Raw genomic sequence first — 133,704 nt, 5'->3', positions numbered from 1 at the left:
GTGTCAGTCAGCAGATGTTAGGGTCAGGCTATCCTAATAGATTGAATTTAAGCATTTCTAACGTGGACAATACAGTGTCTACCCACCTTCTACTCTCTGCCTGGAATATCTACATTTTAGTATATACTTTTACTACAGCCCCAGTAGGCGTGACTGTCAGTGTCAGGCTGAGCCTAGAAGCAAAACAGGACAGAGCACTTAGAGAAACAGGCTACTGGGAGATTCCTCAGCTCTTACACGATCTCAAAAGTGACCCAAGTGAGAAGGAGGGAGCTTAAAGAGCCTGCCAAAATGGATTCTTTTTGGAAATACAGACAGCAGCTGAAGCAGACTCAAACAGCGCTTCTTGTCTCTGTTGCGTGTAATGAATAGGACAAAAAAGGAAGCCAGAAAAAGTTCATCACCGACACTGGCTTTTTTTCTGAAGCTCTTGAGTTTTCTTGGTAGTTTTTCAGTTACCTGAAGCAGACATGATTTAACTTCATGTTATAATATTAGGGGAGTACTACCTGCTGTGTAAAATGAAACACTAGAGATATCTTCCAAAGTACAGCACAAAGAGAAGGTAATTATAGACGGTATTTAAGCCTGAAGAGTTAGTCCTTTAAGTTTCCGGGCTAATGGATTCCTGATAAGAAATTTCTGAGCCAGAAAACTCATGGTGGGACTAATGGGAAATACCAAATTAACTGGAGAAGGCAATCAGAATTTGTCAAGCACAGGTAGTTATCCAGTCCAGACCGATGCTAGGAAAGGCTGGCAGCACTGTGGCTGTCTGGGCATGATGGAAGATCCAAAGCAATACAGAGAAAGAGACCAAAGGGGATGGGGAGGGGGAAGGGGGGGGAAAACAAACCAAAAAGGTAGAATTCACAAAGAGCACATGGAGATCTCCAGGCCTGGGCTACCGAGACATGCCATCTGGTTAAAGATCAAGCCTTGCCACTGATTACATTGTTTTTTTGCAAGAATTGGCAAAAACTGCTTGCATATCCTACCAAAAAAACCCCCAGAGACATTCCCAAGTCATTTTACGGCCCAAGTGCCATCAGCACATCATGCCTATCCCTCTGAACTGAGCCAGGTGGAGCACGGACTCTGCCCCAGGGCAGAAACACCCGCTATTGCTTCCTCTGCCGTGGATCCCTGCTCTTGAACTAACACCACGAGTTGCGCAGAGCCGAGCAGACCCAGCCAGACAGAGCAGCGTGGGCTTCCTTGGGATATTTTTTTTTAACTGCAGACATTCGACTCACGAGTACTTGTGCAACATCTATCTTTGTATGACAGAGGAAAAAAAAAAAAATCTCAGTCATTGCCCTGATGGCTGCTTACCTTGTCCTTCTGTGTTAAGCCAGAATTTAACCTACCTAATGTTTCTGTATTGCTGTAGCCAGAGCGTGGGATGGTTGTACCCTCTGCGATGCTTTGCTACTGATCTGGCATCTTGGCATGTGAAATCCCGTAAGGCCAGAGTATGCCTTGCCTTTCTTTATCCCCCGAGTTTTGAAGAGGCCCAGTGACACCAAACCAGCTCCTTTTCTGAGCTAGTTCATACCTGGGGCTGTTTCACCATTCTGTTCCTGGGTTTACCACAGCAGCTTCCCAGATACCAAGGAGTAGATATCTGAAGTTCAGTCATTAATTTGTTAGCAAACATCTTTGGCTCCTTGATCAGCACAAGCCAAATGGAAACAGGAGCTCCAGCCCCAGAGAAACTCAGGCCTCCACTTGGCTTTGAGCTTGGGACTTTCCAAAGAAAGTCAGCTCTGAAATATTTGCATGCAGACTGACAGTTTGCATCCCAGACACTAGGCCAGAAGTCATTTTAAAAGCATTTAAAAGCATTATTTATTTTTAATAAAAGCTGATCTAAACAGCGACATTGGCGGGATTATTTAACAGAGCTCCAGAGTTCACGGTGAAAACGCCATTCTGTGTGAAACTGCACACAAAGCCCGGACACTTCCCATATGACACAGAGAAAGTCTGATGATTTTTTTTCAATCCGTATTTCAATCATTTCCCCCAAGTTAAAACCCAACTGTTAATTGTAGGTGTTTCATCTTGGTGAGGTTGTGAAGCTGGAGCCACTATGGTGGAAAACCTGTACTCAGCACCAACAGACTCTGCTGAAGCCTGTCATTTATCGCCTGAATGGAAAGAGTAACAACCCAACGCAAATATTTGAACTTCTCTTTGATCCTAGCAGGCCTCTTGCAGCATACATGCGAGCAGATTGCATTTGTTTTTCGCTAGGGTGGGAGAAGCAATACGGACAGAGCTGGGCATGGGCCGAATCCAGCATACAGGAGAGGCAGATGCTGTTCCCAAGGCTCAGCGCACGTGCGCAGGGCTGGAGCACCAGCACAGGTTGTTTATCAAGGCAGGGTGGCTTGGTTCCTGGAGCCTTATCAGGGTAGAGATCAAGGATGGATGTTGATCATGAAGAGCAGCACAGGGCAGAAACTCCAGCGGGTAAATCCTCCACCTGTGAGGTTATGAGCAGAACTGAACCAACCACCAAAAGACTCCAGATCTGAGCAAAAATCCAGGTGGTCCAAATGTGGACCTTCCTCAAAACTGCTCCAGCCTGGTCACACCCCACTTGACCAGAGCAAAGCATTAACCAGACAAACAGCACCCTTCAAAATAATGACACGGGATGTTCTCCTGTCCTCAAAAAGCACAGGAGCAGGAGATCAGAGGTCTCCACCACCTGCAAACCGAGAGGCTAGACTTGGTTTCACCGATAGCACTGCTGCAATTTAAAGAGCCCGTGGAAAAACAAAGAGCCCGTCGGTTGACAGGCCTCATTCCCTGGCTCACGGCCCAAGGAGGGAAGCTCAAGAGTGCTGAGCAACGGGTTTAGAAGAAAGCCCTCAAGTCAAACACCAGCCACAGAGGTTTAGTGACCGGCGACCTGCCCTCGCACAGGGGATGAGCACCAAGCCAAGGAGCACCGGTGAAGCCACCGTCTCCCCAGCTGGCTGCCGCTCCATTCTCCCTCCTGGCGCTGGATTTCACCAGCGATCACAAGCGGCTCCTAAGCTGGAGAGGAGGATATGAGCCCCCAGCAACATAGCTTGCAATCAATATTAAGGGCAAGATTAGAGTTAACGCCTAATTTTTTTTTTTTCTACTGCTCACCCTGCCCTAATTCAACATGGCTTGCTAACTACTGCATTTAGGCTTTTGTTCTGACATTAAAAAAAAGAAGAATCTGCTCTGCAGTCATGGCTTCAAGAGGAAAGAGGTGAAGGCAAAAGTCCAATGGCAACACTGTCTTTGCCGCTCTGCCCATAAAGATGGGCTCAACCCAATGCAGCAGCTGCGCAAACCGGTCTTCTACTGCAGCAGTGGAAACAGCAACCCAAAATATCAGCCTTCAGAAGTTTGGCGCTATGATGGATATTCATTGTTACGCGTTTGAATTCTTTCTTAACGTTTAGCAGAACTCTTCACATCCATCTACGCCGTCACGCTTCAGAAGCTGGGTTCAAGCGAGGCAAGAGCCCTGGCACCCGGCAGAGAACAACACTGCTCTTTCTCTCTGCTATCTGCAACATGATTACACCCCCAGGAGCTCCACCGGGCACACCTGCCCCGTCCAAACAAAGCTGGAGATAGCGTGTACATAAACACGCGCACCTTACAAGGACAGGCCGGCGGTCACACAGCTATGCCTTTTGGTGGAGCCTGTTGGCGAGTATTTGTTTGGTCACCCGTAGTGACAGGGACAAGCAAGCAGGAAGCAGAGCTGAATTAAAACTCAACACCTTAATTGTGTTTGCAAGGCTCAGGGTAGCATTAGAGCCCTTCCTATGCTTTGGGAGCACAGCAGGGAGGGATACTTCCTAGGAGCTGGTGGGGCAGCCTCTTTGGATATTTGTCAAGCCCATTTCTCTTGGCAGCCTCCGGTTGGGACCCAGGAACTACTGAGGGATCAACATCTCCTGGCAAGCACTCGCTGAGTCAGCCCGTATCGGTCTTCAGATACTCATGGAAGGAGAGACGTTATCCGTGAATGGCTTTGCCCAGGATCTGTAGAGGTGCCGGCTTACACAGCTGCAGTCACCTCATCCTGCCCACGCCAAAGGGACTGGTAGCACAGGGCACAGCACAAGGTCCCGCGCTTACAGTAACGTGGGAGGCAAGGAAGCCTGCGCTGGCTCCCAGCGCGGCGGACAACTAAATAAACAGATCGCCTTTGGCAGCATAGAGAAGAGCGTGCCACTTTGCTAATGAGAAACGGCTTATGCCAGCGGAAGAGAAGCACTGGGGCCATCCCCCTTTGCAGCAACAGACGGAACGACACAAGTTTCAGTGCAGATCGCACTGGAGCAGTCGGTGGATGAGCCGTACTTCAGAGGTGCCGTGACAGAGCATGCAGAGCAAAGTTCTTCCATTACGTCACTGCTACCTTGCTTGACCCACGGTTAAGAATAACAATCAGGCTGCGCTGCCTCATGCTGCCAGAAGGAAACTATTTAGAGACAGGGTTCCTAGGGCAGCCGCGAGCTTGCTCCCCTGGCAGGCTTGCAGGGAGAAGAGCTCTGAGAGGTAGGGCCCATCAGTAGCCCCGAAGGAGGTGGAGGACAGTAAGGACATGACTTCATTCCCATAAGCGCAAGAGGTGCCAAGTGTTTGGCATGTGCTTTGCAGACTAGGATTAGCATGGGCCCTGCAAAGCTCTACTCGCCTGAGCATGGCTTTTGCTTGGGGAGTTTCTGATCTCACTTGTTTATCCTGGTTGTACATGATCGTGAAAGCCTTCCAGAGCCAACAGAGATGAAGGAAGCACATTCCTGATGAGCTGCTCCCTCCCGAGTCAGTCCCCTCTCTTTCAGGAGAGCACTCAGCAGCCTATACAAGGCATTGTGTTTCTTATGAGACTAGAGTAGGATCCATGTCCTGTTTCTGGACAATTATTACTGTACCCTTACTTGGTTTAGTGGTGAACTTGGTAGTGTTAGGTTAATGGTCGGACTTGATCATCTTAAAGGTCTTTTCCAGCCTAAACGATTTATGATTCTAAGACCTACTGCAAGCTGCGCTCACGTGACAAGGACACTGCTTACAGTCCCCCTCTCACATCCCCCATGACAGAAGGGAGGACATGAGGGAGATTGGGCATGAGAGCACTGTGGAACATCTTGCCGAGCACTAGAAATGCTCTCTCATCCCTGGGAAGTCCAATATCTGCACTCCTCTGATGCACATGGCTGGGAAAAGCAGGAATTCACCCATGTGCAGGGGTACCTCAGGAGAAAGAACCAGCTGAGCATCCAGAACTAGAGCCAAATTGCTCCACTCTTCTTCATGGTTTCCTCACACACATTTTTATGGCAGCCTGGGAACTCTCCTGCTGCCCCCAGCAGCCACATCTGTCCAGATGTTTTAAAGCAGCACCACAGACATCTGTCAAGCCCCATCACGCAAATATCCCTTCTGTAAGTGTTCCCAGGTCGCTCCATCCAACCTCATATTCTCAGGTCAGACCATTGGAGATTCATCAAATATGATGTGGGATTTATGATCCTCATGACTTGCTGTCCTCTAATGGGTGGTGGTCACCCATTATACAGAGGTCCAAGGAGCTCTCTAACAACACGTACCTGCAGAGCTCCAGGATCTTCTTGCCTAAGAGACCAGCATCTCCAGCCTGACCTGTGCATTTTTGTGATGGGGAGGCAGAACTTCACGGCAGCCGATGAGGAAAAATGGAGGATGAACACGGCAGTGGAAAAAGGGAGGGTTAAAGCAGATAATTGCCGTAAAACACTGAACCCTTTGCTTCTGCAGAAAATTGGAGCAGTTAAGAGCCTGGGTTGAGCCTTAATGATGGCATTTCGGATAGGTTCAAGCACAGCAATGCATATAAGCAGGGCAAAGAGTTACCCCTGCTTGCATGGAAACCCCTCCCCGTGAGCTCTGCTCAGAGGCAGGAGCACAGCTTTAATTTTCTATGCCCTGGACAAAACCAGCTTCAGATCCAAAATAACCATCAATTTCTCAGGCTGGGAAGAGGAAGGAGACATTGTCACCGAGTTGCCCTGTAACCACCAAGCTCCCTGCTCTACTCCACAGCGAGAACACACCAGGGGCCATGCCAGCTTGGCTATTTCTGCAATACAGCTGGGGTGGGAAGCAAATTAGGGCATTTCCAAACTTTAAAGTTTAGTGGAGGGACCTTGCATACAAACAGGCTTCTGCAATCATCACCTGTGCTCCCCCCGCCAAACCCCTCCTCTTGTTTCAACAGAGAAGAACAGACCAAATGTCCCATCAAGACCAAGAGACCCTCTTGCTCCCGATGTTTCCAGCTGCACGACACATTGGCTCGGTTCGGCTTGTCAGATGTGGGGTGGGAAGGCCTCTCCCCAGGATGTGCGTTTCCTCACATGAAGCCCGAAAACGAGTTGCCACAACCCAAGCGGCACAGCCCATAAATCTTGACGCAGTTCCTTGGGAAGCTTGTGAAATCTCGTCCTCACCGCAACAAAGTGGCCCGGTTGTCAGTGCAGCTCGTCCCCTGCCAAGCCATGCTTGCTGAAAGCTGCTCGGAGCAGACTGATGGCTGTCTCAACAAAAGCCAGGCCTGGGTCTCATTTTATTTGACTGCTTTGGGGTGTGCAGTCAAGCTCAAAACCCTTTTAAAAAAAAGAAAAAAAAAAAAAAAGGGGGGGGGGAAACCCAGATCCTTCCAACCATTGAGAAATAAGCCCACCGGAGCTGGCAACCCCATGCTGAGTTAGGGTTTCACTGCCGACAGGATCATAAACCCCAGAGGTTTGGGGTTTGTTTTTTTTAAACCAGGGACCAGAAATTTGGGTGGAGGACAGGAAACTGCGCTGGCAGCTCTTGTAGTAATTTTGTTAGTGCCACGAGGTCCGTAATCACTTGTACTGCAAAAGATCCAAAGGCAGCCCCTCTGCTTCCCCGTTTACAGCCCTACACATGCCTACAGAAGTCCTCCACATACCATCCAGCTTTAATACCAGCTCGGGCTAAGAATAGGGGAGGGTTTTTCTTATAGGCTATTACTCAACTATGTACTCTCTGGTTTTGGCTGTCCTGTATCCCTCCCCTGGCCTGCTCCAGCCCCACAAGGCCAGCCAACTCCCCCCGTCTAGAAATTTCAGGGAAAAGCAAGTGATCCACAGCACCGAGCTTACCAGGAACTGCTGGGACACGGAGAGCCAGGACAAGCTCCTTTCCCCTGGACAAAACATCCCTTGGGCTTGCTTCTGCTGCTTACAGCAGCCTCAGGCTCAGCCCCAGCTTGTACACCACGCTCACCTGGCAGAAGGGATGGAAAAAAAGCAAGGTGGCAGGGCTGGAGGCAGCGCTGGTATTTGTCCTCTCCCAAATTGCCATCTGAGACGCAGACGACAGCTCCATCTCCAGGAGCTGCAGGAAGGTTTCAGAGCACGTACCCACCTGCTGATGTAGGGCATCGCCCAGAGCGGCTCCACCTGCGCCCCAGGGCTGGTCCCCGCCAGCTGCTCTCCTGCCCACTGCTCTGCAAGGGCTTTTTGCTGATTAAACTGGGGGCTGAGGAGAGAAAGTCCCATTTTAGAAAAGCCTTTTAGGTGTAAGGGCCGAGAGTCTTCCCCCCAGCTCTAAGGGGCTATAGGAGGCATTTTGTAACACACACGCCTGCCTTACGATTTGAATCGGCGAGTAAAGATGAGACTCTTCTCAATAACTTTATTGTGTTTCTCAAGCTGTTAAATCCCAGGTCTGAGCTGAGATGATTTGTTATTATTATTTTTTTTTAAAATCCAGGCATTGCCATGGCTTTGTCATTTGAAAACTGCTCCTGCCCGCTTTGCTCTTCTTTTTTTTTTTCCTTCTGCTTTTCTTTCTGGTAGCAAAACAGAAAAGGTCTCGAGGGCTGGCAGAGCCTGGGGATGGGTGGGAGTGAGAGCCAGGAAAAACCTTGACTGGGGCCCTGGAGCCAGCCCCAGCAAGCACAGCTGCCATAAACCCAGGTTTTCAGCTTTAAATACTCGTGGGTTCAGATGGCCAGTGCCCCCCGCTTTAAATTCCCACCCTTCCTATTATATAGAAGTATTTCAACTCTGAAATGACCTCACAAAATCCTCTGAGAATTTAAATAGTCGGAAAATATCCAGACTGGGCAATAAGCAATATGATGCTGAGGTTGTTTTTTCAGAGGGTGGAGGGGGCTTTTCCAGCTAAGACTAAGGATGTTGTTGTGGAGAAGAGCCAGCCCAGGGACTCCGGGTAGGAGCGGAGGAATCCAGGCACGGGGACGGTGCCAGGGAGCCCGGCAGCGGAGCATCAGCAATGTTTTGGAGTGCAGAGACCGCACTTAGACCTTACGTTCTTATTTTTAAGCCGCTAGGAAGCACGACTATGCCCCTGCAGGCAGAGCTCTCCGGGGCCGGGGAGCGGTGCTGGTGGCCGTCTCTGCTCTCCTCCTGTAGCCACGGCCTGCTGGCTCCGAGCCCCTCGGTGCCCCCGGGAGAGGGGTCTGCAGCCCCCGGGAGAGGCTTTCTGCGGCCCCCGGGAGAGGGGTCTGCGGCCCCCGGGAGAGGCTTTCTGCAGCCCCCGGGAGAGGGGTCTGCGGCCCCCGGGAGAGAGTGTCTGCAGCCCCCAGGAGAGGGGTCTACAGCCCCCGGGAGAGGGGTCTGCAGCCCCCAGGAGAGGCTTTCTGCAGCCCCCAGGAGAGGGGTCTACAGCCCCCAGGAGAGGCTTTCTGCAGCCCCCAGGAGAGGGGTCTACAGCCCCCGGGAGAGGCTTTCTGCAGCCCCCGGGAGAGGCTTTCTGCAGCCCCCAGGAGAGGGGTCTACAGCCCCCCGGAGAGGCTTTCTGCAGACCCTGGCAGTGCTGCATCCCCCAGCCCACGCACGCATTGGCCGTGCACCCGCTCAGCCCCTCGCAGAGGCAGTGCCCGTCCTCCCCAGACCCAGAAAAACCCTCGGTGAGCCTGGCTTTGGAGGGAAACCCAAGAGAATTAAGTTCCCCAAGTACCAGGCTCGTGCTCTGATTTGCACCTCTTGCCTCTACCCTACGAGCGATCTGCAAACGCGATTGGAACTGGCCGGGGTTTCCGAATACGCCGTGCTCGGCGGGGCGGCCGCAGAGGCACGGTGTGGGAGCCTCGGGACCCTCGTCGCCTTCGGAGCTCCCTCCCGGATACTGCAGAGCCCCCCACCCTGCTGAGCACAGGGTGCTTTTGGGTCTGTAAAGCATGAAACCCTTTCACCGGTGGATCCACAACTGCCTCACCCACACGGAACAGCTCTGTCCCCGTGGGAGAACAACACAGCACCCCGAGCGCCGGCATGCTCGCTATAGTGGCATCTTTGTGCTGCGGACATCTGCTCCCCATGCCCCTGCCCAGCCCGCCCCGTGCTGACCGGTGACCTCGGTGGGAAACGCTCCAGCTCCCGTTTTCATCCCCAGGGAGCTCCAGCCTCCTGCGGCCGCATCCGGAGCTGACGGCGCCGGCAGGGTGGTTTTGCCCGTGGCTGGGGTATCGGTTGAGCAAGCCAAACGCTGGGAGGAGACAGCAGGATTTCTCCATCCTCCCCGAGGGTTTATCCAGCAGCAGTGGAGCCCTGATTCCTGCTCCATTTCTGATCATCAAAATGCATAACTTGAAGTAGAGAAGGGTGCATTGAAAGCCTTTCCACAGGCTTTATTTATAAATCACAGTCCCCCCCGCCATTAAATAAACTTAATTTAACTTGCTGTCCCGTTAGCGTGGGTCCCAGCACCACCGTGACCACATCAGCGTGGCTGCAGGGCCACCGGTCCTTGTCACCACAGCAGGCTCCTTGGTTGGGCTGGAGAAGCCGTGGAAGCAGCGCTAGTCACGTCCCTGCCTCCTCTGATCCTTCCGGTGCAGCTTCTGGATATTTCTTTTGTGGAAGAAGACCAAAAGGAAAAAAAAAAAAAAAAAGAGAGAGGGTGTCTCCCCCGAGATGCTGCGCTCGTACCTGGCCTCATGTCCAAGAGGAATCTATAACACGGGGACAGTCATGCAGTGTCATGCCAGCAAGCACTAAATGCCGTGTCTTCTGGGCTCCAGAGGGGAGAGGAAGAAAAGCGATGTGAACCGAAGGAAAATCCCGTCTCCCGCGATGGCAACTCGAGCGCCCTGCCCCTGCAGCCCCTGCTCGGCCCGCAGGCAGAGCTGGGATGGGGAGCTGCTCTGAGCAGAGCGCGGCCGATGCAGTGAGAACACAGCTTTACTCAGCAGAGGGAGCTGCTACACGCGTGGGGGGTTTTTTTTGGTTTATACTTTTTTCTTTTTTTTAGAAGGATATTTCATGGTTTAACGGGAGGTTTCCATTGCATCACGCCCCGTAACGTCACACTGTAGCGCATCGGCCTGAAAATGCCCTGTGTATGATTGGGACTATTCAAAAATGCAACCAGTAGAGAGGGAAACTCAAGGTGACCCCTCTTTTTCTCTATCAGGAGGCAACCGTGTGCTTCTCCTGCTTTTCCTGCCTCGCCAGGGAGGGCTTTGCGTTACGCCCGGCCCCGTGGCAAACGCCCTGGCTGGCACCGGGGCCGGGGGAGCAGCCTTGGGTCCCACGGTGCCGCTGCCTGCGGCTTCCTTGCCTGCTGCCGGGTGTCCCCCGGGAGCTGGCCCCGGCAGAGGCAGCGAGAGGCATTTGGGTAGGAGCTTTACAGAAGCAGGGCAGAGAGGAACCAGTGTGTCCTTGCAGCTGCTGCCCGTTTCCCTCCTTTAACAGCCCTCGCCAACGTCAGGCTGGACCACCCTGGCCTTCCCGACGTCTCTATCGCAGCTCCTAGCGCAGGCTCTCACTCACCGCTCTCAAGGACTCTCAGATGCCCAAATTACACCACAGAAAATGGGTTAGAAGTGAGAAAAAAAACCCTCAACACCTCAGGAACATCCTAATGCAGCGCTTGACCTTGCTTCTGTTGCTCCAAACTCCTGGCAGGGTGTCCCAGTTTCGGCTGGGATAGAGTTAATTTTCTTCCTAGCAGCAGGCACAGCGCTGTGGTTTGGATTTAGCAGCAGAAGAATGCTGATAACACGCTGATGGTTTAGTTGTTGCTCAGTGCTGCTTGTGCCAGTCAAGGACTTTGCAGCTTCCCCTGCTCTGCCAGGGGCACAAGAAGCTGGGAGGGGGCACAGCCAGGAGAGTTGATCCCAACTGCCCCAAGGGCCATTCCATACCATACGGCGTCATGGGCAGTATGGAAACTGGGGGGGTTGGCCGGGGAGCAGCGATCGCTGCTCGGGAACGGGCTGGGCATCGGTCGGCGGGTGGTGAGCAATTGCATTGGGCATCACTTGCTTTGGATACTGTTATTATTATTATCATTATTATATTGTTATTATTATCACTACTATTTTACTTTATTTCAATTATTAAACTGTTCTTATCCCACCCCAGGAGTGTTTCTCACTCTCACTCCTCCGATTCTCTCCCCACCCCACCGGGGCAGGGGCAGCGAGCGCTGGCTGCGTGGTGCTGAGCTGCTGCCTGGGGCTGAACCACCACACAGAGGCATCGAGAAAAGTTTGAGGCTGACAGCGCAGCATCCCTCCTCCCTCCAGCCCATCCTCTGCAGCGTGGCCAGGTACGACAGAGTCACAAATGAACGCGACTCATCTTCATCCCTCCCAAAAAGGTTAAACCACCCGAAACGGGCGCTCCAAGCAGTTCCCGTGCAGGGCTGCAGGCTGGGGCGGTGGCCGGGATCGCACCTCGGGTGGCTGCGCTCGGCAAGGTTGCTCCCGAGTCAGCACCTTGCTGCGGGCTGCGGGCAGCGGGCTCGGTCTGGCAGAGGACCGGGAGATCTCTGCGTAGGCAGCCAAGGTTTATTAGAGAAATCGTTAAATTCAAATGGCTCGGGTACAAAGATAAGCCCCACCGCCTTCTGAAAGGCAAAGGTGTTTCTCATCCGTAGAAACTGATACAGGTTACCGAGACATCAGTGACCACAGCAGGTTTGACAGTAAAACGATCACCTCGCAGTTAATCTTAGCGGAGTCAAAGTTCCTTTCCACCTCGTACATCCAATAGGATGCGTACATGGTGTCGGCATATAACCACCGCCTCTCGCCTATAGCCTTGCCGCCTTTCCTCCGGGATGGTGCCGTCTGGCTCAGCAGCATCTCTTCCGTTCCCGTTCAACCACGGGAGCTCTCCTCTCCCTCACTTTTCGTGTTTAAACACCCAGAGCAATATATCTCTACGGAACATTTCTGAATTCAACTTTAGGCTGCTCTCACCTTTAACTGGATGGGGGAATAAGGAGGTGCAGAACTCAAAATCTGTTCTTAAGCCTTTAAACTAAAATGAAAAAGAAAAAAACCCACCCAAAATCCACTGTTCATTTCTCATGGAGAATTCAAACCCTTCACCGGCATGTCCCTAGGAATGTTTTTCTGCTCGCAACAGGTAGCAGCATCACTGGATGGTACCCGCCTCCCCTCCCCGGAGCACCGTGGCGTTGTCTGGCCTGGGGGATGCGATGTCAACGTCATAGAGCCGCACGCATCAGCGCTGCTGTCCACACGCTCGTCAGCGCGAGGCCGGCCGACAGTCTGAGCACAGGGCAAGCCCGGAGGGCCGGGGAAGCCGAGGTGCAGGAGCAGACCTCGTAGCCGTTTTCCGAGCGGCTCTCGTCGTGCTGCCCCGGTTTGGAGCGTGCCCCAGTCCTGCTGCTCCCGGCTGCTTCCGGGGAGTCGGACTGCATGTCGCTGCACACCAGCCAGTCTCTAGCGATGGACTGGGGATAACCGGGCTGGGACTCCAGGTCACTGTCCAGCACCTTCCAGTACTCCTTGCCCCTGAAGAAGTAACTTGCACCTGCAAAGAGACCGAAAGCCAAAGGCAAGATGAGCGGTGATGGGCGCAACATCCCAGGCCAGGTTGGATGGGGCTCTGAGCACCCTGCTCTGGTTAAAGCTGTCCCTGTCACTGCAGGGGTTGGGCTGGGTGGGCTCTAAAGGTCCCTTCCAACCCAAAGCATTCCATGATTCTATGATGTTATGCCCAGCTGGGACCTCTCGCACCAGGCAGGAGCCACCAGACAGATGGGCGGCGGGTGGTGAGATGTCGCCTCGCCTATGGTGGGTCCTAGAGCAGACGCATCCCCCTGGTACCAAGGGTGCAGGGTAAAAGCCGCAGTAAATGCGCCGCTGGACACCATGCACGTCTCTCGGTGGCCGTCAGCGCACAGCCTTGGAACAGGGCATGGTAGGGCTGCAGAAGACCTCACCCACCTGCTAACAACCTGAGGTGCGTGCTGCGATCCCTGGGCTCAGATAAATAACCTCAGCCTGGCAGGGCCCTGGGAACCTTCTGCTCTCGGGTGCGGGTTTTTTCCCACTCTGAACTGGGAGGCTGTGAATTTTCTAAGCATGTCCCATGCTCATGGAGGACTCCTACCCACATGGATGGCCGGTGGCTGTCAACAGCTTCAGGGATTCAGTTTGAAAAGTCTCTGGAAATTAGGAAAAATTTCTTTACGGAAAGGGTGGTCAAGCATTGGAACAGGCTGCCCAGAGAGGTGGGGGAGTCCCCATCCCTGGAGGGGTTCAAAAAACGGGCAGAGGTGGCACTTGGGGACATGGTTTAGTCTAGTCTACCCTTGATTGGTTTAGTGTGGACTTGGCAGTGTAGGTTAATGGTTGGACTGGATGATCTTAAAGGTCTTTTCCAACCTAAACGATTCGATGATTCTATGGAAATGTCCCTCCCCTCTGCCTGGTTTATTGGTTGCTATCACACTGTTAGGTCACCGGTAAATAAAACCTGGAAGTGCCGCTTTGCTGTGAGCGAATGGCTGGTTTTAAACATCCCCGGTGACAAAAATTTTGTGGTCTTTTCAGGGCGAAGAAACCACTGAGAAATCTCATCCTCGGAAAATGAGTCGTAACTCTGGGGAAAACATCTTATAAAACATTTTCTGGTCACATCCTCATGTATCTAGCTAAAAATTCAATGACAACAAATTCAGTGAAGAGCAAACCAGCACGTATTAGGATAAAAAGCACTGCAAAACAACATCAACTGTGTTCTTTTAATAAAATCGAATTATTAAGTCCCCAGGATATTTTTGTTGCCTGCTTGAAATGCCAACGTCTTGTAGCGGGCAGCGTGCGGTGCGGGGAGCCCTGGCTGGAAGCCCACCTCCCTCTTCAGCTTTCAGAAAGCGTCTTCCCATCTGGGGCTGAGCAGTTTATGTCAGCAGGCACGGTAGAAGGGGCTATAGCTCAAGTGCAAATGAAGCATTGATTTTTTTTTTTTTTTTTCCCCCTTACATTTTGTGAACCGGTGTATGGACTCACCGTCTGACCACCTCATGGCATCATCTAAAGGGCTCGGTATTCCCTTCCACAGGATGGTCTCTGAAGGGTAGCCGGGATCCATCCTCCGCTCGTGGTCATCGTAGCGCCAGTAGAGATTGTCCTTAAAGAAATAAGTCTTGTCATTGTGGGCCCAGGAGAAAGCGGCGTCGATTCCTCCCGGCGGCAAACCGAAGTCCGAGATCGGCCGTGGGTATCCTTCCTCCACGTTATTGTCTTTGAAGACCCAGTACCTGTCTCCTGTGGAAAGGAAAGAAGCAAAATCACATTCGTTTCACAGCTGAAACCAGTATTGCCCCACAGACGAGCTGATGTTTCACTGCCTGCTGCCGTGACAGTCCTCAGGACCGAGCTCTCGGCGTTGAAGGATGGGGATGGGACGCAGCAGCCCGGTGGGGAAGCTCGATCTTTGAGTTGTTGCTTTTTTGTGTGTCAGGCTCTCCATGGAGCGTAGCCCTGCTTCCCTCCTGAACTGCAGCAGGCGTGACGGTCCCGGGACACGAGCACGCTGACAGCGTTAGTACGGTTGTTGCTTTTATGTATGTGGTGGGGGCATTTGGTTTTCTGCCCCTTTGATTTCTGCCCGATATCCAGCTGCAAGAAATAGAAAGTTACACGCAGCTGCTGCGGCCAAACTGAGCACTTGTCTGCCTGCTATTCGGCCCCAGAGAACCAAAGCGTGGTCCTGCTTTGGAAGAGAAATCACCACGCTTTTTAGACCCGACTGGGCTGAAGGACCTGTGAATTTTAAGGGACCTAAGGAGATAGGCACCACCACCCCCCTGCTCTGGCCCTACCCTGGGCAGGACAGAAATGACAATATGGGTTTTTTTTCAGATAAAAACAAAGCACAACATGACTGGCCCACCGTCATATGAGGAATCAGAACAAGAAAACCCACCCAGATCTCTCAATTCCTACGTGGTGCTCTAACCACCTGCGCAGTCTTTCTGTCTGTCCAACGTCTCGTCGTGAACCTGCAGTGTCCTTGTGGGCATCACCCAACCTATTTTAAAGATCAGGCTTTTTCCTCCCTCGGTTTTCTAGAAAACCTGAAGAGGCACTTAAACACATGCCCATGTATCAGCAGCAGGACCTCAGGGACCGGGGTAATTTGTGTGCTTTGGTTTCTGTCCAGCGATCGATGAAACAGCGCTGGAGGGAGAGAACGAGCTAGTATTTTACAGCTGGAAAGAAAATCTTGAGTTTAATCTTAGGAGCTAGGCAGGACTAACACACACATCACGCGTGGCCATGGAGTGCTGTGCCTTGCAGGGGCAAGACCCCGGCTGTGGCAGAGCTGTAATTTTGGCCTTATAAGCCAAATTTAGTCAACACAAGCTCCCGGACCTGAGCTGCTGGGGCTCTGTCCGTCCCCAGCAGGAAGAGAAGGGAAGAAGGGAAGGAAGCGAGCGAATGCCGCTGCGGTCCGCAGACCTGACCGGGAGGGTCTGGTGCCAGGCGTAAGGGCTGCCGCGCTCCAGCTGGTCCCATTCCCCCCGGATTAGTGGAAAAAAGGCAGAGCGGGGCGGGCTGCCCGAGGCAGCTTTTTGTGTGTGGTTCCTTGGGGAGACGCAGGGCTCGGCACGGCTCTGCGGTGCCTGGAAGGGCTTTGGCTGCGCTTGGGAAACGCTTCTGCAAGTGCGGAGGCTTGCGTGGGACGTCAGCTGTTCCTCCAGCGAGGCTGGAGGAACTGAAAGCAAATTATTGCTCTCAGAAGTGCGTGGTTCAGCGCTTCTGAGACTGATAATTGCACCATGCTCGGAGCAGAAGGGTCGGGAGACAAAAAGCCGGGGAGCACGGCGGGCTGGGATGTATTTAGCTCTTCACGCACATGACCTTTAGAAAGAGCTGGTGCCTGCTGGGGGCTTGGGTGGCATTCAGCACACGGGTCATGTCCAGCCAGCACGGACGGACGATGTGCTGGGGACCTCGATCTTTGTGTAGGAGTCACGAGCTAATCCCTTTCCCTCCAGTTCTTCTGAAAAACTTGCGAGATGTTTTTAAAAAGAGGGAGGATTATAACACTTATTTTAAGGAAAAAAAAAAAAAAACCACAACAGTAACAGAAATGTAATTAGCAAAACCAAGCTCTTCAGGTTTTCATTTTTGTCCCCTCTGCAGCTTCTTTGCTTCTCAGCAACTAATACTAAAAAGAGAAAAGGCTGAAGAAGGAACGCAAAACCTGTAAAGTGTGCGCGTGGGTGGTTCCTGCTTTTATTTCCTTCTCGAAAAGCAAAGAATTCAGTTAGGTCTGGCTGAAGTTCTTCTTCAATGACTTCTCCCTCATTTTCTGGGGAACATGACTGCTACTTTTTGCCTGCCCTCCCTACAAGCTGGTTTCTCCCGGCCTCGCTCGTGGACCGCAGCTCTGGGACCTGCCCTGGAGATGCTCAGCGGCTGACGCTGCCGTCTCCTCCCTGCCGGAGAGGGCAAAACTCTGCCAAGGCACCTCGGCGCCGGGATCGATACCGAGGAGACACAGGCGCTGCCCCCGGCACTGCGCTCGCTCTCACCTTTGAAGAAGACGATCTTGTGGTCGCTGGTTCTCTCGTAGACCGCGTCCAGGCTGTCCAGGTTGAGCGGCAAGCCCCGCCAGAAACGGTGGATCTGAGCCGGCTGGAGGGAGACCAAGTGCTTATTGCGAGTCAGTCTCCAGAAGTACTTGCCTGGAGGGACAGACTGGACATTACTGAACCACGCCGCAACCCACCTTCGCCGGGGCAGACGGGCGCCGGGCGCGCGGCAGCAGCAGAAAGCAAAGCGCGTGAGATGGGAGCTATGACTTACAGGCGTCCTGCTGTCCAGCAGCACCTGCTAGCGCTTTCTACTCCTGGCAGCCATTAGAAGAAAACCCCTTTTTGGGATCAAAATAATCCTCCGGGCGTTGCACTGGAATCGTTATACTCCCGGCCGCGGTGTGAATATATATATTCATTCAATATATATATTATACTCTGCCGCACTGGAGCAGGCAGAGGAGCCTTTCATCTCCTCCCTTGCTGCTCTGCCTGGGACCTCCTGGAGCTGGCAGCTGCAGCCACACCAGGTACCAGCAGCCTTTAGCGAGAGCCTCTGAGGAACCGTGCCTGTTCCTCCTCTCCCGGAGCACCCGCAGCAGCCTGCGCGCAGCGTGCCCGGCTGCTTTCATATTTAGAAATGCATATGATGTTACGATGAAACACGGAGCTATCGGAGGGTTTTTTTTTTTTAAATGAAGAAACGGACTAGGAAAATAGAGGAGGAGGAAACTATATTAATAAAACTGGAAGGGGTTGGAGGGGGGGAAGGAGGCACAATTAAGGAGTTCGGCACCATCTCGAGGCATAGGATAAGCAGGGGACCTCGGTCCTGCGGTGCTCCCAGGGGCCAAGCGTGCGCAGACACGCTTCCAGCACCTGCAGCAGCACTGCCCCAGCTAAAAAAAAAGAGTTTGGCTTGGGGTATTTCTGGAATACTTCAGGTAACGGAAAAGGAAACAGGTTTGTCCTCTGTGGGAAGGATGCCAAACTTTCTCCTGCCGAAGGAGCCTTACGCGGGATTTCCCGAGGAGCCTTAATGATTTTAGGGGCAAGCTCAAAACCCGACTCTCTGCGCTGTCTCAGGGATTCTCAGCCTGAGTTTTTGCAGCGCGCTTCGTGAGCCGGAGCAAGATGTCTAAGAGCCAACTCTCAACTTTGTCTCGTATTTGTTATTGCCTGTTGGAAATTATTGCATGTTATTTACATCTGCTCTTGCATGGATTCCCAAGGGGGGATAAGCAACAGAAACCAAAGATGCGTCTTCAGATTTGTATTCAAGGCACTCGGCCCTTTCTCCAGAGCTGGCAGATTGTGACACTGTCTTTTAAAATTTTATGGAAATTGGATCTTAGCCTAATAATGCAGGAGGTGAAACTCTAACACTTAAACATCTGCAGAGAGGGGGTTTTATTCTAATTATAAGGATTTATATCATATTCTTGTTCTTCTGCTCCAGTTTGCATATTTGCTCTGTCTGACTGAAACCCACAAATGAATAATACATTCAAATGTGGTAGGAATTGCCATAATTACAGATTCTTTTTAAGAACGTTAGGAAAAAAATAGGATTCAAATTGGGTGGCCATTGTACATCGATGGAAAAACATGTAATTAAATAAAGATGATCTCTGCATCTCTAATTAGCAAGGCACTAGGCAAAGCCAGATTTTCACTTTTCTAACAAGAAATACAGCTCGACAGAATTCCTTCTTTAGCAGCTAAGTAGCTGAACTTCAGAGTACCCTGGGCTCATTTGAGACAAGGAGAGAAGCCCCAGTGCTTTTGACATTTCAACCCTTTGCTAGCGATGGGCTCGGCGGGTGCGCAACTGCGGCAAGCACGCTTTAAATCTACCCTCAAAGTCAGGCGTAGCCTGGGCTGTTGGTTAGTTTGGTTGGTTTTTTGACAAGCTATCAGGAAAAAAGCAAAAAAGTAGAGCAATTAAGTAGCAAGGAATTCTTAACGTGACAGCCCCGGTCTGCCCGTGCTTATGTTTTGTCATGGCCGAAGTGCTCACCAAAGTGCTGCGGTTGCTTGGATGATCATGAGCCAAAGCCAGATCCATGGGGGAATTGCTGCCATTAGCATGCAGAAATATAATAAAATAAAATAAAAAAATCCCAACCCTGTGTTTGTTTAAAAAGCTTGATTTAAAGCCACCCTCTGAGCTGGCAAACTGAGCAGGATGAAAGCCAAGTGTAAAGTCCTGCTGTCCCGAATGTCTCGTTTTATATGGATGATGGGCTGAGGCAATTGCTTCCTTTAATACCAGGCGATTTTGATCCCAGCTGTGTACCGCGCTCTCCGTACTTCGGCTGCCTCTGGCAAGATTGCTGCACGCACCGTGCAAACACGCACACACAGGCCCAAGTTGGTTTAAAACAACTTCAGGAGTCTGTAGCGAGGCACCTAAACCAAAGCGAGCGGCGTTTCCAAAGTGCGGAGAACCCACCGTTGCCTTCCATACAGGCTGGGAGCTTCCATCCTGGCGTCTTCACGGTGGGAAAGGCTGCTCTCCGGCTAAGGGACCAGCCCAGAACAAAATGTCCATCACTGGAGGGAGCTCATCCCTGGAGGTCATTAAAATCCTGCCCGAGAGGTGACGCCCCTGCTCCTTGGTGCCCAGGGCGCTTTGGTGGCAGCGATGGGGCTCCGAGGGAGGTGCCGGGCTCCGGAGGCAGCCGTGCAGCTGGCACCCACTGACACCGTGCTCTTTACATTTGCATTTTGGCCCACAATGAATATATCCAAAAATAGACACCGAGATGGACTTCTCTTTAGTTTTCATCTTTTTTTTTTTTCCCCCCACTCTGAAAGACAGACAGCCATTTATGCTGGACACCAGTTCTTCTCTCTTCTTTTCCCTTCTTCGCTGTGGCTTTTTGGAGCCGGCATCTGAACAAACACCGCAGGGGAACAGCCTCCGTATTGTGCTCCCCCGAGGGCACAGACAACATCGAATTCTCTGGAGCCCTTTTGCCATTCTCGCCTGCGACCCGAGACCCGCGCTGCGATAGCCAGATGGGTTTTACGTGCCCAGACGCCGCTCATGATCCCTGGGGAGAGATGCTTCTGCTTCCCTGCTGGAGGGTTCTGCGTTGGCCAAACGGCCATGGAAACAAGTGCCCAGTGGGCATTTTTCTTGGAAAGATGGGAAAGAAACCATGGAGTCCAGCCTAGAGCGGCTCTGTACAGCTGAGAAGGCACCGGTGGGATCCTCGTTGACAGCCAGGCAGCCCGGGGACACGCTGCCAGCAAGCGTTTGCTGACACAGAACCAGATGGCTCTGCAGCGGTGCGCACGTTGTCTTTGAGCGATGCACAGCAAGCGGCATTAGGGAAGGTGAAGCGTGGGAGGAAAGGAAAGTTGGAGGCATCCAGGAAAAAAGAAAAGCAGTGGAGAGCTGTTGTGGCTCTGCTCATCCTTGGTTCTACCCAGGTTTTGACTTTGATAGCGCAAATATCAGATTTTACAGAGTCATAGAATCGTTTAGGTTGGAAAAGACTTTAAGATCATCCAGTCCAACCATTAACCTCACACTGCCAAGTCCACACTAAACCAGTCGAGGGTAGACTAGACTAAACCATGTCCCGAAGTGCCAACTCTGCCCGTTTCTTGAACACTTCCAGGGATGGGGACTCCCCCACCTCTCTGGGCAGCCTGTTCCAATGCTTGACCACCCTTTCCGTGTGATGATGCCTGCCTGGGTCTGCCCAGCCTGCCCGACGCTGCTGCTGCAGCGTTGCGCCGCCACGCCGATGTCACCGCAGGGTGACGCACGCAAAGGCCGCCGGCCGCGGGCGCTTACCTTTAAAGAAGAAAGCCTCTCCCCGGATCTGGGCCACCGCGTCGAAGTGCGTGTTGCATCTGTTGGGCACATCCCGCCTGAGCCTGCGGAGAGATGCCCAGCTGAGCACGGCCCGGGTGGGCAGCGGGGGGCCATGCCCTCCCCGGTGTCCCCCACCCCATGGACTACATCTACATTGTCCCCAGAGCCCCCAGCAGAAGAGCACAGGCTGCGTCCGTCTGTCGTGCCTCACGCTCAAACCCAGCCGCGTGCACGGGGATTTCCAAGGCGAGCCTGCATTTCTGTTGGGGCTCAGCCCCAGCCCCAGCTCAGCACCACGCAGCCAGCGCTCGCTGCCCCTGCCCCGGTGGCGTGGGGGAGAGAATCGGAGGAGTGAGAGTGAGAAACACTCCTGGGGTGGGATAAGAACAGTTTAATAATTGAAATAAAGTCAAATAGTAATGATAATAATAACAATATAATAATGATGATAATAATAATAATATCCAAAGCAAGTGATGCCCAATGCAATTGCTCACCACCCGCCGACCGATGCCCAGCCAGTTCCCAGCAGCGATCGCTGCTCCCCGGCCAACCCCCCCAGTTTCCATACTGCCCATGACGCCGTATGGTATGGAATAGCCCTTGGGGCAGTTGGGATCAACTCTTCTGGCTGTGCCCCCTCCCAGCTTCTTGTGCCCCTGGCAGAGCATGGGAAGCTGCAAAGTCCTTGACTGGCACAAGCAGTGCTGAGCAACAACTAAACCATCGGTGTGTTATCAACGTTCTTCTGCTGCTAAATCCAAACCACAGCACTGTGCCTGCTACTAGGAAGAAAATTAACTCTATCCCAGCTGAAACCAGGACAATTTCCAAGGTGAGCTCCCCAGGAGCTCAGCCTGAAGACAGCTGTGGGGCAGACGTGGTCCCTGGGCCGCTGGAGACCGTCGCTGGGGGTCGAGCGAGGACACGCTCTACATCTACCAGCCAGCGTAACAGGCGAGGGCAGAGGCAGCTTCCCGCTCGCCCGGGCAGCGGGACACGCGGTGGATAAAAGCCAAGCAGCACCTCGCTCCAGCAGCTCGGGACGTTGCTGCTCCGAGGCTGAGCTCCAGAATGCCAGTGCGAGGTGACGGAGCTGCAAAGCGGAAAGCAGCTGAGGCCAAACACAGAGCGACGATGCCCCATGCGAGACGACGCCATGGGCTACGTGGTGAAAGCCACCTGGAAAGTCGCAGCTGAGATGCTGAGCTGCTTTTAACAAGGTAGGTGGGAAAGGCACAGAGTGTGAAGGACCGAAAGCGTTACGAAGCCCGTGTGAGAAACGATGATTGATGGAGGACAAGGAGAGGGTGCTGGGAAGCGCACAGAAAAGCTGCTGTGGGTGACAGGGAAGCATAAATCTAATTTGCTGCTAGAAGTGGTGCGCTGGTCTGCCAGCACCAGCTTCACAGCCCTCTTATGGCATGTCAAGGTTTAACCCCAGCCGGCAACTAAGCCCCATGCAGCCGCTCGCTTGCTCTCCCCCGGTGGGACGGGGGAGAGAATCGGAAGGGTAGAAGTGAGAAAACTTGTGGGTTGAGATAAGAAGAGTTTAAGAATTGAAATAAAATAAAATAAAAATTATGATAATGATAATAATAATAAATGGTACTAAAAAGGAAAACAACAACAAAAAAAAAAAAGAGAGAGGAACAAAACCCAGGAAAAACAAGTGATGCAATTGCTCACCACCCGCCGACCGATGCCCAGCCAGTCCCCGAGCAGCGATCGCTGCTCCCCGGCCAACCCCCCCAGTTTCTATACTGCCCATGACGCCGTATGGTATGGAATGGCCCTTGGGGCAGTTGGGATCAACTCTTCTGGCTGTGCCCCTTCCCAGCTTCTTGCTGGTAAGGCACGAGAAGCTCAAAAGTCCTTGGCTGGTGTAAGCACTGCTGAGCAACAACTAAACCATCAGCGTGTTATCAGCATTCTTCTCATGCTAAATCCAAACCACAGCATTACGCCAGCTACTGGGAAGAAAATTAACTCTATCCCAGCTGAAACCAGGACAGGGCACAAAACGACAGACGTGGATGTGAACCCCATCCACGCTCCTGGTCACACACGGGGCAGGAAGAAGGGGTTGGCACGAACAAGTGTCCTGCTCCAGAATAAAGAGGTGGCTACAGGGAGACCTTACTGTGGCCTTTCCATATATGAAGGGGGCTTATAAGAAAGACTTTACCAAGGCCTGTAGTGACAGGACAACGATTTTAAACTGAAGGATGGTAGATTTAGATTGGACATAAGGAATACAGCTTTTATGATGAGGATGGTGAGACACTGGAATAGGTTGCCCAGAGAGGTGGGAGATGCCCCATCCCTGGTAACATTCCAGGTCAGGTTGGACGGGGCTTTGACCAACCTGATCTGGTTGATGATGTCCCTGTTCGTTGCAGAGGGGGTGGGCTGGATGATCTTTAAAGGTCCCTTCCAACCCAAAGCATTCTATGGTTCTATTCTATGCTCCTCCGGCTGCCAGTGTGAGACGATGGTCTCCTACAGCAGCATGGAGAAATGCTCTCATGTTTCTAGGTCAAAACACGGCCATACAGAACCTTGCGGACAAACCCCATTAGAAGCTACGTGGGAAGAAAGATAACTAATGGCATTCAGCATGTTCAAGGAAAAGGGTCCCTTAGGACCCTCTCACAGCCTTTCTGCAACCCCTGGCAGCAGGGACACCTCCACCGAGAGCAGGTGCCCAGCACCGCTGTGCTGTGGGCATCACACCAGGCAGGGCAAAGTGGGGTGAGGAAGGTGCTGAGGTGGGAAAAGTAACTGCAGCACAGGGGTATTTTTTCAAGATTAGATTTTTCTTAGTCCCATTCCTGTAGGAATAATCCGACTGTTCATGCTTCAATCCCGTTATCCCCTCTTTGCAGATGGGGCATTGAAGCACAGCCAGATGAAGGGACCTCCTCAAGGTCACATTCCAGATGGGGACAGACCAGGAGGTGAAGAGGACCTGCTCCATCTCTGTTGCTCTCACTTGGGGTGCTCCTGGTACCCGGCAAAAATGTGCGTGACCATGAACTCCAGCCTTTTTGTTCAGTGTCCCTCTTAACTGTCCTGCTGCCCTGGTAGTAAAACAATTTGGTAACTCCAACATTTATTAATGAGCTAGATCCAGAACTTCCCTTAATGAGGGCACGCTGGTTGCCTGATGACACTCAGCGTAAGCGGTCCTTTGCCAACGCAAACTTGCGTTGGAGTCAGGCTATCGCTCCACTTGTTCCAATATTCACCCCCACAGGTACATTAGGGAGTTGCTCACCGTGGAGAGGTTTAGCTAAGTTATGCTTGCACAATTCAGGATACTGCAGAGGAAGTTTGATTAAAATCTCAGCAAGGATGAGTTCACCTAAGGGTGATGGGGACAAATTCCCATTAACATGAGTAAAATCTTGAGTCTTAGGGAAATGCAAAGCATTCCAAGATGATAGAGAATTTCTGGACATGCCTTGAATGATAAAAATTAGCTAAGGGATAGATAGCAACTATCACTTGTTCCTGCTCTTAACCACTTCAGTCGTCGGCTGGCTGGCCAGTGTCCACACAGACTGCTTGAAAAAAGCAACAGCGTATGCAGGAGATGATCAGGAGAGGTGAGGAAGAAGGGGCAACCCTGTGTGTGCCTGTGTTTTCCAGAAGACAAGATGTCCAGAGGGAAACACCGAAGCCAGAGCGAGCAGGCAAGATACTGGTGCTTAAGTGGAGCTTCACTACTACGTGTCCTTTGCAGGAACATCAGCGACAGCTGAAAAGCAATGAACTTGACTTACGGGACAGTGGAGCGGTTCTCTGGCAGCTCTGGCAGGATAGGGTGGTCATCAGTTTTGCTTACTTCAGGTTTGGCTGTGGGGGACACAGATTCCCTGACTCCTATGTGTAAAGACAAAGAAGCAGTAGAGGGGTACACCATCCTCCCCACCAGCTCCACTCACCCCAGAAAACAGCTATTCCAGCGTGGGGCCAAGGCAGAAATGGGCCGTAGCCGGGTGAGGGACACAAACTTACCGTAGAGTTGCCAGATTCGGACTTTGTCCTCGTAAGGTAGGTCATACTTCAGAGGATCCCCCACTGGACCTTGGTAGTAGGGTCTCATGATAGACTCTATGGCAGAGATGTGGGTCAGGCCAATGGCATGGCCAAACTCATGGATGGCTACAGCAAATAGGTCCATCCCGTGAGCGTCTGGAAATAAAGACAACATTTAAAAAAAAAGTCACTACATGCTGATTGTATTTTGGGGGCTTGGGTGGGCTGTAAAGGCTGTAGGAGAAGGTATAGGTATATGTTGGAGAAACTGGGAAAAAAAGCTTGGGAATAGGTGAAGTTTGAAAACACATTTTTGCTCCAGTTGGAAAAAGGGGACTGAAGTACATCATATGAAAATAGAAAGCAAGCCAGACATCAGCCCGCAGTGTGAGTCCTCAGCCCCACGCAGGCTTGAGGATTGTCCCGCTTATTCCCAGACCAGCGATGGCACCTGAGAAGGAGCTGGACAAACAGCTGAGACAGTGACCTCGCCACGACCATCCATCATCCCCGCTAAATGGCGGTGCAGGAGCTGGGCCAGGGCAGTCGTCTCCTGCATCTCACGTCTGCAGGCATCTTTGTGATGCCCAGAATACCAAATTTCTGCAGCCGCTAGCCAGAAGCTCGTCAACACCTGTGATAACGAGCAAAGCCACGTGCCAAGGAACCGGTGAGCGCCCGGCAGTGCCTGCCTGCCCGCGGTGCTCTGCCGCTTGGCCGGGTTTTCCCTGCCTGCACAACGCTGGCAGCGCATGCTGCTGCCCGGGCCACCGCCAGCACCTTCCTGCGCACACAGAAAGGCAGAGCTGTTCACCCGCTCATCGGCCACCAGCCCCGCTCGTCTGACTGCTGCCCTGGCAGGGAACGGCGGAAGGGGAAAATCATAGAATTGTTCAGGTTGGAAAAGACCTTTAAGATCATCCAGTCCAACCATTAACCTACACTACTAAGTCCACCACTAAACCAATCAAGGGGAGAGTAGCACTTTTGTGTTTCCTGCCTTGGGGGCTGGATTTTTTTTTTTAATGACAGTAAAAACTAGGAATCATTAAGGTTGGAAAGGACCTCTAAGATCATCAGTCCAACCATCAACCCAACACCCCCATGCCCACTAAACCATGTCCCAAAGTGCCACGCCTGCCCATTTTTTGAACCCCTCCAGGGATGGGGACTCCACCACCTCTCTGGGCAGCCTGTTCCAATGCTTGACCACCCTTTCCGTGAAGAAATTTTTCCTAATATCCAACCTAAACCTCCCCAGTGCAGCTTGAGCCCATTTCCTCTCATCCTATCGCTAAGTACTTGGGAGAAGAGCCCAACACCCCCCTCCCTGCCCCCTCCTGTCAGACAGCTGTAGAGAGCGATCAGGTCTCCCCTCAGCCTCCTCTTCTCCAGGCTGAACACCCCCAGCTCCCTCAGCTGCTCCTCACAAGACCAGTGCTCCAAATGACCACATCCAGCTTGTTTCCAGAGGACTTGCCCGTCTTTTCCCCTTCCACACCTTGTGCTGGTTGGGCTGCAGCTCTGGGGTCCGCTCTGTTAGAAACTTTGATCCTCACACACCACACCGGGCATCGGGGAGACTTTATTGAACATTGATACCTCCTCTGGTGAGTTTTTGCCTCAGTTGGGCTCTCTCTGCTCTCGTCTCTTTCCCAAAATGGCCTTATTTGCAATCCAAGCCCTAGGCCCTCACACAGCACCCACACACAGACCCATCCTTCTAAGGAAGGGTCCTCTCCAGAGCCTCAGACGCTCAGGTGTCTCAACAGGGGTTAATGTCTGCTTGCAAACCTCCACCGCTGCTGCCAAAGCGCAGAAAGAGCTCCCCTCAAGAGCCATATGGACTGATCCTGCTCGGCGCAGTCCCACCACCCAGCTCCAGACGGGCTGGGTGAAGCACCCGTGCAATTGCTGCCCCGCGCTGCACAGCGACGCCCCGCAGAGCAATACCAGAGGGCGGCAACGATTTTAAACACAGCTCTTACAAAGATCACGGCCGCAAACGTTGTAATAAGAAGGCAGTGAGATTGGAAAGGCGAGGTCTGCGTGGAGCTCGGGGGAGCCCCACGTTCCCTGTGCCGCGCTCCGGGCCAAAGGAGACGTCGTGCAGAAGCAGCCGTGGCTGATCCCGCACAGCCTTTTGCGCTCCCCGCTTGGCTTGGGGTGTTGGGGGGAAAAATTTTTGCTGAATTCTGCTTTTTCCTTGATGACTGTTATTTACAGTGTCTGTAAACAGCCAGGATTTTTATAACCTGTGCTGTCTTCCCCGGCACTAGGAGAGAACAAGACATATGCTTTCTGACATTTTAATGCCAAACTGACAACCTTGGGGATATTTTTATATCACCTACCGAGTCGTTATTTTTGAATCACTAGGAAGAACAAAATAAATAAAAGATGAAGCTCGTATAGCTCCAAGACCTTCAAAATAGAGGGCAGCTTTCTCATCATCAGGCTCATCCCCTTGTCCCTCAGCGATGCTTGGAGGGATCCTCGCTGCGGGGCCGCCGGCCCCCAGCCCGCGCCTCCACGCGAGCCTGTTTCGCGACGAGCGTTCCCAACCACCGCCTATAAAATGGGCACCACTCCTTGCTTCATCACATAACGCATCTGCTACGGCAAGCTACCAGAACTCAGCGCTTGCCTCTGCCCTGCATGCCTGCAAAGCAGAGCTGCTGCTTTTTTTTTTTTCCTTCCCCGTAAGGCATCGGTTGGGGTTACGCAGCGTCATGAACCAAGGAGCAGGTTGAATCCTGAAGAATCAGCCTGTCCAGACCTTTAGCCTTAACCCCAGGCCTCCTCCAGCACATCTGGCGAACGCTCCTGCCCAGGCACACTCAGCGGGGATGGACGGAGGTCAACCGGTGGGAAGGGAGGAGAGGGGTGGGGGAGAAAGAAGGTATTAGCTGGTTCCAGAGAAGACGATAAGGTCTAAACAAAATCATTAAGCTGAGGCAGCAGGACCCTGCTAGGAGGCTGGCGGCGGAGGTGGCGTGACAAGTAAATTAGCAGCTGGCGACTGCAGAGGAGACGCTCTGTCAAAACGCACCTGACACGGAGGTTGGGGACCTGATCCCCACAGATGGCTCGCACAGCTGAGGAACACTCGCTTCTGAACGTCCCTCTGTTTACTAAAACTCTGCTCTAGTCAGACGAGATGAAATCAAAGAAAAAAAAACTTGTAACCATCCTGATGTCAGGTAACGGACACGAGATGGCAGGAAAAATCTAGCGTTCGCAGAGGGCTTTTTCCCTGCAGACCACACAGCCCATTCCAGGCAGGTCAGCTAATAAATATGCTTTAAAAATAGGAAACCGAGGCACGTGGCAATGAGGCCACCCAAAAGATGGTGAAGTCAGAGAACACAGTCCCCATCCGAGAGCTCCAACAGCCGCACAGCCAACCTGTGACCTTCCAGGTCCCAGAAGAGACGGGGACTTGGGGTGGGCGATGGGGAGCTCTACAACAGCTGATATGATGGGGAGGAACAAGGAGACATCATTGAGGCTTCCAGGAACGCAGAAGGTCCTCGACGCTGGCTGCGGTTGTTTCACTAGCAAGGCTGAATAGGGAACCAGAAGAAGGTGTTGGGACCTGCAAGCCTGGGGTGAAGGCGTAGGAGAGGCTGAACCGCTCTGGCCACCAGCACAGAAGAGGGAAGCTGGGAGCACCTGCACTTGGTTGCAGCTCTCCCACCCCGACATACCTGATGATCGGAAGGTCCAGTACTCATCATCATCAAAATGGGTGTCTCCTGCCGTGTGATGGTCTCCAGGGAAGAAAGCATGTGCCACTGTCCCACCAGGTCCATCAAAGGGATAGCCATCATTGTGATCCGCCTTGGAGAAGTCTATCTGGATGTCAGCGTTGTTACCTGCCACTTCGTGGAAATTCAGCGGGGGTAATGTCGCTCCAGACCTTCAGGGCGTAGTACATCAGGGCCCGGACTGTGTCGTGGCCCAGGTGGGACTCTTTCGGGAAGGTGCGAACTCTGAAATAAAGAGGGCAAAAAAGAGGATAGGACAACAGCACAGAAGACCTTCTCTGAGGACCACCAGGAAGGGCTCTGCAGGTGCCTGGCGTGTCACAGAGCCTCGGTGAGGCCTCCAGAGCTCTCGGCACACCTCCAAACCGCGCCCATGTGCTTTTTTGATGCATATTTAAGTCTTTGAATCGTATCGGTTCCAGAGCTATGAGGATTTCAGAGACTGAGTTTGGTTCCTCTGGAAATCCTGAGCCAGGCTTGCCCACCAGAACGTGAAACACCCCGCAGGTGTGAAACACAAGCAGGGTTTGAGTACTGGTACCTCCTGATCCTGCTGTACCAGGTGGCAGTCAGCCTCAGAGCCACACTTCATGCACAAGCTGCTGTTAATGCCCAGGACTACTACCCTTGCCCAGCCTTGGAAATGCCAATGCCATGAGTCCCTTCCCAGAGTTTGCCCATTTCTTTTTTCAAGCTCCCTGTCAGATCTATCAACAGTTATTTTCTCACTGCTTATTTGTTCCAAATGCAACCCAAATATACAAAGATTATTGACTTATAGAATCATAGAATCGTGTAGGTTGGAAAAGACCTTTAAGATCATCAAGTTCAACCATTAACCTAAGACTGCCAAGTCCACCACTAAACCAGTTAAGGGGAGAGTAAGAATTCATTTCACGTTTCCTGGCTCGGTGGCTGAATTATTTTTAAATGAAAGTAAAACTAGGAATCATTAAGGTTGGAAAGGACCTCTAAGATCCTCAGTCCAACCATCAACCCAACACCACCATGCCTACTAAACCATAGTTTATACTAGACTTCTGAATATTCTTTAGAATAGATTTCTGAAGCCTTTGCACCACACACAGGCACAGAAGTTTCCCTGCAACAAACAGCAGGTCATTCCTCATTCTTATTACACGCACACGGAAACCCAGTACGGATTTGCTGCCTCCATATATTTCCCAGCGCGTCTGCTGGAGGTATAAAATATACTTTGAAACCAGTCCACTGCCAGCAATCTCTGAGACCGCAATCCATAACATGGAGGAAGAGGAAAAGATGCATTTTATGTAAATCACATTCGGAATGCCTCCAGCCTATTGCCTGCAGGAGACAGGCTGTCTGATGGAGCACTGTAGTTGAGAAGCTCTTGCCTTGCTTCTTGGTAGAAAAAAAAGCATTGAGGAGTGGGGGCTTACAACGCTACTGCACACATCACAGGGCTGTTACAGTTTCTCTGTATCAGCGTGGCATCCCTTGGTCCCCAGCTCTGCCTTGCCCTGGAAGAGAAGCCAGGTGGGACGCGCCGCGTGCTGGCGTTTGCCCTGCAGCTGCGCGATTCAAACCTCCCTTTTGGTCGGAGCTGGAATGAGGAAGAGTCAATGTTTCCTGTAAAACCAAACCTTGAAAAAGAATGCCTAATATTGTTGATTTATTAGAGGAGGCGAAAAGACAAAGACGCAACAAGGCACCTTGGCTTCTAAAAGAGTATGTTTAGATAATCTTTCATTGACAATTTTGACAAAAAATAAACACACTCCAGGAAAATGTACTGTTGACTGAGTAATTATTGACAAAAACCAATTCTGCTGGAAAATTTCTGGCCAGCTCTACCCTGGTAATAATGGATACTTTATTTCTTGTGTACCAGCACACCAACCAAAGCGTTTATGAAATATTCATGGCTTGACAGATTTTTAAAGGCTGAAGCAACAATTATGATCACCTCACTTGCCCTCCTGCATAATATAGCTGGGAGAGCATCGCTCAGTATTACACCACTCCCCAGCACCTATGTGAAGTAACAACCTGACTAAACCTCTAGAGGCAATTACAGGGGTCAGAAAGTGACGTCACGTCACTCAAGCTCTTCCTACGAGGAGTGATTCGGGTACTGGGAGACACCATGGATCAGCGACGGGGAGTAGGAACAACTCGCTGGCTGAGGTTGGATGCTCTTGCTTTCCCCAATATTCGCATCTATCTCATGTCCTCAGAGACACGCAGCCCAAGGTGGCTACCACCTCCTGACCTGGGCAAAACTAGGGAGGGTTAAATCCAGGACAGAACAAAAAAAGGACTCATGAGAACAAGCAGAAATCTCACTAACAGTTTCTCTGAAGAGCTTTGGACCCCCCATCCTAGAGATGGTGGGAATGAGATGGGTCAACCAGGCAAAACACATCACAGCCAGGTGAGCAAATACCACTCATATCTACGCCTTTGCTATCCCTAAACTATTCTGGGCAAAGACCTTAACTACTAAACCAAATGAGTTACCATATGCGTAGCATCAGATAACCATAGGACTTCAAACAAAACACGCTTGTAAAGAAGACAGCATGGAGGTACAAACAGTATGAGCATGGGATTAGAAAAGACAATTTTCAGGCAATTTTTGATTTATAGCAGAGGCTGTGGCTGGATGTAAACCTCTACAGTACAAAAAAAGGCCACCTGGTTTCCAGATATTCTTTAACTAGGTGTCTTCATCTTCCATAACACTCCTCTGGACTTGGGTAAACCTTTTGCTGCTTTCATCTCTACTGAACAAGTCATTATATGTGTAAAACACACCATGTTTCACCCAGGCATTACGACCTATCTCCAAGATCTTGGTGCCTAGGGCACAGACTCAGATTTGGGGACATCATCTGCTCAACTGCGTGAGCTGCTTTCCTTTTCCTTCCCTCCCTTTCCAGCTGTAGAATGAGGATAATAAATCTGGTCTCCCTTGTAAAAGGACAGTGGATGAAAAGCTCTGTCTGAAGAGACAAACATTATTAGCATTCATCCCAAGCCCTGACTCCAGAAACATTAGATTAAGGCAGAAACAGTATCAATACTTATTTTGCTTCTTATAAAAGGTCCTGCACCTCTGAGCTGACCCACATTTTATTAGCATGCTGCAGGTGTAAGTGAAAAATCCCCCATCCTTTATTCATTACCATCGTTATTTTTCAAGAGAATCCCATCAGGGTTTTTCAATTCAGCATCTGATTTGATTGCTGGAGCTCTGCTAATTCTTTTCAATGAGATTAGGAGAAGCCTATTATGCTGATAGGATGTTCGATGGCATTGTGTTGCCCGGTTCCACTGAAAAGGAGGCACATTTCTGACATCGTGCAGATGCACGCAGGACTAAATAAGCTTCCTCCCACCTTGATTATTATTATTATTTGTAGTAAATGGTGCTTAGGCACCCAGCGGAGAGCCGCGCTCCTTCTTCTTGGATCGTAATCCCTCCTGAGACTCCCCTTTGCAGAGCTGCAATCACGGGCAAAAGCCTGATGCGAGTAATTGGAGAGAAACCTCTCTCCTCCATATGGCCCCTGTCAAGCCAAGCCACCGGGAAGGTGATGAGGACTGGGATGCCGAGTCCCCCTCCGGCCACCCTGCCAACACAGCCCCAAGCCCCCCACAAAGCCACGTGCTGGGACACCCCGAGGAGCATTTGTCTCCGCGGTGGATGGGTCTGCGCGAGGCAACATCAGCCGTGCCGCTGGAAACCGCGGAACGCGGTTGTAAGCGGCACAACGGGATGCGGAGGAGAACGTTTCCTCTCTGCTTGAAGGGCTCACCCCGGCGGCCGCACCGCCACGCAAATGAAAGCTGACCGTCACCCAGCTGCTGCCAGTCCTTCACACGTCCCCGAGTCCCCTCCTTCGCTCGTCCCGGCCAAAAGAGGTTTTGGGTCCAAGCTGGTTAATAAGTAGGGGCCAGGGAGGGCTTTGTTTGCTACCGAGGGGCACCCATGCCAATGGTTATTTTGATTTCTGGGTTCCTTTTTGGTTTTTGTCCTCCCAAAGACAAAAGTGGAGGAGTATTAGTGATGTATGAGAAATCAATTGCTGGTTAATGAAAGCACTCCTTCACCTTCTGCAGCCCTGAAACCACAGAGAAATAAAATAAATGCTGATAACCACCCAACACAGCAGGCTAAGGATTGCCTGATAAACCCAAATTGATTTTTCTGGCGGGGGGAAGAGGGGACAGTTGAAAGGGTGGATGCTTGCTGCCGTGGCAAAGGCGCTTTCCCAGCCACCCCGGGCCACCCGCAGCACAAGCCGTGGCACGGCAGCCCCGATCCGGCGCCGCCCCGACACCGCCGCAACGCCCCAACGCAAGAGGAAAGCAGCGGGGCTGTTTGCACCCTCCGCTGCACCTCTCCCAGCACTTTGCAAAAATTACTGAACGCGGTTTTGGGTGCTAATCCTTCTCCTGTCCTTTAATAGGCACATAACGCCAGGCAGCTGCCTGCAGCCCGGCAATGGGTGCTGGCACGGGAATAATCCATCCCGGGGAGAAGAGATGGGTGAAATCAGATCTCGGGCTGCGAGAGGAGCAGCTGCTCCGGAGGCGGCTGCCGGAGCGGGGCTGCCGCGCTTTGCCGCCCGCCCCGGCCACCGTGCCCCCGCGCTGGCGGCAAATGCCCGTGCGGCAGCTGCCTGCGCCCCGCTCCAGCCGCTCGGGGCTTGTCCTACGAGGGTGCCACATGCCTGCGACGGGCGCGTGCCGGTAGCCCTAAAACAGCTCCGCACCTCGGGGGGAGATGCTCCTGCCCCGCTCGGGCATCTGTCACACGCAGGCAACGGCGGGCAGAGCTGCCTGCGACCAACTGGGCTTGGGCTGGGAGGTGCCCATGGTGGATGCCACCGATGAGAGGAGGAAAGCAGAAGGAGCAGGTCTGTTGTGAGGGTGGGAGATGGGGACTGGGGGTTACTCTGGTTGCACACCTTTACCCAGTGGTGCCTGCCCGGCAGCCGCGCCGCCGTGCCTCAGTAAATCCACATCTTGGCTCAGGCGGCGGCGTACCTCTGCCGCGGGTGGGCTCAGGACGCTCGCAGCGATGGTGGGCAGCGACTGACGGATGCCACTGCTCCCCTGCACCGCGTTTGCTCCAGCTCCAGCACCCCCCCCATGTCCTGAGCATCGCAGTTTCAAAGACTGCGGCTTTGATGAAGTGGTACCAGGGACTCGTCCTTAACTAAAGATCACAGAATTGTTTAGGTTGGAAAAGACCCTTAAGATCATCCAGTCCAACCATTAACCTAACACTGCCAAGTCCACCACTAAACCAGTTAAGGGGAGAGTAAGAATTCATTTAATGTTTCCTGGCTTGGGGGCTGGATTATTTTTTAATGAAAGTAAAACTAGGAATCATTAAGGTTGGAAAGGACGTCTAAGATCATCAGTCTAACCATCAACCCAACACCCCCATGCCCACTAAACCATGTCCCAAAGTACCACGTCTGCATGTTGTTTGACCACCTCCAGGGATGGGGACTCCACCACCTCTCTGGGCAGCCTGTTCCAATGCTTGACCATTCTTTCAGTAAAAGAAGAACCCCTCCCCAACCCTGATTCTCTTGGTATTTGAACGATCAATTTGCAAATCGGTCCAGTTTGAAATGAAATTGGAAAAACAATTTGCTCCATAGTAAGTTTTTGCTAGCAGTCTACTTTTGTCTAATAGATGAAAGTCAGCTCAGTTCAGCACCGGGCTGAGATTTCAGCAGGAAAAAAAACCTGGGAAATTTAGAAAGCTGAGCTTTGGCAGCTTCCCCCTGCCCCAGGGAGTTCAGAGCATGCAGAGAGGAGCACGGCCCTAACGCTGCATTTCCCACGACTGCAAGGAGACAGCGAGTGCCCGGGAAGAGACGGAGATGCCGGCTCTGAACCCCCCTTCTGCAGGGTGTAACCAGAAGCAATAAAACAAAATTAGCCAAAGAAAAACCAGGCTACAAACACGAGGGGGAACTCGCTGCGGGCAGCTCCCGGCGCCGATGCCAGCAGAGGGCATCCGCAGCACGATGCATCTCAAATCTATCCTGCTGCCACCTCATCGGCTTACCGAGCGCCCTGGTACCTATGTACGACGCAGAAAAAATCCCAGGAAAAGAAGATTTGTATGCTGTAATATCCTGGAAACTTTCCCTGGAGATCAGGCACAAAGACTGTGAGTGGCTGAGGCCGTATCGGGATGCTCCGAGGCCGTACCGGGATGCTCCGAGGCCGTACCGTGGGTCGTGCAGGATGCAGCCTGGATGGTTTTGCTCCCTGAGCCCTCCAGTCCCGCAGGCTGGCTGTACTCAAGGGTAAAAAGATGAAACCTGAGCAACCTCCACACCCATAAAATTTTGCTTGCCAAATGCTGCCTTCTCCATCAGTGCCGGTGCCTATCCCGAGATCATCCTTTCGTACGGCTTTGCTTACCCGTTTTATTCCAGCCTTGCAATAATTCAGGTTTTCCTTCAGTTTTTAAATGCACGGCATACTAGAATTCGGGTTTGTTTTCTTTTTTAAAAATCTCCAATCAACGTGTAAAAGGTAAGCGCGTAAAACTTTATGTCTCTATTGGCAGATTTTCATGGCAGTTTCAAAAAAAAAAAAAAAAAAAAAGCTGTTTTCATCTCAAGTGTTGGATGTAAATACTATGTTGGAGTTTCTATAATGCTATAGCCTTCTGTTGGCTTATACAACCTCCAGTTATAAAATAACAGCCCTTTCTTGAACAAAAGCCAAGATCTTGGAAAGGATCAAGGAATAAAAAGCAGAAATGAGTTTGTCAGGAGATGGATTTTTTTTATGTCATACGTATAAAATCGTCTCTGACCTAACCCACTTTTTATGGCAGTCTTTGCTGCAGCATCGCAGTTTCCAAGGGGGTGGGAGGCGGGGGGTATCCCGGGGCTGCGTCCACCAGAACAGCCTGACCCCATTTCGTTCCAGCCTGGGACTGCGGACACCGCGCCTGCCCCGCCGTGGGACGGAGCTGGGGCTTGTCCAGCCCAGCTTTGCTCAGAGGAGCTGTCCAGGTCAGGGCTGTGCCCAAGCCATCCCCCCTGCACCGGCTCCGGCAGCTTGCAGGAGTTTTTTTTCATCCAAAGGGATTTTTTTTCTCCTCTGAAATATGAAGTTTATTCCTCTTACCCATCAAGATGGGGCTGGTCGACAGGGAGACAGGCTGAGCTTTTATAACGTGGGTCACTTCACTACGAGAAGCCACCCATTAGCCAAAATTGTTTCGTACTGAAGCTGAATTATGTTTATCTTTCCTGAAAATAAGCTCTCAGAGGGATGTGCTGGAACACGGACCAAATCCCTGGTAAGGCCACAGTTTCAGCACGTGTCAACAGCGACAGCCAAGTTGAGATTTGTTACTGCAGTGGGAGGTAGGCTCGCTCTAGGGACTATGTCAGGATCAAAGAGAAGCTTATTATTAAGAAGGACGTCTCTCCATAGCATCCACATGCGTTTTCAGGGTAGTACGAGCATCTCATTTAGACTGGATGTAAGGAAGAAATTCCTTACAATGCAGGTGATGAAGCACTGGAAGGGGCTGCCCAGAGAGGCGGTGGAGGCCCCATCCCTGGCACCATCCCAGGCCAGGTTGGACGGGGCTCTGAGCACCCTGGGCTGGTTAAAGCTGTCCCTGGCACTGCAGGGGCTGGGCTGGGTGGGCTCTGAAGGTCCCTTCCCACCCAAAGCATTCCATGATTCTCATGGTGCTCACCTTTCTTCAGCGGTTCTTGGAGGAACAATTGCTGCAGCACACAGTCTTTGAGGGAGGAAAAATGAGTCCCAAAAAGCACAAGTCTTGGTGGGACAGGGATGAGCTTGTTTGCCAACCCTCACCTGCAGCGTGACTGCAGGGGGCTCTGGAATTTGGACCTGAACTTCTGCGTGTCGCAGGTTCAGAGTGACCCATACACATCACTCCCCGACGTCAAGGGAAAAAATAGTCCCCTGGCGCAAGGGCTAGGAGTCAAAACGTGACTCTGGTACCCAGAAAATGGTCCCCACCCTTGGGCTTAGGTGGGGCAAGAGAAGAAGCCCAACCTGCGCTGAGCCAAGTCTGTGGCAGCTGCTTGAGAGAACGCAAAGTCCTGATGAACTCAAGAGAAATGATGCTCTAAGCGCTGAACGGTGGCAGAACACTCCCAGCTAATCCATCAGCCAAATCCACAGCCGATGGCCAAGTGGGACCAGAAAGTCAAGGCACGAGAAGAGTTTAAATAAGTAGTCTGTGGGGTCCAAGGGGCACGGAGGGACACATCTTAGCACATCACCCTGAAACTCATCACGAAGCTGTATTTAGCCCAGGTCTGTGTGGGATCAGCCTTTGCCACAACGTTTCAATAGGGGAGGATCAATTCCTACCTCCAAGACAAGTTCCTTTTGCTCCACTTGGTGACAGCCTGCGTGAATCGCTTCCTCCTGGTCTCCACGGCGGCGAGGTCGGGCAGAGAGCAGCGAGGGGTCTTCATCAGCTCCAGCGTGGCTTCATCTAGGGTTAGGGAAAAAAAAAAAAAAATCATGGGAATGGTGGGCTAAGAAATCCCAGGGGGGACAGGGCGATGGGAAGGGAAGAGCTGAAGATGCAGCAGCAGAGCAAAATGCCCAAGAGCCCATTGGAGCACGGCACCAGCCCCAGCATCACCCGTGGGGACACCCATGGGGTACTGAGCACCCTCCGTGCCACGGCTGCACCCACCAAGAGCCACAATTCCTGCTGAAAGCCCATTTCTCCAAAGCAGCCACCAGCTGGGGCTGCCGGAGGCACGGGGAGACGGCACCCCACGGCCGGGGCGTTAGGCGCTAGCTCTGCCGTCAGCCTCGACGGACAGTTTTACCCATTTCAGGAGAAAATGCAGCAGGTTACCCCTTGCGTGACACGTTACAGATGTTGAGAACTTGTGTGGAAAACCACCTGTGGCCGTCATTATATTTTAAGCCATAAATTTTTAATTATTCTGTTTTATTCTCTCTTGCTGAATTTCCCATTCTTCCCCTAGCAAAGCAGAGACACGCTTGCATGTAAATAAACTATCTCTCTGTTCAGCTAGGAGCTCATTTGGAAAACGTTCATATTCCTTCTTATTCATTTTTAAAACTGAATGAGAGCTTAAAGCCCCTATTCTCACCTGCTGAAAGGCAGACAAGTTGTTCATTCACCCATTTTCCATGCTGGAGTTGCCTCTTTACTTAAACGCTTTGTTTTCAGGCACAAACCCGCATCAGTGACCTGCCCCGGCCAGCCCCCCCGGCCCGTTTCAAACACCCCCACCCAAAAATTAAAATGCAAATGCATTCGAGAGGCTGTCCTTGCTCCCAGGCCTCCTGCAGCTTGTGATAAGGTAGAAGAGAAATAATTGCACGCGCTCAATGAAGAGCGGAGAGTCCCAGCGATGGGACGCGGCCGGCGGCTGCTCAGGAGGCGACTGCTCCGGGGGACCGGAGGGCGGCCGGGGTGCCGGGATGGACGGAGCAGTTAATTCTCGTTAATTCTGTCCCGAGCAGCGGAAGCAAGCTGGCCACACGGCGGGAGGTCGCGGCCGCGTGTCATGGAGAGAGGGGAGCAGAGGAGAGCAGACGGGCGCCCTTCCGAGGGCCGGGATAATGCTGGCTTTCTCCTCCCCACAATGAGGACATTGAGAGGAAGGACCCTGGACATGCCAGGGAACTTGTATCGCTTCAGCCCGGCCTTGGACTACTCCCTCCCGGCCCGACGTGGCCGTCACGTCAGGCAGAAGCCACCCACCGCCCTGTCCCGCTGGCCGCCGGGGAAGGTGATGGGCTCTCGGCTGGCCGGGGGCGACCGGGGGGTGCAAGGAGACCCTCACCATCTCCAGATACCCTCACCATCCCTCTGCGCACCGCGGGCAGGAGCGGGCAGCGCCGGGGCGACGCGACACCAGCTTCCTCCCTCCCCTGCGCTGCGCCCCGGCGGTGAAGAAACCGGAATATCTACATATTACAAATTGGGAGGCTTAACCAGGATTTTTGCTCAACTCCCTCTGATGCTGCAATTAAGGCTTTGAACAGGACAACCTATCAGCCTTAGTTTCTCTGCCTAATTCCCCGCCCCCCCCATCTTTTTTTCTTTTTTTTTTTTTTTTTTTTTTTTTGTTTGAGCACACCAAGAGCTATTTTAAGCACAACGGGAACCCCAAGGGTGTGTGTGGTCTGGTGAAATAATTGCTTGCCTCAGGTTCTCAAAAGCACAAGGCAACAAAGCACCTGAGCCATGTAATTACTCTTACAGCTGCAAACTGGGCTGTACGTTACACCTGCCTGAGCTTTTCCTGGAGATGATCATAGAATCATCGAATCGTTTAGGTTGGAAAAGCCCTTTAAGATCATCCAGTCCAACCATTAACCTACACTACCGAGTCTACTCTAAACCAATCAAGGGTAGACTAGACTAAACCATGTCCCAGAGCGCCACATCTGCCCATTTTTTGAACACGTTTTTTGATGCTGCTCCACAATCCAGCACCAAGTCCCCTCTCCTCCCCGGATCCGCAAGGAGCCGTCCCTGCATCCCTCTGCACCGGAGGAGGGATCAGGAGCCACTGACCTAGGACCCCCGTCGCCTCGAGCCCCCCGAACCTCTGCATGGCAGTGATGGCCTTGGTGAGCTCCTCCTGCGTCTGCAGTTGGCCTGTGACGGGATCCGGAGGAGGCAGATACCCAAATTTCGTCAGCCAGTCCTGTGAAACAAGGAGAAGCCGGGATGAGAAAAGGAAAGGAAAGAAACATAGACGCGGGAAAAGATGCTCCGAAGGTCCCGTCCGTTCCGCTTGGCAATACTTTTCCCATTTATGTGTTTATACCCGGCTTCCCCATCGAACTGCACGGTCTCCGCTAACAAATGGACGTGTCAGGACGGATCTGTACACATCACTTCGGTAATGGGATCCGGCGACCTTCACGCATTCCAAGGGTGACATCTTTTTTCCACCCGGCTGCAGACCATCTTTGATAGCGGCGGCAGCGCAGCCCCAACGCGAGGGTCACACAGGCGCCTTTGATTCTCCCGTCGGACACTGGCAGCTCTTGGGGGAAACTTGTTGCAGAGCTGAGTGCGAGGAGAGGGGAACAAAACCGCCTGTCACGAGGGCCGGGCAACGCCAGCTCCATAAGGACCTCGCTTCCAGTGGGACCCATGGGGGCTTGGGGGGGGTCCCCGGGTCCGATGGAGGAACCTCGCTGGCCGAGGCTGCAGAGGAGCTGGGTTTTGCCCGGCTTTGTCTCAGTCAGCCCTCTCTGACCACGCGTGCTGTGCTTTGAGCTTTCTGCTGTGCCATGCGGGCACCACAGCAAGGTCACAGCTTCCCGCGAGGGGTGAGGAGGGGACCTGTCCTCCTCCCTGCCGGCGCGGGGAACACCGCTGCGGCCAAGCGCCCTTTGCGAGTCCCCCCATGTCCCCATGCCGGCACGAGTGGGCTGTGCCCGCTCTCCCAGGTCCCTTCAGCCAGCCTGCTGCCACCTCCTGCTGCTTTCCAGTCCAGGCACGGCCAGGGTGGCCGAGCTCTGGGATGACGACGCATTAAGGATGCAAACAGCATGGCAGAGGCTCCCTTCACCTGGTGGAGAGGAGCTGGGACACGGGGACGAGGACAACCCTGCAGTCCAGGCTGCCCCAATGCACCCTGATGGCTTGAGGGTGCCTTGTTTTACCTTGACCTTCACAACTTCAAGATTTTGATTGGAAACAAACCCAACCATGACGTCTCTGACCCCTCTTCCAAGCCGCGCAGTCATCCAAGACCTGGGGTGGATGATGTCAGCGCTGACAAAAACTCGAGCCCTCCAGAGAAAAAACACCATGGAGATGTAACATGCCAAGCCGCTTCCCCGGCGGCCACCGTGGGACCTCGGCTTGGTCCCTTGGTCCCACCAGTTCCCAGGCACCACGAGCATTGCGGCTGCAAAGTCTCCAGGAACTGAAACGCCGCCCCAGCGAGGCCCGGCGGTTTCCCAGCGGTGCCATCGCCCTCCTACCGCGGCAGGAGGGGCATGGGGACAGGGAACAGAGGAAAACCCCGCAACAGCCTTCCCCTAAAATTTGGCCAACGTCAAAAAGTCACTCCTGGTGACTCATGGACCTCGTAATTTTAAAAAAAAGAAAATATACATAAATGGATTTTTTAAAAAACACTGTAGGAACATCAGGTTTCTTAACTTCAGATTATTTGTTTGAGGGGATAAATGGGCAGAGTTGTGCTCACCCCAGCAGCACCAGAAATGCCAGGACTGGCTTGACAGTGAAGCTGAAACCTCAGTCACCCACAGCCCCCAACGGGACCGATGGATTTATTTAAGAGAAATAAACGGCTTTTCTCTCTGCGCCCTCCTCTCCAGCATTCCCACGTGGCTTAACCATCTCCCCCCCAGTTTCCTTAAAGCATTTAGAGCCAGGCACGGGGACCTCTACCACCAGAAAGCAGCGGGGACCTGCGAAACACCCGCGCGTCCCTCCACCAAAGCCTAAGCAACCAGTAATCCCCCTGCCACGGGCGCCTCATTAAACCCAAGACCGCTATTTGATAGGAATTTGTCTTTCAAAGGAAAATACATTTTGGAAAATACATTTTCATGGAGAGCTTTCTCTTCCCCTTTTCAGCCTAAAACTGACGGAAAAAAAAAAAAAAAGCCATAAATCTCATTCTTACAACTGCTTTTTAAATTATCTTTCTAAATCCTTTCTTATCTTCCGTCTTGCTCCCCTCCCCTACCTTGGCAGAAGGATCAGCGAAGAATGATAATACTGCAGGCAGGGAATGCCATAAACACCTACCCTCTATTTTCTTTATCTGTATCAAAGAAACATTGAGCTATTGAGCCTCTTGAAGACTGATATCGATCTAGACTTCCACCGCAGTCAATACGCCACAAATTTATCGTAGTCAGCTTAGTGCCAAAAGTTGGTACCTGCTTATCACTACGGTCTGAATGTCTCAGCTCAGCGTCACCTGCAGCGGTCACCCCGAATGCCACAGCATCCCCAGCCCCTCTCCAGCAAGCCCAATTAAACAATTTCACGCTTACAGAGCTTTACGGCAGATCTCCCCACGCTTGGCGTGGCTCTCACGGTCTCGTGTGCCGGGTTTCTCACTGGCAATTCACTTCCCTCCTCACCCTCCTTCACAGTTGCCTTATTTTAGCGGGATGGTGTGGTGTTATAGCCAGAGAAAGCAGCTTATCTGGCTGTTTTTTGCTTAATGCAACTCCATTAGCCGCCGCCTGGCTAGGAGCGCGTTAGCGTTCCCTCACCATCAGGCTGAAGGCCAGCCCAAGCGCTCTCTCCTCATCTCCCTGCTCCTGTTTGTCCCCTTGGTGCAGCAAAAGCATTTGCGACAGAAATCAGAGATGCAACTCGCCCCTGATTGTTCATGAGAAATCGGCTGTGACGCAGAGCTCGGCAGCCGGCCCATCAATTGCCGAGGATGGTGAGGTTTAATTTGGTTTCTTCCCCGGCCATGGAGATGGTGCCATTTATCCTCTAATGACAGCGAAGCTGCTACTCCACCGGAGATGTACACAGCGCAGCTTTGCTCAGGCCCGCCGGGAGAAGGAGGTGGCAGCAAAAGGCTGGGGAAAGCACAGGCACGGTGAGGTCCGGCAAAGGTCCTGCCGATCTTCTCCCTTTCTTAACCCAAAGGGACAGAAAAAGCACAAACCCAAGCGGACGCCCCAGAGCAAACAGGGGGCTCCCTAAAGAAAAGATGGAAGGAACGGGCGGATATCACGGTCCTTCACCTGCTCCACCTTGCTGATTTTCCTGCGTGTGACTTTTCATCTAGACCATCATGTTTATCGTGCCTTAAACAGGTTCTCCATAATCTTCTAGAGCTCTGCGATACCGCTCTCGTTCATCTCTTTTCCAGTGTACGGGTTCTGGCCGGTTTCCTCTCCCCTTGTAAACAAAGCTGATCCATAATATTGAACTTTCACACGCCACCTTTGCTGTGGCAGAAAATTTCATTAGGGAAAACGCAGCTGGACTTGGAGATGAGAGAGACCAGCAGGAACTGTCTGGCTAATTATCTGTGTGCCCTGTGAAAGCTTTTCAGATACTTTCTTGTCCTTAATTAGGACAAAAGCTAAACTTACAAACTTTCATAAATGAAAAATATTAAAACATTTTCCACTGAGATAACTTCAACACATTCCCTTCTTATTTCCACTACTTTTTTTTTTTTAAATAAAAAAGCTTTCTTTTCCCAACTCTCATTAGCTTAAAATGTTTAAATGAAATAGTGATTTAAGCTGAATGCTAAAATTCTTTGAACATATTTCTTGCCTGAGTTGGCACGATAAAAACTTTTCCTTAAGAATGTGCTGCATTAAATGAATTGACCTAATCCCATGAGAAGATTCAGCTTCAGCAGCTCCCTATTTTAAGAGGAAAAAAATTGCTTCACCAAAAAAAATTCAGATTGAGCCAATGCCTGACCATCTTCCAGCTCCAAGACGAGCTTCACTACAGAGCGCATGGCATGGCCTGGGTCTGGGGCTCACAGGATCCCAGGTCAGTTTTTGTGGGAATGGCCTCATTGTGTCGCTGGCCCCCAGTTCCTAATCTATAAAATATTTGTAATGGTATTTCCTGGTCTCCCATCTACTGGTCCTGTCTGCTCACACTGGGAATTCTTTGGTGCAGTCCATCCCCTGCTCTGCTGTCCCCCAACCACGGTGTCTGCTGGGCCAGACCCGGCCAACGCGTTTCGCTGCCATCGCCGAAGGTGGACCCGCACGATGGACTTCGCCGCCGGTGCTGGGAGTTAGCAAAGACGGGGCTGGGGAAAGCTGGAGGAACTGAGCCAAGTCCACAATCAATCTTCTGATCCAGCTCCACCACTGAACAATACAGAATGAAAAGCTTTCCATTGTGCTTAGGGCCAGGGCAAAAAAAAAAAAAAAAGAAAAAAGAAAAAAGGAAGAACTGCACGCCTGGCAAAAACATCCAAAGACATCCATCCATCCGCACCTCCCCTCCACTGCGCTGGATAAACACAGCTGCCAGCAAGAGCCTTCGCGCTGACGGCGCTGAGCAGAAAAAAACATGAAAAAACCCTTAAAAACCACATTTATTGACAAAACACCATCCCTGCGTGGGGCCGGAGATGCCACCCTGCCCGGTGTGGGACGGCGGGGCTCACGCCATGTCCCAGGCAGCGGGGAAAAGCCATCGCAACGCGTTCACCTCTTGGGACCACCGGGAACAGAGGCTCCCTGCGTGCTGCCCGTGCCCCATCCCCTGCGGTCTCGTGGCACCAGCCCCACAGACACACAACTCAAGAAATGAATCATAGAATCATGGAGTTGTTTAGGTTGGAAAAGCCCTTTAAGATCACCCAGTCCAACCATTAACCTACACTACCAAGTCCACACTAAACCAATCAAGGGTAGACTAGACTAAACCATGTCCCCAAGTGCCACCTCTGCCCGTTTTTTGAACGCTTCCAGGGATGGGGACTCCCCCACCTCTCTGGGCAGCCTGTTCCAATGCTTGACCACCCTTTCCGTGAAGAAATTTTTCCTAATATCCAACCTAAACCTCCCCTGGCGCAGCTTGAGCCCATTTCCTCTCGTCCTATCGCTAACTACTTGGGAGAAGAGACCAACACCCACCTCACTGCACCCTCCTGTCAGGTAGTTGTAGAGAGCGATAAGGTCTCCCCTCAGCCTCCTCTTCTCCAGAAGAAAAATTGGGGAGAAAAAAAGAAAAGAAGAAAAAAAAAAAAGAAAAAAACAAACAAAAAAGGGTTTCCCTCCCTTGTATCCCTACGATCTTTAAACAGTTTGATTTTACGCCTCCCACCCCACCGCCTGTGGTACCCAACAAAAGATGTCCAAAAGACACTGCTTTAAAGCACCATTTTCCTTTGAAAAGGGACTGTGTTAACGGTGACGCAGCAGCATCGTTCCTCCACAGACCTGCTCCGTGTGCGTGTTTGGAGACAGATTTCTCACTTCGTTGGCTAAAAATCAGGTGTATTTTTTTTTTTTCTTGTCTGGGTTCCCATACTCCTGTGGCATAGCGTAACGGGGAAAAGCCTGCTTCTTGCTTTAAAAAATGATAAGCAGAATCAAAAACTGCAGAATTTTTCTCCACGTAATTTTTTTTTCTTTTGGAGAAGGCACAAAGTTAGGAAAAAATGCTAATTGAGTCCTCTTCTCCCCTGCAAACAAGCCTTGCTTCAATTTTTAGACTTTTTTTTTTTTTTTACTCCTTAAGCCATTTGAATGGAATACCAGGGAGCGATGCTGCTGTAGCAGGAGCCAGGGACTGGGGCTCTCCAGGGCCAGGTGATGACCTAGAGCAAAACGCTGGCTCTAGCAGCAATAAAACCTCCGGTATCACTTATGCAGAGCCAATTTTCAGATTAAAACGGCAATTTCATTTCTTTCATCTATCCACTTCCCTTGTATCAATACCCTTTTGTCCTAGAACCTACTTACCTGCTTCATTTTAAAATAGATGTAGATATTGTCCCTCTTTTATGGGAGATTTATGAGCTCTGTAAGTTTGCTTTTACAAATATTAATATTGTATAAGCTGATGGGCTTATTCAACTGCCACAGGCAAAAAACCGACTCAGTCAGCAAGTATTCTTCCTGATGATTTCTTTTTAAGGGTCGTAGGTTGGCATTTACAAGACGACAAACTAGTTCAGGATAACAAGGAGAGAGGATAGACAGGATAAACAGCAAAACAGAAATCAGGATAAGCAGAAAAACCCTACCCAAGCCAGTTCCATGCTTCTGCCTGCTCCTGTATTATTATAATGACCATGTTTCTAAAGCTTAGCCCCCAAAAATTAGGGTCTTTTTTTTTTTTTTTTCTTGATGTTGCATACACATAGAGGGAAAAAACCAGCCTTAATCCTGCAGGTTTTGTAACACTGCCTTTGCACAAGGATGCTGTTTCACCCGACACGGCGCCAAGCGGAGAGAAGAGCGGAGGACTAACCCCAGTCCCTGGCTCCTCCGCAGACTCCCAGCCCGGCTCCATCGCCGTCTCCTCAACGCTGGAGGAGGGAACCGGGTTTCAATTCACGCCCTTGTTGACGGGTGCAAGCAGCACCCACAGTGCCCTGCCTACGGGCTGTCGGTTGCGGCACCCGCGGGCACCTCTCCCTGGTCCGTGCCACGGCCGCCGGCGTTGCTCCGGACACCTCTTCGCAGCGAGCGGCCACGCTCGCAGTGACTTGCGACGCACCTCCAGAGGCTCTTCGGATGTGCAACATGCATGGAGAGGATGCTGGTACATCCCAATTTCCAAATTTTCAGGGCAGTCCAAGGCTTGAGCAGAAGCACGGGGTTTTTTTTCCCCACTCAAAAGATCCCTTTCAGGAATATTCCTTGAAAAGCTTTACCAGGCTGCATCTTTGCTCATCGATCAAGCTCCCAGTTGCTTTTATTCATTTAAAAAGGCTACTGCCATGGCTGTGAGCCTAAACCCTTACCCTGACCTGAACCCGGCCCTCGGCTTTCCGGCGCAGGCAGCCCCAGTGAGGTCCCTCCCCGCTGTCCCCAACAGCCCCAGCCACAGCAGGAGCACAAAAACACCCCAGCGCTCGTCTCCACAACTCATCTCCTGCTGTCCACGCCACATAACCATAGAGAAACGAGCTTTGTTTTTGTAGGGTCACCCAGGGGGGAGAGGAATTTGAAAACTCCCTTTCCTGCTGGAAGTCCCTTTATACCCTGGGTGCAGTCGCGCTTCGCACATGCAGGGGAAGAAAATCCAAACATGCTATTCAACAAAATTAATGACCCAGATTACTAAAATAAAGCTACAACTCAAACATCCGGAACTAATTTCCAAATTACACTTCACTTTATCTCTGCAGCTACCATTAAATAGGGTGGAAGCTTTTAAAATTAAAAAAAAAAAAAAAAAAAAAAAAGAAAAAAAATCACCACCACCACAAGCTAGATTAAAGGGAAATTGCTTTTGGCTGTTTAAGTTTTTCTTCCAAGTTTTTCAAAGGTTTACAGTATTCAAATTTTTACAGTCATTTTCCTGAGATCAAACAACCCCAGGAACAACGCCCATTAATTAGAGCAACACATATGGTGCCGCAATACTCCGAGGAGCGCACTCCTGCAATGCAACGGCCTCCGGGCCATGCAAAGCCAATAATTTCCTTCCAAAGGTTGCCACGCACCTCTCTAATGAGCTATCACACACACGTAATCAGCTGATTAATTCATTAGGAGAAAAAAAAAAATGCCGTTTGGATTAGAACCAGGATTTTGGTCGCCGCCACCGCTGAACCGCGGGACCGGTTTCATTAGCTCACGCCAGAGGAGTCGCTGGAATCCAAACAGCTCTTTAATTCGAGCGAACGCTGTGCACGGAATCCAGGGTAGAATTTAATGCAGCTGCTAATGATTTCCTCTCCCTCCCCCTTGCTTTAAATATTCGATTAGGTTAACAACAGCGGCGTTGCGAAAGGCCGCAACCTACAAGTCCTGAAGCAGCAGGTCCCTTGGCGAGGGACACATCACACCACTCAATGACTTTGGACCTGGGACATCCAGGTCATTAAAGATCCAACGGAGAGAGCACCTCCGCTCCGGCGCGGCTCGCTTCCCAGCCAGCAACTGGATGCCAACTTGGCTGCCTGCGGGTCTTGTCGGACGTGATCAGGTCTTGCCTGTAGCCTCGAACGCTCGTTTGCGGGGCGTTACTGCTCTCCTGGGCGTCGGGGGATGACTTCCTCCACCGGGCAAGGTGGGCACAGAAGGCCATTGTGACTTGGAAGCGAACTTCATCCGCTCTGTGGTAGATGTTACGCAAGGCGTAAGCATCTCTTTGGTTGGATGGATACCGAGAGCCTTCCCAGAAACACAGAGTTAATCAAGAGATGTTGTAGAAACAGAAGGAAATTCTCTGCAGACCGCAGAAACAGCCTTTTCAACCTCTTTGAACTGAAGATCAAAGAACCAATTCCCACCCATGCAAGGCAGGCAGAACAGTGCAGCGCAGAACAATGTTTACTACAGCTGGTTCAGGTTTCTTTGCAGAGTAAGAAAAGGTGACAAAACATATAAACAAGGTACAGTTTATTCTTTGTTTTCAACATAAACGTGTATTTTTCTTCGTGGAGATTTTCAGCACATCCTGAAAATTTCCACTTGAAGGCAAAGACGATGCAAAAAAATTTGCGTGCAATTGCAACTCCACAGGACCATCAAAAAGGGAGTCTCAACAGGAATAGTTTTTTGTTTTTAAATCAGCCCTAGTTTTGCATAATGCTGCCTGTTGCAGCGAAGCATCCTTTTTCATCAATGAGTTATTTAGGAAGGAAAAAAAGAAAGTCCTGGCGTGTGATAGTCTGTTGAACTGTGATGGGAAGTTAGGTAAATGACTGAATTAGCATTCTTTTACCTTGCTGCAAAAACAGCTCTAAACCATGTAACTCGTTGCTTAACGTGGTTTATGAAAATAACCCGGCTCCTTTCGCGCGGGCGTAGTCCGAGGCTGTTTGCGGCGGGCACAGGAGGCTCTCCCCTGGCGGCACCGTGTCCCGGTGATGGATGCCACCGGCCGGATCCTTTGCTGAACGGCAAACCTGGGACTCCGGCTCTCCTTGAATACCCCCAGCCCTGCTCACTACAAAGGAAAGTGCCAACGCTTGCATTAAAACTAAAAATGCGACGAGTTCTCGTGCTCTGGCGGGCCCAGAGGCCGATAACATCACCGGAGGGATCTCAGTAACCCCAATACTCTATTCCATTGAGAAGCACAAGAAGTGATTACCATTGCAACATATGGCACATAAATACCGGCAGCGGAGTTCAGATGGGCTTTAAAATCCACTTTAGAGCATCTGTGCCGCTGGTACCTGGGCTGCGCCCGGCTTCGTCTGCGTGACGGAGCGTGGTGGCCGCTGGGTGCGTTCACGGGCTCGCTCCAGCTCCGTTTACGCAGGACGAACCAGCGTACGGCCTCGACCGGTGAGCCCAGCTGGGATGGACAGTGGCCAAGCGGGGTGGAGGAAAAAGCCCAACTCCAGCGTGAGAGATGGAGCAACTGGATACCACGAGACCTACCGCCCACCGCTCTTGAAGCGGCTGCGCTTGATGATCTGCAGCGTTCAAAGCTCACGCAGAACCCCAGGCAGGTGTTTCTCCTGGATGCCGGCTTCCCCCGGCACGCCTCCTCCCCACCAGCATCCCTGGCGGGTCTGCTCTGACCGTGCCCGCAGGTACCGGCGGATCAAATCTAACCTCAGATCTGGTGCAACAGGCTTAAATTAAATGTCCCCAGTTCTTACAGCATTTGTAAGCCCAGGAGAACTCTCCGTGTACCCGGCCGCTGTCCACACGTAGCCAGGGAAGAGGTTTCCCTGCTCAACACAGCGCAATAAATCACAGTGAGAGATTGCCTCATCCCTGAAATCACATCCTCTCTGTATGAGGAAAAATCAAAGCCAAGACTTTGCTAATTCAGGGTTTTCTGGGCACAGGACATGGGAATGTCCGCGCTTTCCTGGATGATTTTGCACAAGGCTCATCGGAGTCCAAAGCTGCTGCGGGGCTGCTGTGAGCAGAGCCAGCTGGACACTGCTCCTCAGGAAACATCTGCTGGAGATGGACAGAGGGAACAGAGCGTGCCGTGACCCTCTTCTCCCCGCGCTCCTCCACCTCATCCACACAGCAGGAGGGTGGGCAGGGAGGGCAGCTTCTGTGTCCCTTGCCCAAGGGCAATCCCGCATCTGGAGGCTCCCCGAGCCCTCTCCACCACGGGAGCTGGGACGCCTGTCCCGCACGCAGCGGGGAGGCTCTGCAAGATGGGCTCTCTGGGGGTTTGGTTCATCTCAGCACACAGATGTTCGGACATTTAATTAAAATCTCCGAGCCTCCCGAGTATCCAGCATGGGGCTGTTGACATCACCCAAGCAGACTGTGCAGAGAACTTCCAAACACTCCTGTCTTCCAGCTGGAGTGGGACCAAGACGAGCAAGAAAACGATGAATTCTTTTAAAAGAAGTACAAATTGCTCTTTACCAAAGTGAGAATACACAGCGAGGCTCTCCTAGGGGGTGACTTTGGAGGTCCTGGTTTTGCTTAATGAGCCTGTCCATCTCATTGGGCCCGAACGGCACGTTTGCTCGCGGTGCGTAGGGAAAGTCAATGACGCATTGAGAACACAATGGCGTTAATCTATATTCTCTCCCAGCCTCAGCGAGATGAGCTCCTACTCTTTCGGTTGCAGTCATTAAACAAACCACGTCTGGTAGCTAACTGAACAGACTGCTATACATCAAAACAAATCTCTCGCTAACGCCATTTATTGGGTCTTTTATTAGGACGGTGTCTTCTCCAGGATGGACTCCAGACCTGACTTTCTGCAGCAAGACCCGATCTTGTCCACATCCTCACTCACAGCTCTCAGCCGCTGTCCCAGGCTTCCGAGTTGAACTTCCAGCACGGCTTAAGTGCTTCCCCATTTACAGCAGCCAACAACATTTTACCTCGAGAGATCAGCTCAGCTGCACATCTCTCCTCCGCTCCTCAGCGGGGAGATCAGTGGCTTCATTCCTCCCCCTTGGAGCATCATGCTTCCCTCCAGCTAGGTAGGCTTGGTTTTCCAGATAACCTCAGGACACAGACTGCCTGTTTAAGCATGCTCACGGCATGGCTCCGTATCCCTTGCAAGACACGGCAGAAATTCTCTACTCCTCCGCAAACTGGGAATTGGAACGCTGTGCTCGGCGCTAGGACTGGTCCGGGGGCTGCTCACGACAGCCGCAGTCGCTGTATTCACCTCAGCAGCTTTTAGATCGGCTCTTAGCCGTGTCCTCCCGCTTAGTTTTTAGCAATGAAAATATTGTGACGTTAAGAAATCCATAAATCAGAAGCTGTGCCGGGGTGTAACACAGAGCATCCATCCCCGAGAGAATTAAACCCCGCTTCGGACTCCTGTCCCCGGAACACCGCATTTCCTACCTGGTTGGCTTTGCTGCTTCCCCCAGTCTCTCTAAAATAGCGGTATTACAATGAGCTTTTCTTGTTGACAGGCTCTTTCTATTAGCCGTACAAGTGTCTTGAACAATTATTGATGCTGTGGGCAACAGGAAAAAGAAAAAAAAAAAAAAACCACCCCAAGAGCCTTCTGCTCACAAGCAAGGCTATTAAATCAAAGGAAGCAATAATATCGCAATTCTCAGGTGACCAGCCCTCAGGTGCAAACACCGGCAGCTCTGCAGAAGTACTTCAGGAGCACCCCACAGGCTGCACGAGCTGGAAGAAATTACCCACCCAACAGCAGCAGATGAGGGGAAAAAAAAAAAAAAAAAAAAAAAAAAAAGTGCCCTGCATCACGACAAAGTGTTGGACAATTCGCAAAACATGACAAAAATTCTTTAATTATTAAAACAAACTAACTGAAATGAATAATTTAACCTGCTCTGATTAGTCCAGGGCATTTTCCTGTGGCTACCAGGATGATTCTGCTTTCAGTGCGAAGCGGTGTTAATCATGGCCTGGGACCAAAGCAGTTTTGCAGAAAACAACCAGAACGAAGCAGGAACCAACCAAACCCACAGATCCTAGTCCTCCCCAGAGGGATTCAAATTATGCAGTACCTGACTTTGGCAAACGAGCTGAACCACGCAACGAAGAACTGGCTTTTACCAGTGCTCCCCCTGCACCAAACGCTAATTTAAATAATAATAAATCCGCACATTTATTATTATATATATATTTATATAATATAGATATAAAATATATTATTATATTATGCCGCACGCTGGCAGCTCTTCAGGCATTGTAAGCCATACCAAATTACGCAGCACCGCTTGCCTACGTACCAGACCACCACCACGGCTGGGCAAACAGCAATAACTAGCTCCTGTGCAACAGGGGGGGCCAAGGACGCGGGTGAGGATCCCTCCTCTCACCAAGGACGGCGGGTGAGGACCCCTCCTCTCACCAAGGATGTGGGTGCCAAGGACGGTGGGTGCTGACCCCTCCTCTCACCAAGGACGGTGGGTCCCAAGGACGGTGGGTGCTGACCCCTCCTCTCATCAAGGACGCGGGTGCTGACCCCTCCTCTCACCAAGGACGGTGGGTGAGGACCCCTCCTCTCACCAAGGACGGTGGGTCCCAAGGACGGTGGGTGAGGACCCCTCCTCTCACCAAGGACGGTGGGTGCCAAGGACGCGGGTGCTGACCCCTCCTCTCACCAAGGACGGTGGGTGAGGACCCCGCCTCTCACCAAGGATGGTGGGTGCTGACCCCTCCTCTCACCAAGGACGGTGGGTGCCAAGGACACGGGTGCTGACCCCTCCTCTCACCAAGGACGGTGGGTGAGGACCCCTCCTCTCACCAAGGACGGCGGGTGAGGACCCCTCCTCTCACCAAGGACGGCGGGTGCCAAAGATGCGGGTGCCGACCCCTCCTCTCACCAAGGACGGCGGGTGCCAAAGATGCGGGTGCCGACCCCTCCTCTCACCAAGGACGTGGGTGCCAAGGACGGTGGGTGCTGACCCCTCCTCTCACCAAGGACGGTGGGTGCCAAGGACGCGGGTGCTGACCCCTCCTCTCACCAAGGACGGTGGGTGAGGACCCCTCCTCTCACCAAGGACGGTGGGTCCCAAGGACGGTGGGTGCTGACCCCTCCTCTCACCAAGGACGGTGGGTGAGGACCCCTCTTCTCACCAAGGACGGTGGGTGAGGACCCCTCCTCTCACCAAGGACGGTGGGTGAGGACCCCTCTTCTCACCAAGGACGGTGGGTGAGGACCCCTCCTCTCACCAAGGACCCGCACCCCTCCAGCCATGCACGGCTGACATCCCCTCCTGCAAACCACCCCTGCCACTCCCCGGCTCTCCTCCCCGCAGACACGGGGTCCCCCGGCCACTGCTCCCACACCAAAGGACAGGCTGAGAGCAGAGTTTTTGCAATGTTTTATCCAGCAGAAATGAGCGCAGGCTACGGTTTATGTACGTGCTACCAGTTCTGCTTGCCCTTGCTAACTCCCCCCAGCTGCTTCCACGCTTTGCCCTGGGCCAGTCGTGCACAGCTTCATCCCAGTCAAGTGCAAACCGATGGGATATTGGAAAAGTAGGGGATTTTTTCCTCCTTGCTAGGAGACAGGTTGCTGTTTGTAATGCAGCTCTTTCCTGCTGCTGGCAGGGAGAATCGCCTTCCCTGCCCCGCCAGGACTGCAGCTGCACGGGGGAGATGCTCAGCGTTCCCTCCGGAGCCCGCATGCTGCCGGGGCTACGCAAGACATCAGGAACCGGCCGTTGGCACACAACTGCTCTCCCTCTCATGGCACGACAGAGGGGAAAAACTCAAGCATCCAGGAGACACATCCCTTTTACTCCATGGCTGCTTTCGGGAGCATTTTCATAGCACGGGAAGCTCATGCAGGTCCTGGTTTACCAATGGGGAAACTGAGGCAGGGGCAGCAAAGGGAGGCGAGTGCTGGGCCATTGGCCGCAGCACGTAACCGTGGCTTTCCGGCTATGAGGGGCTTTTGGCTGCTGTTCCCACACTACCCATCCCTGGGATGTGGGATCCCCGCGGATGGAAGGATGAGAGGACTGTCCTCTAGGTCCTACACAAGGTAGTTCAGAGGAAAACAAGATCCAAACCCCACATCCCACTTGCAGGAATGACTTCTGTCCCAGCACTTATCAGGGGGTGGCTTTGGAAACATCCCCAGAAGCTCCCACCAGACTTGGAGTACTTCACCACGAGGGGCTGGCCAGTTGGATCCACACCAAGCCAAGCCTGGATGCGTCCCTGGCTGAAATATTACCCACAATTTGGAAAATCTTCCATCTTTCAGTTTTCCAGACCCCTCTGTGCTTAGGGCAGCTCAGGACCGTGTAGTGGAGGGAGCGGGAAGCCGTGTGCCAGCTGCGGACTGCAGCGAGGGCACTTCATTAAGCACAGGCATTTTGGGTGCTCGGGGTCATCTCCAGGCTCCTGCAAAGCGGGGCTGAAGCCAGGGAGCATCAGGGAAGCACCGGGGAAGGGGGCTCCTCAGTCTGCACAGTGTCCCCCAAAACCGGTCTTGGCTGAGCGTCGCCTGTGAAGAACCATGGCCCTAATTAGGAGCCCTTGTTGCCGGCTCTGGCCGGGAGCAGCAAGAAGCCTCGGCGGTGCCTGCAGCGACTGATGGCACCGGCCGCAGCAGCACGCCCGTCACTTGGTCCGAGGTGATGCTTTACGCGCCGGCTGCAGATAATAAATAATATTTGGGTGGCTTTTAGCGTTCCCTTGAAGAGCACGGGTACAACGCGTTGTGACTCATGTCTATTCGAGGGGACGGGGGACCGGGTAAGGACGGACTGTCCCGACGTACCCCCGCGCAGCTTCAGATCACCCCTTCCCTGGGGCACCGGCCGGGCATCCCAACCCCGGGTGGCTCGGTGCCACGCGCCCACGGCCACAGGGTCACGCCGCTGCTGCCGCCCTCTCCTCACCCACCTGCAGACCTCAAAAAAACCCGGATTATTTTTCGTGCGGGCTCGGACGGGTGGGAGGCAGCGGCACCCTGAAGCTGCGAGGAGCCTTTTCCCAACGCGGCGGCCGTCTGCCTCGGATCCAAGCCTGATCTTAATTACAACAGCATCGCGCCGCTCGCTGGGGTCCTGATCGCACCGAGGCGGGATGCGCGAATTAGAGCCAGCGCCTGCGATTTTACACATCAGAAGCCACTCTGGGCTGGCAATAAAGGAGCCCGCTCTCCCCACCGCCCTCCAGCCGGCGTCTCCGCACACCCCCTTCCCAGCACAGCTGGCAACAGGCGCATTTGTGCACAAAGATCATCTCTCTCCCACTGGGCGGCAAATGATGAAATAAAAAGATTATAAAACTTACATATTTGAAAAAGCTCTAATGGGAAAATATCCCCAACCTTCTGTGGCCTCTCTATGCTGTTGATACAGCCTGACACAGCTGGAGGCATCCTTCACCTTTCTACGCGTAAACAGCCAGGCTTTATATACCTATTAGATCTATTTGCAGCGCAGACAGATACTGAGATTAAGAGGTTTTCAGCTTCCCAGCCACGTACCCCACGCTGAGACCCCGGGAAAAGGATCCCATCCACCCGCCCCGGCTGCTGCCGGTCTCCTTAACCCTCAGCCACACTTCCCTGCCCTCGAGGCTTGGTCTGCCTCTCGCACCGCAACCCTTAGAGCGTGAACAATAAAGGAAATTCGATGTTTTTATCGTGTCGAATCTTTGCTAGAAGTACGCGTCCCCTCTGTGAGGGCTGCGGGTGTTGGTGGCGATGGCAGGACAGGGCAGATGGCTCCCGCTACGGGCAGCCGCTGCTCTGCGCTCGCAAGATTTATGCAGCACTTCATCCCCTGGCCCCGCCCCGAAACCTATTACGGCAGGAACGACGCAGACTTACTTTTGATACCAATCAAACTCATTAAACGGAGAGGTCTCGCGTTCCTACATAAGGAGAATATGAAATGCAGAGAAACTCCTGGAACAGACCATCCAGCACAGCAGAGCAGAAAATCCATCTGGTAAATTGGGTACATTTAATCACACCAGGTTTGTTTTGCCCTTTTTTTTTCTTTTTTTTTTTTTTAAAGGCCCATATATTTTGACTCCTTCAGCTTCATGACACAAGCTCTGTCAATGCATTTGATTGAAAATGTCAGAGTGACCATCTGTATCGCATCACGAGCGGAGCCTCTCTCCTTGCAACACCAGGACGGCTCTTCATCAGGAGCAGAGACATGCCCCGGCATGCTGAGAGGGCTGCTGTTCTCTTCAGCCGTATATATCAAATACCATTTGTTAACTATATGGAAGCCAACCACCCAGACCTGCCGCCTCCTGCCCTAAATACCACGAGAACAATCTCATCTCCTGCTGAACCTTGTGCAAAAAGGTAATCCGCCTCATCCTGCTGCTGCAGAGTATATATATATATAAAGTACTGCCAGTTGGACTAGACAAACTGCTGACACATCTATTTCCAAAGCTCACAAAGCTGGGCAATACCCCAGAAGGAGCCAAACACCTTCCCATGGGGAGAAGGAGCCGTGCCCGGCCACATCTGCAGCACCCCAGCGCTCAAGGACGCGGAGCGGTGATGGCCAACAAAGGCCAACAAAACCTACCAGAGAGGTTGAAGAATCCTAGAATCGTTTAGGTTGGAAAAGACCTTTAAGATCATCCAGTCCAACCATTAACCTACACTACCAAGTCCACACTAAACCAATCAAGGGTAGAGTAAGAATTCATTTCATGTTTCCTGGCTTGGGGGCTGGATTAATTTTTTAATGAAAGCAAAACTAGGAATCATTAAGGTTGGAAAGGATCTCCAAGATCATCAGTGCAACCATCAACCCAACACGCCCATGCCCACCAAACCATGTCCCAAAGTGCCACATCTACATGTTGTTTGACCACCTCCAGGGATGGGGACTCCACCACCTCTCTGGGCAGCCTGTTCCAATGCTTGACCACCCTTTCTGTGAAGAAATTTTTCCTAATATCCAACCTAAACCTCCCCTGGTGCAGCTTGAGCCCATTCCCTCTTGTCCTATCGCTAACTACTTGGGAGAAGAGACCAACACCCCCCTCACTACCCCCTCCTTTCAGGGAGTGGTAGAGAGAGGTAAGGTCTCCCCTCAGCCTTCTCTCCTCCAGACTAAAGACAGGACACGTATGTCCTTGGAGGGACTAAGGCAAAGCACCAGGTTCTGCTGACTGCGTTGCTTAGGGTTTCGCCTTGACCGCGCAACGAGCTTGCTCAGAAACACAGGTGATGGGTTGCTTTTTCACAAAGAGCAGGGCGAATCCTTGTTCCTCCTTACCAACATGTCAATTCTTCCTGCTTTGCTTGGGAAAGGAAGAACTCTGCTGTGCTCAAACTGCAGCGAGCGCAGGAGAGCTATAAAAATATCAGTAAATATGCGTTATTCCCTCTTTAACACAGGGAACGAGACAACTTGACCTTTCTAGACACCTGCAGCTTTCTACAGCTCCAGCCCTGCCTTTTGGAAGATGTTTTGGGGTACATCTAGCCCCCAGAATGCAGGGGTAGCACAGAGAGCTTTCCAACAGCTTTAAGCAGGTTCAATGCTGAGACCTGCCTAGCTGCAGTAATAAACCAGCTTTGTTTTGTTTAGGTTTTGGGTTGGGTTATTTTTTTTTCCCCTCCCCTGCATGCCACAGCCACGAGTGTAGACATTATCTTTTATATTTTCTTCCATAGCAAGGACGCAGACACCTCAGCGCAAGCGGATCTGCTGCTGCTGTGCAATTAACCCACTTCAGCAGAGAGCTGTCCCCGAGCAAAACCGCAGCAGCGGGAGCCGCGGAGGTGGGACACAGCCCCTTCCTCAAAGGGATGTGACTTTCAAAGCATAATTAGGCCAATTTTAGCAATCAAGCTATTAAACCGAGTTAATCTTGTTCTTGGTAAAATAACCAAAGAAATCAAAATGTAAATCCTTAACATTAATGCAAATTTAAGCTTTCACATTGATTGCCCATTACATATTTATTTCATTGCTTAATCTAGCAGCACCAAAATGATCATTCTTCTAGCAATGGTACAAATAATAATCCTCAGCGAGCAACAGCATCTCTGGCTCCGAGGCTGCTGTCCTGCCGAGGCTACAGGCAGGCGGGCAGAGCCCGTCCTTCCCCCAAAGAGACCACTCCGCGTCGGCAAGAGAAACGGCAGAAGGGGAGCGGGGAGGAGGCGGCGTGGGCTGGAGGTCACACCGCGGGGAGCACGACATGTCCCTCGCGTCCCGGGCAGATGCCCCGGCCACCGAACCTCAATGCCTCTCAACAATTACTCATAGCAGCACTTTACATTATGCATTATTGCCTAGCCTTTTTTCCTGGTTAAAGCCTCAGGTTAAAACCAGAACATTGTTTTTGTGGAAAACTGGGCTTTTAATTTTTTTTTTTTTAATTTTTGATCTTTTGGGAAGTACTTGTAGCTGATGGAGCATTGCTGGGGAGGCAGCCTGGAAGCGATGCTGGCAGCTGGCTCCCCACCAGCGTGCATCAGGCCATAATGGTTAACGAACCCCTCGGAGCCTTTGTTTTGCTCCCTTTTCTGTATTTAACGCCACCATTGCTAAGGCCCTTGGGAAAAGCGATGGGCTCGCATGCGAGTGTCCCGTGAATTTGCAGCAAGAAACCAGGTTCCTGGGAACAGGGACGCAGCCAAGCGCCTGCATTTAATGAGGTTATGTCGGAGCTGGATGTGTGGGAAGAGCAAGGAATTTGCAAGAGCTTTTTCCTTCTTTTTTTTTTTTTTTTCTCCTTAAATTAATGCCTTTTGACATCTTTCCCCTCTCCTTACTGCTTTGCAGACAAAGCAGTGACCGTGGCCCACCCCGGTGGGTGGCTGCGAGCAGGGAAACTGAGGCACACGGGGCTCCCCGAGGATCCCCAAATAAAAGCGTTTGTGCTCCCGATAAAGCGAGACTCCAGGGTGGGGCAAGTTGGCTGGATTTTGCCGTCGAGGGCTGCGTTGCCCGATTCCCCGCAGGCATGTGGACACCACAGCCAGCGCAGGGGGACAAACGCCAGCCCGGCTGGACGAGGAGGGGAACAAAATCAGCGGGAACCTTCGCCACGCATCGCTCGGAGGCGCCCGAGCTCGACGCAATGCTTGGCCAAAACCGGAGATCGGAGCCCCTTCCTCCGCCGCTGCTCTTGGGCGGACAACCTGGAGAGGGGCAACTTCACCCAGCCCCCGCTGCCTCAGTCACCCCGACACTTAATTTTGCTCTGTCTCTTTTCTTGCTTCAACACAAAAGATCTGGCTTGGCTTTGGACCACCTATCCATCAGGCTGAGCTTTCAAAGCAATAAAAGAAGATGTCCAAAGTCCATCTTCTAGACGAGGGAAGAAATCTTGCAGGCAGGACTTGCCACAAGCCAGGACAGCATTGTTATATATATATATATTTTCTGTGAATTAATGCCTTTTAGCTAAGCTAGCAAGACTTGAATCTTTTCCAGCCTGTAGGCTCACGGTTTTACTAAGTAGCAAGTATTGACTTTTAAAAAGGGCAAGATAATTTTATGACCATCAGGAGTATTTCAAGCTATACAAAGCCAGATAATGGCATGGGGGGGGGAAGGGGGGGAGAAAAGAAGAAAGAAATCAAATCAGTTCATATATATCGGGCCTTAATTACTGACTGACAACAGCCAGGAAGGAGTTTTTCCTTTCAGAAGCAGCATTTCATATACTGTCAGGGACAGGGCTGGCAGGTGCTGAGGGCACATTTGCCCTTCACGGGACGGGTTCGGAGACGGAGCGGCGAGACCTGTGCTCCCGGGACCCTGCCCGGCCAGACTCGGCATCCGTCGCCGCCACACCGACCCTCCCTCCACCGCTGGGCTGATGCATCGGATGCACGAGCCCAGCCGTATGCTGGACGGAACGTCACGTCTCTCTCCCCAAACCACCCAAATAAAGAGGGAAAGCCACCAGCACGCAGCTTACACCGGAGCTCCAGAGGAAAGCAGGGAGAAGGCATGACGTGAAAACGCGCAGGAGACAGTTTCTTGGTGACCGACTTGGGGAAAAAAGAATCATAGAATAGAATCATAGAATCGTTTAGGTTGGAAAAGACCTTTAAGATCATCCAGTCCAACCATTAACCTACACTGCCAAGTCCACACTAAACCAATCAAGGGTAGACTAGACTAAACCATGTCCCCAAGTGCCACCTCTGCCCGTTTTTTGAACACTTCCAGGGATGGGGACTCCCCCACCTCTCTGGGCAGCCTGTTCCAATGCTTGACCACCCTTTCCGTAAAGAAATTTTTCCTAATATCCAACCTAAACCTCCCTGGCTCAGCTTGAGCCCATTTCCTCTCGTCCTATCGCTAACTACTTGGGAGAAGAGCCCAACACCCCCTTCCCTGCCCCCTCCTTTCAGGCAGCTGTAGAGAGCGATGAGGTCTCCCCTCAGCCTCCTCTTCTCCAGGCTAAACACCCCCAGCTCCCTCAGCCGCTCCCCACCAGCCCTGTGCTCCAGACCCTTCCCCAGAAAAATAAGTTGCTAATTAATAGAGTGGAGAGGCTAAAGAACCAAACAGGAGCCCAAATATACCCAATTAACTGAGCTTGCTGGCCAGGCGCTCCTCCCTGCCCAGCCCCACGGAGGGGCAGCTGGAACCCACGTCCTTGTCAGGGCGAGGGCAGCAAAACTTAAATGCTCGCATTCTTCCCTCAGCCCTGTGCCTATAAAGCACCGCTCTCCAGAGGGCCAGCACCCGGTGCAATCCGGCACTTCCACTACTGCAAAATCTTATCTCATTTTTGCTCCCGGTTTGCTGCTTCACGGGCTGGCAGGTTTGGGGAGGAACATGGCAGGCAAAGGAAGGGTGAAATCTCAGCTCCTCTGAAGCCAGGGCAAGACTCCCACAGCTCAAAAGGAGCCAGGATTTCTCCCCCACATCTGATCACCCAGGCGAGGAGGTCTGGGAAGCCGCTTTCCTCCTCTGCTACCCATCGCCCCAGCGAGCCCCAGCCTCAACCACGGCCGCAGCTTGCACCGGGGGGGGAGTATAAACACGTCAGCGAAAGGCCTCCCCCGATGGATGGATGGAGAGGGAGGAACAGAAGCAAATATATTCAGATTGCTCTGACACAATTTAATCTGACTAAAAGCCGCAACCGCCGAGGCAGCGGCAGGCGGACGCCCATAGTAACCTCAGCCCACCAGCTCAGCAGGGCCCATTTTAATGGACTTTTTGTTCGCTCCGTGTATGAGCAAGTGTATTATATGCCGTTGTGTTGTACTACGAAGAGCATTAAAGCAGCTTCCCGGCTCTCGGGGTGTGAATGGCAGATAAGGGCTCAGGGACCCGCTCAATGGGGTGCTGGGGTGGGCAGGCTCCAGCGGGTCACCCCCCCCCAAGCCCGCTATACGGAAAAGCGGCGTGCAAGGCGGGTTAGGAAATGCGAGGAGAGGGCAGGAAGGAAGCACTGCACACCCTGATAAGGAACATGGCAGACTGCTTGGTGAGGGCAGGCAAGAGTCAGCCGAGAGCAGAAATAAGACAGACCCTGATGAAGATCTGGCTAAAGAGGAAACTGGAGCAGTGAGCGGCGTTGCAGGGATTTCGAAAGCACCAGCTTTCAGCAAGGAACCGGTGCTGGGAGAAGTCTGACCCTCCACAGATGCTGCCAAGGCCGAATACACACGGCCCCACCACCCTCTGCTGCCCCCAGGCCCCCCAAAAGCCTTCGGCAGGCAGGCAACAATAAATGCACCAACACACAGCAAACTGAAACGATTAGGAGCAAGCAAGCAAGCTCTTTGGGTAAGAAAACTTTAGCCGAACAACCCTAAGCAGAGTAAATTCAAGATGTACTTGACCTGGACGGCAAGAAAAATCATCTCGGCGCGCTGCTCCCACCTCTCTTTGCTGCTGGGGGCTCCGCCGGCTCCCCACGCGCAGCCCCGGCAGCTTCCAGCCATCCCAGCGCTGGGGACATCAGGAGAGCAGAGGCAAAGCCAAAATCCCCCGACGCTCGGGCAGACAAAGCCGGGGAGAATCAGAGGCGGTGGGTGAACGGGGAGAAGCCGGGAACGGGAGCTTCCCCCGGCGCTCAAACGCGTAAGTGCATTTTGATGTTACATGAGGGTGGACTTTACAGCAAGGCTCCTTCTGAAATGGATCTTGTAAGGAAAGGTTAAAGAAGCTTAAATTATTCTCTCTGAACTCGGAGGCTCAGAAGCGACGTCTTTCATGTCGCTGAAGGTACTGGAGACTGGAAGCGCAGCCTTGCGCGGGGTCTGGCTGCTGTGGGGGCTTTGGGCTTCAAGGGAAAACAAAAAGTTTGCAGGAGATTATATTTCTTTTCATTTGCGCACCTACCGCAGCGCGGGCTCCAGCTGCGAGCCGCTAGAGAAGTGGTGAAACGCACTTTTTTTTTTTAATTAAAGAGCTGGCTGGTTATGCCATTATCCAAGCTCGTTTTGTGGCTTTTTTGACCAGGATTCTCCAGGAACCCCTTGGAAAACCAAAGCAGCATCCTCAGACGCTGCCCTGCCCCGTCCCCTTGGTTGGGGGGACCGAGTAGGTCCAACACGGCCAGGCGTTCCCTGGGGCTCTCCACCCCCGCAAGACGCCTGCAGGGCTGGGAGCCCACAGCCAGCAGCCCTCCCAGGCAACCTGCCCCACGGTAGCAGGACGTTGGGTTTTCCATTGCTGATGGAATGCTGCAGGATGGCATTTAAGGAGGTTTTTGGTTCAGCTTTGCTCAAGAGCCACCTCCGTCCCTGCCCATCAGCACGCCCGACGCTACGTGCCTGCAGGGAGAGCTGCTTATCCTAAGGGAAGCATTCCCAGTCTGGCACACTGCAGTGCCGTGTCTGATCTCTGTAGCGTGCCAAGAAATAGCTTAGTTAATAGGCACGGAGGAAACGTTTACTGCTTCTCCTGAGGGGATGTACGAACCCCACCGCCCAGCGCGCCCTCAGAAGGCTGCGAGCACCTTGATGCCAGCAATACGATGAACAAAGGGATACAATAAAAAACCCCATCATTAAGCTGTTTTAAGACTTTGCCTTTCTGCCTTGACATATGTTGTCCTGCTCTCTAAGCCCAGGAATTAGGGGGACTGGCCAGGGCCCCGCTCCAGGTGGCTCTGCAGCATCTTCAGCAGGAGCCAAACCCAGCCTGGGAGAGGCTTCAGGGGCGGCTCACTCAGCCCAATAAGCTAGTTGAGATGCTGAAGCAGCTACATAAAGAACATATAGTTATGCATCATTTTAATTATGCATATAATGGCTTTTGTTACCTTATTTCATTATTGAAAACCTTTATTTCACATACACATTTAAATTCTCAAATCCAGCCACCAACAAAACTACTTCTAAATAATTTAATATACAACAAGGCACCAATATCCTCCAAAAGCAGCAATCCTGCAACGAGAGTACTGGAAACTCTCTCAGCATCTGACACTTTAATGTCGTGCCAGAGCACCCAGAAGGTGCAATATACGGTTCCTCCAAGCTACGCATGCTCATTTAGAAGGTGTAGCTGAGGAGCTTGTGTGAGAAGAGCATCTCTTGGTGATCATCAATATAAGCAAGGTCTTTGGCATGCAGCAAGGCAGGAGAGCCTGCCAGTGAGTTTGCAGCACCAGCATGAGAGCTGCACAGAGAGAAAGAAAAGAAACCTTCAGCTGCATGGTCCTCTCTGCCCTGGAGACCCATAGCCAGCTCCACAGATTGGGCCGGGCAAGAACATTCCCCTACCGATGTCTTTTGGCACCGCGACACCACAGTTGGGATGGAGAAGAGTCATTACAGCATGTCAGACCCCATGGAGCAATGGAGGTCTTGAGCACTGACAGCAGCTGCTGAGCACCAGCATCCCCGCAAAATAAACCCAGGAGAGCCAAAGCAAGACCCTCACCTCCCAGCCACACCAGGAAACACCGCTAGTTATCCTAGTCCACAATCAGCATTTGCTTCACAAATAGATTTTTCTAGTGATGTTTGTCAGCTTTTCTAATTACACAAGATATGCAGCACACCACCATAATTTTTCATGTACCTGCATCCCTTTTTCCTTCCAATAAAACAAGATTAAAGACGAATCCACCCATGCAATCTCTACCCCAATGGAACTAAGAAGACTTTCACCACAGGCACCCGTGCGGCCAGGCTTTTACCTTACATTTCTTCATTGCATTTATTCCCCCAGTGAAGCTGTATTAAAAATGCATAGGTTGAAATAGTAGATACCTGCAGATGGAAACATGTTCTCTCTCCCTCTCTTTTGGTCCTGCTACAGCAAGCATTTGTGTTTAAGACCCAATGAGGTCAAGGGGAAATAAGCAGGTGCTTAAGTTTTAGGCCTGTGAATAAATTAATCATTACTGAAGAGAGTACACATGTGCACATTTTACTGATTGCTGAATCAGTACTTTTAAGCTATCAAATTGGATCAGCCTGATTGCCATCACAGAATACCCTTTTGCTTCCCCACGACTGAGGCAAGACCTCCTTAACCGGCTTATTTTTGCATTACTCGGTGGAAGGGGAGAGACGCAGGGAGCTCCCCCGAGCCCCCTTGTCCACCAACCCTTCCCATGGGGCATCTGTGTTACATCTCACATATTAGGAGAAATTTCTTCATGGAAAGAGTGGTCAAGCATTGGAACAGGCTGCCCAGAGAGGTGGGGGAGTCCCCATCCCTGGAGGTGGTCAAACAACGTGTAGACGTGGCACTTTGGGACATGGTTTAGTGGGCATGGTGGTGTTGGGTTGACGGTTGGACTGATGATCTTGGAGATCCTTTCCAACCTTAATGATTCCTAGTTTTACTTTCATTAAAAAATAATCCAGCCACCAAGCTGGAAACATGAAATTGCTACTCTCCTCTTAACTGGTTTAGTGGTGGACTTGGTAGTGTAGGTTAATGGTTGGACTGGATGATCTTAAAGGTCTTTTCCAACCTACACAATTCTATGATTCTATGATCTTCAGCTAAAGTAAGCGGGAGATGTAAGAGCAGCTGCTAAGGAGACAACTCTGTTGCACCGCAAAGGGGAGGCGAGGGCATCCGCATGGTGTGGGAGCACACTCCGGGTTTTCCAGTCCTGCGTGTGCTACGTGGAAGGCAGTGTGGCACCGTGCAAGCCTTCTGCTCTACGGTAAGATGGGAAATTAAGACATATTCCAAGGTAACATCAGATTTTGCCAGTAAAGCTAATGAAACCACAGCCAGAATTAAACTGATAGTGATTCTGGGTGCTGACAACAGTCTAAATTGGTGCAACGACACAGCGGCAACACATTTGCAGCTGATGGTGTCAAACGCAGCACCGGCAGCGCTTCATCTGAACGATCACCTGGATGCTGAGCTTCCTCCAAATCCCTCCCACAGACAAACCCAGCGCGTTTGCTAATGTCGGCAAGGGGGATGCTCTGGATCTCCCCCGGCACTGCTTGCGCCGGCTGGCTCCGCAAAGGGCCCGACCCAGCCTCGGGCAGGCAGGCTCCTGCCAGCGGCTTGTGTTTTGAACCACTGCGGGCAGGGCTGGGCAGTCTCTGCCCCTGTCTGCTGGCTCCTTCCCACCTCCATCCCCAAAAACCAAAGGGTCGGACACTCACCAAGCATGTCCCAAACCATGGGCCCCACCCCTCCGGCCCCGTTACGCACAACTACGAGCTGTTGCTGCAGGCTGGATTAGCTCCTATTTTTGAAGCCCTCTGAGATCGTCAGATGAAGGTCCCACGGCCGTGGCACATGTCACCCTGCACTCATCCCCGTGCTTTCATTCGGCATGGGAGCGCCGGGACCCTCCCGGGAGCAAACAGCCTTTGCCAAGGGGCTTTATCTTTGCTTGCGGGAAACCTTGAGGCTTCAGAAGGCAGCAAGGGAAATTTGTGCTGTCAAAATCAAAGCCCCGGTAATTAAACAGGAGTTTCCTCTGTCCCAGCGAGGTGGTCGGCAGAGCGGTATTTGTGAGGGGGGACATGAGGTTATGTCCTACATGAAAGACCGCACAGGCAGAAGACAAAAACTCATCCCGCTCCACGGCATGCTGCGCCAACGCCGCGGCTGCAGCCGGATCCGGCGGCAGGGTCACCAGGCTGCTGAGCCACGTCCCGCTCCCGCAGACAAGTGCATCCTGAGGACCCTCACCCCGCTGTTCCAAGTTCATCCTCACCCCACAACTCTAAACTTTTCTTTGTTCAAAACTAAGAAAATCTTCCAGAAAGAAGGAGAAAACCAACCAAACAAAAAAATGCAGCTTCTAAAGCACTTCCCAGTCTGATGTGCAAAGCCAATTACCCAAACCAGAGGTGAATCGATGGAAAAGGCTCTTGGGTGTCGGGAAAAGCAGCGGCTGGCCTTTCTCAGAGCCGCACACAGCCCGGATCGATGCTGCTTTGCGGCTGGCATCCGCTCTCAATATTTCTATTTGTTCCAGTGATGGGTTGCCAAGGTGTCAAAGTCAAATCATTTGAATTTCTTGCCAAGCGAAAGGTACTCAAGGTTCAAAATTACACCTTGACCCAGCTGGGTCATTTTGCAGCAATTATCACCGATTTCTACGGTGGAAGATTGTAAGAGTTCAGAGGATGAGGAAAAAAAAATTGCTTGTCCTTTCTTCACCTTGCATACAAATGAAAAACAAATGTGATCTTCTTGCTCTTGACATAACCATGCTTTAAAGAGCTTCACAAACATCTATTTCCTCATTTGAGCTCACAGAGAAGACATATTATCTCTTTTAAATATGCCTTATCCTTGGCAGCGTGCAGCCTATCCCCTATCTTTAACATTTTAAGAAGCCGCCAAGTGGTTATTTGCAAAACTGACGTTAGGAGATGGATATAATCTATTTTAAACCTCAGCAAAATTGGCCAGTTTCGTGAGGTTTTAACATACGGCTGAATTAAGCGAGTCACACGGGTTACGAAATGTGAAACGCAGCCCTCCCACCCCCCCCGCCCTAGCTCTCCACCCGCATGGGAGCGATTTGGAAAAAGCCCAACCATCTCCCAGCACTGCAAGGAGAGAAAAAAATAATAATAAAGGGAATGGTTTCCAACACGCACCGGCTTCCCGAGCGGTGATGCTCTCCCTAGCAGCGCGTCTCTGCCTGGCGAGACTTCCACCTCGACTCACCTTTTTGGCATCGCCACGCTCCGGTCCTTCGGCAGCGGAGCCCAGGGAAACCGGGAGCGATGCCTTTGGGATCCGCACCCACCCAGCGCTGCCTCTTCTGCGGCGGGGCCGGATCCAGCCCTTCCTCCGCTCTTCCCAGATGCTTTGGCTACCTCCTGCCTTTCCCTCTGCACGGGTATTGGCACCACAGGGTCTCCTTCCCAGGAATCGTGCTGGCTGGAAGCAGCTTCACTCTTTCAAGGGGAATTAAATCCAGGAAAAGGCATTTCCTCCAACATTAAAATTCCAGGCTCCTCTGTCTTACTTGATCTTGTTTGCGAGGTCTTGCTATTCAGTTGCTTGGAGACTTTTGTTTATTGCCTTGTTTTTCTTTTGTTTTAAATGGTTGAAGTTAGTGTTTTAACCTAGAACGAGGCCAAAAATATCGATTCCCAGGCAATACTGCCTGGAGCTGGCCGCGGTTTCCATCTTTTGCTAAAGACGCATCTGATGCGAAGCACGGCGCGCTGCACCGGCAGACGCGGCGTCTCACCCCGAATGCTCCTTCCAGTGCGGGTCGCTGGCTCGGGCCGGGGGACCTCAGCAGAGCAAAGCCGCGTTGTGCTGGTGTTAGCGAGGGAGTCGCTCGCTGGCTCTGGATTTTTGCGTCTCTGCAGATTTCTCCAGCTGCCACCCTCCATCAGGCTCCGCGTACGGGCAGATGGGCGGCGGCACGCCGGCGATGGTCACCAGGAGTGCTCGGAAAGCTAATTCTCCTTCTATGTGCCACCGTGCAGCAGCTCTGGGTGCTTTACTCAAAGCTGAGGTTTTTGCTCGGGACGGGGGACCCACGCCGAGCCCCGGGCTCACGCCGGCAAAACCTCAGCGGTGCCAACTCCCGTCGGGGCAGTTCAGCTGCTCCCGGGAGCAGCAACCGGTCCCAGCCCTGGCTCATCCCCCAGCCCCAGGGTGACTTTGATTTCCCAGTGCTGACCTACCCGGGCTGCTGGCTTGCTGCCTGTCCTCCCGCCCTAGCATCAGGCAAAAGCTTCCCAGCAGGAGCCCTGTCCCGTTGGACCCGTACCCACCAGCCCGGCGCGGGTGCAATGGGCAGCAGCAGCTCCTCAAAGCCAGGCAGCTGATTTTGTCAATTCTTCAGCGTGGCAGTGGCTGCCGTGAGTCGAGGAAGCACAGGCGGGAGCAAGAGCACGGCCCCCCGGCAGCACAGAGAGGGCTTGAACAGCGGCTGCGTCACCCATGGGAGCTGCCAGATGCACCAGCCAGGATGTTGGACCCATGGAGCAACTTGGAAAATAGGGTGGGGGTTTCCAGCGAGGACAGGAGGGTGGCAAGAGGAGCCGGGCACGCACCAAGGGGCATTTCCTCTCTTGCCCCACCATCCCCGGGGCTCCTTAGAATCATCGAATCGTTTAGGTTGGAAAAGACCTTTAAGATCATCCAGTCCAACCATTAACCTCACACTACCAAGTCCACCACTAAACCAATTAAGGGGAGAGTAGCAATTTCATGTTTCCTGGCTTGGGGGCTGGATTATTTACAATGAAAGTAAAAACTAGGAATCATTAAGGTTGGAAAGGATCTCTAAGATCATCAGTCCAACCATCAACCCAACACCCCCATGCCCACTAAACCATGTCCCCAGGTGCCACGTCTGCCCATTTTTTGAACCCCTCCAGGGATGGAGACTCCCCCACCCCTCTGGGCAGCCTGTTCCTGTTCCTTTCCAACACAGCGGGTTGTTTTTGAAGGTGCAGGAAGCAGCATCGCTCCCACGGACACCTTCTCTCAGCTGCCTGCGTGCAGAGGAGGTTTTCAACAGCGCCAAACACGGCGTGCACAGAGCTGAGTTCAGTCCTCCCTTGCCCCCGGCACCCCGGGACAGGCAGCATCTCCCAGGCACCAGCTGCTGTGCAAAGCCAGGGAAGGCAGGATGCGGTTTGAATGCAAACACGCCAGGGAGGAGAAGACAAATGGCTCCGGGGGAAATACGATGACCTCCCCAGCAGTGTCAGGAAACATTTGTCAAATGGCAGAAGTCATTAGCTGTTTCGCCGCTCACCTACCGGGAGTGTCACATCGCCGGTGACGGCTGGTTAATGCAGACCTGACAGGGCTTTTGCTGCCAGAGCCGAGGTCAGCTCCCTGTTTCGGGTGGCAACAGCCAGGTTTGCCCAGCCCAGGCTTGGCCACCAGCCCAGGCACCCCTGGCTCTGCCCCTGCCTTGCTGATGGGCACAGAAAACCGATCCGTGCCAGGAAAACCTGCCTGGCTTTTGGCATCCCTTTTGAAGTAACCCCCAGTGCTCATTTTTCTACAAAACCCGACGATTTCAAAGCCTTTTGCTGAAGGTAGAAGACTGCTGCAAGCCTATCGCAATGGGTGGGAAGCCAAGGACCTGAGCAGGTAAAGGACTTTCTTAAAATCCATGAAAGGTTGACGCAAACCCCATCAATCTGGGATTGTTCAGCCTGGAGAAGAGGAGGCTGAGGGGAGACCTTATCGCTCTCTACAGCTCCTGACAGGAGGGGGTAGTGAGGTGGGTGTTGGTCTCTTCTCCCATGTAGTTAGCGATAGGATGAGAGGAAATGGGCTCAAGCTGCGCCAGGGGAGGTTGAGGTTGGATATTAGGAAAAATTTCTTTACGGAAAGGGTGGTCAAGCATTGGAACAGGCTGCCCAGAGAGGTGGGGGAGTCCCCATCCCTGGAAGTGTTCAAAAAACGGGCAGAGGTGGCACTCGGGGACATGGTTTAGTCTAGTCTACCCTTGATTGGTTTAGTGTGGGCTTGGTAATGTCAGGTTAATGGTTGGACTGGATGATCTTAAAGGTCTTTTCCAACCTAAACGATTCGATGATTCTAAATCCTTCGACCCATCCTTTTGGACGGCTTTAGGGAAGCGTTGTGCTGAACGGTATTGAGCAAAAGCATCCTCTGGGGAAAGCTGCGAGCCTCCTACACACAGCAGAGCAGGAGCAAGCCACCAGTCACCAGCCTTAGGTTTGAAGGAAGGAAAGCAGATTTAGTGCAGGTAGCGGTTGAATTTTACCTACCAGCAAACCCCCCCTGCCCCAGCTACCGAGCTCCGGCAGTGCGGAGCTGCCGGCTGCCTTGCTGTGCGGGTGCCGCTGGGCCAGCCCATGGCGTTTGGTTTTCTGAGGGCAAAGGTGTGCTCAGCAAAACCAAAAACCGAGGAGCCGTCAGGTGAAAGCCACGCTTCTGCCTCCACAAGCACAGAGGCGGGATGGGGACAGATGAGAGCTAGCACCATGCAAGTGGATTTGTACAAATACTCAAAAATAAGAGCATATACTCAGGCACTTAACATAATTTAATACATTGCAAATAACATCCCACCATAACTTAACCACGGCAGCAATTCTTTTCCAGTGCTGCCATGAGACCGGCAGCCCCCCCGAGCTCCCGAATTAGTGGCTCCGGCAGCGGGGTGATGGCCCGGCAGCGTGCCGGCGCTGGCCCACGCTATGGCCAAGTGCTCTCATGAAAGGCTTTCACTCTACAACTGCCTTAGAATAAGGGGAAAGGAATTCAATTAAGTGCACCCATCACCTGGCAATGAAATGTTACTGCCAAGCGAGTCAGTGAGGCCTCCTCTCCTCTCTTAGGAAAAAGGGCACAGATATCTGGACCAGCCAAAAAGGGTAGAGCAAGAGGTGAAGGAGGTTAATCCAAACCCAGGCGTGACCAAGTGTCCTGGTTTCAGCTGGGATAGAGTTCATTTTCTTCCTAGTAGCAGGCACAGCGCTGTGGTTTGGATTTAGTAGGAGAAGAACGCTGATAACACACTGATGGTTTAGTTGTTGCTCAGCACTGCTTGTGCCAGTCAAGGACTTTGCAGCTTCCCATGCTCTCCAGGGGCACAAGAAGCTGGGAGGGGGCACAGCCAGAAGAGTTGATCCCAACTGCCCCAAGGGCCATTCCATACCATACGGCGTCATGGGCAGTATGGAAACTGGGGGGGGTTGGCCGGGGAGCAGCGATCGCTGCTCAGGAACTGGCTGGGCATCGGTCGGCGGGTGGTGAGCAATTGCATTGGGCATCACTTGCTTTGGATATTGTTATTATTATTATCATCATTATTATATTGTTATTATTATCATTACTATTTTACTTTATTTCAATTCTTAAACTGTTCTTATCTCACCCCAGGAGTGTTTCTCACTCTCACTCCTCCGATTCTCTCCCCCACCCCATCGGGGCAGGGGCAGCGAGCGCTGGCTGCGTGGTGCTGAGCTGGGGCTGGGGCTGAACCCCGACACCAAGGGATGCTGAGACGCAGATTAAGCCAGCGAACTCAGGCATTGGGCCGCCCTGCCAAGACGAGCTTTGCGTTTAGCATGGCTGCATTAAGGCGCGTTCAAGATAAGATGCTTTTTCTGCGTTACGTCTGAAACACGAAGCGGAGGTGGTACCCGAGAAGGGCAGCCATGGCGGGGGGAACCCAGGGGGGTTCAGCAGCACCAGCCCCCTGCTGAACCTCCTTCTCCAGCGGGAGACGGTGTCCGGAACCTCGGCGGCACGTCGGACCCCCGGATGCATTTGCAGTACGCACATCCCTCACCCATCTCAGGCCCAAATTCGTCTTCCTACATCAAACAGCAACGTGCTCCTGCAAACTCAAAAAACACAGTGCTGGGAGGCTGTGAAACGAGGCGGTGAAAATAAGCAAGAGGTCGATGCCGTAAGAGCCACCGCCACCCCCTCAGCAAAGAGGCCATTTATCTGCGATGCTACCTGCAGCAAAGAATAAAGAATTGCGACAAAGTGAAGATGCGATTTCTTTTAGCGGGTCCTGAGCCTCCTTCTGCAGTTCAGACATCAACGCAGGCGCGCGTCAGTCGAGTCACCGAGCCAGCTTTTGCAGGCTTGCATTCCTGGAGGAACCTTTCCTGCGAGAGCGGCTTTAGGAGGAGAGTAGGAAGGGCTGCAAAACGCACGAGCGAGCAAAGCCACGCGGCGCTGCCTCCGCGGCAGGGCACTGCTGTCAGCCGCCGTGATGGAGTGCTGCCGGCGCACGGCCGCCCTCCTCCCGAACAACATTTTCTCTAGAATGGAGCTGCATGTTAAAAGTCAGTATATAAAAAAAAATATTTCGGCCTCGCCTGATCGTAACACGCCTTGCCTCGAGCGCAGAGGTAATGCCTAGCCCGGCTTCCTAGCTCTTGAATCCACAGCAGAGCAGGACGGATTCCTGCAAAGCCTCCCCGTGCCAGGGTCGCAGCACTCCCCCTCCCCACCTACAACGCTTGCGCTGCTTTCAGCCGCGTCCCGTTTTCTTGTCCCGGACTCCGATGGTGTGGGGTTTTTGGGGTGCCCAGCCCTTCGCCGGCGCACACGGGCAGTGACGCCCAGGGATGCCTCGGGCGCACAGTGCCTGCCACGGGCACGGGTCGCTGGCATCACAAGCACAGGGCAGTGAAATCAAGAGTTAAATCCAAACCGCAAGGAAACGGCGCTAGCGCAAGGGTGGAAATAGGAAAAGGCTGTCGGAGAGGTGAGCACCGGGACCGAGCCCCCCCGGGTGCTGTTTTGGTAGGGCAGGGGGGAGAAACGGGATCACCAGGAGACCCTGGGCGGCTGGGAAGGGTCCTCCAGCCATCACTCCACCAGACCGTGGCAGCTTTTGGTCCTCCCTGTCCTGCTCAGAGCTGTCCCCACGGGTCCTGCAAGAGCCTCTCGGCCGTGGCACTTCGGTGCACGCCATGCCGGCTGCCGCCCGCTCTGCTTCCCCCTCCCCGGCGCAGGGCTGGCAGGGCACCAGGGAAATTAAGCAGGCGATTCCTAAAGCCGAGAGAAACGCAGCCATCGGCCCTAACAGACAGGTCGTTTAATGAACAAAGGGAATTTTCTAGAGAAGCCGGAGAAATGCAACAGTCGGAATAAAAGAAGTGGGAACCCCTCCGATCCGTCCAGAGGCTTCCGTAAGAGAGAAGCTTTCAGGGACCGCTGAATACCAGGGTAATGCCCTGCCCTGTCTAATTAAAGGATGAAGCAGGAGACGGGCTGGAGCGGCGGGAAGCAGGAAGGAGCAGGCTGGGCTGGGGGTGAAGTTCAAGGTTTTCTGTGCCACAAAGACCCGGGGCAGCCGCCCACGACGGCGAGAGCAGCCACCCCGGCAGCCCCCTCCACCCAGGCACCTACTTCTGCACCTTTGGGGATGGGATTTACATCACTAAGTCCTCTAGGAGACTTTAGGCACCCTCACCTTAACTCTCAGCATATTCCCCTGCAGAAAGTAAGATTACTACGTGTGTGACAGACGGAAAAGCTGGGCGACTTTCCCCGGTCACAGCTCCAAAGTTCAGGGTACAAGCCTGGCACCTTTGCCCACGCCTTGCACGTCCACCACCAGCTACAGACGCCTCCCCTCCTTTCTGCTCTTCCTCGTAGGAAAACCATCATCACTCATAATTCAATTTTCGACTACTTTCTCGCCCCATCGTTTCGTGCTCCGCCACGTTTCATAACCACGTTTTGCACGCTTGCCGGCAAGCGCTCCCCCTTCTCCTGGTGCTGGCGAGCAGGTCTCTTCTGAAGCTCTTTCAGGTTATTGAACTACTATGTTAATGCAGCTTGTTTCCCATCAATTGAGGGCAGAGTGCCGGGGACTTCATTTATTCTCCATGTTTATTTATGTCAGGAGAGTCCTTAAAGGATTTGTTTGCAGCTGCTTCGGTCGCTGCTCTTGCCGAGGTTCCCTCCCGCCCCGCTGCGTGCCAGCAAGTCAGGCCTGGGGAGACTGGAGTCCACCAGCTTCCTTCAGCTGTTTTGATGCCGTGGAAACAACTAATTTCCTTTATGTTTCTTAACGAGGAGCAGAATCTCCCCTTTTTCTGGCTCGTAGGCCCTTACGCCCCGTGAAGGTAAGGCCAGCTGGGAACCGGCAGCGATCCCTCAGCCTAACGCCCGACTCCTGAGCAGTCCCCAAAGAAGGGCCAGTTCTGGTCACCTCCTTTTCGGATGGCTTGAGCACGTCCCGCCTGGACTTCGGTGACAGGATCGCAGCAGAAAGCAATGTTGCTCCCATGGCGTGTGGCCTCCCCGCCAGGAACACGCTCCTCCTCCGGGACGATGTGGATGGAGACCTGAAAGCCCTTGCAAAATGTCAGCATTGGGATGATCTCACCAGAGCGATTCCCTCTGCCCGGCTCATCCGCGTGGAGGAACCAACCGGGTGTATATTCTACTCCGCCTGCCACTGCCTCTATTATTATTTCTCCAGGCTCAGCCATGGCTGCAGGTGGTCACTTTTTCTTGCGGGGGGGCTATAGAAAATCATAGAATCGTTTAGGTTGGAAAAGCCCTTTAAGATCATCCAGTCCAACCATTAACCTACACTGCCAAGTCCACACTAAACCAATCAAGGGCAGACTAGACTAAACCATGTCCCCAAGTGCCACCTCTGCCCGTTTTTTGAACACTTCCAGGGATGGGGACTCCCCCACCTCTCTGGGCAGCCTGTTCCAATGCTTGACTACCCTTTCCGTGAAGAAATTTTTCCTAATTTCCAACCTAAACCTCCCCTGGCGCAGCTTGAGCCCATTTCCTCTCATCCTATCGCTAAGTACTTGGGAGAAGAGCCCAACACCCCCCTCGCTACCCCCTCCTGTCAGGCAGTTGTAGAGAGCGATCAGGTCTCCCCTCAGCCTCCTCTTCTCCAGGCTGAACACCCCCAGCTCCCTCGGCCGCTCCCCACCAGCCCTGTGCTCCAGACCCTTCCCCAGCTCCGCTGCCCTTCCCTGGACACGCTCCAGCACCCCAATGTCCTTCTTGTGCTGAGGGGCCCGAAACTGGACACAGCATTCCAGGTGCGGCCTCACCAGCGCCGAGTACAGGGGGACGATCACGTCCCTGCTCCTGCTGGCCACACTTCCTGACACAAGCCAGGATGCCGTTGGCCTTCTTGGCCACCTGGGCACACTGCTGGCTCATGTTCAGCCGGCTGTCGACTGTCAATACAAGTCAAATTTGCAAATGGCGGTGACCTTCTCTGCAGCAGCCCCTGCTCAGGGCTCCACACCAGCCGCAGTTCATCACCCGCGGACGACGGCCAAACCCCGCACCCTGCCCCAGGAGATCCAAGCCGGCACATCGCCCCGCTCCCAGCTGCCGCCCAGCATCTTCCAGCTCTTTGGAGCATCCCAAGGTGATGTGCTGGGGAGCTGGCTGCCAATTAGTTTTCACTTTAGGGTTCAAGGCTACCCCGGCAGAGAAGAGCGTGCCATATCGATTTCCTCCGTCGTCCTCGCAACCGTCCGGGCAAAGAAACATTTGTTATTTTGTGACAGTTCCCCGTGGAGGCCGCTCAGGCATCCTACCCGCTTGCAGAGCGGAGCTGGCAATTTTGCCAGCAACTCTGCTAAAGGGTTTTGCAACGTTAATTAAATTTCTGCAGTGGTATCTCTTGGCTCTGAGCAAGATCCGAGCCTCCCTGAGCACGCGAGGAAGGGCTCCATTCCTCATCCCCGTTCAAACCTGGCTCTGAACAAGTCTGGCTCCCAAGACTGAATTCCCTGTACGCAGCATCAAAACCACAATATTGTCCCTCACCAAAAGGAAATGAATTCAGGACTGTCAGGGTTCAGGCACGGAACGGGTCTAGATAACCTAAAGGTTGAGAGAAGATCCCAGAGCTACAAAAAAAGCAGATGCCCTTGCCCGGAGAACCGATCCCTCCAAATAGACAAGCAAAAATAAGTATCTACGATCGTACAGACAGGCACGATGCCGGGGGGACAGTGAGTCACCCCAAGGACTCCGGATGTGTCCCGGTTTCGGCTGGGATAGAGTTAATTTTCTTCCTAGTAGCAGGCACAGTGCTGTGGTTTGGATTTAGCAGCAGAAGAATGTTGATAACACACTGATGGTTTAGTTGTTGCTCAGCACTGCTTGTGCCAGGCAAGGACTTTGCAGCTTCCCATGCTCTGCCAGGGGCACAAGGAGCTGGGAGGGGGCACAGCCAGGAGAGTTGATCCCAACTGCCCCAAGGGCCATTCCATACCATACGGCATCATGGGCAGTATAGAAACTGGGGGGGTTGGCCGGGGAGCAGCGATCGCTGCTCGGGAACTGGCTGGGCATCGGTCGGCGGGTGGTGAGCAACTGCATTGGGCATCACTTGCTTTGGAGATTGTTATTATCATCATTATTCTATTGTTACTATTATCATTACTATTTTACTTTATTTCAATTTCAACTGTTCTTATCCCACCGCAGGAGTGTTTCTCACTCTCACTCCTCCGATTCTCTCCCCCACCCCACCGGGGCAGGGGCAGCGAGCGATGGCTGCGTGGTGCTGAGCTGCTGCCTGGGGCTGAACCCCGACAGGATGAATTCCACACAAAGCTGCCGCAACTCCGGCTCCCTTTCGCCTCTGACAACGCACGGCCCCTGCCTCGGGCTGGCACCGAGGATGCCCGCCAGCGTGGCTGGGCTTTTGTAGGCACTGCTTTCCAGGAAAGCGCGGAAGGAAGAGCAGCTGCCAAGCGCCTGGGAAACGCAGGAGGAGACAGGTTGGTTTTAATATTTAAATTTCTAAAGAATTTTAACACAGAAGCTGTTTTTTTTCAGGGGGAGGCTATTAATAAATGAGGTAGGAGGCAAACGTGGAAAAGATAAGGAGAACTTTAATTCAGGGAAGCTGTGGGACCGGGGCTTCCCAAGCAGCAGGGCTGGATCCACTGCCCAGGCTGTTCCCGCAGCAGAGCTGGCAGACGCTCACCAGGGTCCTGCAGGGCTGGGAAACCAGGACAGGGGATGGAAAACAAACCCACAGTGCCGGGCTGGCATTTCTGACACAGCATAGCGTGATTTATGGGCTTAAGCTGCGCCAGGGGAGGTTTAGGTTGGAAATTAGGAAAAATTTCTTTACAGAAAGGGTGGTCAAGCATTGGAACAGGCTGCCCAGAGAGGTGGGGGAGTCCCCATCCCTGGAGGGGTTCAAAAAACGGGCAGAGGTGGCACTTTGGGACATGGTTCAGTCTGGTCTACCCTTGATTGGTTTAGTGTGGACTTGGTAGCGTAGGTTAATGGTTGGACTGGATGATCTTAAAGGTCTTTTCCAACCTAAACGATTCGATGAGTCTATGATTTCTGCCAGCTCTTACAGAGTGCCCTGGCAGCAAGGCGGCTGGAGAGGACAGAAGACATTTGCTCCAGGGCAGATATTAATCATCGCCCTTCGCGGCCGGAGCTGCCCGAGCGCGGCGGAGGGCTGGCGCTGGGGCCGCGCAGGCGAGAGCCAGCACGCTGACACTGCGGTCCCGCGGGCGCGTTCCCCCGCTGACATTTTCAGGAGGTGGCCGAGGCGGCGTCGACGCCTTCCCGGGGAGAGCGGCAGAGCTACGGGCGGCTACGGGAAATACCCGGCGGGCTCAGCACCACGGTACGCTATTTCGGGAAGAAAATCCGAGTTTGTGCAGCGGTCGGTAAAGGCATTTGCTAGGCGGTAGAGGGTGATTACCGCGGAATGAGAGCACGGAGGCGCAGAAGGCACTTGGCAAACTTTATCCGCTTAAAGCACGGGCTACTGTCGCCGCGCAGCGATTTAGGGACCGGAGGTCTGCCCCGAGGGGCAGGATTTGAGCGCTGGGAGCCCCTTCCTCCCAGGCTAAGTTCACACCATTTCCCTCACCCTCTATTAATACCAGCAATAAAAAAAGGCACTCGGGGAGCAGCCTGGAGGGCTGGGCACGGCGCAGAGCCCAGCACCCTACCCTGCTCCCACGGGTGGGTTTCCAACCTCGGCACCCAGCCCAGCGCCAGCCTATTTTCTGGGATATATTCCCAGTTTCCACAAGAGGGCACCGGCACGACACCGATGGGGACACACCGGTGTCCCCGAGCAGCACCCACGGGGCGCCTACCCAGCACCCTTGGCCCTACAGTGGCAGGAGCCGGGGCACGCCAGAGCTCGGGAACAGGGTCTCCCCCGGGGGTTTTGCCCTGCAGAAGAAGTGGCTGATGTACATCTCCCTGCAAAGGCGGGAAGCGGGGAGGTCTCCGTTCTGCAGCCCTGGCTCGCCGTGCCATTTGCTGTTGCAGAAAGAAACCCTTTTTGCTCAAAAAGGGGATTTTCTGGAGTAGCTCTGCTAACACCCAGGGGCTGCAGGGAGGGGAAAGGGCTTTCCCCGGTGGGTGCGGAGGGGCACCCACCATCACCCATCTCCTCCAACCTCTGCATCCCCATGCACAGCCCAGGCAGGGAGCATGAACCCTCAGGAGCTGCTCCTCTGGGAAACGGCTTCGACCGCAGGGCGCTGCCGGGGCTCCTGGCAAACCCTGATGCTGGGAAAGACCTGGCTGGAAAGAGATAAAGCAGTGAAAGGAAACCCCCCAGTAGCAGAAGCATGGATGAAAAGCGCTGGCCCAGCTCAGCGGATGGGCTTTGCCAAGTGGATCCACGGGGCACACGCCGACCCCAAGCCGGGGCTCAGCCAGCAGACCTGTAAGTGTCCAGAAGGCAGAAGTCGCTCCAGGGCATCACCCGGGAGAGCTGCATCCCGCAGCCAGAGCATGCCCAGCTCCCAGCAGCACACCTCGACTTCAACACCTCTGGCTCCCAGCAGCGTCGCGAGCGGCCGCAGGACTCGGCGCTGCCAGGATCCCGCCGAGGTGCAGCCTAACCACACGCAAATCACCACCTACGCAGCAGCGCTCGCATTCGCGCCGCGACCCCGAGCAAATGCATCAAGTGCTTCTTCCTCCGCCGTGCGACCCTCTGCACCGCCGCAGTTTGATGGGGAGCAAAGCAGCTCCTAAGAGCCAAAATACATAGAGCTGGCAAGCGCTGACCCAGCAGCCGCCTCTCACGTGGAGCCCCTTGAGCTGTACCCCAGGGAGCTGCAGCGATGGTCAAAGGAGGAGACCCTATGAAAGCCACCCAACACCAGACCAGACTGGATACTCTTCACGAAGGGAAGCCTTTGACTATCAGCGACCCGGTGCTCAGAGCTTTCAGCGAGCGATGCAGCTGCTCGGTCAACAACTCAATCTTGTGCCTCAGAGCCTGGCAGATCAGGCACTTGGTGCTCTGGGTTTTAGGCAGAGAAAGAGAATTTTAGTATCTTCTTGGGGAAGTTTTTTAACCCGGGTGAGCTTGTAGAAGACTACGCAAATCACTGTTGCCCAGTTCACCGCCCATGTGGGAGCCTGGAGCTTGACAGCTGATTTCCTCTAGATTATCTTGATCTTGCTGGACACTGAGTGAGTGCGTACCAAAGCGCGAGGTGTATTAGAAATGCCAAAACAGCAACAGATTGTCTGACAGGGCTGTCATTCTGTCATGAAATATGACATGCATCCAGCCCAGGAGGAAGAACTGGATTGCTGTACACTTTCGTGCCGGCTGAGGCCATGCAAGATTACTCCTCGTTTCAGAGTCTCATTGATCAGACCTGGAGGTTACATTTCTGCAGCATAAACAAAATGTGGCAAAAGTCCCCAACCACCTACCTCTCTTTAGCTGCGCCTCTATATAAAACACGTTGCCATTTCACAGGCGCGCCTATGAAGGATTTCCCTTTCGTGAACCCAACTTCCTCTCGCTTTTGAACAAAAATGCATCTCCGACAGGAAGGACGCAAAGGTAGAGACGGCACGGCTTGGTACAAAGCAACGGGGAATTTGCTGAGCAGCAACAAAATGGAGACCAAACAAGAAAAAGCAAAGCAAACTTAATGCAGGGAATTTATCAAAGGAGCAAAGACGCTTCTTGAGCAGCATCACTGAGCGCCCTTCTGTTGGCGGACGTGCCAGAGGGACACTATGAGCACGAAGAAGGAACAGCAGTGACAAAGTAAACACAAGTAACAAGGTGGAACAAGCCTACGGGCTGGTGGGAGCTCCCCATGCTCCCCACCACGTGCCTTGTCAAAAGCACGGTCTCGGCCAAGCACCAGCTAGGACAAAACTGATGTTGAGTGGATGTAACATCTCCGGAGGAGATCTCACATGGTCGGCTCAAGAAAAACAGGAGAAACTGCTTTGTTGCTCTCTTGCTCAGTGATAAATGAGACCTGACACCCTTTCCCAAAGGCTGATTTCGTCAGCTCCAGAGCTTACAGGTAATTAGATCTGGGGTTGTGGTGGGGTTGGCTCTAGCAGTTACGGTATCTTTTTGGTCCTCGTGCTTTCCTTAGGATCCCATAGCCAAACTTCCCAGGAGCTACAGCAGGAAAAAAGGAGCATTTGCTTGTGTGACACCCTTTACCCAAGCAGACCTCCACGTTTTTTGGTAATTATAGGCCTTTGAGAAGGCACTGAGCCCAGGGTGGCTGCGGAGTCGTCCAGCAGAGCTGCCCAGCAGCTCAGGGCACCGGGAGTCACAGCTCAGACTTCGAAGGAAGCACAAAAATCCATCTCCTGAGATGTACTTCAGCCACGACAGCAGCAGAAAATGAGAAAAGCAAATATTCATGAAGGGCTGACTGATACGCAGTCAAAGCCTGAGAACGAGCAGCGTAGCCTATAACTCCCAGTATTTTTGATTGTCTACAAGCTGCCGATGAAGCGCACGCTTCCTCAGATGAGCGGGCTTTCCTCTCAAAAGGGATCTCATGGGAACCCCTCGCTCTCACACTGGTCTTTTCTAGCTTTTTAATCCCACTCAGGACCCCTCCAGGGTTCAGCTGCTCACTTGGTCCCAACACCGCTCTCAGATCTGCTTCCTCAACCTCAAAAAAGCCTTGGACAGCGAGGTCCCCAAAGTCTGGCAATAGCCCGTGAAGTTTCCTTTCGATCTCTTGGTAATCTGCCATCTCCAGCAAGGGGCATTTGGTGGGAAGTGGAAAAATCCAGAGCCGGGTGGTTTGGGATGGAAGCTGTATGGGATTAAATGCCTCCGCCATGGTGCAGGACAGGCAACCTCCGCAAATCAAGGCAGACCTGTGGATGAAGCAGCCCAGACCTCTTCTCTCCTGCTTGTTTTGTGGATGAGAGAACCTTCTGTCCTGCATCCTTAAAGAAGGACGCGTGTGGCGGGCTGTGTAGGACACACTCGAATTGCAGAGCAAACCCAGGACATAACGGCAGCGCCCAGGCTGTCGGGTGATCTTCAGCAGCCGGGAGCTGAAGCACAGGAGATGCCAGATGGGGTTTGTTAAATGACAAGACGATATAATCCAAACACGTCCATCACCTTCAAGCAAGGACCCTGTGATACAGGTAAAATTGCTTTTGTTCACCCAAAAGATCAATATTGTCAGGATGAAATAATATGTCAGCTGGCGTGAAGAACTCTGCTTGACCACTGACAGTCAACAGGCAGAAACTCCCTCCTGAAAAAATAACACACAAAAAAAAATCCCAAATATCCTGCCACTTTCCACATCACCGTATTCAGACTGTTCTCACCAGGAGCTGTAGATCATCTCCAGATTTCTTGGAAGAACGATTTTCTGTGCACATGGTTTATTCTGAGGCAGGAAATTCCTCAGATTTAATCGGGTTCATTTCTATTAAATCATCACGGCTAATCAAACTGCCAGAGCCCCATCTGAAGACCACACTCCTTGGTGAACGTCAGCATTTACTCCATGTCAGCCACAGCAGGACTTCCCTCTGAACAAACCTGTTCTCCAAGGCAGTTTCTCATTACGCTCATCTAAAACTCGCCGGTCCGTCAGCGGCTTCTTCCCCTCGCCCCCGCACGCCTGCTTTGTTTTGCGCTGGATTTAACTTTGCACATGTGGTTTGGTGTGGGGTTTTTTTTAATATATCATCAAATCTCTTAATTCTCTGACCCAGAAAGCAGAGACAATCCTCATAAAAATCTGGGACAGGGAAGACGCACGCCGCTGCACGTGCGCAGCAGCAAAAGCTTGCGAAACTCCCAAATCTACCCGTTTAAAGTGATTTTGATTAAAGAAAGCGTTTTGAGAGCTGTTGCTGTCAGACCTCGGGTTATTTTGAAAGCAAATCATAGAATCATAGAATCGTTTAGGTTGGAAAAGACCTTTAAGATCATCCAGTCCAACCATTAACCTACACTACCAAGTCCACACTAAACCAATCAAGGGTAGAGTAGACTAAAAGTCAAGGGTAGGCTAGACTAAAAGTCAAGGTTAGGCTAGACTAAAAGTCAAGGGTAGGCTAGACTAAAAATCCTTGGCTTTCCAACGCAGCTCCACCTCTTGACGAGACACTTAACGAGCAACGACGCGGCAGCCCAGGTTTACCGTCGGCCGGCGATTCGCACCGGAGACGCGAGGGCTTTTCCCTCCCACGCTGTCACCTCCGCGAGGCCAGCTGGGACCCCCGACCCACGCAGGGTACGCGCCTGCTCCCGCAGCACCCAGCAATAAAGGCTCCTTCAGCCGCAGCGTGACCTTTCCCGCAGCGGCAGAGCCAATTCCTGCAGCGCTTCTGCCAATGAGGAAATAATGAGAAATTAGCGCGCGGCCCCAGCGATGAGTCAGAGCGAGCTGCCACTGGCGCTAATGAACCTGCAGGGACAAACCCGGGTGTCGGAGACATCCGAGCCCCCCCACCCCCGGCTTTTGTGACGGCGTCACCGCGTCACACTCGTGTCACCCCCGCGTCCTCGGCGGGACCGACGCCTGCGGCCGCTTCTCGCGTCGCCTCTTCGCGCGTTTAATGCAACGAGGGAGAACGACAAAACGCGGCAGGTCGAGCCGGGTGGGCGCAGGCGGGCAGCGACCTCCCTTGCGAGACCCCCAGGAGGGTTTTTGGGGCAAGGGGTGTCCCCAGGGATGGCAGGGGCTGGCTGGGGGGGTGGTCCTGCCAGCCAGGAGCGGCTTTTACCCCGCGCTGCTTCGCTGCAGCGCCCGAGGATGACGAGCGAGGCCAAGGCGGGAGCCGACCCGCTCCATCCCCGGCACCACCCATGGGGAAGCCCCCAGGGCCAGCAGGGTTTCACCCGCCTGAACCCTTCCTGAAGGCAGAGTCTCGCGAAAGCGGGTAATTTAGCTTAGCTGCCCTGGGTAATCCACACCGCCGGGCCCCCAATAGCAGCCGGGTGGAGGAAATTGCATCACTGCATCTGGAGGTCTGGGGTGCTCAAATCTGAAAGCCAAGCAGCGGGTTCAAACCAGCCAGGGCTTTAATACCAGATTAAATGCTTCCACAGGAGCCTGGCTATTTGCAAGCTTCCAGCCAGCCTTTTGTCAAGCCAATTTAGTTTGCATTGTACTTTGGCTTCCAGAGGTACCTTAAAATGTAACCAGCAGCACTTTTTTTTTTTTTTTAAAACGTGGTAGCTTAACTTTCTTGGAGGGAATTCATGGACCTGGGATGGCCACTGCTCCGTACGGGAAGGGAATGGAGCGCTTTAATGGCAGAGGGGCCAAGCAAAGCTCCTCGCTCCAACGCCGCTGGCCTGAATGCGTTATTGTTTAGGGAATCTATTGAGCATTTTCGCCTGAAAGACTTGCCATTTTAGAAGGCTGAATGAAGCTCCAACTGGGATTATCAATTTTTAATTTCCCCATTAGCAGAAACAGAAGGTTACGAGTCTGGTAGTTTCTGCCGACAGAGGGAAGAGCCTATTTCCATGCAAGGATTTTACTTTAAGAGGGTTAATTATCCCAAGCCTTGAGCCAGGAGGTAAACCGTGGCTTGGGGACGCCGTGCCCAGCCCCAGGGACACCATGCCCAGGCCCCGGGACACCGTGCCCAGCCCCAGGGGCTTCAACGCAGCAATTTAGGAGAGTTCCTGGCTGATCCTGGGGCAGGTGGGAGCGGGAGCGCGGCTGGCCCGGGATGTGCAGCTGCACGCGGGCATCTGGCGGCGACAGCCGCAGGATGCTCCCACCTTCCCGCCGGCTGGAAAAGCCCCCCAGAAACAGCAAGCGGGAGCCCGTTCCCCGAGGCGTGGGCCAGCTCCCGCTTTGAAATTGGGCACCTGGGAGCGGCGGGGCGCAGAGGGAACTGCTGCTCCTGCTGCCGGTCTGCTCCCTGACGTGGGGACACAGAGGAGGCTCTGTGCGTGCCCCCGGCCCACCGCAGCCAGCCGGGGGGGGGCACAGCCTCGCAAGGCTCTGTGCCACCCGGGCTCTCCCCACAAGCGCATCCTTGTCATTCAAATGAGAAGCTGCCACAAAGGCGAGGGCCCTGCCCCGAACAAAGAGCCGCTTGGGATGGCGGCAGAGGGGGATGCGGGTCCTCGGTCTCCACCGATGAATGCAAATGCCTCCATCCCCTGGGAGCAACTTCTCCGGGAACAACACAGACGGGCTTTGTGAGCGGGAGGCCGAGAGCGGCATCGCTCATACGCAAGCCCCCAGGAATGCCCAGCAAGCCCCAGCTGGAGAAACGCCTGGGGGGCGCGCACAGACCTTCCCCGTCACCCCTGACCGCGCAGTCAAGAAAAAGCAGCTCACGCTCGCGCGTTTTCGCACCCGCGCTCTTGCGACCAAACTAAAACTCGCCTGGCGCTCCCGCGTCCCTTGGCCACCGGCGCCGCGTCCATCAGGGACGACCTTGGCGATGCCACCGCCGCCGCCAGCTCCTGTCCTGCAGCCCCAGTGCCAGGGGCAAGCGTCTCCCTCGGGGCCACGCTTGCTCAGTTTTGGGCATCGCTCCCTCCCCGAGCCGCAGCCTTTGCCCGCCGCCCCGTGTCCCACCGCAGAGCTGCCGTCCCTGCGGCGGGCGGCATCGCGGCGCGGCGGGCGGCATCGCGGCGCGTTTTACAGCCAGCTCCTTCGTAATCCAACAGGTCTCCGGGTCAACACCTTCACCGTACAGACCCCGCCGCGCCGGCTCTTCTGAAAAATAAAACTTGAAGGTAGACCTCCCTTCAGACCTGGTCCAGAGCCCAGCGAAGCGAGAGCTCTTATTCCTTGCTTACTACTAAGGTACATACAAAGTTTTTGCCGCTCGCACCCCTGAGACTCTCAAGCCCAAAGAGCCGTAAAAAGATGGGATTTGCGAACGGCGAGGAGGGGTTGGGGGCTTTACTGTAAAGGCAGCGGTGCAAAATGCAACGTAGTAAATCTCAGCAGCAACGCACTAAAATTCAAGGGAAACGCTCAAGTCAAGCTCCGTTCCATCTGCTATTTTATGCTCTCCTTGTTAGAGCAGCTAATGGAGAACAATAAAAACATTAATAATCAAGCTAGATTTATAAACCGGGCAGGATATTCCGCTAGTAATGAAATCTGGAGAATCACTCAATATTATATTGCTTTGGGCAGCACTCTAACAAGGGCTGCCTTTGAATTATAGCCCTCTTTCGTTTTGCTGAACTTTAATTTGGCCCAGCGTCACCGTTTCATTGCAAGCAAACCCGCGGCAGGACCGGAGCGGAGGACGCTGCTCGGAGGCGCAGTCCCGCTCGGCACCGAAAGCCTCTCGGCTGCGCGGGGGGGCATATTTGGGATGTAAAAAGCTCTGTTGACATTGTGCTCTATTTACTGCAGAGCCTTGCTGGATAGAATTCTCCAAGGTTAGCGGAGCTTTCTATTGCCATGGTTTCATGCTCCCTAGTTTTCAAATATTTGGTCGAAACGCATCAGAGATCTTTAATTTCTTAGTTGCTCCGTAAAGTGGATGTCATATAATTCTTCTTAAAGCTCTCGCTTCCCACACAGTGGTGTTTTCCTGACAAACACCTCTGAAAACACCTGGCGTTTTCTGCTCCCTGCTGCTCATTAGAGGGCATAAGCGCAGACCTGCTTTACGACCAACCCCTTCCTAATCCCACCAGCGCCGTCTCCAGCCAGAGAGACGCATTTGCCCCAGCGAGAAATCACCGAGACACCCATCTGACATCATCTGCTCGGTCTTCCCCGGCCTGAACAGCCTCTCAACGTCGGGCTCTGTCATCCCCTTCTCCTGCTGCTCCCTTCCGCGCGCCTAGCGCCGTCCCCGCGCCTTTTGCTTTGCGAGGCTGCCACAGCTCTTCAGCAGGGTTTTGAGCTACCGCTCAAACGCAGTCCAGGACAAAAAATCCCCAAAAACCCCACAAAACCAACCAAAAAAAAAAAAAAAAAAAAAAAAACCCCCAACCCCCCCCCCCCAAAAATCTTAATGCCTGAAAGCTGTCAGCAATAACTAATAAGCCCCCTCGAGTATTAACATTTAACCTGTAAAAGCTGAGTGCAGCGCAGACGGTAGCAAGGGCAAAAGCAGGTCAAAGACGAAGTTTGAGTCAAATTGATCGGGGCAGGAGACACTGATCCGCGCGCTGTTTGCATGAAATATTCACCCCAGCTTTAACGTTCGGCGACGGAGGAAAGCAAACGCGCCGTATTAATGCGGATGCGCCTTATTTTCCCCACATTTTCTATTCCGCTAGGGATAGGTAGGGAATGGCTTTGTCCTTCCCGGCAGGTGCTTGAGCAGGAGCCGGCGAGCCGGAGCACGCGCTCGGCGGCCGAGCCTCGGCGGCCGTGTCCTGACGCACCGCTCCGTGCGAGCCCCGCTCGTTAGATAACCCCGCCGCGCTGCAAATCCTGCCTCCCTCCTTCGCGGCAGCGCACAGGCGGCCTTTTGAAACCCGCCGGATTTCAGGGAATTTCTCCAAACCAGCGGCTGCAGCCCCGGGGACCGCTCGCCCATGCCCAGCCGCCTGCAGCTTTTCCAACGTGCCCGCTGGATGTAGTTGTGGGGCTTCTCTCGGAGCTACAGCGGGTATCGGCTATAAGAAACTTTTCCTCCTCCTCCAGGAGAAAATCCTCCATCTCTCCCCTCTCAGAGGGGATGGTGTGGGGCTGGACGGACCCGCTGGCCCCGTGACCTCGCAGCGACGTGACCTAAGCCCTCGCTGCCCGCAAAAATCCGTCAGCGAGCGGGGACCTGGGAGCGGAGAAGCAGGACCACAGGATGCCCGTGCGGCGCAGAGCACCGCAGTGGAGCCAACCCGCTGCCTGCCGCCGGCACGGAGCAGCCCCAAAACGCATCCCCCATCCCCAGGGATCGCTCCCGCTCCAACCATTTTACCCCGCTCGCCGGCAGGAGTTTGCGCGGCTCCACCGCAGGCGGAGAGCCCTTGGGAGAGGCCAGCGCCCAGGAATCCCCAACGCTGGTGGGGCCGTCACCCTGCGGGTGCTGGGCTGGGGGAAAGTTGGGCCACCCTACCGGGGTGCGGGGCAAGGGGGGCACGGAGAGCGGGGGGGGCACCGTGCCCTGGGTGCAGGGGGGTGTGCAAGGGGGGTGCTACACACCGGGGGCAAGGGAGGGGGGGGCACTGGCTTCAAGAGGGCTCCATGCAGTGGGTTTGGGGCGGGGGGCACGGGGTGCAGGGGGAAGAGATGGAGCCTCCGCTGGGTGCGTGCGGGGGGGGGGGCAATGGGGTGCGATGGGAGGCACCGATTAGAGGGTGCTGGGGAGGGGGGCACCGGGTGTAAAGGGGCTCCGAGCAGTGGGATGCTCCGGGGAGCATCTCCAGCCGCCCGAGCTCACCCAGCACCGTGGGGGCCAGCGATGCCGGGTGGGGGGGGTGGGGGGGCTCCAGAGAGGCAAGGGGGGGGTCCCAAGGAGGCGGGGGGGGGGACTCCAGAGAGGCAAGGTGGGGTCCCGAGGAGGCGGGGGGAGTCCAGAGAGGCAAGGGGGGGGGGGTCCCAAGGAAGTGGGGGAGGGTTCAGAGAGGCGAGGAGGGGGTTCCAAGGAGGCGGGGGGGGGAGTCCAGAGAGGCAAGGGGGGGGGTTCCAAGGAGGCGGGAGGGGGGTCCAGAGAGGCAAGGGGGGGGGTTCCAAGGAGGCGGGAGGGGGGTCCAGAGAGGCGGGTGGGGGGTTCCAGAGAGGGAAGTGGGGGGTCCCCAAGGAGGCGGGAGGGGGGGTCCAGAGAGGCAAGGGGGGGTTCCAAGGAGGCGGGAGGGGGGGGTTCCAGAGAGGGAAGGGGGGGGTCCCAAGGAGGCAGGGCTCCAGAGAGGTGGGGGGTTTCAGAGGCAAGGGGGGTCCCCAAGGAGGCGGGGGGGGGGTCCCCAAGGAGGCGGGGGGGTTTCAGAGGCAAGGGGGGTCCCCAAGGAGGCGGGGGGGGTCCCCAAGGAGGCGGGGGGGGGGGTCCCCAAGGAGGCGGGTGCCAGCTGGGGTGGGAGCGGAGCGGGGTGGGGGGGGGGGGGTCGCGGCTCACTCACAACTCCCCGGCTGATGTCGTCCGCCGCGGGGGTGGGCGCCGCGGGCGCTTCTTGCCACGCCAGCCACAGGGCGACCACGAGGAGCATCTCCCGTGGGCGGGCGCGGTGCCGGGCGGCGGGGCTCAGCATCCCCCCGCGCCCCCCGCCGCCCGCCCCGGCAGGGCCCGGCTCCGCGCTGGGCTCCGCGCTGGGCTCCGCCGGGCTCCGCGCTGCATCCGCGCTCCCGCCCCGGGCTGCGGGACCCGCCGGGGAGAGGCCGGGGGGGGTGTGGGGGGGGGTCCGCTCCTCTCCGCGCTGCTCCGCCGGGGAGGCTCCGCTCCGCCGGGCCGGCTGCGGGGTCACATCGCCCCGCTCCCGCACCCCGCGCTGCGGGAAAGTTGCTTCGGGCGCTGCCGCGGAGCAGAGCGCGGCTTTGCTGCTGCTGCTGCTGCTGCTGCTGCTGCTGCTGCTGCTGCTGCTGCCGCCGCCGCTGCCCGGGGCCGCCGCGGCTCCGCCGCTCCTGCCATGCACCCCTCTGCGCCCGGCCGGCGGAGCAGAGGAGGAGGAGGCGGAGGAGGAGGAAGGATGCTAATGAGGAGGCGGTGTCAGGGCTCTGGCGGGGAGGGGGCGGCCCAGCGAGGGCTGAGCCGCGGCGCTGCGCAGCGCCGAGCACCGGTCCCTGGTCCCTGCACAGCACTGCACCGAGCCCCGGTCCCTGCACAGCCCCGAGCGCCGGTCCCTGGTCCCTGCGTAGCGCCGAGGACCGAGCCCCGGTTCCCGGTCCCAGTGCAGTACTGAGCCCCGGTTCCCGGTCCGTGAGCAGCGCCGAGCTCCAGTCCCTGTGCAGCGCCGAGCACTGAGCCTCGGTCCCTGTGCAGCACCGAGCACCGAGCCCTGGTCCCCTGGTCCCTGTGCAGCGCCGAGCACCGAGCAACGGTCCCTGGTCCCTGCACAGCGCCGAGCTCCAGTCCCTGCACAGCACCAAGCACCGAGCCCCGGTCCTTGGTCCCCACGCAGCGCCGAGCTCCAGTCCCTGTGCAGCGCCGAGCACTGGTCCCTGCACAGCACCAAGCACTGAGCCCCAGTCCTTGGTCCCCACACAGCACCAAGCTCCAGTCCCTGTGCAGCGCCGAGCACTGGTCCCTGCACAGCACCAAGCACTGAGCCCTGATCCCCTGGTCCCTGTGCAGCACCGAGCCCCTGTCCCTGGTCCCCAGGCAGCGCCGAGCTCCAGTCCCTGTGCAGCGCCAAGCACTGGTCCCTGTGCAGCGCCGAGCACCGAGCCCTGGTCCCTGGTCCCCACGCAGCACCGAGCCCCGGTCCCTGGTCCCTGCACAGCGCCGAGCATTGAGCCCCAGTCCCTGGTCCCCGCACAGCACCAAGCACTGAGCCCCGGTCCCTGGTCCCTGCACAGCACCAAGCACTGAGCCCCGGTCCCTGGTCCCTGCACAGCACCAAGCACTGAGCCCCGGTCCCCGGTCCCTGCACAGCGCCGAGCATTGAGCCCCAGTCCCTGGTCCCCGCACAGCACCAAGCACTGAGCCCCGGTCCCTGGTCCCTGCACAGCACCAAGCACTGAGCCCCCGGTCCCCGGTCCCTGCACAGCACCGAGCATTGAGCCCCAGTCCCTGGTCCCCGCACAGCACCAAGCACTGAGCCCCAGTCCCTGGTCCCTGCACAGCACCAAGCACTGAGCCCCGGTCCCCGGTCCCTGCACAGCGCCGAGCATTGAGCCCCAGTCCCTGGTCCCCGCACAGCACCAAGCACTGAGCCCCGGTCCCTGGTCCCTGCACAGCACCAAGCACTGAGCCCCGGTCCCTGGTCCCCACGCAGCGCCGAGCACCGGAGCTGGCAGGAGAGGGCTCAGGCCCTGACTGCAGGTTGTGCCCCCTCCCCGCCTTCCACCTGCTGAAATGCCTCAGCTTTCCCTCACGCTTCTTCCTAAGCATCAACATTTCTCCAAGTACCAACCCCATCCTCTGAAAATTTTTTTTTTTAAGGTGCGGCGGAAAAGTCCGGGTGGTTGGGCGCATCTCCAACCCACATCCAGTCCCCTCCAGACAAATGGCTGCCTTGTCCCCATAAAGAGAGTGATGGGATCCCGCGGCTGCTGCAGCGCGTCTTCCCATGGGAGCCGTGAATCTGCCGTGCGCTCCGACGGGCCAGATGGCAGGGGACACCCTGACATCGCCAGCTCCTGCTGGCTCGGGACAAAAACGTACTTCATGCTTAGCATCTGCCTTCCCCGCTTCCCATTAGCGCATTAATACACTCAACAGCTTTGGAAATTATCTTTAAAGTTGTTCTAAAACGGGAACTGTAAAGGCACTCTTTTTTTTTTAAAAAAAAAAAAGATAAATAAGGCATGGAAATGAAGAATTATTGGCAGAGATAAAAAATTGCTTCTAGATGCTGCTGGGGCAAAATTGCAATGGACATTGATATGACACCTTCTGCACAAGTAGATTAATTCAGCAATGAACCGTAGCTGCTTCTGGAGATATTTAATATCAGACAGGACTAGAGCAAAGCAGCGGAGGAGGAAAGAAGAAATCGTTGTCCAGAAGAAACCAGTTAAAGAGAATTGACAGGGAGACCTGGCTTCCCGCAGGCGAGTTCACGCTGCCCTCTGTCCCCGTGCGCTGGGCTGAAATTACTGCGCCAGCACCAGAGAAATTGGAGGGGAAAACCCTGGATTACCGGGCTCAGAGCGTCCCCAAGCAGAGCTACGTGTTGCAGCTCAAGAGCTGTTATCCTGAGAGCTTTGCTCCTCACTAAAGCAACGTTCAGCTCCTTAAAAAGGCCGGCAAAGCGCATCCTCCGGCTCCACAGGCGCGAGGAGGGGGATTTCCAAAGGGCAGGAGCATCCCCTGCACCCAGGTGCCGGGCGATGGGGCTGGCAGCTCCCGCTCGCTACTTAATTCCACTTTGGGAAGATGCCCACAGCCACCTTGCCCCAGAGCCCGCGTCTCCCGGGGATGGTTCCCCCTCTCCGTGCATCCCGCTCCTTTTCGCGGGATTCTCTTCTCCCCCGCGCGCCTCCCGCTGCCGGATCTCGCCCCGTCCATCCCACCGCTCGCTCTTTCTCGCTTCCCAGAACTGCCACACCAGCCCCCCCCGAGACGAGGGTTATTATCTGCTCTATTCCAGAACCCACCGCTCCCAGCGGAAAGCGGCAGCCACCCAACACCCCTCGACCTTTCCCGGGTTTTCCAGCCGAGGAGCGTTATCCCGGGCAGTCAGGCCAGCCCGACATTGCTTAGCAACATCACACGTAGTAATTTCCTGCTAAGCAGCTCCAGAACCTCTCCATATGAGGGGTCATTTCTCTTGGCAGTTGACACGGCCGCGGGCAGACCGAAGCGATCCTCGGGAGGAAGGCAGCGGGAGGAGCACACAGCGGTGCCTCAAAAATCCCAAAGTCGAGGGCAAGCCCTCGGGGCGAGCGGCTTCCGCGGCGCTGGAATGCCCAGGGCAGGAACTGCCAGCACAAGCTCACCCAGCCCAGTAAAGGCCACAAACTGGGTTTGGGGTTGTGACTGACAAACGTTCCCGCACTTGGGAAGTACTTTCCAGGGTTTGGGGCTCTCCTGCAGCTGCTCAGCACAAACTCCATCCCGTTACACGGCGTGGGTTGCGTGCCAGCCAGGTCCCCACGCACGGGCCCGATCCTGCACCTCCCCTGCCCCGGCTGCATCACCCCGCAGCATGGAGGCTACCCCTGCCGCTTCCCTCATCTTTCTGGCAGATGCCACCCCCACCCCCCCGCCCCGAGCCTTTAATTCCATTTTGCAGGAAGGATAAAGGTTCATCGCGGGCAGCCTGCGAGCTCTCGGACCAAAGATAAAGGCTGAGCCGGCTCCTGCTGGAAGAGTTTTGCGCTTGGCTTCAAGGGGTCAAGATTTTAGGGCACGTGTGTCCTGGTTTCCGCTGGGATAGAGTTAATTTTCTTCCTAGCAGCAGGCACAGTGCTGTGGTTTGGATTTAGTAGGAGAAGAATGTTGATAACACGCTGATGGTTTAGTTGTTGCTCAGCACTGCTTATGCCAGGCAAGGACTTTTTCAGCTTCCCATGCTCTCCAGGGGCACAAGAAGCTGGGAGGGGGCACAGCCAGGACAGTTGATCCCAGCTGCCCCAAGGGCCATTCCATACCATACGGCGTCATGGGCAGTATAGAAACTGGGGGGGTTGGCCGGAGAGCAGCGATCGCTGCTCGGGGACTGGCTGGGCATCGGTCGGCGGGTGGTGAGCAATTGCATTGGGCATCACTTGCTTTGGATATTATTATTATATTATTATTATTTTACTTTATTTTATTTCAATTCTTAAACTGTTCTTATCCCAGCCCAGGAGTGTTTCTCACTCTCACTCCTCCGATTCTCTCCCCACCCCACCGGGGCAGGGGCAGTGAGCGATGGCTGCGTGGTGCTGAGCTGCTGCCTGGGCTGACCCACAGCACGTGCTACCATTTTATCTTCACCTCCCGGGTCATCCTTTCTCCCAGCAGCACATCAGGGACAAAACCTTCACGGTTTCCACCAAACCAGGTGATTTAAGCGGATCGACAGCAGGGTGAACGGAAAACGCTGCTCTATGTCAAATGTAGTTTAATCCTTTTAGATTCTTTCCTGTGGCACTCAACGTAAGAGCGTACCTGTTTCCACCAAACCTAGAACACATTAAACCTTGCCTACTGCAAGAGGATGCTTTTTCCTACAACCGTTTCTCACCTGCACGTATGACATACGGGCACGGGCTGCCATCGCAGGGGTTTGGGTGTTTGCAGAACGATTCGCTGCGGCGGACTTAACCCAAGCCGCCAGCTCCGTCCTCCCACCGAGGAGCACCAGCTTCCCACCAGCTCTCCTTTGCACAGCCTCCTGCGCACCAGGAATGAGTTTCACCCTGCCTGGGGGGGCAATTGGGGTCCAGAGGGTCAGATGGCCCCAAGCAATGTCTAAAAAAATTAAAAAAAAAAAATTTATTAGTGCCTTGTATCTATTCCTGGTAACAGCCCTTGCTGGGGAGGGCTGTAACATTAGGGCAGCTGCAGATATTATAATGAGAAGTGGGACTCACAAGCAGCACGGCCCAAATTGAGATTCTGAATCTCCTTTAGCAGCGGTTGCTCCGTGGCAGGTGGGAACAGGAGATTGGCTTGTAACCCCCAGCTCGGCTAGCGAGGGCTTGATGGACCCCCTGCTTTCCTGGATGCAGGGCTGCTCGCCCGCACAGGGGAATGTCGAATTCCTGGCTGGTCGGGACAGTTTTGTCTGCAGCTTTGAACACCCGAGTGCTGCCTTGGCCCCCACTGCGTGCAGCAAAAGGAGAGCGCCCATTGCTCTCCCCGGTGAAACAGAGTCTGAGCAATCAGCTTCGGGGGGCAAAGCTCCGGCTGGCGGCAGCTTTGGGGTGGGCAGCACCCTTGGTCCTGCTCAGCGAAGCGCCTCAGCTCACGGCGCAGCATCCCCACGCGCATCCCTGCCGCTCCGGTCCGGGGCTCCGATCCGCGCGCTTTGCTCCCACTGGGACCGGCACGGAGCCGCGCGCAGGGCAGGAGCTGAGCGCTTTCGCAGACCGGGCTGAGATTTTCAATGAAAGCAAACCAACAGCCCTGCAAAAAACCTGAGTTTTTAGGTGGCCAAATCCCACTGAATTTTCCAGCCCCTGCCCTCTGCAGTTGCCGCTACCTGCTCCGTTTCCTCACCTGCCCAGGTATCAGTTATCAGCATCTGTGTCGTGACAGCACCTCAGAGCGTCTCGCACCGCAAGAACCTGCAATGTGAATAATTATACACGCTGGACGAGCGGATGCTTTGTCCGTACCTGAAGCTATTCAAAGCCATTCCCAGCTGCCGTGGGTCAGCCCCAGCTCAGCACCACGCAGCCAGCGCTCGCTGCCCCTGCCCCGATGGGGTGGGGGAGAGAATCGGAGGAGTGAGAGTGAGAAACACTCCTGGGGTGGGATAAGAACAGTTTAATAATTGAAATAAAGTCAAATAGTAATGATAATAATAACAATGTAATAATGATAATAATATCCAAAGCAAGTGATGCCCAATGCAATTGCTCACCACCCGCCGACCGATGCCCAGCCAGTTCCCAGCAGCGATCGCTGCTCCCCGGCCAACCCCCCCCAGTTTCCATACTGCCCATGACGCCGTATGGTATGGAATAGCCCTTGGGGCAGTTGGGATCAACTCTTCTGGCTGTGCCCCCTCCCAGCTTCTTGTGCCCCTGGCAGGGCATGGGAAGCTGAAAAGTCCTTGCCTGGCACAAGCAGCACTGAGCAACAACTAAACCATCAGCGTGTTATCAGCGTTCTTCTCCTACTAAATCCAAACCACAGCACTGTGCCTGCTGCTAGGAAGAAAATTAACTCTATCCCAGCCAAAACCAGGACACCAACATATTTATAAATATTTTTTAGCAAGCACCTATAAAAGACAAGATGGCAGATTTCTACGTGTTAATCAAAAGCTATGTCACAAATTATGATACCAAAAAAGTCCACAGCCACGTCACAGACAAAGAACAGGGAGAGGTTCTTTAATAGTTTCATTTTATCGCACGAGATTTCCTCCTCCAACAAAACGCTGCTTGGTCATCACGGCCCGGAGAATCCTCAGAGAAGATCTAAACCCTCGGAGCGTTGTAGGATATACATTTAGCTTTAAGCATATGAGTAATTGCGCTGACATCACTCTACCCAAACGAACGTCATAAAAGTACGTCTCTTCCCGGGCAGGCGGGAGCTGCGCGCAGTATAGCGAGGCAGATCGCACGGATGCCATCCGCTCCCTACGGCTGCGGAGAGCAGAGCGAGGCAACGTGAAGAACCCCGTTAGGACAAACTGAACCGTGTGTATTTTTTTTTTTTCCCCTCTCTTTCCTTTGCAGTCAACAAAGCCTCACCTCGACGGCGCAGCTTTAGCTCCACGCTCGTGTCGGAAGAACAACACGGGGCAGAGCGAGTTTTTGCGCCATTCCTCACGCAGGTGAGTTGCTGAATAGAATTTATTTAAGGCAGGAACTGCGTGATGGCTTTAATTCCGTTAAGTGCGGCTTCCAGAATGCATTCTTTATGCTTCATTTGTTGCAAATGGATGACTCAGTTAAAACAGCATTTCAACGCATTTTAGCCAAAATATTTGCTCTGCACAACAACAAAATACAGATAACTGCAATCATCTGTAAGTAAGAACAAGCAAATTGACAGACGCGGCAGACAGCTGTTTATTCTGATACCTATAGTCTTTCGTAGCACAAAACTTTTCCGCAAAACAAGAAAATGCTCGTAAAACTGATTTGCAAGTTTGTGTTTCCCTGATCTGCCTGGTATTGCCAGCATTGGGGGGGGGGGCAGAAATAAAATATCTGTAAACAAATACACTACATTTGTTTTCTTTCCACATACATTCCAACCAAAACGCCACATTGAAAATATTTTCACCTTTGTGCACCAGGATGGTGAGTATGAATTTAAAATGTCATTATAGTCTAACTATATACGCTATGCGCAAGATGATTTTTTTTCCCCTCTCCGTGTCTTTAGTGTAATTAGCATGTATGACAACATTCAGACGATTTAATTTCCCAATTACACAGCTATACTGAAAATATCCTTCGCATTAAATAGGCAGCAATTCTCATCAGTAGATACTCCACAACTTCTGCTGCCCTGCTACGTCGCTGCAGATGCTCATGTTTTGGCAAGTTGAGAAACGATCGTTTTTCCTACCCTATCAACCCGGGAGACGGAAATTGCAGTGGCCCCTCTCCGGGAGCGGCCGCTCCGCCGGCACACACGGCATTCCCAAGGGGCAGCCACGTAGCGCAGGCTCCTTGCTGAGCGCGGGCAGTGAATCAGTTCGTGCTGTGCAGCGTGAGCACGGGGACATTTGCGATATTACCCTGCTGTTCTCCTAGAAGCTTTGGTAGCCATGGGAAAAATCAGTTGCTGGAATCTAATTTGCTTGCTTGTAATTAATATCACTCAGAAGCTACATATTTGCTTGCCTACTTTTAGGACTGATGGGTGACCGGTGATAACAAAAACAACCCCAATTTTTTTTCCTGACACCAGTAGCAGACATAGAGTTGCAGATATATTAAGCACTACTCATGGGAATCTTGAAATCTTTCTTTTCCATGCGTAAAAATGAAACAGAACGGGGCGTTTACACATGGCTTGAGAGTATACAGATTTTTTTTTTTTCTTTCCTTCCTTGTCCTCTGCTGGAAAAACCAACCTACAGGCATTTCTTCAATACCTTATACGAAAGGAGGGAAGTTAAAGTTCGGAGGAGTGGGGAAACCAGCATTTTCCTGCAGGCCAGGGCTCTGGAGCGGAGGGCTGCTGCAGAGATGCTTGCAGCGCTCTTGGCCATGAGAGTCTTATTCGCTGCGTAATCACACGCTGGCACAAGGGATCTCCAGCGTCTCATGGGTGCCCGTCTGCCAGCTCCACGGGCCACGACAGCTCTAGCCACCTCCCCTCGGAGCTCATCCCGCTGGAGCCCACTGACAACGCTGCTCAGACCTCTCTAACGCACTCTAAGGTTTAAGCCTTGCAGATTTCTCCCACGCAACACCCGAAACACGCGGCCTTCCCTGGCTCCCCACACAGCTGCAGCCCTCCCCAGTTGCCTCTCCTCGGCCATAAAGCCCTTTTATCTCCCCCCGCCAATCCCGCTCCTGCAGGTACCTGTATCAAACGCTGTTTCAGAGGTCTTTTTCCAATCCTATCGCTTTGACCATCTCTCTGCGCTCCTCTCTGAGCGGCTCTGCTGAATTCTGTGTATCAGATCAAACATAAACTGCCTGTCTTTATTTCAAAGGCTTTCACAGACAACCCTGCTTTGTCTTTTATTACTCATTTAGCACCGAGAAATCAGCTCCCTCCTCCAGCTGGCCGTGAAACCAGCTTCTCTCTTCCTTTGCTAGGCTCTCAAACAATCACGCTCACATTTTCTTCCACGCTGCGCCTTCTGCATGGGGATTTTTCCTTCTAAGCAAACCCAAGGCAGCCGTGCTATCCCTCCCTTTGCCTGTGAATATACCCTATAACATCAGGACCCCCCCCCCTTGGTGTATTTTTTCCAATACAACTACGCCCCAAGAAGTTCAGAAATATCATTTTGTAGTTTCCTTCATCGCCCTTGCTTGCAGTCACGTCTTGTTTTCTGTCTTCTCCTGCATAAGAGAGCTCTTTTTTCCAAGTTTGTGAGGCACCTAACACAAGGTCATCTTTATCTTCTGCTGGAGTCCCTTGCATGTCCAGAGAAGGGCAACGGAGCTGGGGAAGGGTCTGGAGCACAGGGCTGGTGGGGAGCGGCTGGGGGAGCTGGGGGTGTTCAGCCTGGAGAAGAGGAGGCTGAGGGGAGACCTGATCGCTCTCTACAGCTGCCTGACAGGAGGGGGTAGGGAGGGGGGTGGTGGTCTCTTCTCCCAAGTAGTTAACAATAGAACAAGAGGAAATGGCTTCAAGTTGCACTGGGGGAGGTTTAGATTGGGTATTAGGAGAAATTTCTTCATGGGAAGAGTGGTCAAGCATTGGAACAGGCTGCCCAGAGAGGTGGGGGAGTCCCCATCCCTGGAAGCGTTCAAAAAACGGGCAGGCGTGGCACTTGGGGACATGGTTTAGTGGGCATGGGGGTGTTGGGTTGATGGTTGGACTGATGATCTTAGAGATCCTTTCCAACCTTAGTGATTCCTAGTTTTACTTTCATTAAAAACTAATCCAGCCACCAAGCCAGGAAACATGAAATTAATTATGACTCTGCCCTTAACTGGTTTAGTGGTGGACTTGGTAATGTGAGGTTAATGGTTGGACTGGATGATCTTAAAGGTCTTTTCCAACCTAAACGATTCTATGATTCTATAGTAACATCGGTGATGGCTACAACATCCAGTTACTCAGCTCACAGCCACAGCCAAGCAGACACAAGCGCACACCATATCACTCAACACCGGCCACTTCTGCCTCCCCGCCGCATCGCATACTTCTCACAGAACAGTGTTTAAGGCATTAACTCCCATTAATTATAAAACAATACAAAAAGAGGCACATGTTTTCCAGGCTTAGCTTTGCTGCAAACTCCCCCAATACAGCAAAGCCTCAATCGAGATCTTGTCATAACGAGCCAGGCAGAAGGACAGGCCAGATTGCCATGTTAAAGCAAACTAAAGTGTAATTGTCTCTTCACGAGCAGCATTCCCATCTTTGTTCCCATTGCCTTTTAATAACGTCAACATCCTTTCATGCACTGTCTTGTTTAAGCAATGAAGAGAAGTCTAGAGGTTAATTAACGAGAAGTAGAACATAGTCACTTTACTAAAAAAAAAAAAAGCAACAAAAAAAGAAAAAAAACCATTAAAAGCTACAAACTATCATTTGATGGAGTTTTCCAGTGGAAAAAAGTACCAATTTTAACACTATTTAAACACAACAGACTGTCCTTTGGCTTAGAAAAACCATGAAACTTTTGACCTGCTTTTATAATGCTTTAATAAGCGTTTGTGCTTTCTGTCAGTCAGGAAGACAGCAAATTACGTGGCGCACATCCAAAGCCAGCAGTCCGTTCTACGCGCACGTGCACCGTACCCTACAGAGGCAGATAGGCACTTCAGGAACGGCGGAACATCTCGCCAATTAAATCCAGCCATATCTCTTCTTTCAACACTTGATGGGTTGATTGGCAGCCTTCCTAGAGACCTGGCTCAGGCATCCGGGGGGCTCTGCTGGCAAGGTCAGTAAAGCTTCCCAAGCAACGCTTCCCATCACGGAGTCACGGGTGACGAGCTAACAGACCTCAGCCGCGTGCGGTGCCCCGGTACCCCCGCCTGCAAGCAGCACGTGGATGCCTGCCCTGATCTCGGGCCCTTGCTCTGCTCCCTACGCTGTTCCTCCTTCCGGTTTACCCCAAGATTCTTCCTCCATGCCACCCTTCTTATACAGCCTGCCAGTTCCTCCCCCTTCCCTCCTCTGAAGACCCTAATAAATGGGGTTTGACTGCAGTGCTGTTCCCTGCTCCCCACCAAGCTCGCTCTTCTCCTCTCTGCCTGGCTGCTTCTCTTGGAGGGCAGCAGTCGTTTAAGGTGCTGAGAGCCCTGGGTTTGACCTCTGGATAAATCCTGCTGTCCTCCACCTTCTAGTTGCAGGAACCTCACTTTGAGAGATGGGGATTACTTGCTGTTCAACAGAGAGCAACAAAAAGCATTCAGATGTTTTATGGCAAAGGGCTTAAGACTGACCATACCCATTTTTTCAAGGGAAAATATTACCGGAAAAAAAGAGGCAGTGGCAATGGCACAAGCAGAAAGGAGATTAAAACAGAAGAAGCAAGATAGGCGTTACGGAAAGCTGTACAAGTGGTGAAGTATTTAACCCCGTTGCCTGGGAAGGCTGCGGGATCCCCACCATCGGACCAAGAGGTTCTCAAGATCAGCTCAGGCATGGCTGGCCACCTTGGTGCAGAAGGATGGAGAACAGTCTCCTGATGGTCTTCTGAATCTTGCTTTATATTTTATTTCTTCTGCTCCTCATCTGACCTGGATCTTCTTGCCCTTAAGAACTTCAGGAGGTTCAAGAGCTGAGGAAGATCAGCCATTAGCCTAAGGCATTCATATAGATGCAGTCCCAGCTGCTTACCCTTTATAAAGGGATTTAGGAGCCTGAATATTCAAACTCAACTTTTTCTTCATTAAGCAAAGGACCTTTCAGATGTGTTTGAGCCACATGTTTGGATTCAGAACAATTACCAAATTGCATGTCCAGAAGGTTTTCCGTGGCCTGGTTGGTTACAAAGCCCAGCTAGCCACCATGGAATCTGTTTTGAAATGTCAGCAAAACCCAAGGATATTTTAGAGCCAGTGTTGCAAATGCAGGGCTTTTTCTTGCTATAAATGATTCGCCTCGGAAATCCATCGCCCACAAAGCCTAACGTGGCCCTTAGCAGAGCTAAACACAACCTAGGGATGGCTGCCAGTGCTGCTCAGCTTTCCCGTTAATGCCCTAGCAGGAAACCCCTGCATCTCTCAAGCAAAGCTATTCCAGTGCATCAAATCCAGACAGATCAATACTTGCAAGGCTTCTTTCTCCACGGGCTCCTCTAGACCTTCCTCAGCAAAACTACAACCAAAGGAAAGTTTAACCTGCTCGATCAGTCCTCCCTGCTTGAAGCCTGCAGGGAGAGTATCAATTAAATAAGGCAAGTGCTTACTGTGAAACCTGTTCTTAGGGGCAAAACTCGTTTTTTGCATTTTTGGGCTATTCTTGCCCATGGAAAAGTTTCCACCAAGGTCAAATTAAGTGGCTTCTGTTGGAAGAGGAAGGCTTCACTGCTGGAAACACAAGGCACCGACCCAGGAGGAACATCCTTCTCTTACTCTACTCTCCCCTGGGTTGGTGAAGAACAAAAGCCCCGTTCCGACTGGAATGATTATGCCTCTGTATGCTGGAAGCACGTTAAATAAACAGTAGCGTAATTTATGGAGCAACTTGGGGAACTTAATTATATCTTAGGATTCAGCTTTAATGGCTCCTTTCTACTCCCTGGATCATAAGCAGCTAGTTATGTCATGTTGCATTAGAAGCTGAAACTGCAGATGACAAAACAGCATCAGACCTAAAAACAAAACAAAACAAAAAGGCAAAACCCTGAATGGTTTTCCTTTACCAAGAACAAACATATGCAGTAGCACAGTGCTTTGGAAATAAATTGCTCATGGACCTGCTGGCTTGAAGCTACCAGTAAATCTTCCTGTTTGCAATGATGCCCAGGTATATATGGCAAAAAGTCTCACTGCTCTATTAAAGGTCTTACTGAAAAGTCTCCCTGCTTTACAGAAAAGCTCTTATTTACCCCTCGTGTCCTCAGAATAACAGACTGCCACAGCTCCTGGCAATCACAGCGCAGCTCAGCTCTGTGTCCACACTGCAGACTAAAGTGCATTACATAGATTGCAAGCTGTTACATAAACCAAACTTTTATTACGGCGGTTATAGCAGCAAGATGTCCAAAAGTATGCTTTATATACAGCCTCTCTCTGTGCTTAATCAAAGTACAATCAAATGCCTTTTCTTTTTTTAAGCTTCACTAGAGAAATGTTTTACTATTTTTAAATCGTCCGATACTTTACCGCTAATTCCCTACGTTATTAAAGCTTGAACGAGGAGACTAGGGTCCAGCTCTTGCAAATCCTCAGTCAATTGAGTTTGCGGTTTCTAAAGCCTCTGTGCTGAATGATTCAGACCTGAACTCATTGCATCCGAACCGTCAGAAGAGGGCTGTCAGTGGACAGGAGGCTCAATACTGTCCAGCTCCGCTCATTATTGTCCCTGTTTTGTCCTGAGAACGCGCAGCTACGTTGCTTGGAGCAGGATGGAGAAGACGGGCAAGCGGGTGATGCCGCGTGGGACTGGGTGCGACCAACAGCCCCCGGTCACCCAGATCGGACAGCAGCATCGCGTTTCTCAGAGGAAGGTACAGGACAGAGCATGAGATGCTCAGTTAACGCGGTCACGTGCCTGTGGAAGGAAATTAGGCTGCTACAACAAAGGTCTGGGGTCCCAGATCCACCCACCTCCAAGAGACACCCTGGTCCTGACCCACTCCAGCGGCCGATCGTGCTCCGCTCAGCTGCGCCCCGTGCGTGGGAGCCGTCCGAAGCGTGCATGGACACGGGTGTGGGGGTCTGTGATGGGTGCACTGCATACACCCACCCTCAATACCCACCCCCTGCCTCAGAGCAAAGCACGCAGCCCCAAACGCAACCCCCGTCCTGCCAGAGCCAACCCCCAGGAGCACTCCGTGCGCACAAGTCCCCTCCCGGGGACCGAAGCAAATTCCCCCTGCCCAGCACGAGCGGGCTGTCTCCTGCCGGTAAAGCCATGCTAATTGCTGTCTGGTACAATTAGGCTTACTCCTACTTGTAATTTAATTTGCGCGAGAATGCCAGTTCAGCGCAGGGGTTCATGCGCATTTGTGGCTCCTTCAATTAGCGGTGCTTTGGAGTCATTCGGACAAGGGCTGCGATGGGGCTTCGTCTCGGCCCTCTTGGAAGGACGCTCAGAGGGCAGGGCTGGTGGGACTGGGGCAGGGATATCCCCAGCCTCATCCCTGGGGGGGACGCGCTCAGGGCAGGACATTTGGGATGAGCCACCGCTGCCACGACCCCGCACAGCAGCAGAGGTCACCGGCCAGGAGCCCTCTTGGCTCTCCTGCAGCAAGGGCAGCTAGAGTTAAGGGACAGGTAGAGATGGGTGGCAACAGAAACGGGAGAAAAGTAGGAGGAAGGAAAAAAAAAGAGCTGCTGCAGGAAGCCTGACACATGTGACACCGTGGCAATTGGCCAAGGGCCCCCTTCCCATGAGGTTTGCTGGCCCACGGGACTCAGGTGACTCCAAAAGGGGCACACACTTCCCCAAGACCACCAGCCAAGTCTAGGTGATGCTGTCCTTAACTTAGGGAAAGGAGGAGGAAAAACACCCAAGAAGGAGAAATCAGAATATGATTAATGCAAATCAGTATTTGCTGGCGCCCGTGATGTTTCACCGATCTTTATATATTTCTTGTAGGATCAGGAACATCTCGGGTGCCGTGGGAGGATAAGAGTTCTTGACTAAATAAGCAGATCTCCTGACATCCATCTTTCACATCCTTTGCTCTGCACACAGGCAGTAGATGTGGGAAAGCTATTGTATCCCTCTGACAAGTTTTTCCTACAAAAAAAAAAAAATAGTATTCCTTTAACCTTCAAAAAAACCCCAACCAACCCAACCCTATTTGGAAAATAAGAGACCTGCAGATGTCTGATTTGAAATTCATCACACCATCACACCTCCTGCTCCAGAGACATGCCTAAGGACAGATGCTTCAGAACATACAAAATGATTTTCAAACTTAGACATGTCCTGCCTGCCTGTTTTGCTCTGATATTTGCTTCAAGAGCATCACAGGGGCTGCTGCAAAGGTTTTAAAGGTAGAAAAGACCCCTTTGGTGCTAAGAGAGGCAAGCGGTCCCTTAGAGGGAGAAAGGCACAGTGTCGTATCAACAGGGAATTTGACAGATAAAGTATTTTATTTGTAGAAACTAGCAAAAAGCCCCAAAACAACCCACCATCCACGGTAACCAGAGAAATTAAGATAATTTCTTATGTGTCCTCCCTTTTAAATAATCTTGCCAAACCAAAACACTTTTCCTTCATTCTGATGCTTAAAGGACAGCCACGAAGATTTAACTGTTAAAATAGAACCATTTACTTCAAAAGGTTGTAGTAAAAGATCTATAATTTTAGCAGCAATTGCCTGTGGGCAGTGGCAAGAGAGCTGCTGAATGTGCCATCAGCAGAGAGATTGAAGAGAGGTTAAAGAGGAAAGCCGGGAGAAGGCATTCACCTTCCTGAATGGGCCATAAACTCAAATGACTGACTGCAGCCAGCTAAAAAAGCAAGAATATTTCCATCGTGTAGCAAAATAACAAGCAGGAGGCTTGCCGGAGCCCTGAGGATGCTTTAGAGGAGCATCTAACATCAAGCGCTGTTTTATACAGGGAGCAACGCCGTCGTCCCACGCCACGAAGGCAGCGGCCCCGTCCCCGGAGCTGAACGCCAGCGTTGGACTCCTTTGGTAGCGCCAAGTTGGTAAATTGAGATCTCGAACACCAAAAGCCCCGCAGTTTGCCCATGTACTAGCCATTGACAGCCATTTTTCCCCTTCGTCCCTCTTAAATCACTCGCTAGCAAACACGGGGGGTCTGGATGCACCAGCCCAGCTGATCTGCAGGTTGCTGGTGCCCACCTGAGCCCATCAGCTCCACAGGGACCCGGCTCGGTCTCAGCAGCCTTGTTCCCATCTGGGTAGCGGGTGAAACGCGTAGAAAGAGCCCACACTGAGTAGCCACGAGCAGAGGCATCGTTGCACCCTAACATTAGTTTTGCGCCATTAGCCAACACGTACCAAAGGGACGGCCAGAAGGCAGGGTGGGCAGTGTTGGGGAGGAAGGGAAAGGGACAGCCTGTCCCAGAGGCTGGGCTCGGCGCTGGAAGTGGGGCTGGGTCACAGCTGGCCACTCATGGGTGCTTTGAGCAGAGGTTTTGTGCCTCACAAAACGCCACGGGGCTGAAGTTCATCAGGTGATGTCCCTGAGACCATCCCGCAGCTCCTGCGCTGTGGGGCAGTTTTAACTTTCATTATAAATAATCCAGCCACCAAGTCAGGAAACATGAAATTGCTACTCTCCCCTTAATTGGTTTAGTGGTGGACTTGGTAGTGTAGGTTAATGGTTGGACTGGATGATCTTAAAGGGCTTTTCCAACCTAAATGATTCTAGGATTCTATGATGGGGAAGAGCTCCCTGCACGCCTCCAGTCTGCTTGGAGGCAGCCTGGTTATTTGGTGTTTGTCCCGACACCAAATCCCCATCGAGCGCAAGAAATTGTCTCTTCTCAAACCATTGCACCAAGGGGAGAGAGGCGCACACAACAGACGCAGCTGGGTGGGCTCCTTCGGCAGCATAAGGCAGAAGACACAACCCCATGGGTGCCCATCACCCCACCAAAGAGGGGCTGCAGCCTTCCCAGCCGCTTCCAGGCAGGAAGATGCATTGTATGGAGCAAAGAACAAGGTGGTGAGAGTAGTTCTGGCGCTTCAGGTAACAGATTTACGCCCAACAAAAGGAAATCCAAATAAAAAGACCAACTGAGTACATCTGCAGCATTAATAGATCACTTAGAAGTCGGGCAGATGCCCCCACGTTTGGCGTGGTTCACACACCAGTTCTCCCCAAGCTTAGCCCAAGCGAAAAGCAGGTTTTGTTTGCACCAGGCTTTGTCAGATGCTCAGCAGTTTCTGGAACTCAGATTTCTCCCCTGAACTGCCTCAGATCCAGGTCATTGCCATCACTGGGTACTTGGGCCCCAAGAAATCTGTGTGGATGGGAAGGAGGGAAGGAAGGAGACGGGATTTGGAGGCAGATGAGCGAGTGACAGCACGGGCAGGGGCCGCTGGAGAAGTGGGGGGAGAGGTAGGGGAAGGCTGAGCACACGAAGGGTTTTGCTTGGCTGTGGGGATGCCCGAGGCAGGGGCTGTTCGTGCGGGGGAGATGGAGCCAGAGGAAAACCAGAGCCTCTTCCCAGGCAGCGACCAGCCGGCGTGGGAGACTCGCCTCCAGCTCTCGTGCAAGCCATAAGAAGGAGAGACGCTGAACCAGCGTGCCGCAGCGCCCGCCTGCAAGCCTGGCAGCATTTAAACTCAGTAAATGATGCTCCAAGTCAGCCGCGTGCTCTTTAGGAGAGTCAGGAGCCAAACAGCAGCTCCTTGCTCGCAGATTTACAACGCCGCGGATTTACAGCGTCCTTCCGCCGTCTCGCCCAGACGGCCACTTCGGGATGGAGCCGGGCACCGCTCCCCATCAGCCTCCTCCCCTCTGCCACAGCTGGAGCTGCCCAGCCAGGGGCACAGGAGCATCGCCCATCCCTGGGAGGCTCAGCCCTGCCAAGGCCCTGCTTCGCACCCAGAGCTGCGATGCTTCTTCACCGCTACTGTTGGCGTTTTTCCCGTTTTCACCCCCCGACCCCGCTTTTCCATTTCCTCACAGCCCCCATCACCTTTACAGCCGCAATCAAGGGGGCAGAACAATTTTGCCGTCTTATAAGCGCTGGAAGTTCTTTCCAAAGCAGCAGAGAGAAATCTCCTTCTATCGACACCAATAACAGAGAGGAAGGAAACAAACGCACCGCTTCACAGAAGATTTACACACATAAGTCGCGCACAAAACCAGCAGAAGCCTCGCTCAACCCTTGCTTGGCTCCACGCAGGGAGCAGCCCAAAGAGCCTTCCCGCTCCGCGGCTTCCAGCCTGGCTCTCCCGGAGCCCTCAGCCCAGCCCGCACACATTTCTCAGCATTCTGCAACAGTTTTGCCACCCTAAGAGGGTCAAAGAAACAGCGTTTGCTCTAGGTTGGTCAATGGGACACGGCGCTCGCTGCTCCGGAGCAGTTTAAGGGAAGAAATGCGTCATTTCTCCTGCGCCCCACGGCAGCAGTACCCCGGGCACCCAGCGGCAGAGCGAACCAGAAAAGCTGCCCCGAAAGGAATTTTCTAGTTTGTCAGAACTGAACGAGGAGGTGGTGGTGAAACCTGTGGGTTTCTACAACTCCTTTGCACCCAGCACCCAGGCACCCCTTTGCTTGGGCAGAGCTGCAGCCTCAATGCCCCAACCCAGGGCACATTTATGCCCTGGCCACAATCAAAATCCATCTTTTTGAAGCAGCAGGAGGGGGAAGAGGCTCCACTACGCTGCAGTGCTCAAGGGAGGGAGCAGTGGTCAGGTTTCTCACCACTACAGCAGCTAGTGACCAAACCCCAGAAAGAACCAAGCGGCAACAAATACAAGAAACGCATCACTGAAACCCAGCGTGGGGTTTACAGAAAACAAAAACCAACCAAAACCGAAAAGCTGAAGTGCTAAGAAATCGGTTATTAAAGGTTTTCTTTTATCTGAGAGTTAGATGCTTGAGGAGCCTCTTGTGCAGAAGATATATATTTATTTTAAATCATCATATTCTTCAAAGGGAGATTCTACACTTCTAGAAAAAAAATTTCCACCCTGAAAAAGCAGCACCACTCCGCTTTCTGGTCCCTTACTAATTACACTGCAGATGGCTTTTCCCCTTTCCTATCTCGCTTTGACCCCTACCCTCACACTTAATACACCTACAGAAATCAGACAATCCACGTCTTTAGCTTTACCTGCACCCTCCGCCCTCAGACGTGCTCTCCCGCAGCTCCAGGCCATGCCTGCTCCGTGCCTCCCCTCCGGCCACGCAGGATCCCAGCCGGACGAGGCAGAGACGGTGCGAGAGCACCAACCACCCCACCTGCCAGGAGCCATTTACTGCAAACTCCCAGGGGCTTTTCCCCCCACCCCTGAGCAGCTGGGCCCCCCCGTGCACCCTGAGCTGCCTCCCAGCCCCAGCTCCTCCACATCAAGCAATCCCTGAGCTGCCTCCCAGCCCCAGCTCCTCCACATCAAGCAATCAGAGACGCCAGCCCTGAGGAATCCACGTCCCCCAGCCATGCAGCCCAGCAGCTGTGGCTCAGACAGATCTTACGGCCGGGCACCGGCCCCCACCTGCAGAGCGTTAGCAGACTGATGCTGCACCTAAACAAAATTGCTGAAGAGTTTGTATAGATGTAAAAGGGCACCCATTTCTTTCCTTCTGCTTTTTAACATGCTTTGAGCTGTTCATTTAAAAAAAAAAATAAGGTTTTAAACTATTTGGAGCTTTCTACCAAAAACGTATGGCTTTGTTGTTTAAAAATATGAGGCTTGATTGTTTGAAAATATGAGCAAGGTTTCTGCTGGCCTCATGTTTAGTAGCTACCCCTGCACACATGAGGCTAAAACCTGATCCTTCCTGGGACGTGTCCTTGCGTAGAGATCAGGACTCTGCAGCGGATGGGAGGATCAGAATCATAGAATCATCGAGTCGTTTAGGTTGGAAAAGCCCTTTAAGATCATCCAGTCCAACCATTAACCTCACACTGCCAAGTCCACCACTAAACCAGTGAAGGGTAGAGTAGCAACCCCATGCCTCAGGGAGGGTCGCTGTATTTCACGGATGGAGAAACTGAGCCACAGCTCTGCCTTGGGCGACCTGCCAGGACCAGGGCTGGAGAGCAAAACCCCAGCACGCTGGTGGGCTCCCACGGGGGACGGTCCCGCCGGAGCCGGGGCCGGTGCTGCCTGGGAGCTGCAGCACGCTCCGGGCAGCGGCAGCTCCGCCGGCGCAGGCAGGGCGAGAGCAAGCACACTCTGCGATTTTTTTTGCTGAAGAAATAAGAGGGTTGAGTCAAGCTTTATAGCTCTCCTTTAACCGTTTGGCTTTCCAAATGTTTTTGTACTGGGAGAGGGAAGAAACACCTCGGAAGCAGGGGAAGGCTGGAGAGGCCAGCAGCTGGGGCATCCAGCCTTGATGCGGTCCTGGCCATCAGGTGCAGAGCAGCCCGTGGCAGAGGCAGTGGTGAAAAGAAGTCAGATATACCAAAGGCAAAGACCGTTTCATCCACCACATCTTGTCCAGCACCGCTGGAAGATAGGAATTGCCCCCAGGGAGAGCTCAGCCCTGGTTTTGCAGCCTGTACAGGGCTGGGGCCAGCTCCTTCCCAGGGAAATGGCCCCCAGCGAGGGTCCCGGGCTGGGGTGAAGCTGCTGGGTCAGATCCTGGCACTGACAGGTTTAGTTAAATCTTGCGTTTCGAGCTGAAGCGCCTAAAACGAGCTGAAGAAAATGAATCATGGGAGTAAATGTTAAGGTGAGAAATCTGCTCAGTAAAACCAAACGCCCCGGGGCCTCCTGCACATGAAAAGACTTGAAAGGGTGCTGTGGCGATGGAGAAACAGTGGCGTTCCAGGAGAAATCCCAGAGAAACTTCTTTTAAACTTGGAGTATTTGAAAAAGCGACAACTGGTACAGAAATCTTCGTGCCCTGGGCCAGCTGCCACCCGTGCGTGTCCCCGTCCCCGTCCCCTCCCGGGGTCCCGCTGCTCCCACGGGGGTCACGAGCGTGCAAAGGCGTGCACGGCCTGCGCCAGGACCAGGCTGCTGCGGTGGCCGCTACAGCTGCTCGGTTACCGCTCAAAGTCGCGGCAGAGCTCCTGCCTCCCACCCGCGCTGCGGTAGCGTGGTCGGTGACCACCCCTTGGGTGACGGGTAGGTTAAACGCACCCGCGGGAATTGCCCTTGATGGGCGCGTGCCAGTTTTGCTGCAGTTCTGCTAGAAAAGTCATCAATGCCTGCTCTTCCCACCGCCTTCCTCAGCGTCCCCAGGATGGTGGGATGCTGCTGGGCTGGCGGCCGTGGGAAGGAGCCTCCCCGACTGGGCTGTCCCAGCTCTCCTGCCTGCTGAGCACGGGCTCCGCGCGTCTTTCCCACACGACATTCCCGCAGCGGTGCTAATGCAAAGTCTGAGGTTTCCCACAGGCTGCACGCTGTGAGTGCTCAGCACAGGCTTCATGCCCAGGCATACCGCAATAATTTGAGCAAGAGATGGCCAGGGCTCTTGGAAATGTCAGCCTTGTACAGATCCGGCGTGCTGGGGCAGCATTTCCCCGTCTGCAGAGCAGGCAGGGAATTAAATGTCAATACTTGTGAGTCTCCTTTGGCAAGCAGCTGGGGCTTTCACCGCACAGATTCCCACCCTGCTTCCTCTTCACCCCACCTGCCTGCCCCAGGAGCCAGACACCGTGGCCAGTCCCTGTGGATGGGGAAGAGGGGACTGGAGGAGCCTCGGACAGTAAATCTAGGCTTCTTAGCTCCATAAGCAGCCCAAACCCAGCCAGAAGCACATCCAAGTGCCCAGCGAGGGTCTGTCCTGCCAGGGCTGTGCCTCGGGCGTTGCAGAGCGAGCTCCTGCCACGGGACAGCCGGTTTCAGGAAAGCTCAGGGGCCCCGCGCAGCAAGGGGTGGCAGGCACATCACATTGGTACTCGGCCCATCACCTCCCGTGCAGCGTCCCGCTGATGCCCCACTGAAAAAAAAAAACCCAGCGAGCCCGTTCTGACCATTGCTGTGGGTCTGCTGGAGTCTCATCAGCTCGGGAACAACCCTACACGGAGCGCAGGGTGCCAGAGCCCCGTGGGTCTCACTGCAGAGGACACCGGGGCACGTCCCGCCCCTGGCTGAAAGCAGCACTGCGTCCCCCATGAACTCAGCCTCGTGCATGGCTCAAATCCTGGGCTAGAGGTCTGAAAAAAATCACATCTTCCGACAGCTCATCCTCCTGCAGGCTGGAAAGCTGGTGTGAACATGAGGAACGGCGCTTGATCCCCATTATAATGCTAATCTCCTATAGAGAGTGACGTGGCGTCGCTCCGACTCCCAGTAGGAGCTGAGGAGCATCCTGTTAATGAAATTATAACCACGGCTCACACAGCGCATTTCTGCTGAACACATCCGAAATCTCTTTCCCTCGGAGGCTACATAACCAACGCCTGCGAGTTATCTCACTGCTGTTATAAAAGCAACGTGATTAGAGTGCTGGAGCTAATTTAAATCCCGTTGAATGCTATTGTAAAGCAGCAAGAGACGAGCCGGTATGTAATGTGTCATTGAGCCGTTCTCAGAGTGGGCGCATCAGTCTGATACCCAAAAGTTGAAGGGCTAAATTCAGAGACTTTAACATAAATTGCAAATCCTGCGTGCACAGGTTCTGCTTGATGAGACTTTCAGGTACTTAAGGTACAAGTCTCATTTAATAGCGTGACCACTCGAGGACTCTTAGCTGGCCACAGACTGAAGAATCTTCTCGGATCCTCAGTTATTCTGAGCGTCCTCTGGGTAGCGTGGCATCTCTGCCCCCAGCGTGAGCAACGGGTGCGGAGCCAGGGGAAATGGCTGCGCTAAATCTGGGCACTGGTAGCGACGCCAAAGCGGAGTTTAATTCTACAGGTCCGTTGTGGTGGAGGTTCTTCTAGTCCCTTGGTCTACAGGCTTTGTAGGGAGTTGAGGGGTGCGTGTGTGTTTTAGGAGCTGTGTTTTGTAGCTCTTAAAGTGTCTCAGCCTCTGCGCTGCCGAAAGGCAACGCCGCTCCCACGCACAGCCAGGACGTCACCCTGGGAGAGACAGAGCGGCCCCCGCACTACAGGACAGCTCCGTCAGCCCAGGTCGTGACGAGCAAACCAGATACTGAGCTAAGAGCTTCTGTCTTGACCTTTACCAGCTGCCGCAACACCCCAGAGCTCCAGCAATCGCCACCTTGCAGAGCCTGAGCAAACAAATCGCCGATTCAACAGGGAGAAGCGACTTGGTCAGTACCCGTGCACGACAGCAGACTGCAGCACTCAACTGCTCTCCCGAGCCTGCCATCGCAGAGACGGGCTCCTAACATTTGCATTTTATAATTGTTCCTGCAATAGGAAGGAGGGTTGAATCGTGCCTTTTTCTCCCCTCCCTTTCCCGGCGCACCTGAAGGCAGAGCTGCAGCCGGGCTGCGTGGGTGGTTTTCCCCAGTGCTGAGCAGAGGGCTCCCGATTGCCCTGCGGACAGCCACAGAGCATTTTGTTCCATCTCCAGCCAGCCCCATCGCTGGCTCCTGGCCGTGTCTGATGTGGATTTCATGCCCCACTCCATTTTCGCCCCTCACCTGACACTATCAAGATGTCCTCACTGTGCCGGTGGGCAGCGTTGCACGAGTTTCAGCCCTTCGTGGGAGCTTTGTCCTGGAGTCGCTGCCCCTGGTCCAGCCACCTCACGATTTCCTACTGCATGATTTAACAGCCTATGCCATAAAATTATAATATAAGCATGGGGTGGGGAAGAGGAAGGAGAAATGGCTGCGAGTGTATGGGAAGGCGAGCAGCAAGGAAGCCTGGGCTGTTGCCTGCAGACCACAAGGGTTAAGAAGGAAGGTTACCTGCCTTGCAGGAGAATAAACCTTATCCTGGGCACGTTCCTGCCCCGTCAGGTGTTTCACAGGCTGTAAAAAAACCTGTTTGGTGTTGAAAAATTGAACAAGAGCGGTAAGTAGGCAGAACTTTAAAACAAGCTCAGCTTTAGGGAGCTCCCCCACAAAGACGGAGGCCATCACCAAAGCAAGGAGGCGAGAGGGTCTGCCCTCTTGGCTTCCCACCTGCGAAGCAGGGCTGATAGATCCTCACTGAGGGAGGTGAGGTTTGATGGATCTCCTCGGCATGAGCTGAATGAAGGTCAGCAGCCTCCAGGATCAACTCCACAGCTGGGTTCCTTGAATAACACTGCCGTACCTGTGGCTTGTGCTTTCTGGGCAGCTCCCGTGGCTTCTCCAAGGAGACAAGGTAGCTGCTTCTGCTCCATAAATGACTTCAAAATCAGTGCTGGAGTCTTGATTTGACAGGGTTAATGGACTTGAAGTCAGGTGAAGGTGGAAGACCAAAGGAATGATGCGATCCAGGGGGTCTAATCCAAGGTCAAAGGGAGCAACAGCAACCAGCCCAAGTTGGAGACATCTCTTTCAGACACCAAACACTATAGTCTCCCTGCCTGGCCATGACCCACACCGGCATCACCTATTTTCTGGCTTCTTGTGCTGAGGGCTCCAGGGCTGGACGCAGGGCTCCAGGTGACATAGGGCATCACTAAGATCAGAACTCGGTTTGGCTGTATCATGGGCTGTATCATCATCAAGACTTCCCCAAACTGAGGTATCAACCCAGGGTTCAGTGGCAGAGCTGGAAACTGGCTTCTCCTGAGCTTTAAAGCCCTCAGCCTCTCCATCGCTCTTCATCTTGGTCACCAACATCACCCTGCTCTTTGAGAGCTGCTGGGGCCAGGCATGCACGTACTGTGACTAGAAACAGAGAGCAAAGTATTTTAGGAGGGGAGCTAACACTCCCAAAATGAACTCATCCTTTCAGTTCATGTGCTAGCGGCAGGGGCTGTCACAGCTTTATTTTTAAACGGCCTTTCCCTTTATCACCGGAAAAAATTTCTTCCCATTGACCTGAACAGCACTCGCAAAGTCAAGTGGAATATATATATTCTTTCCTACTCACTGAACATAGTCATTATTAATCTGAGCATGTTAAAACCAAAAGGAACAAGACGTGGAAGGTGGTTAACGCTAACCTGATGGGAGCAAAGGGGAAGGGGTGAAGACCAATCTTGTTGAAGGCAGAACTAAATGTTAAAAATGGAAGTGAATTGACTATCCATCTTGGACTCGCGGTACCTACCTCTATCTCAGAGGACGTGGCCGTGGCACAAAGACTCTTCGCTGAGAAGAGACAAAGAACCAATGGTCTTGTGGTGTTAACAGCAGCATGAGAAACATGGATACGTGCTCACATGTATAAAACTGTGGGAGATCCAGAATAAGAAACCAGCAAAAGGAGGCTGCACAGCGTTTGCAGAGCACACCGCTGTCAGGTCACCAGGAAAACATTTTGTAGCCACTTTGAAAACTGTGAGCCAAGACAACAGATACTCAGACTCGTATTTTTTTGAACATCCTTTTAAGTCAGGCCTTTGCATGAGTTCAAGGTCGGGAGACAAAATGCACTTTTAATAAGCAATAAATGGCAATTAGCTATGCAAATAATTTGCATAAACAGCATTTGAGGGTCAGGATGTAGCAGGACTGTCTCATGTGAGGATGAAGGGAGGACCAGCCCTGCATTCAGAAGATTTCAGCCTGGTGCCAATGTCCACGGTGCTTGGCAAAACAAGCTCACCTGGAGCCCACTCTCTGACATAGGCTGGAAATGATCCTACAAGCTGTAGTAGCTCTTCCTTTCCAAGAAGAGGGGAAAGAAAAGCCTCGAGGAAGAGTTTTAGCATGCAGCAAGCAGAGACGGCAACATCTGACTAGCTGAGAGAGGACAAGCGTACCGTTCTTCCCATCCTGAGAGGTTTATAGGAGTAAAAATGTGTCTGTATAATCCACCCGAGGCCTGACAGCACTTAAATCAGTCTGAAGGCATCTGTGGTAGCTACTGGAGGGGAGAGGGAGGAGGAGGAAGCTACAGAGCAGAAAGGAATGACCCCTTCTGCAGGACCCCAAAAATAGGCAGGTCCCCTCCCTAAAATCAGTCCCCACCAGCCTCTTCCTCTCAGTGTTTATGCAGGAAATTCAAAAGCAGAAACTAAGCTTATGCATTGGAATGATTTTTAACACAGCAAATTCCAATTTTAACAGTGAATTTCATCTGCAGGGAAAAAAAAAAAGGGGGGGAAGGAAGTGCCAAATCACACCAATCCATCAGGAACTGTCAAAATTGTCTTTGCTGGTACAAATGTGTGTCTTCCTCATTCACACAGCGCTAGAGGCTTAGGGCAGAGCAGAAAATCTCTTGCAGAGTTCTTTGGGTGGTATTTAACTATCCTACAAAGTGTGGGTCTAATTAATCCCTGAAACTGGTGGCATTACACTTGGGGTGAGTCTGCCCGTTAAGCCTGAGGAGGTGGGAAGGAAAAGAATAAAAATATACATACGCTTCAATTTGATTTCAGTGCAGCCAAAGACCTAGCAAACACAGTTGCTTATTAGAGATTAGTTTTCATTTAAAAGTTAATTAGAACTGTACTGAAAAACTTAGGGGCTGAAGGTGGTAAAGGTGAACTTTAATGAAGGTTTAATCATTAGAACCATGAAGTTCTTTGGTTTGTATGCCCTCCGCAGCAGTACGGAGCTGCAGTGGCATCTCTGCTCTGGGTACCATACCCGGGACATCAGGAAGAAATAGCTGAACACCGCAAGGAACATCCAAGTTCACAAAGTCCCCGGCAGACAAGGTTTTTGTACAAAGCCATCAACAACGCAGAAGGGAATCAGACTCTGTTTCACACATGGGATGATCATTACTCAGCTGCCAACGTTTTTTTAACTTGGAAAGCCAAAGTGGCCTCATTTCTGGAAGCGATGAGCCGAGCTTCATTTTGCCTATAATGGCAGTTCAGTGCATTAGTACCTACACCTCCTCTTTAAAAATGTGTGTTACCAGCCTACAGCAGATTCCCATTAAGGAAAAAAAAAAAAAAAGAAAATGTCCTAACAAAGTGGGACAGAGCTATTTTAATGAAAATGGATGCAATTTCATTAATAAGAAAAATATTTGCTTTTTCCTAGGCACATCGCTGTAGCAGCTGCAGTGACTTTGTGACCCCTGCAATAAGCAACACTTTCTAACTGGAAACAACAGAAGCAATGCCCAGCACATCTGAAAAAAATAATTTATCTTCAAGGCATTGCTAATCACAGCAACGAAGGCCAGAGTCACAATGGATAAGACCCATTCCGTCAAGCTATAGCTTTAATTAATTGAATTAGTATGAACTTGGAGTTCAAATTAACATGAAAATGACAGGTCTGACAGTGTATTTTTTAATGTTTTTTAAGAAATGATCAAAAAAATAATATCAATTATCTGCACCCAAGTCAAAATAAGACAGTCCATCTTCTGTTCTCCAAGATGCCCGTTGAACTTTCCTACCAAGACAGACCCGTCCCGCTCATGCCCCCACGTGCAGCTGAGGCATTCAGGGGTCGGAACAACCCCATCGGCTCCTTTTTGCCAAGGAGTATCTCTGCCCTCAGCTCAGCTGACCGAGCCCCATCCTCCTCCTCACGAGCAGAAGAGCTCACGCGTGTGCAGAGCTCCGAGGTCCTTGCTGGATGCTCCTACCCGAGCGTGCGGCATTCCAGAACACCGCTGTCACTTCCCAGGCCCGTAGCTAACTCATCCTTTGACGGTGAGTAAGTCTGACCTTGGGCCAGCCATTGCCAACCTCCTGCTTCCAGAGATGGTTCCTTTCCCTTTGGGCGCTGCTCTTCTGCATGGCTGCTAGGAGGTGTTTTAATGCCTTTTCCAGCTGTCACCCCAAAACGAAGCACGCTCCTCTTTCTTTCAGTATCCATTTCTTCGAGGATTTCAGCTTATCAATCACACGCGATGCAGAGACGCTGCCCAGCCCCACGGCTCCAGCCACCTCGCAGGCAGAGCTGCAGCTCCCAGCCAAGCCGTGGAGATGCCTCCAACATCCCAACTGTTGCCTACTGGCGTGCTCTGCCAGCTAAGCTGGCTTCGACAATCACTACTCCTAATCAGGTATCCCTAAAGATTTTAATAACATGATTATATGATGGCAAGAAAAACCAATAACCCAAACCCTGCTGTAAGCTGTTTTTGTCACAATCTTGAGACTCCTGCTTGGAGCAGATGCCTTATTAGCCATTTAATTCTCAGCTTCGCGGCAAGGCATTACAATGAGAGGAAATATAAAATCAACAAGGCAGCTGCAAACTATCTTCATGTTCTCTCTCAAATTTAATAGAGATTCATGAGGCTTTACACTAATGTGCTGAGAGAAAAGGATTACAGGGCTCTTGCACCTCGCTTGGGTATAAGGGAGGTGAATATCAGTAATCAGCACGCAGATGATAAAGGCCTGGCAGAAGTTATACCAAAAAACAACCGTGCCGATGGCAAACAAGGCACTTCAGCTAGTGCGGTGTGTCCAGGTCAGGCCAAGCTGCCCCAGAAACATGAGCCCAGAGGTAAAGGAGCAGATCTGTAAGAGAGGATACATCAAAGCCACGTGTGATCGGAGAAGTTGGACTGCTTTCCCTGCAGGGAGCACAAGCAGCATGAGCTGCGAGAGAGCTGCCCAGTCTAGTGGACGGCGGAGGGGAGGTAAGTTGGGGGTTGCTATTGCTCCTTCCCCACCAGGCCAAAGAGCAGAGGAAGCCAGCAACTTTCTAAAAATGGAAGATTGTACTACAAGGTTTTGTTTAACCAAATATAATTAGTGGGTGGAGCGGGAGGAGAGGGTGACGGTGCCCGGCTCAGATCCGCAGCCCCAAGGTGGGCAAAGGCGGTGGTCTCTGCTCTCCCCAACACCGCGCAGGAGCCAGGACAGTCCTCCCCCTGCCACGTGGCTTTCGGCCATCGGGCAGTCATGTCCCCACGCTCTCTGAAGCCACTCGTGCCAGTGGGCTGTGCCAGTCCCACCGGGTCCCACAGCGGTGCCAACGCCCGGCTCCTCCTCCCCACGCACATCGGCGCAAGGATGCCCTGAGGGGCAGCATCTCGAGGGGCAGAACCAGACCCGCGCTACTTTCATTAAAAAATAATCCAGCCACCAAGCCAGGAAACATGAAATTAATTCTTACTCTCCCCTTAATTGGTCTAGTGTTGGACTTGGTAGTGTGAGGTTAATGGTTGGACTGGATGATCTTAAAGGTCTTTTCCAGCCTAAACGATTCGATGGTTCTTTCCCTTCACCGGCGCCTGGCTGACGGCTCCGGTTGTGCTCAGTCAAAAACCACTGACACAACTGCCTTTGCTATGCCAATACTACATACTTACTCATAGTCACCGCTCGGTTCCTTTAACTCCTCATCTCTTGGGTATTTCATGCAAGACAAAAAGAAGCTGAGCATTAATCCTGCGGCCGCTGGACTGTGGTACCCAGCCCTCCGCCTCCACGCGTCCTCCTGCTCTTTTCCCTCTCACTCCAAATGTGTTTTTCCACGGGAGTGCCAGGCTTCCATCCGGGACGTGCCACCAGCACCACTGCTGCGGAGGTGAGCGAGGAGCGCCTCGGGGCGAGCTGGGCGCATTAGCAGGGTCTGGTTGCTGAACTGCAGCTCCAAGTCAGTGAGCTGTCAGCCCAGGCAGGAAAGTTCACAGCAGCAGAGGAGAGAGAGAGTCCCTCGTGCTCAAAAACACACCCTATACCCTTTCCAGCACATAAGGCAAATGGATAGCCTTTTTATTTTAAAATGCAGTGCACTCACATGAAAATGAACGTGCCCTAAAAAAGACTTTCCACCTTGCATCCTTTGCTGTACTCTCAGTAAGTCATAAAACTTGCCGCTATATATTTTCTTTACCAGGCAGGGAACCTTGGCTGCCATTCAGGAATGCGACTGGGATATAACGGTACCATCCAGCCCCAAGACAACCTGCATATGATTGTATTTATCGGTACAAAAACAGCCCCGGAAGGGCTTGACAGAGACCGGACCATACAGTAGCGGGTACAGGACACAGCTACTAAGAGAGAATCCTGACCCTAAAAACCTTAATCGGGCAGCAGGAAGGAGTCAGGTGTTATTTTTACTCTGGTTTGCCGGCGTGGAAGCTGTTTGCCAAAGGATGACATAAATTGCGCAAACCTTGGCCCAAGCCAAGAAGGGAGCCCGAGGAATAAGGCCGATTTACTGCCCGCTCGGCGGTCCTCGAGCCGCGGCGGGAGCGGCTCGGGGCCACCGGCCTCGCTGCTGGTGGGGATGCTCGTTAAACCTGGGGACATTTGTTACACGAGCGTACATCCAGCGCTGCTGTAAATAACGCAGGGCATTACACAGTAGTTAATCCAGCGCCGTTTTGCTGATCATGTTGAAGACACCGACCTGTTTATGCTCTGCACATCTCTTATTGAAAACAACGGAGCAGATTTCACCTTAGCGGCTTACTTCCATCGAGCCAGCCTCCGTGCCCCTAAATGAATGATAATAGCTGCCACGCCGCTGTAATTCCCGTGCAGTAAAGCATGCTGAAACCTGTTACCTCCTGTTTGTCTCAGCATGGATCATTGCTTCTTCCACCGCCGCGAGAGCCAGACCGAAAGAAAAACACCAGTGGTCTCCCAGCAGAGGCGTTTAATAAATTTAGCACCCATCTGCGAGGAGATGCAGATACCAACAGGCGCGGGAGGCTCTGAAAGGCACCAGGGCTCCCCGGCGCTGGCGCGGGACAGATCCCCGGCAACCTGGAAATGGTCGCCCTCATGAGCAAAAGGGAAGCATGAAACACCGGGCGCTTTCAGTCCCAGCTGGCAGCCGGGGCCGAGGGCACAACAAAAGCTTGTCTTTGCTTATCGCTCCGCTTTGCTTTATTAGAGAAAGGAGGGCTGCTTCGTCTTTTGTGTACCTCTGAGATACCGTCAGCCTTAAGCCAACGACATATAACGCAAGAATTATTTTGAGCAATTTGGAGTTGGGGTTTGCTGCCGCCTTTTTTTTTTTTTTTTTTTTTTAAACTTTCCAGAAGCGATCCATTTTTATTCTGCACATGGACACATTCAATCTTGTAGGCACTGAGTGCACTTAGGCAAAGCAAAGGCAAGAATTCATGTAAAGCAAAAAAAAAATAACCTGGGTTTTTGTCCAGTCTTCCAATTAACTTTGCTGGCAATTTGTAAGAAGGAATTCATGAAAATCCTGAGGCACTCCTTACAGGCAAGATGGAAAGTGGTTTATTTTTTTTTTTTCCATCTTGCAGGAAACTTCCTTTTCTTTCTCTGAAGCAGAAGAAAACACGTCAATAAATGAAGAATGAATCTCCAAAAAGTTTCTTTGACTCAAAGGCAACCTGAAATTATACAGCCTAATTCACTTCAAGCGCGCCCGGCTCGGCCGGGTCAGCGCGTCATTCCCCGAGGCAAACACTGCATTTCTAAAGGACAGTCCATTAAGTACCACCGAAGCCCCCCCGTCTGCCTTTGACATATTGGGTTAGACTGCGCATCGACTCAGTGTCCTCGCCCCTCTCCGCAAGTCCCTTAACTCGGCTCTGACGGCTGGCACAAACAGCAGGGCCCTCTGCGAGCATCACCGTTCCTTGCCGAGGTCGCTCCTACACATCCGAAATCTGATAATACAAAAAAGAAACCCCGGCTGTTCTGGCTGCAAAATATCTGCAGAAAATGAGCTGGGATCTTTGCTGCCTCCCTGCCCTCGCGCAGCGTCTGTCTCTGGGGCTTGACGCACGTGTCGTGACGGATGTTAGCAGGGAACAACGACTCCGAGCCCGGCGGGGACCGCGGCCGTGCCGCTACCTGGCTTCCATCCTCCGAGTGTTTCAGCGCTCGAAGAAAGCGTGTTGGCAACTTCAGCAAATCCCTTGAGTTCTGGAGGGGGGTATTGTTACTGAGAAAGAGAGCCAGATGTCATTTCCTTCGCAAGAAAAGCAAGTGTCATAAGAAGGCACTTGAGCTGCTCTGGTTGCCTCCAGCAGCCAGGAACGTATCAGGTACGTCAGGTCACAACAAGCATCGAGAGGGGCACTGATTCGGTCTTTCCAAATGACTCCCAGCTTCTCAGAGGCGGAGCAGGTGGAGAAGGCTTAAACCAGTGCAAATCGGCACTGAGACAGCAGTGGGATTTCTGGGGCGGGGGATTAAAATTCGTTCTTGGCTCTTGGATTCAGGCAGAATTCAGGGTTTCAGGGCACTTTGTGGAAAGGACTGTTAAAAATCACAGAATCATCGAATCGTTTAGGTTGGAAAAGACCTTTAAGATCATCCAGTCCAACCATTAACCTCACATTACCAAGTCCACCACTAAACCAGTTAAGGGCAGAGTCATAATTAATTTCATGTTTCCTGGCTTGGTGGCTGGATTAGTTTTTAATGAAAGTAAAACTAGGAATCATTAAGGTTGGAAAGGATCTCTAAGATCATCAGTCCAACCATCAACCCAACACCCCCATGCCCACTAAACCATGTCCCCAAGTGCCACGTCTACACGTTGTTTGAACCCCTCCAGGGATGGGGACTCCCCCACCTCTCTGGGCAGCCTGTTCCAATGCTTGACTACTCTTTCCATGAAGAAATTTCTCTTAATATCCAACCTAAACCTCCCCTGGTGCAGCTTGAGCCCATTTCCTCTTGTCCTATTGTTAGCTACCTGGGAGAAGAGCCCAACACCCACCTCCCTACCCCCTCCTGTCAGGCAGTTGTAGGGAGCGATGAGGTCTCCCCTCAGCCTCCTCTTCTCCAGGCTGAACACCCCCAGCTCCCTCAGCCGCTCCTCCCAAGACCTGTGCTCCAGCCTCGTTGCCCTTCTTGGGACACGCTCCAGCACCTCAGTGTCCTAAAGCAGGCATGCAGAAGGGTACGTCGTTACCTCCTGAGACTACGTCTGCAGTATGTATTTCTCACCACGCCTGAGCCCACGGCTTCGGCCAAGGTCAGCGCACATCCCTGCAGGGAAACGGCAGCACCAGCAGCCACCGTCCCTGCGACGGACTGCTCGGGGATGCCCAGGGGTGAGCCCCGGCAGACCCAGGCTGGGGACAGCCACCTCAGCCCCTCCGCTCCAGCTCCTGGGGTGCTCTGGAGCTGAACAACATGCAGAGCAGCTAAGGAAAGACCCAGGTTTAGGCTCAGATCTCAGCACACAGTGTGGACGCACCAAAGACGCTTCTGCGGCCCGGCAAGGGCTGCCTGAGAAGTTTTTGACAAAAATAAACCACTCTGCCTTGGCAGACTGCCCGCGGAGCGTTGCTGCGGGGAGGGATGGCAGTGAGGGAGGAGGTGGAGGTTTAGGGCCCCCAGCTCTGCTCAGCGTGGGATTATTGCCCGTCAGATGAACACCTTTACCACCATCGTCAGCCTTTCCCTGCTCAAATGGATATTAATTACACCGAGCAGCTCAAGCCTCAGGGCTTCGCCACGGGACCTGGCTCCGGCAGGCAGAGCGCAGCACTGTCCCAGGCTGGAGCCTGGTGCGGAGCTGCCTCTACGACAGCACGGCTCAGAGGCTGCAAGAAAGGTTTTGGTTTTGCTCTAGAGGAAGACAAAACCGCATTTGGAAACCTCTGAATTTTCTCTGTAAAACAGCTTTTCAGCTGCTTTGTTTCCGGCTCTCCTGAGAAGGCAAAGCCGCTCTCGCAGCCAGCCAGGCCAGTTCTCCTGCTCAAAAGCCGGTGGCCTTGGGCTACTCCTCCAAACATCTCCATTCAAGCACTGTTTCTCACTTTTCCTCTTCCATCAACAGCTACTTCACAGGCTTTGCTCTTCCCACATCCCTTGTTTTTATCTCCCATCTGCTAACAGCTCTTTTTATGATCCCGGGCACCTCTCAAGTCAATGACTGCTATCCACATTCCCTTCTACCCTACATCTGCCAACGCTTGCAGTTTGGACGTATTTTCAGACGCCTGTTTGAAGGCTGCCTTAAAACCTTGATCACAACTGTTTCTCCCAGTCTGAGATAATTGGGTGCTAGAGACTGCTTCTCTTATTTATTTTTCGCAGAAGGTAAGACACTTTTACAGGTGTTTCAGCACACAGGAGGAGGGGAAGAGAAAGAAGTCAATTATATGATCAGAAACTTTCCATATTCCATCCCCAGCTCCCTTCCCTCCTGCGCAGATATTGCCGCTGTGCTGAGGTGAGAGGACATGCCCCAGCAGCATAAAGGTCATGTTTTACCTGTCTCAGAGATCCTCGTCTTCCGCAAACAGCCAGATCCCCACCACTTCCAGAGGGTATCAGCAAACGCAGAACAGAAAATGCTCCAATCTAGCAAATTTTAAATGACTGTAACAATTATTCAGCAAGCTCGTGGAAATTAGGGTTTCCTTGGGTACATTTAGCTAATTATCTGGGTTTTTAAAGTGCAAATATGACACGGCATTCAACAGCCAGCAATAAAAAGGATGCACTCTGAATCCTGCCCTGTTGGTAATGCCTCTTGATCAAAAGGATTTAAATAATGAAGAATTGACCAGTGTACCTTTGTGCATGCAAAAAAAAACCCCAAACAAACTCAAAACTCAAAAAACCCCACAGAAAAAAGAATAAAAGGGGCTGCTAGGGGCTCAGCTGCTGGCCAGGGTCAACCCACCACAGTCCTTTGGGCTGAGGCCATGGGACATGAGGCCCTCTTGCCCATGTTCCTATTTGCAAACAGGGACTGGGCAAAGAGATTGCTTTGCCCCAAGTTACTTTGGAAATTTATTGGGGTTGAACCTCAGAACTGAATTTGGATTTCCTGAATCCTCCCCCTCTCCCCGTTCTGTAGCAACGGGACCATCACCAACTGCACGTGGGTTTAACGGGCTGCTGAAGAGTAGCTGAAATGCCGATGAAGGCAACAGGATGGCACCCACTGGCTGCAAATTAAACTCGATAGGGCTGGCTTCTGAAACAACACACATACAGTCATTCTTTTAGCTATATTGACAGTAAGAGTTGCATGAATGCCAGTAAACCTGTCATTGGCAGCGTAAATTAGTATGATTTTTAATAATAACCATCAGAAAAAGCTAATCTACATTTAGCAGAGGAAAGAATATAATTATTTAAAGGAACTTCTTTGTTTTTCCACGCTGTGTACAAAATTATGTGCGTATGTGAAAAGGACACAGGGAAAATAAATGGAATAAAAATTCCTGTGCATCTAAGGTTCCTTCTGCAGCGGTGGAGGACGCAGCAGGCAGGATGGGTCGGAGTTGCGTGGGGCAGCATGGACGAGGTGTCCTGTTGGCTTTCCGTGTAAGGCGAGGATCACCGAGGTGTCTGCAGCAATTTGGGGCAAAGATTTCACTTCACTTTGACCACACTCAAAACTGCGTCCCTGGGGAGCGCACAGCGTTGCGGGTAAGCGAGGACAGGGCAGAGGAGGGTGGAAGGACGACACGGAGCCAGCGAGCACAGCTGTGCACCGACAGCTCCGCCTTTGCAGTCCCCATCGCGCACCCAGAAACCCTGGTTTGCCGAAGATTTCAGGATCGAGCTCCCGTCCTGGCAAGCTGCTCTCAGTTCATTAGCGTACGTGAATTCACCAGCAGCTATAGAAATATTTGTACAGGCTACTCAAAGGAGTGGGTGGATTTCTCCATTAAGTCACCCATCTGTTATTTCTCCTGGAAAAACTGCGTGCATTGCTGCAATTCTACCGAGACACGTTTAAAGAAAACGCGAGGGTCAACAAATGGGCTGTTAATATTACACACATGTAGAGATGAAGGCGGCGGCAGTTTGTCACTCACGGGAAAGCTGACAGGAATATGGCAATACAATGGGCTCCTGGACACGTTCAGACTGTAATGCTGCTCTGAACACTGGCACCTAGTGATAGCTTTTTGTCGAGGAGGAGAAGGAAAAAACAAAGCTTTGCTTTGCACCTGATAAATGGATCTCCCCGGAGTACTCCAGGAAGATCTGCAAGGGGAAAAAAAGAAAAAGCACAGAATCCTGTACTTGCATGAATTATGTATCAGGAGTTTTTGTAGGACTGGGGCTTTGTCATGAAACAATAATTTTCAGAAGAATAAGGAGAGGTAGGCAGTATGTTTCTGAAGGTTGTAACAATGGTATCATGCGTAACAGAGATGGTCATAAATGCCTGTATTTCCCTGTTTATATCTATCCACGCTTGCATCTCTGCAAGAATATACAGACTTCTCCCTAGCACGCGCTTTTCTCTCCTTGCACTTCTCAGTTTTCCCTATTCCTGCCCATTCCCACTACTCCTGTATCCCTTCCTCATCCCTGCACCCCCACCCCGCGTTCCCTAGGCTTCCTACCTGTCCTGTTACAAATTCTTCCCTCCTCTCAATCTCTTTCCCAGTCTGCTCTGATGCCCCAGCCCGTCTTGGCAAGCGTAGGATTTTCCTTTCAGGAAGGTGATAGGACTGGTCCCTTGCTAGTGCTATTTGACCAACAAAAGCCAAAGCCAAACCCATCAGCCAGGAACAGAGCTGGGTCACTCAAATTCGTTGCTCAACAAGTGTCTCAAGCATAGCACCATCTCCTTGTATCACCGCTTGGGGCCAGTACCTCCCAATATCGACCTTCTGGGTGCTAACAGGCTTCTCATGACTCGAAAATCTACAAACACAGACCATCGTTGCTCGTGCTGACTTACCTGGTCGACTTGCAGCTTGGAGGAGAAGCAGAGAATTCGTGCTGATGTCAGTAAGAAGGGCTGAACACAGCGCCGGATTCCAACGAGCTCCACCACCAGCGCTAACCAGTTTCCTACCAAGGGGATGGAGACCCCATCACACCATCCATATGCTGCTGCTTCCACTCTGCCTCTCCAGAGGAAGCGCTGGGAAAAGCTGTTGTGATGCACGGTAATACTCAATGAGTGACTCGGAGTAGAAAGAAAACCGTATGTTCAAAACCCAGCACACTGATTATCAAATTCATTGCTGGTTTAAGAGAACACAGATTGAACAGAATTAATGAATTGTGCCAGCTGCAAAACTTCTGGCAGATGGAGCAGGAAAAAAAAGCAGCCCTGGATGCTGGGAATGATCTTCACCTCTTTTGAGGGAGATATTTCTACAATGAATATATTTAAATGATGAAAAAAAACCCCTCTTGTGCAAAGATGATCTTGCTTTTTCTTCAATCTTGCTTTGAAATAATTATTTCAAACACAACAGCTCTTCAGAAGATCAATAGCTAGGATTATAAAAATATCCCAGCACAGACCGATTGCTGCTGAAGAAAGAATTATTACTAAGGTTCAGCTTCGCTTTTTTGGTATTAAATAGAGACTATTTACAGCCCAGAAAACTCCATGTTTCAAGATCTGAGATGTCATTTTTAGCTACGCATTCATCTTTTTGGTTCACATCAACCACCATCATCTGTTAAGTCAACAGTTATCTTCCCTACCTACCTCCGAGATGTCCTGAATGAACCCATCAGTCAAGGAATTCTTCAGTGCTTTTGCTGCTAGAAAGAAGAAAAAGCACACACATCGGAAGGAACCAGGCCAGAAAAGTTTCTTCATACATCATCACCGAGCTTGTTTTCTTGAACAAAAGTACGGACTACTGCCTTATCTATGTGAAGTTATTTAAGATGCGAAACCAAAGAAAATTGCCATGCTACATTATGTGCGTTTACTGTTAAGATTCTAATAGTCAAGAATTTAATCTATTTAAAATTAACTCCAAAGCCAATTTTAATGCCATGACGCAGCTGAATATCGAGTAAGCTCTAAGCTCTAGAAAAGGGGAAAAATGCAGTTTAAAAAGCTAGAGTCTTGTACAGCATCTCTGGCACCAGAAAATCTCAGTCCATCTCTATGCTACTGGAAGCGCATTTCTTACCAAATGCCTGCGTATGCAGAACATCACGCTCGCAGAACAGGGGTGCAGGCGTCTCGGTACGGGACTACTACCCACATTACACTCTGGTCTCCAGAAGGTTTTAGCCTCGTTGCACAACGAATATACGGGGCTCATAGCCGAGAGCACCAGTCTTCAGCCGCACGTTACAACTGCAGCATTGTACTTTCTTCTCCCTCTTGGGCTCAGTTTAAGCTTTTCTTCCTTGTCACCTCTGAGCTGTGCTCAAAGGTCTCAGGAACACCACGCTGCCCTTAAGGCCAGGGCTACACACCACTGAACAAAGACAGAAGTAAAATTCCCTCGATTTTTCTCACGTAGAACTGATCTATACGAGATCACGTAAGGAGACGGTTGGAGAGCTGAGATCTGAACACGCTCCCACCAAGCGCCAGCCTGCTGCTCTGACCACACCACAGCTCTGCCTTGCTTCTAGAGAGCCAGAATTTTCAGCTTCCTTTTTTCCCTCTTTCAGATGCCCTGCTTGGCACGTTAATAGCTGTTGTAGGGGATAAGGCTTCAGCCTCCCGGTCTGGAGACTTGCAGTCTGAGAGGATGGTGACAGGTGATAGGCACAATTCATGAATAGTTGTTAATTATCAAAGCCTTTTGATAATATTTATCCAAATAAATTAACAGGTAGAAAGCTCAGCGCAATTAGCAGAAGAGCCCAGGGCCTGATGTTGTGCACTTGGCCAGACTTTAATTAGTCAAATAGCAACATTTTTGTACCAATCCTGACAATTAAAGCCAGCAGCTAATAACATTCACAATGCTAAGCCAAATTGTGCACAGATAAAAATTGTAATGAATATAAACTAAAACTCAAGCTCTAACACAGGTTCTTAAAGGCACTTCCTGCAGATCTCTTGGACCAGCAGCATTTGGGGACAGCAGAGCTGTGTGCTGCCGGGGTTCAGGTTGTATTTTGCTTGTGGAAAGATTGCTTTGCTCCTTTTTTTTTTTTTGCTTTAACTCAAGACCTGAAACGCTTCTAAATTTTGTAGCAGCCAACACAGGAGCAACAGAACAGTAAGAGCAAAATTCAGCCTTTATGTTCAGCACGGTCACAAACTGTCTATGGTTGGACTCAATGATCTTAAAGGTATCTTCCAACCTAAATGATTGTATGAGTCTATGAGAACACCTCCAAACGTCCCTTCTTGATGCCTTTACTTGGAATTAGTGCACTCCTGTCATGGCCCATGGCCTTGCAACGCAAAGCCCTTCCGGCCAGGAGCAGCGCTCCTGTGAGGATACACCAACTTCACCAACCTTTAATGGTCCTCCTTCGTCAACGGGGTTGCAGGACGTAGGCTGAAGGACACAGATAGCTGAACACCTCTCACTGCGGTCAACAACACGGCCTTTTCCTATGAACACGGGTCGATAAAGATAATAGGAGATTCTGAAATTTAGAGCTCCTCTTTCTCACCAAATTTTGTTACTAAAACTCTAATCAGTGTAATTTAAAATATTAAGTAGAAAAGGCAAATTCCTCTGCTTTTTATGCAGCAGCAGAGAGCTTTCCCCCTCCCCTTGGTGAGGGCGAGCATTTTCGCAGAGCAACTTTCAGTGCCGCTCCGAGGGAATGAGATGATTTTTCTCTCCGTTAGTATACCAGCCCCTCTCCCCGTCTCCCACTCAGAGCAGCATGCCATCAGCTTCAGATGCACAAATAACAAAGAACATTTTACAGCGAGGAATTAGCCTGTTACGATTTCTGTTGATAGGGAGAATGGAAAGGGCAGACTGGCACCGTGCTACAAATTAGCTGCTTTAATATATTCCTTTTCTCCCTTTTGAGTGTTCATGGGTACTTCTAGACACTGCAAAGGCTCATCCTCCAGAGAGTCCAATTAAAAGAAAAGTTAGATTCGGTGATTCAGTGTTTCAATACAGCACTGTTTACAGCATTTTTCCTTGTTATTTCATGACATCAACAGTTGGCACAATAGAACCCATGCAATTTGGTCTGTTGTTCATGGGGCTGACTTCCTCTCCATTCACAGGCCGCTGACTTTCTTGAAAGGCACATTTTTACATCGCAATGACAGTGTTTCATTTTCTTCATAAAAACAGGTTTCCAGATAGCTGTGGTTAGAGTCACACATTCAAACCAGGCTTAAGTATTTTAAGATTCAGCTCTTACCCCTCCCTCCCCTCTTAGAAGAATTAAAGTCTCCTGAATCTTTCGGTTGTCAGCACTGCTTTCTCAAAACGGTCGTGAAGTTATTTGTCCCATCAGTCATGAAAGAGCTTAGCGCCAGTGTGCACCAGCGGACCTGCTCGAGCAGCACAGCTAGAAGGCAAGATCTCCTATAATGCATCTTTGCCAGCGGGACAGCACCGCGCCGTGTCCTCTCCTCCCCAGCCCCGCGGCGGTATGGCGAGTGGCCCCGTCCCCAACCGGCGTTTCTTAACCAGTGTTTTCTGACTGCTTCGGCTGTTAAATATGGAATACTTCCCTCTTTTCCTGCCATTGTCTGAAGCCATGCCTAATAAACCCACATACGTAACTTGAATTACAGCTGCATACCAGCAAATAGCCACCTACCTACATAACACAGCATAACTTGACACAAGGAGTGATCATCCGGAATGCTTTTCAGAGAGTTCAGCTATGTGCCGAACGCTGAAATACCCCTCTAAGAAAGTGGAGAAAAGCACATGTGATTGACATGTCATTTTTATTTATTGGCAGATCACTCACAGTCCTGGCCTCTGTGGTATGAACAACAGGAGGATTTGGAAGGCTTTTTACAAGCAGTCCATTCTGCAAAGAGCATGCATTTTCGGGGAGGTTCTGCGAAACCTCCCCACTGCTAGTTTCTGTCTAGGCAATAGAAAGGGTATTGAAAGCTTCTTATAACAGAGCGAACAAGATTTCAGTTGAAAAAGTAACTATATAAGAACAAGTAATGGGAAGCTGTTTCTTAAGGTAACAGTTCATTTATAGAAGACTGTTGAGAAGCGGCTTTTGTACTGCTGACAAAGCCTCAATGAAATCAGTGACTCTTCAGTGACTTGAAAGAAATTGCAGATAGATCCTACTTTGCTGGAGCTTTTATGAAGGTGTAAAACTCATTATTAGCAAAGGGCTAAAAGCTGTAAAACTTTGGTCTTGAAAGTTCCAGTATTAAGATGATGAGACACCTTGAAAAACATGGGTTTTGAATGGGCTGTCAAGATCAGGGTTAGAACTGAGCTTTGAGGTACTCGTTATTAGAAACACAAAAATTCAGCGCAGGGTACCACTTTAGGGTCGCAGCTGCTTACTTCTTTCCTAAGAGAATGCAGTGACTTTTGGCATGAGATAGGGACTTTCAAGAGGCCCAGGATGAAGCTGGACCAGTCATAAGTGAGTCAGTAGTCAAGCAGAAACCACCTACCACAAGGAAAAAGGGGCTTATAAGCACCTGGGACTAGCCACTTGTATCCTGCAGAGACCCACTCACAAACAGAACAATAAATTAGAGAGACTGGATGGAGATAATCAGCCACCAGCCTTTTAAGGGACCAAGAAAGTATTTCCCTGAGAGGAGGATCAAATCCATTGATGGCTGCCCAAACCTGCCATTATTTTCCGACTTCACAAGATGCTCTCCAGATCTCCAGCAAGGTGAAATGGGAAGAGACAACTTCAAAGAATGAAAAATAGCACCCAAGTGCATTACCTTCAGCTGTAGCTAGACCACTGGCAACAGAGGTATAGCTCCCCAGGGGGGCACCCATGCACCTACCACTGGTTGTAGATGAGCAGTGTACAGACATCAAGACTTGGTTTGACATTTCAATCCCTTGTGAATCACCTGTCATTGTTCAGATGCTGTCTCGGCCAAGTTGTTAATTTCTTACGACTCAGTTTTTCACAACTCGGTTCTTGAGTCTGTGAACACATTAAATCATAGGACCGCTCCCCTTCTTCACTCCCAAATGAGAAAGAACATCTGTACGTCTGAGCCAAACACAACGAAATACAGAACTACGTCTTCTATTATTAGATACTGACCTTGCTTTTACAATGTTAAAAAAAAAAAAAGAACAAAGAAAGAAAAAAAAAAAAAGAAAGCCCAGCAGTGAAATAATCTTGAACTGTAGTTGAAACTGGACGTCATCCTACTTGGTTCAATTTTACCTGTGCTCTGCCGTCCCGAGTGACACCAGCTGTAGGATCTAAGCTATAGTTGCCTGAACAAGGCTCCACATCAATCTGTAACGCCCATTTGAATCTATTCTTGCCATTTTTAACTCTATACACTATTTAAATTGATATTTAGAATATATTCTATTCTCTCTTCCCATGCAGACAGGCCACCGATGGGATGAGATTTCCCACAACATAACCATTATTTAAGGATAAATAGTAGTATTTACCGTATCTGCATATTCTTACAGCATAACGGCAAAGAATATTCTTTCTTTATAGAACAGTTGGTATCCTGTGTCTGCTTGTGGCTTGAATAAGACCATCACATTTGTGCTCTTCTGCATTGTCACAAGAAAATACTGAGAAGTTAACAAGATACAAAACCTAACTTTCCGTGACATTTCAGAGCGCCTCTGATGGTGCAAGCTTCGGCACACTGCATGCAGCAAGACAGCGACTCTCTAAACTTGAGCAGCAGGGGAATCTAAGTACTCCCCTGCCTCATCAAGAGCAGCCAGTCCATAGAGCAGAGGTCTCTCACCCATGCACATCCTCAATAGCTGTTTCTATTTCTGTCTCTCTGTGAGATGTCACCCACTTATCCATAGGAAAGAGTAAACTGCTTATTGCTTCAAAGAGAGACAGGCAATTAAACCAAACCCCTACTTACGAAACGGCGCTCAACCCATTTGCCCTCTACAAAAAAGGACCTACGTAACTTAGATGTTACAGAAAGCATATTCCTAGCTTTCCTAAATCATAACTTCTGCATTGGGCTTGGAGGATTGTCAAAAAGAGGAAGCAAGTTCAATGATTTTTGAAGGCCAGTAGCTCAATCATTTCTCTAAAGCAAGCCGTCTGATTGCACACTGCCTGTTATCCTCAGCTCCATGTAAAGTAGTCATTATCCTGGGAAGGAAACACAGAATTGCTTCTGCCTGTAAAGATTTGAGACTTCATTCGTTGGCAAAGTTGCACTGGCCTTAAAATCCAGCAAATTTTCACTGTCACAGTACGAGAACAACAGCTTTTCAACACCACTTATTGTATCCACGCTCAAAAAACTATCACAGTGTCATCAAAATCATTAGGTTGTCAGAACTGAGTGAACGTCTCTGCCAGTTAAGAAACACTGGACAAATGCCATCGGATTTGCCAGCAGAGCTCACTCATTTTTACAGTATTCTCTTAAATTCAACATATAATATCACTCTTTGTCCACTTTGTCTCCTTATCTACAATGCCTTAAAATAGAAATAGCCTTAGGAAAGGATGAAAGATGTGTTTAATTTTTGCCAAGTGCGATACCATTAAAGTCATTAGCTAATATCGGTTCCAACGGGAGATTACGAACAGTGGGAATTTAACACGCTCCTTCTGCAGGATTAATAGATATGTGTCTCATAACGTTTTTGTGCGCAATGACAGCTTGAGGCTGTTGATTTCTACCATTTCCTGATTAAGAAACATCAGACAAGCTTACAGCCGTTCAAGAAGCACGAAGAGAAGATGCAACCGAAGACAAATCGTTACGTGACGTACAAAGGTATAAAGCATAGGAAGTTTTTGGCAACGGGATGTGTGGGTTCAGGGAGTGTTTTAATTGGATCACGAAGCTGCCAATGTTCAGCTATGAGGTCGCCCAGATCACAGAGCATATTATTGTACTTTTAAATGTATCTTTTATGAAGGGGAAGGAGTTCAATAAAAGCTACTTTAGTATACTAGCTTTTTTTCAGTCTTCGAGATAATTTTTATCGCCTATTGTGGTAAGACAGAGGGCATTCACCTTTGGACTTAATATACCTCTGCAAAGCTATTCCAGAGACGCAAGGGACAGCTTCATCTAGAATATGCAGAGTGGAGGCAAAACCGGTCATTTCCATCCTGATTAAGACAGCCAGTCTTGGAGTGTTAGCAAAGCTGAACCACAGAAGAGCTGAGGCTGGCAGGGACCTCCGGAGATCATCTCATCCGAGCCCTCGGCTCAAAGCAAGGTGAGCAGGGTTGCCTAGGACCACATGCAGTCAGGTTTTGACCGTCTCCAGGGATGGAGACTCCACAACCTCTCCGGACAATGACAATGGCGAGTTAGACGGGAGCAATGAGAGCCAGGGAGCAGCGAGGGCTAACTGCTCCCTGAAGGACGGAAGGAGCTGGGAGCTCAGCGCGACAACGCGGGTGGCAGGGCAGGGACCTCACCAGCCCCACAGCACCCAAACGAGCAGGGCAGGCCCGGGCACGGCAGCCGGGATCGGCCGAGAGTCCAGACTGCCAGAGAGGCGTGCGGTGATGAGGCGGCTCGGAGGTCAAGCCGGGAAGTCAGCCTGGGGGTCAAGGTCTGGGTCAACAGGGTCCGCAGTCAGGCGCCGGCAGAGCGGCGATGGACCTGGAGATGGACGTACCCACAGCCAGCTTCGCAGAGAGCCAAGGCGCTGAGCTGAAAGGCAGCCTCCGGTCAGGGGCCGCGGGTGAAGGTCCCGTGCGAGGCCGGTCAGGACCATTAAGGTCTATTACTGCGTTCAGGGCCCCGACAGAGAGAACACAAATGAGCTGGAAATATCTTCCCACCGATAAATTGCAGCGCAACTCACAGGGACAGTGTGAACCCAAACAGATAAGGGACCCGCACAAAAGAATAATGATCGTCTATTCTCTCTTTGCAATGGCAATTCTGAGAAAACCATTAACTTACAAACTCAAAGGCTTTCACAATTCACGATTCAACTGAGTAAACTGGTGGCTTCTTATTATGCAAATACATGAAATGTTTTGTGCTGGAAATATAAAACAATAGATTGGGGCATCTAAAGAACCTTTATTCCTCCCTCTGTTGTTATACCATCACACTTAAATCCCACATATTTTACCATTAGAATCCAACGGAATAAGAGGTTTCCCGCTAGAAATACACCTCTGGAGTAGTTGCCTTTTCACTCTGTGTTGAGTATTCACTGGGAGAAGGTTTCTAGGTGAGGTCAAGGTCATAGAGCTTTCTAGCTTCTCTTGCAGCATAGAGAGCTTACTGAAAATGGACTGTAATAATGCCATTGTAACACAGGCTTCACTCATCCCACCATTTTTTTAAATCGTTGTACTTGTTGATTTATAATCTTCACTGTGCATAAGCTGGGGCACTCAAAGACCCGCGGACAGTGTACTTTCGCTTGTCTCAATAGCTTAAGGCTGAAATATCTTCTCATGCTTACTTGACTCAAGGTAGAAAAATATTCATCTTTTCATCAGTCCTCACAAAATGAATTTTTCCTTCTCATTTTTCCTTAGAAAATGAATTAGATTATTAGAGCTTCAGAAAGGAGGAGCAGAGGTTACAGATTACTTTTGTTTACTTCCTTGCGATGCCAAACCCTCAGACCTCCTTCTCGATCAGAGGTAAGGTTAGGTTTTTTCAAGCACTGGTATTTCTCAAGGAAAAAAGCTGTTAAAACAAGCGAGAGCAAGAATTTAACAGACAGTCCTACAAGGCTACCATATCCTAATAAATAAAGTTGCAGATAAACATCTTTGGATTGCATTGTAACAAGAAACCCCAAATTCTCCTGCTTTTTAATAGAGGAACTATGAGCATATATGGGACTTCTACCTGGAAGAATACATCCTTAGAATTTATTTTACAAGAAACAGGACAAGGAAAAGGTTGGATCCCCAAATTATGCCAGCTTCACTGAAGTAACGTATCCTATCTGCCCCTCTATGTTGTCCAGGGAAGTTGGCATCTGCCCTTCTCCACTCTTGCATACTGGGATTTCTCTTACCCTATCAGGCAGCTGTATTTATAACACTGTCAAACATCATCAAGAAGTCATCGCACTTTCTATTTAGAGATCAACAGTTTAATACTCCGTCTGAAGAGAAAAATGAGTTTGTCAGCATGCATCAGATGTGCAGCCATTTTGTCCTTATCAGAAAAAACCAAGTCATAGCACGTCTCCCGAGGAGAGTATGGCAGCGATCCAGAGATGGCAGATTATCACCATCGCTTTTAAAATGGCCTGGCAGAGCTTTTTATAATGTTTGTCATGCTACATGTTCAGGACTAATTGTTGCCAAGAGATTATCATCTTCATTCAAATTAAAGATATTAAATTAATGCTATGGAAGTTTCAAGTTCACTGGAAGGTAAAAGTGGACTTGTTATAAACAGGACATGCTTTAAGGTTATACAAAATCCAGTAGGGTATTTCCGTACCTATATTCACCTCCTGTGTAATCCAGAGTGGGGAAAATTCAGGCAAAAATCAAAGACACACTTTGCATCAAGAATTATCAGGAACCTTTCAATGGTTCAAACAGACTAACAAAAAATACCACACTAGCTGGCCACCAGAAAGACTGAAACCTAATTAGCATGCAGGCAGGTATTAATTTCCAACCAACTGCTCCAATAAAGCCTTTCCTTTTATATGCAATACTTAACCAAACTACACTTTTGGTGCTGAAAGGATCTGTCTAAAAGCAAAACTAAATATTCAGAACATGTTCATATTTAAATCACAACAGAAAGAGATTCAAACACTGAGCTTTCAACTTTTAAGAGCTGCATTTAGGAGAATTTCAAACAAATTTTCATGAAGTTATAGCCAAGTTAATTTATGAGATGAAAATAAGGATGTTAGATCAGTGCAATACTGTATTTCATGCTTTCAGATCATGAGGAAAAGAAAAATTAGCGAAGAAGATGCTTTAGCATTTTCCTAACCTCAATCCACAGGTCTTTTACTACTTTGCTTCACATAATTAGTTACTGGGTAGGGATGGGAGAAGAGGAATAGATGCTAAATGCAATTTAATTAAATAGAAATTTAATTAAATAGGATTTCCCAATAACATTTCTTCACAAAAGATAATAGGCATTGCCTTAAATCCAAGAAAACATGAATTATAAATGTTATCATTTGTTGCCCCATTGAAGAATGGACAGTATGGTTTTGATTGTCCCTAATGCATGAAGTTTACAAGTGAGAAAGCGTACATTCTCAAATAATT

General features: G+C 52.0%; 1 protein-coding gene across 1 annotated transcript; it reads right to left on the bottom strand.

Annotated features, from left to right (window-relative positions):
* Positions 1 to 12,504: 12,504 nt before the first annotated feature.
* Positions 12,505 to 87,336, bottom strand: MMP17 (matrix metallopeptidase 17). The gene is given in 11 exon segments (XM_075719012.1): positions 12,505 to 12,833; positions 14,318 to 14,575; positions 16,852 to 17,004; positions 20,666 to 20,748; positions 24,475 to 24,574; positions 24,710 to 24,886; positions 28,441 to 28,633; positions 28,635 to 28,725; positions 36,886 to 37,012; positions 39,086 to 39,218; positions 87,208 to 87,336. Coding segments are annotated over 11 exon segments (1,773 nt in total).
* Positions 87,337 to 133,704: the final 46,368 nt, after the last annotated feature.

The sequence above is a fragment of the Pelecanus crispus genome, chromosome 11, assembly GCF_030463565.1.
Source record: "Pelecanus crispus isolate bPelCri1 chromosome 11, bPelCri1.pri, whole genome shotgun sequence".
Taxonomy (NCBI): Eukaryota; Metazoa; Chordata; class Aves; order Pelecaniformes; family Pelecanidae; genus Pelecanus; species Pelecanus crispus.
Note: the sequence above shows the minus strand (reverse complement) of the source record. Positions and strands in the feature narration are given on the sequence as shown.